This window comes from Dasypus novemcinctus, chromosome 2 (genome assembly GCF_030445035.2).
Source record: "Dasypus novemcinctus isolate mDasNov1 chromosome 2, mDasNov1.1.hap2, whole genome shotgun sequence".
NCBI lineage: Eukaryota > Metazoa > Chordata > Mammalia > Cingulata > Dasypodidae > Dasypus > Dasypus novemcinctus.
The window spans coordinates 107,334,266-107,478,444 of NC_080674.1; the positions used below are offsets into that span (position 1 = coordinate 107,334,266).

The window sequence follows — 144,179 nt, forward strand, 5'->3', positions numbered from 1 at the left end:
ATGAACGATGCACTAGGCATAGTTCTAAGCACTAGATCTGTATATTCATATCTGTATATAGATCTGCATCTACATCTATATAGACACACACACACACATATACTATACCTTTATATAGTTTTTAGTACTCATAGCAGTCTTGATCTTGCTAGATGCTATCATAATCCCCTTTTTACAGAGGAGGAAACTGAGGTTAAAAGAGATTAAATAACCAGTATCATCTGATTTAAAGCCTTTGCTATTCACTACTATATTATAGTGCCCCATGGTTGAGTCACCTGAGCATTTCTGTGTTGAGATATATTCATTGGAAGCTTATCTGCAGCACAAGAATTTCAGACTTCCATATGATCTCCTTCAAAAATGTGGTCAATATAGTGTAGAGAAATATGCACAATGGAAGTGGTGTTTTCAATGCTTCCGTATAAAAATGTGTGGCGGCAGAGCTGGTAATGGAAAAATATTGATTGTGGGTTTAAAAGGTGATAAACTTCAGGACTGGTAACAGCCACCTTTATATCCCTAAATTTTCCTGTCATATTTGCAAATTCTCCTTTCCACATTTGAAAAGCTGCTTTTTAGAATTGATAACAGAAGTATTACAGAGTCAGCCCTAATAACAGCTGTCAGCTCAGATTAGCACAAGTAAAAATTTCCCTGTTTGCTGCACATCTGTGTAGTTCTTTTAAATCTGTGGATAGTAGATTGTAGCTGGTGTACGTGCTGTTTTTCTATATTTAAAATATTTTCCTATATTTTCTTTTTTCATTACTTTGCCTCATTTCCTGAAAGTTTTTCTACTAATGCTTTGTGACCACTTTGATCCAAGCAGGCACCAAGAAGTAAATAAAAATATGAATGCATCCTCAAGTAAAATAAAGATTTATTGGGACTTGAAAATAGATTAGCTTTATTATTTTTATATGTAAAATTATTTTTTTATTTTAAACTGCTTTATTTTTGCTCTTGATTGCAATATTAAGATAAACAAGGTTTTAGTGGTAGGTTCCCTCTTTTACTAAGATTTCTGTGTTCTTTGATCAGAAAATTATATAATCTTTCTTACTCATTTTATTGGTAGTTAAAGCAAAAATAAACAAACAAATGTACAAGCTAATCAGGTGACAAAAATGTAAACTACTTGATCACTTAATTTTGTCTTTGCCAAAGGACTTTTAATAAATGCTTCTAAGCAATTGCACAATAGTTTTTGTGTCTTTAAAAATATATCTTCCTTATTTACATTTCTCACTATTGAGATAGAGTGGAACTTTTTTTGGAATTTCTACCAAAGGAGGTGACTTTAGATAGTATCATTATTACTCTTAATCTCTGATTGGCACAGATTTTCTTAGGGACAACTGCAGCTGTTATTCCACCACACCTGAGCTGTCTTGGGTTATATGCAGTCAATATAGAGAAATAATAACTGCAATAGAGGGTTTCAATGTTTCAGATACAAAAACATCTGGAGGCAGAACTGGTAATGGGAAAATAACAGCCACCTTTATATGCCTAAAGCTGCCACAAAGTCTTTGGTCTCTGGCCAGTGATGACTCTTGCCTAGGAACCATGAGGAATGGAAAGTTCATGGGTTTGGTAGCTCAATTTGAGTTCTCAATTTCTATTTCAGATGGCACTAGTGATTTGAAATTTGATTCTATGACATCTGAGCCTCAGTTTCCTCTTCATAAAACTGGGAGAAAAACTATGTATTTTATTTTTTCCAAAGACTAAAATGTGATGAAAGCCTATGAAAATTTCTGCATCTCTCAATGAATGTTAGATGTTCAGTTGTTAGTAGTCTGACAACACTTTACATTTTTAGAATGATGATAAATACAGAAAAGTAGATATTGATCAAGGTATATTTTTGTTTGGTCAAGAAACACATTTATGTTGGGTAGGATTCACTTTTCTGGAACTTATATGACACCCTACATCAGCATTCTTCAAAGTACGGTCCATGGATCCTCTGCATCAGAATCACCTGGGGTGATTGGTAAAAAATCAGATTATCTCTCTGTACTCTGGATTTATTGAATCAAGATCTCTGGGCATGGTATTTGGGAGAGTATACATTGAATAACATCTTCAGGACAATATTTTTCCTATACCAAACTTGAGAAGCATTGCCTTATCTTATATGTAGTTCTTTATACTCTATAAATCATAAATCTCTTTCACATTTTTGATATATGAGTCTCACAGCAAACTTGTTTTATAAAAAACAAGTAACATTTCCTTTTAATAGATGGGGAAACTGACATCTAGAGAAGTTAAGGGTTTCTCATCCAAGCCTGCACAGCCAGCTAGAGGCAGGACATAGGCTTATATTCAGAGCCTCTGGTCCAGTGCTTTTTATACTACCTCTCACTCTTTCTTCTCCAGGAGATGATAGCTGGGAATTGTTTGAGGGCCTATAGGCAAATATTGCTACCATATAATATTCTATATGCAATGGAGAGCTATCAAAAGTTTTTAAAATGGTGGAATGATTTAATTAGATCTGTATTCTAAGAGGTGGCTAAAGAATAGTTTGGGGAGAGGAGAACCTGGACCCAGGGAGTGAAGTGGGAGATTGATGTACTTTTAGGCACATCAGTGATATAGGCAGGTTTATTCATGCCATAAGTTCTAAAATTGCATTCTAGAAGGCAATGGAAATGAAATATAGTTCATAGACGAGACATGTGCAACTCCAGTAAAAGGCCCTTTATGGTGCTTATGGAATTTTAAAAATCAATATGGCCAACTCCTCTAATGGCTTGTGAACCCCATGAAAATGAGACCCTAGTTCATTCATCTTTGTATTCCCAGTATCCAATTTAGTGTTGGTCATATGGTTGCATTAAAAATGATTGATTTCGATTTAATCAATTTGAGTGAATGATAGTAAAAACATTTTTTAAACTGGCAAATTTAAATTATTATTACATACTGTAGCAGTTTGATATGGTTATGAATTCCAAAAATAGATATTGGATTATGTTTGTAATCTGGTCTGTACCTGAGCATGATTAAGTTATGATTAGGGCTTTGATTGAGCCATGGCATTAGGGTGTTGAGTCCCCACCCCTTGGTGGGTGGGGATTTACATATAAAAGGCATGGCAAAGGACAGAGTTGAGGATTTTTGATGTTGGAGTTTGATGCTGGAGCCCTGGGAAGTAAGCTCACAGAGGAAAGAGAAGTAAGCCCCAGGAAGAGAGGAACCCTGAGCCCAGGAAGAAGCAAGACCCTGGAAGGGAAGAACCCAGAAAGCCTGAACCCTTGCAGATGTCAGCAGCCTTCTTCCTCCAACACGTGAAAATAGACTTTGGTGAGGGAAATAACTTATGCTTTATGGCCTGGTATCTGTAAGCTCCTACCCCAAATAGATACACTTTATAAAAACCAACCCATTTCTAGTATTTTGCATCAGCACCCCTCTGACTGATGAATACATATACTTAGCTCATATTTGTAAATACTTAATATATGTCAACATATAGCTTTAGATATATTAACTCATTTGATCTTTACAAGATGTCTATTTTTAAAAATGAGAGACACAGAGTTGCTAAGTAACTCATCCAAGGTCAAATTGCTTGAACAAGCTCCAACTCCACTGGAACTGGGATTTGAATTGGGTAGTCTGTTACGATGCTTCACTGTGCTATATTAAATTTATGTATATAGATTTATCATTATGTTTAAATTGCTTATCACTTTCACTATTAATATTTGTATAAACTGGAGTTTAACTGGTGTATTAGGATAAGGAGGCTATGCTATAGTAACAAACAACCTAAAAATTTCAGTGGCTTGACCCAAAAAAAGGTTATTTCATGCTCAAAGTTTTTTTGTGGCTTATATGACTTTCCTGTGTGGCTCTCCTCCAAAAGATGACTCAGCGACCTGGGCTACTTTCATCTGGTAACTATGCCAGCTGGAACAGATGTCTTCCAGGGTTGAGCAGGCAGGGGAAGAAAAATGAAGGAGGAACACCAACTCTTAATTGCCTTGGTCAATTGGGTCACAGGTCACATCCACTCCTACTTCGTCACACAGTACTATCCGAGTGGCCCAACCTAACTGCAATGAAGGCTGGGATATGTAGAGGATTTGGTGAGCACTAATAACCTCTGCCACAATTAAAATTAGGAAAAATAATAAATACATAAGAATAAAACATTGGGAGAATGCATTTGCTTTCAGGCTCAAGTTCTATCACCAGTTAATTCAATGATCCTGATAATGTAATTCACCTGCTTTGGGCCCTATTTATAAAGTAAAGGAGCTGGGACAAATAATCTGAAATTTCCCTCTAGTCCTACAATTCTGGGATCTTTCTTTTAAAAATAATCCTGCACAAGGAAAACAAATCAAAACAAAACAAAAAACCCCAGAGCTTTAAATAAAAAAATTCCATTTACCAAAAGAGAATCCAAAATATTATTTAAAATGTTTTCTAAATTCTTGGTCCTTAAGGGTTAAACCTGTAATGTTTCCATGCTGATGGATTAAGGAAAATTTTCCGGTTTGTATTGATACTGCTTAATGAGGGATTTGAAATTATGGTAAACTCCCTTCCCATGATGATTAACTCACTCAGGCTTACCTTGAGAATTATGTGAACACTTTACATTTGGGAATGTCCTGAGTTATATAAAAGGATACACTTCACAAATTAAGGTTAAGTAAATTCCTTTTTGGAGAAGAACAATAACGATAATTTATGATTATGTTGTCACTGTGGTGAATACTAGCTAAAGTGTTCACTATCTCCTTGAAGACAAGGATTTGGAAATTAATATGAAAACTAGCTACATAATATTCATCCATATGTATACTTTTTCTTCAGTTTTAGAAATAAACTTGTTTATTTAAGTATATAACATGTAAGAGAATGGTGTTCAAATCATGGTAAGTGCTCAATATTATAGCCATTAATACTACTACTACTCTTATTATTTTAATATATCATAGTAGGTAAGCACGTAGTAAGGGTTTTCTTGTTCCTCAGTGAAGTTCAGTTTTTCCTCAACTAAACATTTTTTCTTCTTCTTAAAGTCCCACCTTAAAAATTTCCTTCCAGATTAGTGATTGATACCCAAGCTGGTTTGATACCTAGGGGCACAGGTGAGATTTTGGTTCGCAGAGTGAGCAAGTCAAGTTGGTAGCTCTCTCACTAGACCGTCACCTTGACCACGTTTATCTCTTTCTAGGAGTGCTCCATGTTCAGCAATGCCATTTATTAAGCTCTTGGATATAGCTTATCAACTTCCATCTTCATAGAATATTTAGATACTAGAAGTTTTATTTAATTTCAAAAGGAAGGAAATTGAAACTTAGGTTGAACTGACTGGTTTAAATTCATGGAGTTAGTGTTAGAATTAGATTCAAACTTGAGTTTTTTACTTTCTCCAGGATATCACCCATTGATTCCAGGAAGCTCACTAGTGTGACCAAAGGTTCACTTCTTGCAGTGTACATATCTTTAAATCAGACAGACACCACATGACAGATGATCAGAGTCAGGTCTTTTTTAAAACGTCACAAAGAAGACCAGAAGCAGAAGTGTCTCATCAATCTTCTGACCCTTGTCCTCCTTTTGACAAAGTCTATAAAGATAATTTTGGTGTTATTTTTATTTATACATTGTTTATCGTTTTTAGTCCGATTTGAGCTACTTGCGCAATCATATTAAAGCTAATTACTTCTATAAATCCTCAATCTCATATTTAGTGAAGTCTTAATTGACATCAGTCAGTCAAGTCAGGGAGAAAAACATCTACCAAACCCCTTGGGGTTCTGTAAAGAAAACAATCAGCTGATTGACTATTTCCCTTTTCAGCTGGTTGTCATCATGGACTCATAGATAGATATTCCAGAGCCAAGTTCATCTCTGTTGTATATTGGACAGAAAAAACCCTAGAAAAATACTGAATTCTTCATGCTCAGAAGTCTAGCAGACTCAGGATTTTTCAAATGATGGGAGAAATAAACTCCAGACATGCCATGCTTTCCAGGAAAATACCTTCATTTTTGTTTTTGTTTTCCAAAAATTCAACAGGAAAACTCCCCTTGAGAGTGTTCGTGTTCATGGGGTCAGCTGAGTACACTCAAGCAAGTCAACCTGTTCAATTAACAAGTCAGTTGACAAGGTCATTAACCAGGTATTTCAACTGTGAGAACGTCTGGCCAGTGAGTTACTGAGGTAGGATAAGAGGTGTAGGCCAATAAGGAAGAACTGATTCTTGCAAAGCCTTATTTTTTAGAGCACCTCCCAAAGTAAGTAGAATAGCTTTATCTATAGATTGTACAGTTGATGTGGGTCTAGTCACAAGGGGACCTGAATGTGCACTTTAAAAAGAAACAGATACAATAAACTAGGCTAGAAGATTCATAGTTTTATTTTTAAATATTGGAAGATAGCATTTAAAAGTTTTGAATTATTTTGTCCTAAAATGAATTAAAATGCTTTCCTATCATAGAAAAAAAAATTAAAATAACCTTGCTATACTAGCCAATTACATAAATTGAGATGCATTTAATGACATGATTTTTTATGAGTTTTAAACAAAGCAGATATTTGAAATGTATTGTCAAAGTTAGATTGCTATGTCCTTTTACTTTTAATAGTAAGCAAGCTCTGTTTCATTTTGTGCTTCATGATAATTATTGTTGCAGAGACATGAAGCAGAGTCAGAAAGGCCAGGTACCATTTCATGATTTACACATTGACGCACAGTGTTTATTATGCTTCTAGATAAGGTAACACACATCTAAACTGCAGGGATGTAAAACTATGAGTTCTACAAAAATACTACAATGCCTATTCTTTTGTGTTATTTACTATGATTTGTTTACCACAGAAAGGAGTCTTTGCAAATTGAAATGGAAAGGGTTATTAGCATATGCAAACATATTAATATATCACTTAAGTTTATTTAAGTCACATACAGTAGGGGAGGAAATATTCCACTCCCTACCGTATACTCTCTTGGCTCAATAGGATTATCCTATGGTATATTTTATAAAGTTCTGTCACATACAAGGTTTTGTAAAAAGCCAGGTTTACAAAATGACAACTTACATGGTGTGATATGTGTAGAGGTGAGGGAGTCGTAGAGTGCTCATAAGTGTGCTGGAAATACATAACAGCTCACTCTCTAGAAAGAAAATCCATGTAAATATTTATATTCATAAGTTGATAATAAATTTTATTGAAAGGATGAGTAGCACACAATTTATAAAAAATAAAATACACAACAATTTTTACTATAAATTCCATATACTCAGTATGGTTTCATTGATTTTTTTCCCCCCAAGCATTTGTATCCCTTGTCAAACTATGGGTGCAACTTACAAAAGGGTATAGCTATGACAAGAAGGTTGATTTATTTTTTTTGTTTAGTTAAACAATGAAGATACATTTTAGAACTTCACTCTTTAGTTAAGAATGTGAATGGCTATTTTGTGGAATCAGATAATTTTTTTTTTTCAAATTCTAGAACATTTTGTGTTTTCAGACTGTAATGGCTACATGCATAAATACACTTTTAATTTTAATTTACACTACTAACATTCCTTCCAGTACACTTTTTTTAATTTAAAAGTTTTCCAAATTTACAAACACTATACATCACAAGGAACAATTTTTTTCCATCACTTTGTTAAGTCTCAACAATCAACAAAACAATTCTAGCCCTGACTTGTAATGTTTGCTGATTTCCGTGGTGTAAATATTCCCACTACAGTGGGTTTCTGACTTCTAATGGGATGCCACTGAATGCAGAGTTAGGAAGAGATGTTCAGTAGCTCACCATTATTTGGTATTTTCTCCATATTAATAGACATAAAAAATCTAAAGAGCCCCAATGATAGTAAAATACAGTAAAATCATAGAGACTGATGAATTTTGAGTATTTAGTATCTTTGTTTTTAATATAACTTATTTAGTTGAAGTTTAAATAATGTAATGTTTAATAACGGTGCAAAAACTGGCTCATAAAACTCCTAAAAATTTAACAGTTGGCTTCCATGAGCTGGTACTAGACAGCTCCAGCATAGCCCTAGGAGTGGGGTAAGACCCTTTGTGCCCACCTTATTCACCACTTCTGATTTTTACCATAATTATATCTCTTTGAGGTTCAGAGTCTTTGCAATCTCCTACAGTCTTTTTTTTTTTTGACATTGTAAATGGAATTGTAAATTTCCTCAGGGCAGGGTCCACATTATTATAATAATTGTAGCTCCAGCAGCTCCTGGCACAATGCTATAATAGACATAGGCACTCAGCAAATTCTTATTGAAAACAAATAAAAATGGAGAGACACTGGAAATGAAGTATGCCTTAAACCTATCAAAACAGCTTGATTGTTTTGTCAGGAGTTCAATGGCAGTCAGCTGAAAGCAAGAGAACACGGGTTGGAGGATTGGATAACTAGTGGATGACAATGGGGTGGATAGATGCCCTTAGAGAAAAGCATCAGCTTCAGTCCTTTTAAGCGCTGGTTATAGTAGGGTTACGCATGCAGACTTAGGGTTCAGTGGCCCAGTTGTGGCTGCTGAAGACTGGTTCTTTCATTCAAAATTTTTTTACTGAGTACATTCTATGGTTCAGTCTGTTCTAAGCCTCAGGGACATCACAGTGAATAAAACCAAGTGTGTGCCATCACAAAGCTAATGTTCCATTGAGGAGAGGCAATTAATAATGAAAGAAGTACATACATGGTATGTCATATAGCAATAAACACTGTGGAGAAAGATAAAGTGGGAAGGTGGTTTAGGTGGTGGTAGTAATTTGTTGTTTCATACAGACAAGACAGGGAACATTTCTTTAATATGGTGACATTTGTGAGAGGCCTGAAGGAAAAGAGGGCACTAACCACGAAAATATCCAGGGCAAGAGTCTTCTGAACATAGGAAACAAGCACATGGTCTGAAGATAGGAGCAAGCATGATATATTTGAAGACAAGCAAGGAGGTTATTTTGGCTGGAGTAGAAGTGGCAAGGAGTGAGAGGTAGGATACAAGGTCAGAGACTTAGCAAGTGGGAAAGGCAGAGAGGACAGATGTGTAAGTTTTTCTGGAATTACCTGGATGTCAATCAGAGCTGGATCCCAGGCCCCTCCCAAGCTACCCCGGGGGACCATTGTTGGGTCCACATTCCCACCATCCCATACCAGATTGGACTGAATCTTTATACTTTGACTTATGCCTTGTTACTTACATGGTTACACACTCTAAATCCTGATAATCTTAGTCCAGATAATCTTAGTACAGTGTACCTCAGAAGCCTCTGTACTATTAGCATGTAGAATATTTCTCTTCATAACTGAGCACAGACCTAATTTCCAGAAATGTCCATGGTAGCTTGTTTTGTTTTCTCTATTCTCTTGGTTATTTATCTGTCATGCTAAATAAGAATTTTGGTTGCAAGTGACAATATCCAACCCAAGTGACTCAATCAAAAAGGCAATTTATTGCTTCACAGGGCAAGACAAATTTTAGGTGTATTTAGGTGTATTTGATCCGGGGCTCAAATGATAACATCAAGATCAAGATTTGCTAATTCCTCATCTCTTGGCTCACCTCCACATGGAAGCAAGATGGCTGTTTCAACCCATGCTTTTCCAGGCTCAAATCTAAGAGAACAAGTGTACTTGCCTCTCTCTCAGTTCAGAAAAAGTCTCAGTATCTTATTGACTTTTTTTTTTTAAAGATTTATTTTATTTATTTCTCTCCCTTTCCCTACCCCTCCACCCCAGTTGTCTGTTCTCTGTGTCCATTTGCTGTGTGTTCTTCTTTTTGTTCGTTTCTGTTGTTGTCAGCGGCACGGGAATCTGTGTTTCTTTTTGTTGCATCATCTTGTTGTGTCAGCTCTCCGTGTGTGCGGCACCATTCCTGGGCAGGCTGCACTTTCTTTCGCACTGGGAGGCTCTCCTTATGGGGCACACTCCTTGCGTGTGGGCTCCCCTATGAGGGAGGCACCCCTGCGTGGCAGGGCACTCCTTGCACACATCAGCACTGCGCATGGGCCAGCTCCACACGGGTCAAGGAGGCCTGGGGTTTGAACCGTGGACCTCTCATGTGGTAGACAGATGCCCCATCCACTGGGCCAAGTCCACTTCCCAGTATCTTATTAACTTTGATTATCCATCTCTGAACCAATTACTGTGGCCAAAAAAAGTCAAACCCATATCCGTTCCCCTGAGAAAGATCATAAAATATTTCTAGCGTATGAACTAAAACAGAAAAAAGAAGGTACTTCCCAGAGGATTGGGGTATAGTTACCAAAAGGAAGGTGGATTGATTAGGAGTAACAAAAAGACTAGAAGTCCACTATATTTGCTGCTTATTTTCTTATTTTCATCTCATGCATTTACCTGGAAGTAGGCCCTTGTTTTTCAGGCTTTGGCCTAAATTCTCTGTCTGCTTTGGTTTCATGTATACATTATGTGCTTTACACATTAAGACAGTCAGTGGTTCTCAACCTGTAGTGCCTGAGTTAGCACCATCAGTATTACCTGGGAAGTTGTTAGAAATGCAAATTCTTGGGCCCTACTTTAGATCGACTTAATCAGAAACTGTAGGTAAGGTCCAGTAGTGGAGTTTGAACAGGCCCTCCAGTTGTTTCAGATTCATGCTAAAGTTTAAGAATATCAGCATGGCTCTGTGTCTCTGGGAACTCCTTTATTATGCTCTGTTCTAGGTCTATTCTGGCCAAATGACAAGAGTGAGGTTTGACCAGTATCTGTTCTCCCTCTAAGCTAGTAGGTCTAGTAAGCATGTGCATGTAAGTCCTATTTCCTTTCTGCTACCCCATTCTGGCCCCAGATCTGAATTTCTGCTCATTTCCCCAGATCACTGGACTCAGTGATAAACTCTATGGCAAAAGTGCTTAGGAATGATGCCCACAGATTCTAAGAATAACTCCATCTCTGTGATCCAACTCTAGATTTGAATTAATGCCAATTATTGTGTAAATCATGCTTAAAGCTCATTGTGCACTTTGGCACTATGGAATCAGTCTGCCTACAGCTGGGATAGTTCCCCTAATCCCAGACTCAGATGCTTGGGCCTCATGCCAGGTTCTGACAGTCCTGATCTCCCAACAAATTCCATATTGCTATGAATGCTCCCCAGTGTCGTGAGCACCATGGCAGGGGCTGTGAGGGGAAACTATGCCAGCATGAGAAGATGATGCCAGCACGAGAGCAAACTGCCTCTTGAAATTTTGCCTAGTGTAGGTCCAGACCTCATTACTTAAAATCACCATGTGTGGCATCTCTCCACTGTGCTCTGATTTCTTGTTAGAGGGTGCACACCTTTCATTGTTCTTACTTTCTAGTAGCTGTGCAAAATTTTCTATTCTTTTGTATAAAGTTTTTCAGGATCACCAGTCAAGGATCACACCTGTCCTGGAAAGAAAAAAAATACTGGCCTTAAAGCCTAATTATTCTTAGTTCAACAAGCAGCCTTTAGAAATGGGTATCCCAGAGGTGTGACCCTTTGAAAGCATTGGAACAAATGGTAAATCTTACTGAATGGTCTCCGGTCTTTTGCACATGCAACCGGAGGCAGTGACTGTGCATTTATTCAGCCAACATATATTGAACAACTACAGACCCCCTCTGCTAAAACTGAGGACAATGGAGAAGCAGTCACTGTCTCTTCATGGAGTTTATAGTCTAGTGGAGGAAAGAGAAAAGAAAAGCAGCAGTTTTAGTATGTGTGACACTGCAATAGAAGAGGAAAACACAGGTTACCTGTTTTGGCTACTACCTTCTCTTGCTGGTATCTAGAAAGCAATGCTAAGTTTCCATAGAAGGGAATGGGAAGGTCCCTGTTTTATTGGCTCTCTTTAAAACTGGGAAGAAGAGAGCTGCAAGTATGTAAGAGGGTATGCCTGGGCAACTGCATTCTCTCCCTTTGATTTTCTAGTAAAGACAGAAAAGAAGAGAGGGTTCAGTCATCACTGGGGGAAGGCAGGAGTCCTGGCAGCTGTGACTGTGACATAGCACAGGAGAGTCTCCAGCCCAGAAAGACCTTCCCTTTGGCAACATTTGGTTGGATATCTGATAGCCTTGGCACAGGCTTTACCCAGCAAGATGGGGGTTGACTGAAGAGGGAGTGGGGTTTACTGTATGAGAAGTTTAACTTCTTGGGTGTGAAGAGGGGATGATTTCCTGCCGTGGAAGGATTTTAAAGGAGTCTATTTGAAGAAGAAGACAGTTCTTATGGAGATGAATTGCCTGTATGTTATCTTACTAGAAGGAAGACAAACATGAACTTTCTTTTTAAGGCCTCTAAGCCTTACCGTTTACCCCTATCTCGCATAATATCACATTAGAATTTCAGCAGCACAGTATCGAGCTGGTAAAGAGGCATCATCTCTGCTAGTTTATCTAGAAAGGGGGTAGGACAATGACCATAAAACAGATGAGAAGCATTTCCTCAGAAATTTGAAAAGGCGGAGAAAATGAGCAATGGACATAGATGTGACAGAGCCACCCAAGCCAGAGAAGCAAGGCAGCTCTAGGGCATAGCCAGGCTTGGGTCTCTCTGGGCTGTCAGGCAATAGGGTCAGGTCTACAAGTATGCTCAGGTGACTGGGGAAGACATGGGAAGGGAGTGGAAAAATGGATGGGCTTTCTGAACTTTTTCTTCCCTGGCTTCCATCTGCTTCAGGATAACATTCTGAGGTTAGGTCTGGCCCACTTGCACAGTCACTCTATAGATTTGCTAAGGTGGACTCAATGTGGAGTGTGTTTTGTGCACAGTAGGTACATGCAGGGTCTGGTTTTGGTGGTCACTTATCTGAGTGGTCAAGATACAGGCCCTCATCATTTCTTTCCTTGACTTTTGAAATAAGCTCCTAAATAGTCTTGCTCCATGCAGTCTTGTCCCCTGAGCCCTCTTCTAACACCATTTGAGAATAAAAATGAACTATGACTCTCTCTTACCCAAAGCCTTCAGTGGCTTCCTGGTGTCTGCAAAATAAAGTTCCTTTGCAAAGGACATAAAGCCATCCTTGACCTGGCCTTTACCTGGCTCTCTCACTTCTAGCCATTTGTCATCCCTGCCATGCACACACATTTTCCGTTCTAACAATATCAATCTGTGTGCACTCAGCATTCTGTTTCATGCCCCTTTGATTTTGCTTAACATTTTCCTTTTGATTGGATTGCCCTTTCCTTTATCTCTTTATTGCCAGGTTTCTTTGGGGAAGTCTTCCCAGTCATTTAAGACTGGGCCAGAAGCGCTTCCTCTCCTAAGACCCTGGACTTACTTCTACTCTTGAACTCACCACATTGTATTACATGTGTACTCAATTACCTGTGAACATCTCCAAGCTATGTCTTATTTATATTTGTATATATTTGTATATTGTATATTGTATCAAGATGACTGGGACATAGGTGACACTCTAAAAATATTTTGTTGTATAAATAATCCAATGAACCTTAACTGTCTCCTGAATGACTAATACAAGATAGCATCTGTTTGGTTTCCACCTGGAGTCTGGAAGCAATAGGTGCTTTGATTTAACTATTGGTCCTAGAATTGTAACTGAACGCACCTGAAAGTCCCAGAAAATCTTGTCACTGTGCATTTTATTATGTGACTACAATTCGAACTGAATAGGGAGAAATGAAACCTGGTCAGCCATGAGCAATATGCCAGGAATAGAACACTGGGGCCCTTGCGCTGAGGGAGATAAAGGTTACAGAGGTGTCATCAGGGAGTGTGCTTGGACTGTGGCTGGTTTATGCCTCATTCCACCCCAGCTGCTATGCCATGTGACTGAATGGAGAAGCCCTTAGCTTCCTGTGTCTTCTAAGGAATGCTGCATACCCCTTATCTCCCAAACCTGTCCCTGCAGAGAACTGCTTGCTCTGGGAGTCTCTGAGCATAACAGTTAATGTGATCTCAGCCCCTCCTGGCTGCTCAGAGAAATGTCATCTGATACGGAGTGCCCCAGCCAGGTGACGTAGTGAGAGCTGAAAGCACTGCAGGTGGTCCTCACCATCAGCCTTCTCACGCACACATGTCCTCATCTTCCCATTTTCAGCATCTCTAGCTTTTTCTTTCTCTAAACTTAGGATACGCTGACCTCAAGGAGTGGAAACTCGAAGTATTGACCAAGTAATAAACTGTATCTCTGTATAAATGCATGATGTTAGATTTTAAGCTGAGTAAGATTGCAATAGAGGAGAGGGAATGCAGTCTGCTTCCAAGAAGTGATTGACACTCATGCTGCTGCAGATAGAAATATACTTTCCTGCTTAGTGTGAGATTTTATTTTTTTACCTTTATATCAGTGAGATTCTTGAATATCACATTATTAAAAAACCCCACAAAAGCAAAACTTTTGTTTTCAATGTAAAGCTATGGGAATGAAGATGATCTCACAATCTGCAATAAGAAAGGTCATCTCTTGATGTTGGATGTTTGCCAGTTAAGAACATTCAGAGTGTCATTGCTGAAATAGAAAGCCCAGAGTTCCTACAGCCTCCACACTGTGATTTACTGAGGGGAGTGCCGGGAATATTTTTGTCAGAGGAACTGGTTCTCTGCTTAGCCTCAATATTTCACAAAAAGCTCATTGCAGCAAATTTTTCATTTGGCAGCATCTGCTGTGCTACCATCTTGATATACTCACATTAAGTAACATTGACACTTCAAGGTTAAATGAATGTCAAATTGACATGATGAATATTCAATTGTCAGCTTCTGTAAGTCCTATCCATATTTTTTAAAGATGTAATTTTTTTTTCTATATAGATGCAGGCAAAGCATGTAAACAAAAGTGTTTGGAGGAAAAGGAAAAGCTATAGGAATGCTGGAGTTATAGGGCAAATAAAAAGTTCAAACTGTAAAGTATGAGCATTATGGTGGGAAAATCCCTAGGATGGATTTTGCACTCAATTCTGGCACTGATGATCTTTGACAAGTCACTTAGACTGCAGCCCTCATTTACATCAATTCTAAAATTAGAGGAATGTACTATATAGTTATCATAATCTTCACTCTTATTCTTACTCTAAATGATAATTCCCCAGATTCCATTAGAAAGAATACTCAAAGCATTTCAAAATACAGAAACATACTAGGAAAAATAAGCATATGAGGGATTTTTTCCCTGAGTACTTAAATAATAGAATAGGGAGTAGTCTCTTAAGGGAATGGAATGAAAATCACAATAGAGATTTATAAGGTTCAGAAAGGGGCCTTTGTGTGTGTGTGCAGAGATTAGATCAAAAGAAGTATGGCCTGTGTACATTTCCATCCTAGGTGAGCCTAGGATGCTGCAGCACAAAGGGCCTTTACTGGTTTGTTTTAGAGGTTACTAGGTTATATGTGGCCTTAAAGATGGATGCTAAATGGGCTGTGTCTTTATCAATGGACAAACCTGAAATGACTGAGAAACATCTACTTCTGAGCAGTCTTGGAAACTAAGATATTCTCTTTGATGATAATGTAAGCTTTTGTTTCTGGAATTCTGCCCAATAACCCAGAACACACAAAAAGGTCTTAGAGTAATTTGATCAGCGTTTCTGTAAAAGAACACCAAAATCACAGATTCTGTTACTGGAAAGGCAGAAAATGCATTAGAAAGGAAGACATGTTTCATGGGAGGAAGGCTTGTCCTGGACGGGGCTCAGGAGAGTTAACTGACAGCAATTAGGAACAATGATTAATGCTAACCTAAAGGTTCTGGGAACCCTGCCTGAACACACTCAGCGGGGTTTGTTAGTGTTTGCAACATTGCATTTTGTTTTGTTCTGGAACCTGATGCAATTTTGCTGGAGGTTCTTGTTATTCTCTACACATCCCTGTTTTTGAGCACTGACAAGAAAAAAATACCTTCAGAAACACTTATTTTCCAATTTAGTCATTTCACACAGTATATGCAATTGCACATCCAGAGGTATATTTAGTTTTCTGGGATTTCTGTTTACAGGTGGTCACTGAAAACTGTGGCCATAATCCTTTTTCCATTAACTGTTATTTACCTTCTTGGATGCAATATTGGTGACCACCTTGAAAATGATGGGCCAGTGCCTATGTGTCCATTGGTTTTGACCTGTTTGACCTGGGGGCTGGGGGGAATGAAGGTTGGGAGGGAATAAAAGCCGATTCTAGACCCCTCCTATGAGCTTTGGTATACTCTGGTCATTTTGAGCAATGCTTTTTTTTTTCAAGCAGGAAAATTTTTGACCCTAAGTACATATCTTTTTAATACCTCATGGAACAAAATAGGAAACATGCACCAAGCACATATGCTGTACAGTGAAATATGATGTTTATATGAAAGAAAATCACTTGTTCAATTGCTTGATTTGCTAGCATAGCTAGCCACCTTTTTCATGGAACATCACCTCTCCTTCCTCGCCATCCAGCATCAACTTGCAGACCTAAGCAGACCCAACTTTGCTTAACCACTCCCCATAGAAGTCAGTCTGTATAGGAGTGTTAGTTAAAAGTTCTTCTATATCTACTTAGGGATTCATTAGGTTTTCTTGTCCAAATGGAATTTTCCTTCTAAGAGTAAATGCAGCAAAGGACCTGTGACTTGAGAGTAAGGAGAATGAAGGTATGATATGTAGGGCCCTGTGGGGATTTTAAACAAAAACTTTTGGAGGGGTGGAGTGGGTGTTGTTGGGGTTGGGGGAAGCATACTGGGGAGACCTGCTATCCATTGGGTTACATTTGTTAACAAGCTTGCCTTGCAATTCCAGGTGCAGTGCTTCTCTTAGTTCTAGTTTCTCAGGCTGAGTTGAGTTAGGTAGGGGGGAACTCAGGTCCTCAGAGTTAAAGTAGAAGATACCTACCTGACCTCGGGTTGAAGCCTTTTTCTTTGGCTGTCTTTTTTGTTTTTGAGATGTCAGGAGCCATTAAGTATCTCACAGGTTGGCAGACTTTATGACCCATGAGCAAAATCTTTCCTGCTGCCAGTTTTTGTAAATAGAACCATGGCCATTCACTTACATATAAAGGTGCTTGATTCATTGTGGTTTTTGTGATGGTTTCTATGGTGAGTTCAGGTTCATTGGATATTTCTGTGGAAATTTTATGATTTGTTCATTTGTGATTCAGGATATATAGCCTACTTTACTGCCAAAGAAAAAGTTATTCCAAACCATATTCTCCAAATCAGCTATATCAGAGAACTGCAAATGTTGGAGGTTATTGATCTCTTGCCTTGACCATTATTAAAGACAAATGTTTAACTTTCATGTTAAATTGCCCATTGTTTCCTGGAATTTTTTCTTACTTTTGGTTTGAATTTTGAAGAGGGGAAGGTGAACCTTATGTTCTCCCTGAGATAAAAGCTGAGAACTATTTCATACTTAGAAAATCTGTGTGTTTTTCAAACCTGTCATTTCCAACATTCTCCAAAATTAGATATAAAGTCTGCATCTTTACTACTTAAAGCTTTTTCAGGTAATTATTCCTGCCCCTTCTTGCAAACTCCTCTGCTCTCTTGAGGTAAATGCTATCTGGTATGACACCTTCTATCCTACCTGGATCCTGTTGTCCACTGTTGCCATAATCATTCCTCTTTGCTCACTAAAGACTCTGGGCTGCCTCATGGTTTTCTGTTCCACTTCTGACCTCATCTTGGTTGACCTGAATTTTTTTTCAGATTTTCATTTGTTCATCTACAATTTAGTCCTTTCAACCATTGTACTTCAGTGGCTTACTTCCGTGCTCACAAGAAATTTCTCCCATCTTTGAAATTATACACTCGGAAATTCCTCTTTCTGATCACAATTTCCTGTCCATTCAGATCACTCCCTAAGCCATTCCTGATATGTCAATTCCTTGACTTAATTGAGACCTCCAGTTTATTTATCCTCTATTTTGAGCCCAGGGTTTGAGCCCAGGACCTCACACATAGGAAGCAGGTGCTTAACCACTTGAGCTACATCCACTCCCCATATCTCTACTTTCAATATTTCAAATATTTCTTGTATTCTTTCTTCCTCTCATCAACAGCTTATATTTTATAATTCAAGAGTCAAATACTCATTTACTAATACCCTAAGCTGACCTGCCACATCCTCTATTATTCTTTGTAGGCAAAACGTTAGTACTGGATGAAACAATGTGTCCATGTTCTCTGCTTCCATATCTGAGCTGCTGAGTGTTCCTGAAGGCATGTCTTGACTTCTAGTTTTGGTTATGGTTGACTACATTATTTGGACAAGTTCCTCCTGCTGAAAATAACAAAAAAATGTTGAATATAATCTAAAATATATCTTTTAAAACACTGAAAACTAAAAAGATATTAAGGAATTACCAGAACAGAATGTAAGAAAAATGGGAACTCAGAGATGTAAACTGAGCACTGGAACCACTAGAAGGCATCTCATTTTGGTTTTGGTGGCTTCATAGGATGAAGGGTCAAAACATCAGGCCCAAGGCCAACTCAAGTGGGGAGTCCATTAAAATTCCCTCCTCACATTAAACTAGAATCCTAAAGGGCTATGCGCTCAAGGAAAGTGTGAATCAGAAAGAAACTGCTGGAAATGTTGACTTGGAATTGTACAGATGGAGGAAGAAAGGAAGGGGAAATTCCTCTTTAAATACTTGTGGCCAAGGGCCAAACTATGTACAGATTTACAGACTAAGTTCACATATCCTGGGAGTTCTAGGGAAAAATCTCAAAACATGAATTTGTTTAAAGGAGGTCCTAAGCAGGTAGTGCCTTTGCGTGTCAGTAAGAAGCAAACTCAGATCCTCTTTGGAGGAAGTTAACTTTATGCTAGACTTCATGGAATCCACACAAATATTTTTCAGGGAAGTGAGAAGTATACAGTCAAAAACAAAAGTATGCAATATGACAAATTCATGAGCAGTAATAACAGACATAAGAAACAAGCACTTGTGGTTGAGAATACAATTGTGAGAGTGTTCTTTTGGCATTGATGTTAGGGGAGGTTCACTGGTGCAGGGTGTCAATGGCAGGGAGATAAGTGCAGAAGGGTGTACTTGGGGTATGCCTCTATGGAATAGGAATGTGTTCATGTTGTCATAGGGTGTTATCTCAGTGGGTGGAGACCGACACAATAACCAACAAAGTATTAAACTCACATCAAGGAGAGTCCAGTTACATTCTCAAATAAAGTGGCAAGAATCTTTAGAGTACATAGGCCATGCCTAATAAAAGAAAACAGACCAATATGCCAAGATTTTGATATTAATGCTTGTACCTATGAACCATATTCTTGTAAAATTGAATCTTAGCCTAATAATAACTAATGCCTAAGAGCTATCTCCTGAAAACCCCATTGTTAATTCAAACGTGGCTACTTTCTAAGTCAAACTCTGCAAGTAAACTCACTACTGTTCTCCCAGCATGGGACCTGACTCTTGTGGGTAAGCCTCCCTGGCACAGAGGGATTATGCCAAGCTCCAACTGGCAATGCATTTGGAAAAAGACCAACCAAAAGTGGGAAACATTAAATACAAAGGAGTTTTTATGGCTAAGAGATCTCAACGTGAGTCAGGAAGTTTTTCTAGAGGTTACATTTATGCACATTTCACAAACTGCCACAGTAAACAAAGTCTCAAGCAGGGGTGCTCCTGAGGGCTCTAGAGACATCTGGACACTATAGGAAAAGCACACAACTCCAGTCAGCACCCTGTTGGTGGACTTTATCTTGGAATATATAATAACCTAATTCTCCAATGTAACAGAATTAGATTCATTTATAATTTCCCTACACATGACTCTTCTGTCCCTTTTATTTGAACCTATAATTGGCACTATACTCATTAAATGTATGTCCCAGAGACTTAAATCTTCAGTCTCCTCATATGCTGGTTTAGTCCTGAATCTCAGCAGACTTGCGGCCAACACCTACTCTCCAGTTTATTGGACTCATCCAGGACAACAAACAAAATGATGAGGATAAACAACCTTCAATCCGCCCGCCCAAAAGAGTACAATTGCAAGCAAAAGAGTTCCTTCCATCTGCCCCATTAGTTCTAAGCCCCATATCAATCTTAAGTAGAGTGAGCATCATCATCCCAAAATCCTCAAGATTGAGGAATGGACAAACATAAGGGGGTAATGCAACCATGACCAAAGTTGACATTATTGTTGTAGTAACAGAAGAACTTGTAACATTGATGTAAGATAGTGGTTACCAGAGGTTCTGAGGTGAGGGAGAGGGAAGAAAAGGTGGGACACAGGACATTTTTAGGGTATTGGAATTGTTTTGTATGATATTGCAATGATGGATGCAGGCCGTGATACATTTTGTCAAAATCTGTAAAACACTACGGTGCAAAGTGTAAACCATAATGTAACCATAATTGGTTAATAACAATGCTTCAATATTTGTTCATCAATTGTAATAAATGTACCACTCTAATGTAAGATGTTATTAATAGGAGAAAATGTGGAAGATTGTGGTGGTAGGGTATATGGGAATCCCCTATAAATTTTTTAAAGGTTTGTTTTATTTATTTCCCTCCCCCCGATCCCCCGCCTCATTGCTTGCACTTGCTGTCTGCTCTCTGTTTGTTTTCTTTTTAGAGGTACTGGGAACCAAACCTGGGACCTCCCATGTGGGAGGGAGGCACCCATGTGGGAGGGAACCACCACTGCTTGCTGTGTCTCTTGTGTTTCCTTGCTGCATTTCTTCATTGTGTCATCTTGCTGTATCATCTTTTAGCATCATCTTGTTGCATCAGCTTGCTGCACCAGCCTGTCACATCAGCTTGCTGTGTCAGCTCGCTGTCTTGCTCCTCTTCTTTAGGAGGCACTGGGACCTGACCCTGGGACCTCCCATGTAGTATGCTGGCACCCAATGCTTGAGCTGCATCCACTTCTCCCTTATACTTTTTAAAAAAATTATTATTTTTAAATTTTTTATAGATAATTACATTACATAAATGTTACATAAAAAATGTAGGGGATTCCCATGTGCCCCACTCCCCCACACCACTCACATTTTCCCACATTAACAATATCCTTCTTTAGTGAGGTACATTCATTATGATTGATGAATGCATTTTGGAGTATTGCCACTAAGTGTGGATTAAAGATTACATTGTAGTTTATACTCTCTCCCACCCAATTCTGTAGGTTATGGCAAGATATATAATGGTCAACATCTGTCATTGCAGTGTCAATCAGGCCAATTCCCAAGTCCTGAAAATGCCCCCCATATTACACCTGTTTTTCCCTCTCCCTGCCCTCAGAACCTCTAGTGGCCACTGCCTCCATGTCAATGATATAATTTCTTCCATTGCTAGAATCACACTAAGTCTATAGAAGAATACCAGTAAGTCTACATCAGTCCATAGTTCATCCCCCAATCCAGAGGAATCTGGGATAGTGATGTCCACTCTACCTCTAATTGAGAGGGGGGCTGTGATTCCATAGGGCCGATGGATGGGACTCTTTTTCATACAGTTGTAGACTCTTTCATTTCCTTAGTATGATAGTTGTCCATCATCACCTTCTTGTTATTGTCCTGGGTGAGACCAATGAACTAGTGAGTACTTTTGATGTAACTTTTGGTAATCTAAAATTTCTTTAAAAATAAAATTTTTTATGTGAAAAAAAGAAAAACACCCACAAAGACTTCACAAATTGAAATTATGGGGCAGAAATTATAAATATTTGTGCTTATTCTATTATTAAAAAACAAATGGAAAATCCAGAAAACTCTAAAACTTGACCTAAAATACTTATAAAGAGCCAACTAAAACTTGTAGAAATGAAAATAAAAACCTAAATTAGAATTTCTGTGTATAGGTTAAAGATAAAAATATCCACAGAAGTAATGGGAAGGTGAATAGAAATATGTATGAGAAGAAAACATGCAGAATGAGTCACAGAGAGAAAAAATACAGATAATATGATAGAGAGGTTAAAAGTCATGGAAGACGGCATAATATACATTCAGTTTGAGGAGAGAGAGAATGGGGGCAGATACAATCTTAGGAGAAATGATGACTGAATATTCATAGAACTGATGAGAGACACCAATCTAGAGAATTAAAAGACCTATTATATCCTAAACTGAATAAATATGAACTCCATGCTTATATACTTTACAGTGAAACTTCAGAACATCAAAAAAGAAGGAGATTTTTAAAAAGCCAGAGAAAAATATCAGAATACTTTAAAAATGGCAACTGGTAGACTGCTGACTTCTCAATAGCAGCAATGAAAGGCAGAAGTCAGTGGAATGATATCGCCAAATTGCTGTATGACAATAACTGCCAAGCTAGAGCTTTATGTCCAGAGAAAAATCTTTAAAAAATAAAGGTGAAATAAGATCATTTTCAGACATATGAAAATAGGGAGAATTTGCCACCACCCTTCCTTCAATAAAGAGAATTCTCAGGTAGAAGGAAAGTGAACGAAAAGAAAAGCCTAAAATGAAAGAAGGAATAGAAAGGAAAGAAAGTGACAAATATGAGGGTAAATATAAATGAACCCTTACCATATAAAACAACAATAATAATGTGTTATGGGGGTCAAACATAGTATTAAAATATATGATAATAGTGACATATTTAATGAGTAAATTTACTGAAAGCATTATATGGTGTTTTTATTTGGTGGGAGGGAAATGTATTGGTAAACTTTAGAACTATTTGCTTATTACTTAAATTTTATGCACTTTTTTGTTTATATGTTATATCTCACAATAAGTAAAAAAAAAAAAACAAAACAAATTAATCCAGTAATTAAGTACACTGTAAATTAAAACTTTCCAACTTAGTCAACAGGACTTTCTGTGCTTCTGAAAATCCTACCAGATTTTCATGGTCATGAATGTCAAATTCTTCATAAGAATTGTTTCAAATGTTCTCCAATTTTTCCAGTTACCTATGCTCCCTTGCTCCCAACCTCTACTCTCATCCTTAGCACATGGCCTTCCTAATTCATGAAGCATATAACAGCCAGAAGATGAGAGTTCCATTAAATTCCTCTCACCAAATCTAAAATTGTAAGAGTCAATCCTTTCCTAATTTTCTCCTGTTTTGAAGAAGCTGTCCCTTCTTCAATATCAACCTAATCCCTCTACTTCTGTTTTTCCCCATCCCTCTGCCTATTCAACATCTCTTTAATGGAGTCTTTCCTTTTTATGTAAATCTATCCAAGTTTAAATATTATTTATCTTAAAGCAAAAATATACATATGCATGAACAGTACACGAACACAAACAAAACCCTTGAAATACACATAAGCACGAACAATACACGAACACAAACAAAACCCTTGAACCTTCTAACAACAATTTTATGTCTTTCCTTTTCCTAACCAAACTTCTTGTAAGCATCTGTTTTCACTCTCACTTCCTACTCAATCTTCTAGAATACCAGTTCTCAAACTTTTGGTCTTAGCATCCCTTTAAACTCTTGAAAATGATCAAGGAACTCAAATAGCTTTCTTTTATTTAGGTGGGTTATATTTATGGGTACCAACCAAGTATTACTTTATTCTTGAATGCTTAATTTCTTCTTCCAGATAGGTAAATTAATCTATTCTCTTTATTTTAACCTAAGAGTGAATATCAGGTGAGCAGATTTATGTCAGTAGTTTTGGAATCCCTGATGCCTGACTCAGAACTTGATACTCTTCTTGGTTACATTTAACTCTATATGTTTATTTTCCTGATCTCACTGATTCCTTGTTGGTAAATGTGAAAGAGTTAGCTACTATTTCAGCTGCTTTCTTTTGTTTTAAGATTTCTTTTTAGGTGCTTTGTATAGATTTAAAACCAAGTGAAAGAATAATTATCAAACATGAGTAAAAAACCAATTCACCCCACTCCTCAGAATATATGAAAAAGACAAAAAAAAAAAAAATCCAATTTCACACTCCAGCTGAAGTCTGTCCTATAGCTGAGAAAATTGCCCCAGGTGTCCACAATAGAACTTCTGCTTGAGATTCTAATGTGCTAAAGATGATTTCTCAGGAGATGTTATTTCTCTGAAAGGTGACTGAGGAAAAATTTTGTCAACAGCAAATTAAAATAAAGCTGCATTACACATTATAATTTCTGGCCAAATGCAGTGGTTTTTATTCCATCTCTAGGGAAAGAAAGAGATGTAAGGCTGCCTAGGAATAAAGCAGGGCTAATCAGGTAAGGATGCTAACTGAAAGTTCATTTGTGATGGTTTCTTTCTAAGACAATCTGCCTTCCCATTGCTTCCACTGTATGGAATTTAAAAAAAAAACAACTTTTATATCTTAAAGCCCTTGCAAAGAACATGTAAGACAAAAATGACTTGCGATAAATTCCATTATATGTGTGGACAATGCTATCACCAGATCCTGATATATGTTTCACACATCATATTTGAGATTTTGCTGGGTAGGCTGCTGCTGGCCTGAGGAGATGTGGTATGTGTGTGGGGGCTTTGACAAGGTTGATGGGTGGGAGGTAGTTGAGGGGCCAGGTAGGGGCAAAGCTGGGGACAAAGCATATTTGAATGGTCCCTACAGATTTAGTACACCCAGATCATTCTGGGTGACAATTAGCCACACTGAATTTAGATGATATAATGGGATAGTATAAAATGGGGTGGAATGTGGCTGGCAGTAGTGTCTCAGTAAATAAGAATTTGGTGCTTCAGACCATCCAAGAAATTGCCTGCTTTAAAAAGTTAAATTATATTAAAAGGATGATTTCATTCTTTAAAGTACTTATAGTACAAACAAACAAAAACAAGCATTTTCTTGCCATCTGAGTCCAGTGTTAAATCTGAAATATGGTCAGTTAGCAAAGAAAACCAGCTTCCCTGCAACCCCTTAAGTAAGCCTTTTGTGCTTGCCAGCCTTCATTGAGTACATGGGTTGCCCTAGTGATGAATGTCCTGCTTTGTGTGGTCTCAGCATTTTTTTCTGGAGAGGCTGTTTTAATGAGAAGGTGAATAGAGGGGGCTTCTTTTGAAACTAGGATAAGAGCAAGGCCACTTCTGAAAATGCAAATATAATGGGGCCATTCCTATCACAGATCTCTGATGATCCCAGAGAATGTCTCTCTCTCTCTCCCTCCTTCTCCGTCTCTGTCTCTTTCTCTCCTCTCCTCTTTTATTGTTAAGTAGCTTTCAGAAACCTGACTTGGTTTTGACTGGCTGATGGTCTCAATCCCCTGGAATCTTCCTTTGGAATTAAAGAGTAACCAATCAGATCTCATTTTGTCACTCTGATTTCATCTTTTCTGTAAAAAGGATGTACTCATGCTCCTTTCTCTGACCTATTTTAAAATGCTGCAATTTTTCAGATTTACCCACACACTAAGAATTATGTTTCAGCCTGTTTTGAACACTCTCCTTTAGGATCCATTATGCAGGGCAGGAGCGGGAGGAAACCATGTAATCGCTATATTTTAGGACTCACTTGGGGCAAGCTTTGATCAGACACACACAGTAAACTCTTGATTATCCATGCTAATGGAAGGTTAGTAATTCAGATCATGCATATTGCTTCTCTTCATCTTTGAAAAGTGTTATGTGATTTTTTTTTTCTTTTTGAAAGCAGTAACAGGTGGTTTACTTAGAATGATAATAGTAAAAGTACTTTTGTGTGCCAGTATTTTCATAGGCAAAACTGTGAGAGGCACCATTCTTCTCTTTCCTTCCCCCATCCCACAATGTCACCTGACACAGACTCCTGTTGTCCTCATCTTACATGTTCCTTTTTATTTCCTCCTTCTCTTATCAAAATGAACTCTTAGGAAACTGGAGAATGGGTGAGGCCTACTTGACAGGTAACCAATTAAGGGAGAATACTGTCATATCTTTACATTGACCTAGGAGTCAATGCCTCAAACTAAGAAAACAAAATTATTAATATTTGTATAATAGTCAGTATTTGCTTAAATAGGGTACGTTCCATGATGGAAGGTATTTTTATTGTGATGATGATGATTTTGGTGGTATATATTTTAATTTGTTTTGTTTATTACTGTATCCCCCATACCTAGAAATGTGCCAAGCATATAGTATGTGTGCAATAAACTTTTATGGAACAAATTAATGAAAAACCTTGAATTTTCTAAATACTTTTCATATACTTTTTTCTGTTTTCCCATACCTCTCCTAAACATGACAGTTGTTATTGTTATTAAAATGGTTAATTCTTATTTTATATAAATTAAGGGAAGGAATTTTCATGGACAGACTCATTGACCTTAGGCTATTTTGCTCTTTGCTGATTTTTCAGACAGTTTTCATCATCCTTATGGAACTTGGATTGGAGTTAGAAACTCCCTGCATGAGCGTATTGTACTTGTGGAGCATGGCTTGTGAGTCAAACCTGGGATGACTACAGCTCTCTCACCAGCTTTATGAACATGAGCAATTTACTTAGCTCCTCCTGGTTTGTCTTTCTTCATCCTTAAAATGGTGATAACAATAGCATCTATTTCATTGGGAGAATTAAATTTTTTAAAAATCAGTAAAGTGCAAAGACATGGTACACACTAAGTGCTCAATAAAAATCACAATTATTATGACTCTGATTAATGCTCTTTGAACAACTGAGAGCCCAGAACCATGTCAGATAACTTTCGTGTGCTCTGTAAGTTAATCCTTACATTAAGTCATTTTTCCCAATGATAAAACTGAAGCTCATAGAAGTAAAAAAATATGCCCAATATTACATAAGCATTGTGGTACCAGGAATTTGAACCTGTTATCTACCTACCTCTTTCTGTTACATCATGTGATCTCCCTAGAGTTTCACAGCACAAACAACTTGAATCATTCCATAGCTGTGTCCCCAATTATAAATCCTTCACCTTAAGATATTGGGGGATGTGATGTAATTAAGCTGTGAGGGCATTTTAACCCTCTTCAAGTCTCTCCTTCGCATTCTTTGAAAGGTGTTTTTCATTGTTCTTTTAGGGCTTGGCAGGGCTCAGCTCAAATGACACTTTCCCAGAGAAGCTTTCTCTGACCACCACATCTAGTGCTATCAACCTTGCCATAGCCCCATCATAGCATTTTTTATGACCTGAAATTTTGTGTGTATTTGTTTGGGTTCTTGACTATTTGCCACATTGCATTGTGAGGTCCTGGACAGAGGGACTTCGCTTTGTGCACGCTGAGTCATCAGCACATGGCCCAGTGCTTGGAATGGGAGGGGATCAATAAGTATGTGATAGATAAACAAAGGAGTTTAGATCTTGTGAGAAGGCTTCAGTCAAAGGGGCAAGAGTTGTGTTGGAGCAATCACACTGCTAGGTTTTCAGTGAGTGGGATTGAAAGTTGCCTGAATTCTCTGCCCGTAGGTCCACTTTATGTCCTTTTGATGTCAGGAGGGAGCTGTCCTGATTCTTTTTCCAGGGAGAGAGGCCTTGAGGTGCAGCCCCTGGCTAAATATGTCCCAGCTCAGCTTCTGCTTCATCCTCATTAACTCCACTTCATAGCTGACCAGAGGGGAAGATTAATTTAGTGACCAAGCTTAATAAATAGATACTTCTGGTCTTACATTGCTCTCGGAGGCTGAATGAATGCTCATTGAAGTGCCAGTTTCAAGACGTAAAGGGCAAGCAGCTGGGCTTGGGGGAAGTGCAGAGATATTTCTGCTGAGGCTTTGTTCTTTAGCTAGTCTTGCAATCACCAAAACTGCAGCGACTACAGGAAAAGCCTTCAACATCCACTTCCTGAGCAACCTATAAACCATGTTTCAGAATCAACTCGCCTTTATGAGGCATTGCCACATGTGGGGTCCTCCTAGTGCGTCAAGGCGCAATGGCTGAAGATATGCCGGAAAATGTTTATTTTGTCACCACATTCATATTTTTGTCACCACACAGCATCTGACATAGAGATCTGTAATCTTTTCCCTCTGGAAAGCCTTGGCAAAGCATTTCCATTTTGGAGGAAACTTGTTTCCGGGCAGCCATCTCCGGAGAAAATAACGTCTGAGCTCCTAGACAGTAAACAACGTCGTGTCCCACAGGGTCTGAGGTGACCTGAATAAGTTCCAGAGTGAGTGAGTCCATGATAGCAGCATAATCATTACTGTGTGTGTGTGCAATTGTAATGTATAATTAATACAGAGCTAAAATTAAATTCCTGGGTGAAAAGATTCTGGCAGGCTGAAAAGCCTGAGGAATATTAACCTCCAAGATGCAGCTTGTTTATAGCAACTGCAGGATCACAGGCTTTTAGTTTCAGGGGGTGTGTCTATATATGTGTGTTTGTGTGTGTGTGTGTGGGGGGGTACCCTTTTCTTGTTAATGTCTCAGGCTTGGATGGAAATTTTTCAGTTCATCCTCTATCCACCCATCCCTGCAAAGACTTTTCTTTCATTTAATTTTGTCCTCAGGCCACTAATTACCTCAGGCTTTTCTAGATAATTAATTTCTCTCCAGTGGTAGAATCACAAAGCAGGCAAGAGTAGAACATAGCCATCATTGACCTGGCGCCGTTTCATTGCTCTCGGTTTGTTGGCATTGCTTTTTCACATAAAGGTACATGATCTGAGAGGATTTCCTGACTCTTGCTCACAAATACTGAAAGTAAAAGTAGTAGCTTATACTTTCCTTTTGACCTTGAAGAGAGGCGACCATTGGTTATCATTGTTGCTCTTGACTGTTAATGGAAATTTGATCTTCCAAGCAGCTGTATCTTGAAACAATTATCAAGGTAACTAATCTCATTTTTGTTTTTCATACCCAGACTTCACTTTAGCATCTGGAATATGAGTTGTGCTCAATGTCCATTAGTGAAGAATTAAGAGAAAACCTTGTTTTTACTTCTCTTCTTTCCTAATTGTTTGAAACTCATTGACAGGCACGAACAACAATCTGGAAAGACAGGCTTTTTAATTCCCACTTTTCTGTTGTCCACACATAGACCCTCTATTCCTGCTCTTGACTGAATGTTCCACCATCTTCTACCGAAGGTTGTAGCAATACAAATTCTGTATGTCTGTCTTACTCCTGGATCTTGCCATTCCCCATTTGGGAAGTGATCTTATTTCTTATTAGTTTAAATGGCTACATGCTCCTGGTGTCAAAGAAAGTTTCTGGCCAACTCACAGGGCATCTTCTAACAAGATTTACCACACACTAGTCACAGTATCTTCCTTCTTGAATTCCAATGAGAAAAGAGAGAAAGAGAGACACCTATATTTCGATACAATCAACTATCTTCCATATCAGCAAATATTAGCAAATGATTTTCAACAATAGAAATCTTTCCATATTTTAACTAAAACAAATGTTCTGAAAAGTTTCAAAGAGCTTCTTGGAGATCATCATGTAATAACAGAAGATAATAGAAAGTACTAAAAATCATCACAAAATAAATCACTGACTTAGAAAATTTAGAAAATTAAATGATAAACTGGTGGCCCCAGCTTGTCTATGTCAGTGGGCTTAGCATATTAATATGGTTGGAAGGAAAAATTAGAGTTGGTTTTGACGTTATGTTTGCATAGCAAGTCTACTGTTTTTACCCAGATTGCATGCTTATCAGGGATGACTTTGATGCTGATGAAGATATGGGGCTTGTCTTAAAGCTGCATTTGCATAGCAGGCCCATCACTATTACTTAAATAATATGTTTATTGGGGGCAGGGGGTTAAGCAGCTTGATGAAGACAGTGGTGGGCACAAGATAACAGTAATTCTTTTTTGCCACTATTGTAGATACATTCTGCCCAAGATATATTTGGGACTTCTGTTTTAAGTTGAATTTGTTTGATGTTAGTTTAATGTTAAGATTAGATGTATGAAGAATTCAAGAGTTGCCAATTTCACTCACCACTAATTTCTAGACTTGGAAAGACTTTTCTCTTTGCAGACACAAGGTGTTTGAAAAAGTAGTTGAGAATTGCAAATGTGGTGCCAGAGTTTATGCATGTGCTGTGATTTCTTTTCTAAGACACAGTATGTTTGCTGGCTCTGTGATGTTTGCTCACTTTAAGTATAAATGCTTGAGTAATCCAATGGTTCTCTAACTCTGTGTTGAAGAGACAATAAAATTAAATGGTTTTATTTTTCCAGTTCTTATGAAAGGTACTGTTCCAAGAGGCAGTAATACTCATCAGGGAATAAGATCAAAACTTGCATGTAGGTTGAATACCTATATGACTTGAAGTCACTCTTCCCAAAATCTTTATCTGGTTTCCCACAATGCCTAAAGCCCTAATATACCTCATCTTTTTGGGTGAAGTCACTAAAATGAAAATGTAATCTGGGAGAAGTTGTAATGTCTGCCATAATTTTGCAGATTTAGATTTACAAGGCTTGTCTATATGTGATTATTCTAGAAACTATGTCTATGTTTAACTTGCTGTACCAAGCAACTAAGTTCTGCATAAGCAAGATGGCTGAGAGCACACCCTATATTCCAATTTTTGCATTATGCTTCTTGATTTTATTCATTTTTCCAACCAATAATATTAATTACAACTCTTCTCTGTATAAGTGGAAAATCTAAATATTAGTAAGTACCAAAAGTAGAGTATAACTTGTATTTTTTATGTTAAATGTCAGCTGTTACAACTTTTATTGATCACTGTTTCTCATGAGCACTGTTGCTCACCAAGAGCCTTAGTTTTTAGAATAAAAAAACCTTCTGGGACATTTATACAGAATGTTATCACAATTTAGATTTCATTAAAGTCTGCTAAAATATCTCAGTGGCAACCCAAAAACTCAGTATACCTTACAATTCTCTAAGAACACATTGTATTAAGTCTTCTTTATGGTAAGCAGAAAACAGAGGAAGATATGATCAAAACTTTCCCACAGTCACAAAACAGGTATATTTACCTACAGTTGGAGATTATCCTCTACCTGTCATATTTTTCCTGCCCAGATCCCTAACCACTGATAAGAAAGGTCATGTAACCCATTCTGTTTCTTTCTTTTCCCTGGCTTCCAGGAAACTCACAGCTTAAGATTGTTATTAAATTTTTGTAGGTTCCCTTAGCCTGGGTCTTTCCATTACATGGTTCTTGTGCTTTTCCTGATTATATAGTATCAAGGTCACTTACATTTTTAGTTAATTAAGTCCCTTTTGGAAGTAGGAGTGGTATAATAATTTGATTAGCAATATGACTGAAATGGTTGAATCAAGATACACCTGAAATAACGCTGGGAAATGATAATAAAATATTAAACATAGATTGGTGTCTTTCTTGTCTAGATTTATATTTCACTGTGTGTGCAGTCATACATTTTCCCAGGGTCCTGTGAGTTGTCTTAACTTTATTACCATCTCCAGTTTAGGAGGGGGCAAGAAGGAAACTGACACCTGAAAAAGTTCCCCTGAAATGCCCAATGCCAACAATAAGGAGAATTTCCCAACCCAGACAACCCTGTATCTTCTGAACACAGGCCTATGTGTTCAGGAGCAAGGCTGTTCCTCGGTGAAATGAAGTAAATTGTTTTTCTCCTCTGTTCCTTTTTTAATTCTCATTTTGACAATCCACTGAGCACCCAGGAGTCCCACATCTGCCCTTTCCTAGATAATACAATTGGATTTCTGTAAAGGGATCTAAATGCCTAGACAAGGTGATCAGTGTGGGACTTTTGAGCAGAGAGAAGTAGCTTAGAGGCTGTTTTAGTTTGCTAAAGGCTGGGAGCAGTATACCAGAAATGGGTTGGCTTTTAGTACGGGAATTTATTAGGTTAAAAGCTTACAGTTCTGAAGATATGAAAATGTCAAAATCAAGGCATCATCAGAGATGCTGGCTCACTGAAGTTCGGCTGCTGGTGATCCTGGACTCCTGCCATGTGATAAGACATATGCATGCACCTATTTGCTTCTCTTCTGGGTCTCATTGCCTCAGATTTCTTATTGGTCCATCTGTGACTTCCTCTCTCTCAGGTTCTTCTCTGAGCTCCTGAGTTCCTTCTCTCCTTCTCCTCCAGCTCTACTTTCTACGTGAGCTCAGCTATGGGTGATCAGGTGTACAGCTTGTCTCTCCCCTCTTCTCCAGATCTCATCTCTTTCAGCCTCTCAGGGGCCTCTTTCAGTGCTTGGTACTCCACTGATTCCTGCCTCTGGCCTCTAGGACCTCTATCTCAGCCTCTCAGGGTTTCGCCATCTCTGCTCCTTTTTTTGTGTGTCTTTCTCTGCTTTCAGTCTTCCATTTATAAAGGAATCGAGCAAGAGGACCAAGACCCACCCTGGTCACACCTCACGGAAGTAATCCAATCAAAGGCCTCCTCAATGGAGTCTAAGCCAATCAAAGAGTCCCACAACCACAGGAATGGATTAGCTTTAAGAATATAATCTTTTCTGGGATCGACAAAAAGCTTCAAACTGTCACAGAGGCTGATGTCTTTGTGTTCCAGCACAGCCTGCAGAGGAAGCAATGTAAAGAAGTAATGCAGAAAGGATAGGAATTAAACAAGAAGAAAGGAAGGAAGGAATGAACAAGTTACTAGGCATTTGCTATGAACCAGGCACTGTCTTCAGTGCTTTCTTATTCATTATATTATTTTGCCGTGGGACATATGTGACACATTTTCTCACATACGTTCTGTGAGGCTGCCATGTCTTCATAGGTCTTAGACATCTTTCTCAGATTGAGAGCCTCACATTGGATTCAGTCGAATACTTGTCTCTGAATTTCCATGAATGTAAACCCTGAGATAATGACTTGGGTACAGATTGTTTATGTAAAAGATGATCCCAGGAAGCAGTGTAAAGAAGCAAGAAGAGCAAAAGCCAGCTTAAGGATGTATTGTCAATGGCATTGCTATAGGCAACAGGTCTTAATTCTGCTGAGACTTCATGAGACATGTACAGAATGCTTCTGAGACTTGTCTGCCTAATTGATGGGAGGCTGGGCATTCATCACCTAGCTCTTACCACTCAGTGGCTGAGAATTTTCTTGTGGTTATCTCCCCTGCATTTATGAAATGTTCCTCTGTGAGGTCAAATAGGCTTCTGCAGAATCAGAGAAAGTCCTAGGATAGAAAGCAGAAAGACATGCAGATATGTTTAGGATGGATAAAGCGAGAGAATTTAGCTTGAGCTTTTGTGGAGCTGTCCCTTTCAACTGTGGCTAAAATCGATGGTTGATGGTGATGCGAGTAGATGAGATGTCTGCTGCAGTGCTTATTCTGGTCCATTCACCACTCTATCTATCCATTCATCCATCTATTCAACCAATGCATTTATTTAGCACCCATTCTTTTCCAGGCAAAAAGGAAACAAGACACAATGGGAAAACAAGACAGTGTCCTCATCTTTATGAATTAACAAAAAATTAACAGGTATCCATAAAGGATTCTACAAGAACAAATAACCAAGGAACTTAAATTAGACTTGGAAGGTTAAGAAAAGCTTTTTCTAGAAGAAAAAAATTTAAGGTGTATTTGAAAACCTACAGAATAACCCATTAGGCCGTACTGTGACTGCCCTTACTGTGCTCAGTAAAAGCTAGTTGAATTGGTTGGAATTCTGACAGCTTTACCTACAATAATTTAGCCTTCAGCACGTCCTACGAAATTCCTTGTTAAATGTTAAAAGTAGTTTTCTGCCATAATATGAATATTTTGAATATTTGGCAGGGAAGTTATTGGTTTATTAAGGTGTAATTTCCATTCTATGGTCATCTTTTCTTCATTGCCATTTTACTTTTGCCTCCATAAATGCATTTGCTGAAAAACAAAGCAATTACAAAAATGAGAATAAGAAGACCTGAACATTGATGATGGATGAACTTGTAGGCAACTTTAAAGTAAGCAAATGCCAAAGAGAAAACGCTTTAAGGAGGCAAGGATTAATTAGGGGCCACAGACTGTGTATGATTAACAAGGCTCAAGAGATTTCTAGCTGTGTGACTGGGTTTCTAGGTTTGCCTTGTTTGGAATTTAAACAAGAAACAGTGTGGCTGCTGATGTCATGTTCCAGAATGCCCAGGTGTGCTCTCCCACAGTGCAGTCTCAAATGGAGCCTGTTTAGCATCACTTGCTGCTGAGAGCAGCTTAAGCTTGCATCCAAGGTGTCATTTTCTGCCTACTGTGGGAAATTCTTCCTAAATGGTTCTTGGCTGGCATTTTGCCCCAGCTGAAATCAATGTAGTATAGTCCTTTGAAGCTGGGCATGGGGCCAGCATAGCAGGAGCACAATTCTCATGTGGTAGAGAAAGATGGACATGAGGGGGCTGCACAATATTACCACCACAGTCACTCACAAACTCTAAAATGGCAGGATATAAGATGGGCATTAGTGCTAATGATGTTTCCGCACTTTCATTTGGAGATAAGATTACTTGGCTATATGTGAATAAATTTATTCATCACTTAATTCATTTAAAAATGTTTCTTAAAATTTATACACTATGCTTGACACTGTTGGGAGCTGAGCATATATAGAGTATGGAACAAGATAGGGAAGTCCCTGTTCTCATGGCGAGTACATTCTCATGGGGGAAGACCTGCAAGAAACAATCAAATAAATAAATAAGAAAGAATATGATCAGATCATTAGTGCTATCTAGAGAAGTAAAGAAGAATGATATGGAAGGGAGTGCCTGGGTGGATATTTTGAAAGTTGGCAGATGTGGAAAGTTCAATTTGATTAGTGGAGGTACAGAATAGTAGGGAAGGGGCTGTGAAAACCTGGATGACGATGGTTGGCCTGCACTGGTGACAATGATGTGAGTATGATGGGGGAATCATCTGCTGGGGGAGGTAATCAGCTTAATCTCCATGGAGTGATCTCAGGATCAGGGCAATTTGATAGGCAAAATCTTTCTTAGAGTGGGAGCGCAAGCCACTGAGAGGTCCTCTTTTCTGAAGTTCCATGATGCTGCTGCTGTGAGGGTCTGTCCCACCCATTGGGAGGAGGCCATGCTGAGCCTTGTTCTCACAGGAGGTTCAGTGTTGTGTGGGTTTGGGCACAAGGGGTACTTTGTGACTCTCCGTGGGAGAGCTGGTGACAGAACTGAGAGACTCTCCAATTTTCAGGAGAATGAACTTGCTTCACACGCACTGTCATCACCCTCTTCCCAAAGGATCTATTAACATAGAGCTTACTACATCTATGGTCTTATCCCTTAGGGAGCATTCATGAGCTAAGAGGTGCATGATTTTCCATTTTATATGCACCTGCTATGACCTGCAGTTTGGTAAGCAAATTTCCTGTCTCCTTTCATGCAGAACAGAAAGGAAAATGTAGATACTATTAATTTGTAAAAATACTTATTAATATCTTAATTTTTTTTCTTTTTTCATAATATGTTCAAATGTCATCTCCTTAGGAAGCCATTTCTTGTAATCCTGTTTAAAATATCCAATTCCATCCAACCCTAGTCACTCTCTTTTCTTTATTATTTACTTCTATGTCCTTTTAATTTCCCTTTTTTTTTTAGATTTTATTATTTATTTATTTCTCTCCCTTTCCCCCCTGTTGTCTGCTCTCTGTGTCTATTTGCTGTGTTCTTATGCATCCATTTGTATTGTTAGGCAGCACTGGGAAACTGGAAAACTGCATCTCTTTTTTGCTGTGTCATCTTGCTGCATCAGCTCTCTGTGTGTACAGCACTACTCCTGGGTGGGCAGCGCTTTTCTCACATGGGGCGGCTCTCCTTGCAGGGTGCACTCCTTGCGCATGGGGCAGGGCACTTCTCACACACAACAACACTGCACGTGGGCCAGATCACCTCATGGGTCAGGAGGCCCTGGTATAGAACCCTGGACTCTCAATATGGTAGGCAGATGCTCTGTCAGTTGAGCCACCTCCGCTTCCCTTGATTTGCTTTTAAAAAGTTGGACGCTTAACTCATTATTTTTCAATTTTCCTCCAATACATGACTTTAAGTTTGTGAATTCCTCTCAAGTCTGTATCACCCATATCCATTAGTTCTCTTTAGTGTTTTTAAAAATTATATCCTAAATGAATTTAAAATTTTACTCTAAAGTTTTTCATATTTCCATTGTAATTTAATCTTTGAACTGCAAATTACTTAATTGTGTTTTAAGATTTTCAAATATATGGGATTTGGGGGTTATAGTTTTGTGACCAATTTCTAATTTTATTGCCTATGGTCTGAGGATAAGTAAATACTTTGGTATTTGTTAAAGTTAGCTCATTGGTATTTAATTTGATCAGTTTTTGTAGATGTCCACGCATAGGTAAAAAGAATATATATTCTCTAAATTGAGATACTTACATAAATTCTCTAATATATTTTCAAGCTAAGTTAGTAGGTGCGTACAAGTTTAGGATTATTATATTTACAAGGATTATTCCTTTTATCATTATGAAATGTCTTCCTCTTCCCTGACCATAAGTTTTTTTCACTCTTAGAACACTTTCCTGATATTAAAAATGCAACTCCACTTTTAAGAAATCTTTTCTTAGTATATCTTTCTATATAGTTTTAGTTTCTATTTTGATAGGGCCCTTAAGTTTACATGTTTCTTTTGTTATTAAACATAGCTTGATTTGAATAAACTCAGGTAATAGTATCAGTTTAAATGGCAACTTTTTTGTGATTAGTGCTTTACTTGTATTTTTCTGCCATCATCTATTGTGCTTTTTAGTTACCCTGCCTTTTCCTTGCTTTGATTTTTTTCTTTATTTCTTTTAGAATAATAGAAGTTTTCTTTATTTATCTCATTGAGTTTGCAATAATACATCTATTTATAATCTTTTAGGGTTTATCTTTAATTTTTAACATATATTTTTAAATTTTATTTTTATTTATTTATTTTTATTTATCATCTCCCTGCCCCCAGATGGTTCTCTCATATGTCTGCTCCTTGTTTGCTCACAGTGTCTGCTCGTCTTCTCCAGGAGGAACCCGGCCCTCCTACATGGGAGGCGAGCATCCAACAGCCTGAGCTATATCTGTTCCCCACAGGTTGCAGTGTCTGCTCATCTTCTTTAGGAGTCACTGGAACCTGAACCCAGGATCTCCCTTGTGGTAGGTGGGCACCCAACTGGTTGAGCCACATCTTTTCCCCTTAAGATACATTTTTAACAAAATCCAAAATTAAACTCTCTGCCCTCTCCCATACAATAAAAGGAATATTAAAAGTTCTAATGTTCATTACTCCCTCCCATACTCAGAACGAATTTTGCTTGGTAATTTAATTTCTACTTTTGTGTAAATGTGTCTTCTCCAAGAAGCAGAAGTCAAGACAGGATTCAAGAGGTTTATGGGGGAAATGAGGTTCAAGAGAACCTCATTATGGGAGGTTTATGGGAGAAATGAAAGATAAAAAGGGAGATAAGATGAATTTACTGGGAGATTCTTCAGAGCCTGATGGCAACATGTTATTGGACCCAGGTCTGACAACTGTAAGCAAAAAAGAGGGAAGGCAGGATTGGTCAGAAGAGCCTCAGACTGCAATGAAGTTGGAAAAGGTCTTGGTCAGGGTGGTAGGGAATCCCTGTCTAAGATACCCATCTGAAGAATCCCATGTTGGACAGGAATGGCCTGGCTCTCCTGAGACTAGACCTTGGAGTGAACAAAATAATAACCCAAGGTTGTCAGTCAGCTATGCTTTCCTCAGCAGCTATGCTTCTCTTGAAGGAAGACCTGAGTGGCATAACTCCATAGCCTCTACAGCCCTTGGCCTCCACAAAATCTCTCATTTTGTTTTGCTTTTCTTCCAGTTAATGCTTCCTTAGTTTTTTCAGTGTGTTTACCAGAGTCTTAACTCACTGTTATCTTTCTATCTCACTCCTTTCTTCTATGTTTAATTTTGTTGTGTTATTGGAGAAGTACATCCTTCTCTAATTTCTTCATCCTCAGTTTATGAGAGATAAACTCTCAATCTTTATTTCTCTGAAATGCCTTTCCCACTCTTACACTTGAATGATGGCTAGGTTTAGAATTTTAGGCTGATTACTATTTCATGTTAGCACTTTCAAGAAAATTAAATAATTTTCTTTTAGCCATTTTTTGTCACTGATAAAAAGTCTGGCATCTAGGTGTTTTTTGATTCTTTGTACTGGATACCTCTTCTTGCTCTAGTTCCTTTAAAAATTTTTTGCTTGGCTGTAATATTCTGTAGTTTCCCTCCTATATCTAGATATGGAATTACCCTACTTGAGACTCCATATGGTTCTTCAAATGGAAGATTCTTTCTTTCACAAATGTTGGAAATTTCTCAGCTTTTAGAATTTCAAATACTGTCTCTCCCTCATTCTCTCACCCTGGAATTCCTGTGAGACATTGATGAGACCTCTGCTTTATGTCTCTGACCCTTTTGTAGTCAATGAGGTTCCCTGAGAAATAGACTCAAAGAAGAGATGGTTATAGAAGATTTATCAAAAGGTGGTCTGAGTAATAATACCATGAGAAAATGAGATAAGTAGGATAGGGTAAGTAGAGAGGTTAAATTGTGATGCAGTTGCAACAAAGGCCTTAGCTGAAGTCATGAAATGCGCTGGAGCTGGGATAGACTTAAGTGATGAAGCAAGGGAGTCAGACCTTTTTATTCCCCCATTGAGCAATTTTTAGATTGTACAGCCCTGGGCCAAGGGTAAGTGAAGGGGACACGGTTTTGAGTGAAAGAGCTTCCTTCAACTGAGGGATATAGTCTTGATGAGAGATTTAGTGCTGAGCTGTCAGAAGAAACTCACAGTAGCTTGGAGTATAAGCCCATTATATTAACTTCCCTATTTACTTTCTATATTTGTCTGTGCTACACTCTGAGAAATGTTCTCATGTCCATTTTCTACTTTGCTAATTATCTCTTCAGTTCTGTTGGATCTGCTGCTTAGCTTAACCACTGACTTTTTACTTACATGGGTTAAATTTTCCACTTCTAGGAATTCTATTTCTTTCTTTTTAAAACCTATCTATTCTTCTTCTTACTTCAGTGTCTTAGTATTTTTATAGCTTCTATACTTCTTTTATCTCTTATTGTTTTACTTATTCTTATTTTTAATCTGTTCTGTCTGCCTTTCACTCATCCTGGATAATTCCTTAACATGTTTTATAATTTTGGTTGTGAGCTCATCTTCTGCCAGTGGTGGTCTTTTCTGAGGAAATCCAGGACAGCTCCTGTGTTTGCTGCTCTTGACTCTCCAGAGGCATTTTTGGCTCAGGTCATACTTATATTAATTCTCAGTTTGGAAATTCTCATACCACTAATATTAATTTCCTATAGGCTGCCATAACAAATTATGTCAAACTGGGAGGCATAAAACAGACAAATTTATTCTCTCACAGTTCTGTAAGCTAGAAGTCTGAAATCAACATGTTGCTAGTGCCGTACTCCCTCTGAGGACCTAAAGAGAGAATCCTTTCTTGCTTCTTCCAGTTTTTGGTAGCTCCAGGCATTCCTTGGCTTGTGGCAGCATAACTCCAATTTCTGACTTCATCTTACAGACCTGTATTCCCTCTGTGTCTGTGTTTGCGTGTCTAAATTTCCTCCACTTTTAAGGACACTAATCTGCTAGGAAAGTCATGGACATGCTCAGGGACCATTTCCCAGCCCTTGCCTACCCTGCTTCCTTTTCTATTGTGTGTGGCTGTGTCACTATGTTTCCATTCCTTAATCTGAGGGAGATGATAGGTCTAATGCAAAGGTCTGACCACACTTTAAACTGGGAACTGGGAACAAGCAGCCCCACCTGATTAACAGGAAGGGAACTCTAGATGGAAGGGTCCTCTCCCCTTGGGATTGTATTAATACCCTGCCCTTGGGAAGCACAGATTTGTCTCTCCTCTACAACACAAAGCAGGGTGTGTGAAGCTGCCATCCGCTGACCCTGACTAGAGCAGTTGGCCTCCCTGAAAGACTGGCCATGATGGGATCTCTTTCCCTGCTCCTTTGGATCCTTATGCTACATAAGTAGTAAAGTGGTCATTTGCTGAAAGGTTCTACTGTGCCTGAGTCCATGTTCCTATGATGCACCATGTAGCAACTCATTCTGGATTTAGGGCTCCCCCTACTTCCCCATAGCCCACCATAACTAATTGCATCTTAACTAAGTACATCTGCCAAAGCCCTATTTTCACATAAGATCACATTCTGGAATTTGGGTAGATGTGAAATTCTGGGGGACATTATTCAACCTAGTAAACCACCCAAGTGTTCTGAACTTCAAACCAATGTATTGTACAAAATTGAGCATTTCATTTCTTATGGGGTTTTTCTTTTCCCTACTCAGAACCATGACAGAACCAAGCTCACTCGTAGTTTTCATTGGCAGATAGGCTGAATTTTTCCAGAGTTTCTTCTACTGAGGATACAATTCTTATAAGTTTCCAGCTTTATGCAGGAGTATTCATTCCACCTTCTGATTTCTGATTACATGGGCCCAAGTTTTTTTTCCCTACTATTGTGTGTACATTAAAACAGAAACCCTGCCATTACATCCTATTTCCAGGTCCAATTACTTCCCGTGCCTCAACTTATGTCACCTTGCATTCTTACTATTTTGGTTTTCAATTTCTTTCTCTTTTTTTTTTGAGGAAATCTTTTACTCTCGTATAAGCTTAGCCATAATTTTTAAAACAGTTATTTTTTATATGGCTTTCCTGAGTCTTTATATCATGAGGATTTTTATTTTCATTCCTTTATGTTGCTACCCAAACCACTGTCCAGAAGCAGACACTGAGGTGGTGGTTTGGAGTACAGGTTGCTTATTAGTAATTAACCTGTGAAAGGAAGGTGAAAGCAGAATTAGGCAAAAGAAGAAGTCAAACTGCAGTGTGGGCCTGATAAACCCTCAGCCAAACCTGTGGGTAGCTGTGAGCAAATACTGCCTATCAGAATGTCCCCTGTTGGACCCCAATGGCTGGTCTTCTATACCCAGTCGCCAGATGTAGACTTCCTTGGGTAGGGTATGATGTCAGAAAGATGGATCTCTGCAGCTGAGGAGGATCATGAAAGAGTTGACAGCTGGAGATGTCTGCTGACCACTGCCCAACAGCTGGAAGCTAAGGAGCAGTGGTTTCAGGAGAAGATCCTGACATGATAAAGGTGGCATTTGATAGGTTTCAACCCTCCCATGCAAAATGGATTGAGCTAGGGAGACAGTGAGGGAGGCTTTGATCCTTCCTTAAACGGGGAGTTGGTGGCCAATCTCTGCATCTACCACACTCTGAATTCATACTATTTCATAATTTATTTGCTTTTTTTTTTTCTCTCCAAGAATGTAAGCTCTGTGTATGATTTAGTTTGCCAAACGGCTGTCAATGCAAAGTACCAGAAATGGCTTGGCTTTTATAAAGGGGATTTATTTGGAGTTAAAGCTTATAATTCCAAGGCCATGAAAGTCCTACTCAAGGCACCGTAAGAGGTGCTTTCTCACTAAAATTAGCTGCCCCATGGTGAAGCAAGGTGGCCGCTGACCTCTGCCTATGTCTCAGCCTTTCTGCAGCTGTGGGCAAACCTGGCACAGGGCTTGTTTCTTACCATGTCTCCTCTCAGTCTCGGTGGCTCCACTTTCTTCCTGAGTTCAGCTTTAAGCTGAGAGATACATCACCCATCTCTCCCTGAGCCTCTGCTCTTTGAGCCTCTTGGGGGCTTCTCTTTTTGCAGCTCAGCTGTGGGCAGAACTGGAGGGCCTTTCTCTCACATGGCATGAACAAACATTAAGGGCTTGTTTATCTGTGCCTGTGTGTTTATACGTGTTTATATAGAAGTTTAATATAAACATCTCTGAGTGTTTATATCAGATACAGACAGAGGGCAGAAACCCAAGCTGGCTCAGGCCTTACTGACATAGTCCAATCAAAAGCCCTAAAGTGATCTTATCATGTAATCTAATGAAAGGACCCTCAACAGAATTTAATGCAACCAAAGGGTATCACACTCACAGGAATATATTGGTTAAAAAAATAACCTTTCCTTTTTTGGGAATCATAAAATAATTTCAAACTACCAAAGTGTACAAAGCTAAGCCTGACCTGGCAGAAATCAAAAACCTGCATTTGTGAGCAGAGGGCAAGTGGGTGGAATTCTTCAAGTAGGCCTCAGTTTTGATGAGTTATGAAGAGTGGAGGAGAATTTGGACTGATTAGCTGATGTATTTGCTTTCCATTGCTGATGTGAAAATTACCACACTCTTGATGGGTTAAAACAACACACATTTATTTTCTCAGTGTAGGTCAGGAGTCTATGTGGCTTAGCTGGTTCCTCTGCTCTGGGTCTCACAAGTTTGAAGTCAAGGTGTTGGCTGGGCTGAGCTCTTATCTGGAAGTTCTGGAGAAAAATCTTCTTCCAGACTCATTCAAGGTATTGATCAAATACAGTCTATTGCAGCCATAGGGCTGATGCCTCTGTTTCCTTGCTGGCTGTCTATTTTCACCCCTTAAGGCACTTGTGTACCTTGTCCCCTTGCTCCCCCATCTTTGAGCCTGCAACAGTATGTCAAATTTCTCTTATGCTCTGAATCTCTCTGAATTTTCTTTCTACTGCATTTCTTCTGCTTTCAGTTGGAGAAAGTTCTCTTCTTTTAAGAGCTCATGTGATTAGATTGGGCCTACCAGGATAATCTCCCCTATTTTAAAATCTTAACTTTAATTACATATGCAAAATTCCTTTTGCCATGTCACATCACATATTCACAGATATATGGTATGGACATTTTTGGGACCATTACTCTACCTACCATAGATGGGAAACTGAGGAGAAGGTTTTAGGAGAAGGTTCTGATATGATAAAAGTGGCATTTAAGAAGATTTCTCAGCTGTCACATAGAGAGTGGGTTGGGCTAAGAAATCAGTAAGGAAAGCTGTCAACCTAATAGAAAATGAAACATTAGGACTTGGATGAGGAAATAACAGCAAAAATAAGAAGCATGCAGACTTCAATTAAAGTTTAGGAATGTCTGATCACCTAGGGTGGCAGATTTGTGGGTGATGGAAGAGGGCAGAGAGTTAGATGAGCTGTTGTGTTCAGAAGGTGATATGTCTGGTGTTGAGCAAGTTGGGTTCAATATTTTCTCTAGTGGGAGGCTGCATTTTCCAGATCATCAAAGATTTACCACAACTTATATTCTTTCCTGCACAGAGACAGAGCTACATGGAGCAAGACTCTAAATACATACATCTGTTTCCTTCTTTACACTAAAAATGGTAATTTTAGAAACCCTTTCAGAAACAAACATTAAGATCTCAATTATCTACTCAGGTAGAAAATAACATAAATACAGGTCAAAAAATAAAATTCTAAACCCTAGAATTTTGACTAGGAATATTGACTAGAGAATGCAATCTATAATTCTAGGTGGCACATTAATATTCTACCATGGGTTTAACTTAGGCTGATATTAAAATAAGTTTGCATTCTCTCAGGATGAGCCAATTGGTGACTGGGGATGTTCCTTCAGAAACATATTGAAGGGAAATAATCTTAAAAATTATGCAGGGAATAACATACATATAGATACTTAAGAAATCTGTTTTTATTCTTTTTGTACAGATGATAGAAAGAAAGATGAATCATCTAAGGGCTTAAGGTGAGTGTGCAAAGCTATTACTTCAGCTGTCTACTGCTTTCATGAATAAATTCTAGGCAGAACTGGAAAAAAATACATAGAACAAGTGATGTCCTCAAACAGAAAGGTTGTGTTTCTTTGTTTCCAATATGGAATTCTCCAGAGTGTCTGAACTGAGCTGGGGTTTGGAAGCTTGCATGACCAGCAATTCTTCTAACACCTGCAGGCCTTAACTTGTGGGTCACTAAATTTCATGTTGTGGAAGGGATAGAGACAAGTATTTTGAAGTAGAGAACAGATCTCAAAAGGGTAGGAAACATTTGGGGGCAAATGTGTAATTGTACAGAAATGGTGTATTTTTAAATAAATGTTCCGCTTTCACTGACTATGCTTCTTTTTCTCATCAACAAATACCATTTAGAAAATCCTATATATAGCTGAAGGCAGTGTTACTTTCAATTAGTGTGTTCAGGTCAGATTTTTAGTGTTCCTAAAATGACATTATCCAGCAACCTTGCTTGCATGTATGAGGAGAAATAGCTTGTTCTGTGACTGAGAGAGCATGAGTTTGGAAAAACAGAAGGTAAGAGAGTGTGCAGTGGTATCCATACAAGGTGAGAGGTCACAGAATTAGCATCAGAGGGAGAGTATTGATGGCAAAAGTTAGGTATAATGCAAGGCCCTGAACCTGGGTCTTTAAGTGGGTTTCTAGAGATCTGCCATTCTTCTGATATACCATATCACATTGTTGTCATAGTTATGCACATGTCCATCTTTCCTGGGAGCTTTCATCAAAATTCTAAAAGTTAAGAGGATATAGCCATGTGACAGGGAAAGCCAAGGCATCCAAGGATTGCTGGTCAGCCAGAATGCTACCACCCTGGGAGAAAGTATACCTTCTAGCCAATGGTTTGATTTGGACTTCTGGCCTCTGAAAAGTTCATCCTTCTTGGGCTGTCCCTCTTACACACTGGCACCTGAAATGAAGTAAACAATGTCACTGGATGCTAAAGTGGACTCAAATTCCATCTTAATCAAGATGGTGGAGTGAGAAGGTTCAGATCTCTATCCATCTATAAGCTTTGACTAACCATCAAGAACTAGCAGAAACATCTTTCTCAAAGCTCCAGAAAACAGTTAAAGGGCTTCAGTAACAGGAAGAGCACTGAATCAAGGAAAAGGCTACTTAAAAGTGGTAGAATCTCATGGCACATTGACTTGCCTTTCTCCCACCCCTTACCTGCCCCAGGCAGAGCTGACCTATACTCCCAGTGTGGACCCCTGATCCTGGTTTGAGAAGGAGCAGAGTAACCAAATATGTTCACAGACTAAAGGAAAGTATGGACAAAGAACTAAAGGTAATCAGGAAAATGATAGGTGAACACAAAAAGAATATCAATAAGGAGATGCAAATTAAGAAATGGGATAAAAAAGATATCAAGACAAAGTAACAGAAATTAAAAATTCCCTAGGGGATTCACCAGTAGATAGGAGCTGGTAGAAGTAAGAATCAGTGACCTTGAAGATAAAACAATGGACATCATTTAGTCTGAGGAGCAGAAAGGGGAAAGAATGAAGAAAAGTGAACAGAACCTGAGGAACCTATGAGATATCTACAAGTGTACCAATATTCAGAGTGTGGAAGTCCCAGAAGGAGAAGAAAGAGGCAGTGAGAATATGCAAATTAATAATGGCTGAAAACTTCCCAATTTTAACAAAAGACATCAATATTCACATCCATGATGTTCAATGAATTCCAAGCAGAATAAATCCAAATAGAGGGAAGAAGATGTGGCTCATGCAATTGGGCTCCTGCCTACTATATAGGAGGTCCAGGGTTTGATTTCGTGGCCTCCTGGTGAAGGCAAGCTGGTGCATACAGCATACTGGCCTGAGCAGGAGCGTTGGCCCTCACAGAACTGGTGAAGCAAGATGATGCAACAAAAAGAGACACAGAGGGAAACGGACTTTGGCCCAGTGGTTAGGGCGTCCGTCTACCATATGGGAGGTCCGCGGTTCAAACCCCGGGCCTCCTCGACCCGTGTGGAGCTGGCCATGCGCAGTGCTGATGCGCGCAAGGAGTGCCGTGCCACGCAAGGGTGTCCCCCGCGTGGGGGAGCCCCACGCGCAAGGAGTGTGCCCGTGAGGAGAGCCGCCCAGCGTGAAAAGAAAGTGCAGCCTGCCCAGGAATGGCGCCGCCCACACTTCCTGTGCCGCTGACAACAACAGAAGTGGACAAAGAAACAAAAGCAGACAAAGAAACAAGACGCAACAAATAGACACCAAGAACAGACAACCAGGGGAGGGGGGGAAATTAAAATAAATAAATAAATCTTTAAAAAAAAAAAAAAAAAAAAGAGACACAGAGGAAAGATAACAAGAGATGCAGCAGACCAGGGAGCTGAGTTGGTGCAAGAGATTGAGTGCCTCTCTCCCACTCTGGAAGGTCCCAGAATCAGTTTCTAGAGCTGCCTAAAGACAAAACAAGCAGACACACAAGAACACACAGTAAATGGACAAAGAGAGCTGGCAATGAGTGCAAAATGAGAAGGAGGGTATAAATAAATAAATCTTTAAAATAATATATTAAAAAACCAAAAACCAAAATAGACCTATACCCACACTATGTTATAAGCAAACTATTGAATGCTGAAATAGAAAAAGACTCCTGAAAGTAGCAAAGAGAAGCAATGCATCACATACAAGGGAACCTCAACAAGATTGAATGTCAATTTCTCATCTGAACTTTGTTGGCAAGAAGGAAGTGGTAAGATATTTAAAGTGCTGAAAGCAAATACATGTCAACCAAGAATTAGATATCTGACAAAACTGTCTTGAAAAAATGAGGGAGGGATTAAGACATTTCCAGATAAACAAAAGCTGAGGAATTTCATTACTACTAGATCAGCCCTACAAGAAATGTTAGAGAGAACCCTTCAGATTGAAAGGAAGAGTCATTAGATAATTGATTGAAGTCATATGAAGAAATAAAGAAACTCCATTAGAGATAATGACGTGGATGAATATACACATAACAGTGCTATTGTATTTTTGATTTGTAGCTCCATTTTTCACTTACCACAGGATCTAAAAGGCAAATGCATGAAATGTAATGATAAATCAATAGTTTTGGACTCATAATGTAAAAATATGTAATTTTTGGCAAGAACTATATAAAGGTGAGGGGCCAGAGGGGTATAGGAACATAGTTTTTGCATGCTATTGATGTTAAGTTGGTATAAAACCAAATAAGAATATTATGGATCTAGGATGTTAAATTTATGCCCCATGGTAACCACAAAAATATATGAGAGCATATGCAAACTCGTAGAGACAGAAAGTAGACTACAATTATCAGGGGTGGGGTGGGGCAACAGGAGTTAATGCAAAATGAGCATAGGCTTTCTGTTTGGGATGATGGGGAAGTTTAGTAATGGATGGTGGTGAGAGTACTACAACATTGTAAACGTGATTAATCCCACTGAATGCTGTGCTTGGTAGGAGTTGGGATGGGAATATTTATGTAGTGTACACATTTCCATAATTATGTTTCCATAATTTAAAAAAGAAAGATAAGCTAAAGAGATAATGACAATGAAATGCAATACATGGTACTGGATCAGATCTAAGAATGAAAGAAAAAGGCTTAAAAAGATATTATTGGGACATAAAGAATTGGAATATTGAATGTAAGCTATGTATCAGTGTTAAATTTCTTGAACTTGATAACTGCACTTAAGGTTATTACATAAGTGAATATCCTTGTTTGTAGGAAATGTACATGGAAGTATTATGTGTTCAAGAAGTATGATGTGTGCAGTCTGCTCTCAAATGTTTTAGAAAATAGATAAATGATAGATAGATAGATAGATGATAGAACAATACGGCAAAGGTGGCAACATGTTAAAATTGGTATATCTGGGTATTTGGGGTGCTGGTGGGGTATGTTAGAGTTCTCTGTATGAGGTCTGTATTTTTTGTAACTTTCCTACAAGTTTGAAAGTATTTGGAAATAAAGTGGAGTCAATTTAAAAATAAATTCTACAGGTTAAGAACTAATGAGGTAAAGAAGGAAAGTTTTTAAAAAACAGAAGAAATGGAAAGCCAGATAGATACTGTCTGAAAATAATTCCCAAATCACTTAGTGGTAGGACCAGAGCAAGAAATGAAAGGGAAAAACTACTTAGAAGAATCTAGCCTTTGCTGAAAGCATCAAAATAAAGAGATAGTGACGATTTAGGGCAGTGGGGAGAAGCAGTGTTACATATTGTACAATAGGCAGAGCAAAAGGCTTTAAAAGAAAGGAGCCTTATTTGCATATTTTCTGGAAATGTGTCAGGAATAGTGCATCTCTATATGCAAAACTTTAACCAAAATAGATCATCTGAGTGAGAGAAATATTATTAAGGGAACTGGCTGGCCTGTTGACATTTGCTTAACTCTTTAGAAGAAAGTACACATTGGCAAGAGCTTTGGGAAGAAAATGTATGCACTTCACAACCACATGTAAAGTCAGCAGGTTGAAAGCCAAGGAGTGTTCTTGGACTGAACTTTCATTATGGCTTAATTTAGCCAGCTGGAGAAATGATTGTTTTTCAAGTATGGAATAATTTAAACTTTCTAAAGAGAAGTTTTTCATTTTGGGTTTAAATCTGGAATGTAATGTAAAGATGTCTGGTTATTATTTTGTCAAAATAACCTCCATGTTTCAGTGATGTGAAAATATTTATGAGGGGAATTATTGTGGGTGAGGGTAGTTAGATCGTCCCTCTACAAGTGTCAGTTCCTTAGCAATACTTCCCTAGTGAGGGCACTTTTGGAAAAAAAGAATGACAGCACCAGATCTATATAAATCAACAGAGATATAACTAAAAAAGTTAATATTGAGTGAAAAAGTAAGTGAAACAATTATATGTACAGTGTGCTATTTCTGTACATACATATGTATGTGAATTTGAAAAGAAGAAGTGTTTATTATGCTACTGGTTGCCTGATGTCAAACAACAGGATATGGAGCAGGAAATAAAAAGGAAAAATGAGCACTGAGGCTGATTATTGTTGAGGAGGATTTTAGCTTCCTTCCTTCCTTCCTTCCTTCCTTCCTTCCTTCCTTCCTTCCTTCCTTCCTTCCTTCCTTCCTTCCTTCCTTCCTTCCTTCCTTCCTTCCTTCCTTCCTTCCTTCCTTCCTTCCTCCCTCCCTCCCTCCCTCCTTTCCTTGCTCTTTCCCTCTACCTTCCTTCTTTTCCTCACTTTTTCCCTTCTGTCCTTTCTTCCTTTCTTCCTTCAAAGTATGCAGGCATCAATTGCCTGTGCAGTTTTATTTAAAACTATATACACAGAAAAATATTAGCATAATTAATACAATTAACTCAATATTATAAGTTAATTCTGAGGTGAGTTGTAGGATTAAAAATGTTACTTTTCTGTGTTTAGGAAAAAAATGGTTAAAGCTATATATGCATATATGAATATATATATAGCATATATGTACATATATATTTCTCAATTATGTCCAATGTTCAGTGTATTAAAATTCCATTGTTATGAAAACTCTGGATGATACTACTGATTTCCTATTTCCTGACTAGATATTCCTTAGAAGCAAATAGATAAAGGAAAAACCTGGACAAAAGAATTCAATCCATATTCCAGTGATCCAGGCAAGAATGAGAAATGAAAACACTTGAAGAGAGACTTAAAAGTGAGAAAGATACATAAGGGGAATGGTCATGTCATGTGAGACAATTTTATAAAATCTCATACTGTTTACAGTTATCTCCTGCTAGTTCTGTTTCCTACAGAACCCTAATACAGTCCATACCTTGCATTTGGTGTATTTTCCATCAACCCACCCAATTATTAACACCAATATTCATATAATATATTTATTATAGTTAATGAGAGAACTTTCTCTTATTTGTTCTGCTAACCACAGTCCCTCTTTCACCAATAGAGATCCTATGTAATATAAGATAAGAACATTTTTTAAACTATTATACCATTATCATATCTTAGAAAACTAACAATAATATTTAAATATTATCTGATATTCAGATCCATGTTCTTTTTTAAAAAGGAGTTTTATTGAGATATATTCACATACCTTGCAATCCATGCAAAGTTTACAATCAATGGCTTTTAGCATAATCACAGTTATTCACTCATCACCATATTCAATTTTGAACATTTTCATTACTTCAAGAAGAAAAACCCTATGCCCCTAATAGTCAATCTTATCCTTCCCCAGCCCTACATAACCACTAAACTATTTCTATTTGTGCAGATTTATTTACATTTTCATTTTACTTAAATTGAATCATACAATATGTTGTACTTTGTGTCTGGTTTCTTTTACTTAGCATAATTTTTAAAAATTATTATAATTATTTTAAATAATTGATGTCATGTAAAAACACAACGTCTCCATATATCCTTCTTTTGTTGACATTTTGCATTACTGTGGTACCTTTGCTACAACTGATGGAAGAATATTGAAATAATACTATTAATTATAGTCCATAGTTTACATTAGGTATAATTTTTTCCATATACATGAAAGAACATTCCTGTACTGTTAACTCCAGTTCATCATTCACAAAAGGGTTCACTGTGTTACACAGTCTAGGTTTTATCTTCTTAACTTAATTCTGTAACATACATGACCCAGAATTTCCCTTTTCAATCACATTCACATACATAGTTCAGTGCTGTTAATTACACTCACAGTAATGTGCTACCAATGTCACCATCCATTTCCAAGCCTTTACAATCACCTTAAATAGAAATTCTGTACAAATTAAACATCAGATCCCCATTCTGTACCCCAATCTATACCCTGGTAACCTATATTCCAGATTCTATCTCTATTAGTTTGCTTGATATAATTAACTCAAATCAGTGAAATAATACAATATTTGTCCGTTTGTGCCTTGCTTTTTTCACTCAGCACAACGCCCTTAAGCTTCATCCATGTTGTTGCATACATCAGGACTTCATTCTCTTAAAGCTGAATAATATTCCATCATATGTCTATACCACATTTTGTTGATCCATTCATTGGTTGATGGACACTTGGGTTGCTTCCATCTTTTGACAATTATAAACAATGCCATTATGAACATCAGTATGTGAATATCTGCTCAAGTTCCAGCTTTCAATTCTTCTAGATATATATATAGTAGTAGGATTGGTGGGTCATATGGTGATTCTATATTTAGATTCCTGAGGAACTATCAGTCTGCCTTCCACAGCAGCTGCATCATTTTACAATCCCACCAGTAATGAACAAGTGTTCCTATTTCTCCACATCTTCTCCAACACTTGTAATTTAAAAAAAAAAAATCATAGCTGTCCTGGTGGGTGTGAAATGGTATCTCATTGTGGTTTTGATTTGCTAGTAACTAATGATGTGCATCTTTTCACCAGCTTTATAGCCATTTGTATATCCTCTTTGGTGAAATGTCTATTTAAGTCTTTTACCAATTTTAAAAATTGGGTTGTTTGTCTTTTCATTGTTGAGTTGTAGGATTTCTTTATATATTCTGATTATTAAACCCTTACAGGATATGTGGTTTCCAAATATTTTGTCCCATTAAGTAGGTCGTCCTTTTACTTTTGTGACAAAAAGTCATTTGGTGTACAAAAGTATTCAATTTTGAGGCAGTCCCATTTATCTATTTTTTCTTTAGCTGCTTTGTTTTGGATGTAAAGTCTAAGAAACATTGCCTAACACAAGATACTGAAGATGCTTTGCTACATTTTCTTCTTGGAGTTTTATTATCCTGTCTGTTATATTAAGGTCCTTGATCCATTTTGAGTTAATTTTTGTATATGGTTTAAGATAAGAATCTCCTTTAATTCTTCTGCACATAGATATCCAGTTCTCCCAGCATCATTTGTTGAAGAGACTATTTTTTCCCAATTGTGTGCACTTGGCAGCCTTGTGAAAAATCATTTGGCCATAGATGTGCATGTCATTTTCTAAACTGTCAATTCTATTCCGTTGTTTGATATATCCATCCTTGTGTTAGGACCAGACCATTTGTGGTCTGGTCTAACTTTGTCATATGCTTTAAAGTCAGAAAGTATGAGTCCTTCAACTTCGTTCTACCTTTTCCCTAAGAGATATTATTATTTTTCTATTCTTGTGGTATCTTTGGCTGGCTTTGGTGTGAGGATGATGTTGGTCTTGTAGAATGAGTTAAGTAGTGTTCCTTTCTCTTCGATATTTTGGAAGCATTTGAGCAGAACTGAAATTAAGTCTTCTTGGAATGTTTGGAAGAATTTCCCTGTGAAGCTATCTGGCCCCAGGCTTTTCTTCATTGGGAGGTTTTTGATTATTGATTCAATCTCTTTGCTAGCAATTGGGTTGTTGAGATCTATTTCATTTTATTTTTACAATATTTTAGTAAATTTATTGAGTTGTGTAACCATTACCAAAGTCCAGCTTTAGAACATTTCCATCTATTTCATCTTGAATCAGTGTAGGTAACATGTGTATTTCTAAGAATTTGTCTATTTCATCTGTTATTTAATTTATTGGCATACAGTTGTTCACAATATCCTCTTGTAGTCCTTTATATTTCAGGAGGGCAGGCAGTAATGTTCCTCTTATCATTTCCAATTTTATTTATTTATTTATTTTTTAAAGATTTATTTATTTTATTTCTCCCTCTCCCTGCCCATTTTCTGCTTTCTGTGTCCATTTGCTATGTGTTCTACTGTATCTGCTTGTATTCTCATTAGGCAGGTCCAGGAACCAATCCTGGGACCTTCTGGAATTGGAGAGAGGCGATCATTCTCTTGTGTTACCTCAACTCCCTGACCTGCTGCATCTCTTATTGTCTGTCCCTTGTGTCTCTTTTTGTTGTGTCATCTTGCTGCGCCAGCTCTCCATGTGGTCCAGCACCCCTGCGTGGGCCAGCACTCCTGCATGGGCCAGCACTCCATGTGGCCTAGCTCCCCATGTGGGCCAACTTGCCTTCACCAGGAGGCCCTGAGCATTGAACCCTGGACATCCTATATGGTAGACAGGAGACCAATTGCTTGAGCCACATCTGCTTCCCCATTTCTGATTTTAGTTACTTGTATCTCTCTCTGTTTTGCTTTGTCAGTGTAGCTATAGTTTTTCAATTTTATTGATCTTTTCAAAGAATCAACTTTCGGTTTTGTTGATTCCCTCTATAGTTTGTGTGTGTGTGTGCGTGTTTCCTCTTTCATTAATCTCTGCTCTAATCTTTATTTCCTCCCTTCTACATGTTTTGGATTTCATTTGCTCTTCTCCTAGTTCTTCCAGTTTTGAGGTTATTCTCTTGTTTAAAATCTTTCTTCTTTTTTAATGTAAGTGTTTAGTGCTATAAATTTCCCTCTCAGTACTGCCTTTGCTGCATCCCATCAGTTTTGGTATTTCATATTTTCATATTCATTCACATTGAGATATTTCCTAATTTCACTTGTGATATCCCCTTTAACCCATTGGTTGTTTAAGAGTATGTTATTATCCACATTTTTATGAATTTTTCATTACTCCCTGTTATTTGTTATTGATTTCTAGTTTCATTTCATTGTGTTTGGAGAAAATACATTGTGTGATTCCAATATTTTAAAATTTTTTGAGACTCCTTTTGGGACCAAAGAATAATACGTGTGTATTATGCTTTTGTTGGGTTAAGTGTTCTATACATATCTGTTAGGTCTAGTTGGTTAAGAGTATCATTCACGTTTTGTGTTTCCTTATGAGCTTCTTACTAGGTGTTCTATTCATTATTGAAAGTAGTATATTAACATCTCCTACTATTAGTACAGAAACTCTGTTTCTCCCTTCTAATCTTTCTGTATGTGCTTCATATATTTTGGGGCTTTGCTTTTAGATGCATACATATTTATAATTATTACATTTTCTTATTGAATTGTCCCCTTTATTAGTATTTAATGACTTTCTTTGATTCTCATTATTATTTTTGACTTAAAGTCTATTTTATCTGATTTTAGTATACCTACCCTGGCTCTATTTTGGTTACTACTTCTGTGGTATATTATTTTCCATCCTTTCACTTTCAACCTACTTTTATCTTTGAATTTGATTGAGTTTCTTATAAAGAGCATTTAGTTTGGTCACACATTTTATCAATTCTGCCAATCTCTGCCTTTTGACTTGAGAGTTTAATCCAGTTACACATCCCTTGCCAGTGGGCCCTACTTTGGAATTTATGTTCCCCAGTGTGACAGAGTTGGACTCTGTTGTGGTTTCCCTACACATGGCTCTTCTGTCCTTCTATTTGAACTTATATTTAGTACTAAAGTTGTCCAAGAGACTTAAATCTTTGGGCTGTCCATGTGCCAGCTGGACCCTGAATCTCAACAGAGTTGCAACACCTACTCTCCAGTTCACTGGACTCACCCATGACAAACAAGAAGATGATAGATAAACAACATAACAAGTAACTGAGAGTGTCTACAACTGCAAGCAAGAGAGGTCCATCCCTCAATTAAAGGTGGAGTGGGGATCACCATCCTAGAATCCTCAGGATTAGGGAATGAACTATGGACTAAAGTAGATTTAGTATTATTATAATGTAGACTTATTGTGATTCTAGGAATTGAAGAAATGTCACTGATATGGAGGCAGTGACTACTGGAGATTCTGAGGGTAGAGAGAAGGAAAACAGGTGTAATATGAGGACATTTTTGGGACTTGGGAATCATCCTGAATGACATTGTAATGACAGATACAGGCCATTATATATCTTGACATAACCTACAGAACTGAGTGGGATAGAGTGTGAACCATAGTGTGAACTATAATCCATGCTTAGTAGCAGTTCTCCAAAATATGTTTATCAAAATGTGTACCACACTAATGAAAGATGTTGCTAATGTAGGAAAATGTGGGAAGTGTGGGGAACAGGGCATATGGAAATCCCCTATATATCTCTGTAACATTTATGTAATCTAAGTATCTTTTAAAAAATAAAAAAATGAAAAGAAAAACAAGAGTTCCTATTTTAAAGTCAAATACTGGATGAATAAGTTGTTTATCCAATGCTGACCCATATGTAATTCTGTGAATAAAATCTATTATTTCAAAACAAAACGAAACAAAACTAAACTAAAAAAAATAAAGTCACTACTGATAATGCAGGAATTTCTTTTGCCATTTTGCTACTTATCCTTTTTTATATCTTATACCTTTTTTGTCTTTCAATTATCCCGTTAATGCCCACCTTTATATTTACTTAAATTTTTTTGTGTTGTACCATACTGTACTAGTCAGCCAAAGGGGTGCTGATGGAAAACACCAGAAATTGGTTGGTTTTGATAAAGGGTATTTATTTGGGGTAGAAACTTACAGATATCCCAAAAACTTACATAAGCACAAGTTATTTCCCTCACCAAAGTCTATTTTCATGTGTTGGAGCAAGATGGCTGCCGACGGCTATGAGGGTTCAGACTTCCTGGGTTCTTCCCTTCCAGGGTCTTGCTTCTCTCTGGGTTCATGGTTCCTTTCTTCCCAGGGCTTGCTTCTTCCTGAACTCAGCATTCCTCTCTTCCTGGGGCTTGCTTCTGTTTCCTCTGTGAGCTTACTTCCCAGGGCTCCAACCTAAGGCTTTAGCATCAATCTCCAACATCAAAACTCCAACATCAAAAACCCTCAACCCTGTCCTTTGCCATGCTTTTTATCTGTGAGTCCCTACCCACCAAGGGTTAGGGCCTGAACACCCTAATGATGTGGCTCAGTCAAAGCCCTAATCATAATTTGCTCAGACCAGAATACAAACATAATCCAATATCTATTTTTGGAATTCATAATCATATCAAACTGTTACACATAGTGAGTATCTTTTATCTAGATATATCTTTCATTTATTTTCCTTGTGGTTACCATGGGGTTAAAATTTAACATCATAAATATGTAACAATCATATATGGGTTAATACCAACTTAACTTCAATAGCATACATATATATTTTTCTTATTCTTCTCTATCCTTCAGCCTTTTACTGTGTGTACTTGTTGCCACTTATATTTTGTACATTGTATGTCCAAAATCATAGCTTTATCATTACTTTTTATACATTTGCAATTTAGCACTTATTGGAAGTAATAAGTGGAGTTACATACCAAACAAGATACTACAATAATACTGGCATTTACAATTAGCCAAATGGTTACCTTTACCACAGGGTTTTATTTATTTCAGCTGCTCTGAACTGCTGTCTAATGTTCTTTCCTTTCAGCATTGTTTGAACAGAAAGTATAGTAATGATGAGCTCCCTCAGCTTTTTAAAAAAATCTGAGAATGTCTTAATCTTTCCATCATTTTTGAAAGTAAGCCCTGCTGGTTATAAAATGCTTCATTGGCAGTTGTTTTCTCTCAGCATTTTAAGTATTTCAACCCATTGCCTTCTTGCCTGCATGGTTTCTGATGAGAAGTTGGCCCTCACTCTAGTTGGGACTCCCTTGTACATAACGTTGTACATAACATGGCTTTTCTCTTGCAGCTTTCAGAAGTCTCTCCTTATACTTTGCAATAGATGATGTGATCAATATATAACTGGGTGTATTTTTCTTCATGTTTATTCTGTTTGTTTTTTTCTCACTTCTTGGATCTGCATATTCATATCTTTTGCTATTGGGAAGTTCTTTGTTTTGCTTCATTATTTCTTTCAATATTCCTTCTGCCCCTTTCTTTCTTTCTTCTCCTTCTGGGACTCCCATAATGTATATATTGGTATGCTTGATGGTGTCCCAGATGTGTCTTAGGCTGATTTTGCTTTTAATAATTCTTTTGTCTTTTTGCTCCTCAGACTGACTCATTTCAAATGTCTTGTCTTTGAGTTCACTAATTCTTCGTAATGCTACCTCCAATCTGCTTTCAAAACCCTTCTGGGAGTTTCTCATTTCAGTTATTGTGGTCTTCAAGTCCAGTAGTTCTGTTTGGTGGATTTCAAAAATTTCTCTTTACTAAGATTCTCATATTGCTCATTCATTGTTTTCCTGATATCTATTAGGTCTTTCCCCCTATTTTCCTTCAACCTCTTGAGCATTTTTAAGATCATTTTTTTTAAAAGGCTTTGGTCAATATGGCCACATTTTGGTCTTTTCTTATGGCGTTTTCTGAATTTCTTTCCCTCTTCCTTTGAGTGGGTCATCATTTCCTGTTTCTTTGTTTGTCTTGTATTCTTTTGTTGCACACTGTACATTTTAATATTTTAAGATATAAACTCTGGGACCTTTTCCCTGTGATGTCTGTTTCTTGATTTTATAACCAGCTGAATAAGACAAAGATTTTTGTGAGTTTCAGTCATCCTACCAAAATGGTCTGCCCAGGGCTTTCCTAGTATTTCTGGGCCTGTCTTGTCCTGGGCTTTTGCTTGTTAGTTGTTTTGGACTTCTCTTGTTTACAGGAATTTTGGTTGTCCCCTCTATTTCCTAGGAAACAGAACTCCCTCTCCAGGTTGTTTGAAGCTGGCAAAACTTTGATCCAGTTTGCCTACCTCTGTAGTTTCTTAATTTCCTTTTATTGTCTCAAGCTGCTTTTGCCTGGAGGGCAAATTCTGGGAGGAGGGGTATATAAGCTAGAGGACTTTCTCAAGTCAGTTACATCCAGCTGAAGTAGGACCAGGGACACACAAAGGGGTGCGATGGCTCCAATGTGCCCTGGCAAGGAAATCATGAAGAGTGCCAAGAGCCTCTTCCACTACTCTCCAAAGCTGAGCTTTTCTGGCTGCCTTCAACCTGCTGTCTCCACAGCCCTGAAGAATCAAAGCGTCTTTAAGTGTCCTCCACAATAGCCCCTGTGAAGGCCAGGCTGAAACAATGACTGCTGTTGCCATTGTTTGTTAAACAATGGCCACCCTCAAAGCAGGGTTCCCCATGATCCAAAGTCCTATCAAAAGCCATAATCAGTGTTTGGCTGTGCCCTCCCTTAGTTTTCTGTCACCAGCCATCTAGCCAGGGACTGGATCCCACAGTGGCCTGTCACAAGAGTACGGGGTGGGTATTGGTACATCCCATGCAGAGAGTAATTTTCTGTTCTTTACTGTAATTATCAGCCTCTTCCATTCTTTCCTGTGTGCTGTACAGTGTTCTTGTGGCCTCTGGAGTTTCAAAATAATTGCTTCAGACGGTCCCTTCTTGTTTAGTAGTTGTTCTCTTAGATGGACTCAGACCTGAAACTCCCAACTCCTCCATCTTCTCACAATGGAATCTATTAAAGTTTTATTTCGAACCAGATAAGGGGTATGGAAATCCATTAGGAGAGACAATGAAGAAAATAAATTTGTAACATTGGGTTGATCTGAAGTTAGTGAGTTATAAATTTGACTAAAGCATTCCATTGTGTGTCTTTGTTTTCTGTAAATATGGAGCTAGAGAAGACAGTTGCTCTCTGAGAGTGTAGGAACATGGCCATCTGGAAAGGCTTTGATCTGTGAACATAGATGTCAGCATTAGGGTGACAGATACTCCTTTCTGATTAAAATGTAGCTTTTGTCTGAAAAGTTTACCTCTAGCAATACATAGACCAAAGTAAAATATTAATAGGACTGACATGGCTATGAAGACACTGCCCCTGTAACTTATTAATGGTCTATAGTCTCATACTGTCTTAGGACTTAGAGATGAAGCTATATAAATAAGCTCATATAAAGGGAAAGTTGGGATTCAGGGAATGCATGCATGTTGGGTTCCATTTTAATTCTTGTTTTTGTATTTCTCTGCCCTTTCTCTCTCTGCCAGGACTGTTCGCATCTATTCTCAATGCTTCAAATGAAAATAGGCAGGTTGCATTTGTAAATTATCTTGGAAGTCCCCTTTAATCCACTTTCATCTTCTCTTTACTTTCACTGACTAATAAACAAATATATGTTGGATACAAAATTGGGAGATTTAGGGATGAGGAAGGATATATGCCAAAGAAAGAGAAAGAATTAATAGGTTTCAGTGAGAAAATTATCTTTGGTGCTTCAGGCTTCCCGCTGAATACATCAACCTCAAGTGGGTTTTGCACTGGTGACCTTGAGTCCCTCTGCTATAAAAGCAGAGTAGATATCTTGCTGAATAGAGCAGAAATAGAGCTCTTCATGGAAAGTAGTAACCAAGCTAAATAAATCATGCTTTTAGAACCTGACCTGATTTTTTTTTTCAGAAGAGTTTTGTGTTCCCCTAGTGGAAATGTTTTGTAATATATGGATATATATGACTTCCTGAAAACAATTAGAGGCCTTGTAATACAGGCACATCTAATAATAAACATGAATTCTTTGGCAAAAACAAATAATGAGGTCTTATTGAAAAGCTGTTAATTGCACAGGAACTCTAGGCCCTACTGAGTTTAATAAAACATTAAGTGGCTTAATTAAATCATTAATTCCACTCTTGGTTCTATTTTTCAAAAACACTCAATGTAAAAATAAAATGGCTTCTTTTTTTAGTGGCTCCTCTTTCCTCTATAATTCATTAAGATTGGTCTATAGATTGATTCACTGTATTTCTTTCATAAAGCCCTTGGTTCCACTTAAAATATATAGCGCTTTAAACAGGCTACTTGGAGGTATTGATCTTAAGGTGGTACTTTGCTTTTCATAAAAAGGGAATTTTAAAAAAATCTATAAAATGTATAGAGATTTATGCTACAACATTATTATAATGTTACTAAAATAATTGTTGGTTTGTTTTTCTGTTTTATAGGGAAAACCTATGAAAAGGATGGGAACACTTTTGAATGCAGGTAACCATATACAGCATATATATTCTTTTAAAATTAATTTTATCTTATGAAAGTAATACATAGTCTTAACAATCAGTTGTATGAGAGGCTTATAAAGCAAATTAATGATCTTCTGGTTCACTCTCCCTTTGTCCTAGTCCCACCCTCTTGTGGCAGCCATTTCTTTCAGTATATATCTATGTATTTGAAAATAATGCTGTCAGGAAGCAGCTGCGGCTCAAGCAATTGAGTGCCTGTTAACTATAAGGAGGACCCTGGTTCTATCCCCAGGACCTCCTGGTAAAAAAAGAAAAAACGCATCCCAAACCTGCAGGGAGAGGAGAGGTGCAGCTCCTCACCCTGAACCCCTGTGCATGGTGAAGCAACCCACCAAAAAAGATGATGATCCAACCAGATTGGGGGGGGGGTATATATATATACATATATATTTAAAATGCTGTCTAAGCCTAGAACCTCTAGAAACAAGTTAATTTAAGGATTAATATATTGATTCTCTATTTCATTGCGTTAAACCCATGGAGCAGTGAAAATGAAGTGGCATAAGGAAAGGTACAAAGCAATGCTGTGTAATGCAGTATCATGCTGGGCACTTAACAAGCATGTTCTTACAGTGGTGGATTGTTCCACATGGACTGTACTGAGTAGCCCAACTCCCAAGCACCTCATGGATGAGTGAAAGGAAGGGGAATTTCTCTGCTTGACTTCTTCCTGTCTCTTCCTTTTGGTCAGAGTTCACTTGCTGAGGAGGTCTTTTGCACTTCAGTATCATGTCATCTGGTCCCTTGGTGGTCACTCAGGGAGCCTTATCCCATACCCCATGGTGTTTCCACTTGCATCCAAGTCCAGAGGTAGAGGGATGGTCTGGATAGGTTCAGCATGTGGTGTGTGTGGGCCATAAAGGTTTTGAACTTCTGAACTCCAGCCAGCCTGGAGAGCTTGGCAGAAGTGGTGGAGATAAGGGTGGTGACTCAGCCTGGGAAAACTGTCAGAAAAGAAACAGTCAGGGTAAACTCAGGGGCTGAACAATAGAATACTATTTCATTCCTTGATTTACCAATTTCAGACATTAAATTGACTTCTTGATATGAAGATTAGTATTTAACTCTTTTTGTATGTCCTTTCTCTTCACTCCTATCCCAAAATACTTATACAATAATTTTTTCAAGTAATAATCAACATTTCCATTATTATGATTCACTAAATTATATTCATAGATAAGTCAAGTAATGGATATAACTATAATTTCTTATACGCCTTCTCATTTTTCTCTATTACTACAAGTTTGCACTTATATTTTTTAAAAATACTTTTCCAATATTTTCCACTGTGGAGTTCCTATATATCCTCTGTCCCCTCTGTACACCAGTTCTCCTATTATTAACATCTTGCATTGGTGTGGTAATTTATCACAATTTATGAATCAATATTGATATATTATTGTTAACTGAAATCCATAGATTACATTAGGACTCATGCTTTGTGTCATATAGTTCTATGCATTTTGACAAATGCATAATGTCATCATTTTACACCATTACAGTATAATACAGAATAGTTTCATGACCCTAAAAATGCCCTGTATTCCACATATGCATTCCTCCTCTTCTCCCTGATCCTCTGGCAACTACTAACTGTTTTATTGTCTCTACAGTATTGCCTTTTCTAGAATGACATTGGTGTCATACAGTATGTAGCCTTTTCTGACTGACTTATATCATTTTGCAATATGAATTTAAGCTTCCTTCATATCTTTTTGGAGCTGATTAGTGGGCCATTTTTCAGCCTACCAGAGATGTATAAATACATTTAGCTGTAAATGTATTTATGCTTAGACACACACACAGTGCAGAGACACACACACACATACTCTGCACATTAAGAGAGTCTGGAAGCAGAGACACCAATATCAATGAGTAAACTCAGTGCTTAGATCTTGGCTTCAGTTGCAGTTTGGTTTTTCAAGAGCCATACCCTGAGACAAAGTTCTGTTTTCAGAATTCTTATCAGGTAGGGCTTTAGGATAGACATCTCTGGAAATGAGGGGGAAGACATAGGATTGGGTAGAAGAGAGCAGTCAAGAAGTAATGGAGTCCTGACAGCTTCAGACTATACCATTGGGAATTCTGGGTCCAAAATGCTTCATCAGCTGTCCCACTCTGAATGTCTAGACTTTCATACTTGCCTCGATTGCATGTTGGTTACTACCTGGAGTAAAGTGGCTGTTTGTAGCTGAGGTACTCTCTAAAGTGGCTTATAGCTGACAGTATTTCTAGCTTCTGGGCAACAAGTTCTTTGAAGGAGGACCTGAACGGCACATCATTATTCATCACAGCTTTTAAATGCCAGTCTCCACTAAAAGTAATCAGGGCTTCTTAGACAAATGGCTGATTCCAGGGCTATGGCAGAGAAAATACAAAAAGAATCTGTAATGTGTTTTGGGACCAAAATATAAAGAAGTGCTTCAAGAAATTTGTGGATATGTCTAACAGATACAGAAGCCAGTTGGAAGGAACTCCCACTGACCAAATATGAGACAAAATAAAGAATAATAATAGTGGATTATAACTCATTGAATGAAATCAGAAACTACAAATCCATACTGATATAAATGAAAACATGGATAAATTAAAAGTTTGACAAAGAAAGAAATGTTTGCATAGATTAAAAATACCTCTACACAAACTGCTTAATTACAGAAAGATAAAGGATAATTTTGCAGTAGAGAAGCCTGGAAGATCTCATCTTAATCAAGTGATCAAAGTGAACATTCTTAGCAATGGGACAAATAGAGATTGTGTACTATCTTATATATGGGATGAAATGAGAAGCTTCACAGCTGTGATATTTTTAATTTAATCACAAGAAAACATCAGTGAAACCATAATCGAGGAGAATATTACAAAATAGCAGACCTATAATCCTCAAAAGTGCACAGATCCTGAAAGAAAAGTAACTATTCCAGACTGAACGACACTAAAGAGACATGACAACTAAATGTGAGCCTGATTCTGAAGCAGAGTAACCCTATATAGAACATTATTGGAATATTTGGTGAGACTTCCATGGGGTCTGAGGATTTGTTGGTGGCAACATGTCGGTGTTAACCTCTTGTTTTGATAGTTATCTTGTGATTGTATAGGAGAATGTCCTTGTCTGTAAGAAATACACATTAAAGTATTTGAGTGTGAAGCTACATCATATCAGCAACTTATTCTCAAATAATTCAAGGATAAATGTCTTTGTGTAGTACTCATAAATTTTCTATAAGTTTCAGGTTGTTTTAAAAAAAGTTGCTGCCTTAGCTTTTGCCAGGCAGCTTCTAATATTGCTTCTAGATTGATTGTGGTTCCTCTTCTGGGCAAAAGGGAGTTTGGGAGAAGGCTGAAGAAAAGAGCGAAGTAAGAAAAAAAAATTTTAGGGAATATTGTTCCACTGACACCTATTCACCCTGAGAATGGTTGCCCAAGATTGACTGTTTTCACCCAACGCTACTCCTTTTTCATTTTGGCTCCTATCAACCTTCAGTATTACAACTACATGCCACTGATTTGTTTCCTTTAATTTTATTCCCACTGACTAAAATGCCTAGGAAGCTGGAGTTTCAATAGCCATTTAAAGAATGAATTAATGATGCCTTTCTGGAATAAAGACAGCAATGTTGTCTTAGGAAACAACTTAGTTCAAATTTTATCTAACGTTTCTCTGTTTGTATGAGAACTAAGCAGCCAAACATTTAAAAAATTCTTTTATATTCTATTTTGTTATTTTTAATGAGGTATTTCTATTTATAGGCCCTACACCTTATACATTATCCTGAACAGTCCCAGGTTCACAGCTTCAAGAAATATTGCTGTGAGGCAAGTTCCTTTACCCCAGGTCCTCTGAAGTTGCCATCTCTCCAGAATTTATGGATCAAGATGCTTTATCCAACTTCTCTTCAACGCATGGTTCCAGGTTAGTGGACTTTTATTGGGTCCATTAGAGGGAAACTTAATCAGATTTACCTCTGGCCAAAATCTCACTTCCTATGCAAACTTCCCTCCATGATCAACCTTGAATTCAAATCTGAATTCAAATCCAAGAGCTAACATTAAAATTCTAATACCTTCTAAGTGCCAAGCATTGGGCTAAACCCTTTTATGCATATTAACATATTATTCTTCATAACAAGTCTTTGATAAAGGTACTGTTTTAATGAACACTTCACAGCTGAAGAGATAGATATTAGACTGAGCTTCCAGGAATGACAGCTAAATGGCAGATCTGGGCCACCAAGGAGCTGCTGATCTGGCCACCATCCAGAAGCTGCCTGTTCAGTTGAAGCTTTCCTTCCAACTGTCGGCTTTAGAACCAAGCTTGCACAATAGATGGTCTTGGTCTGCTACTTCCCCACATACTCAGTCTTGCAGTTGCATAACTGATTGGTAAAACCAATATCAACATCTGGAATCCAAGCTGCTATGGAGTTTGGGAAATGTACCTTCATCTTTCTGCCTCTGTGGTATAGGAAGAAATGTAAGAAAGGTACTGGAATAGGTGTTGAGTAAATTAATTACAAGTATATCATAGAGAGGATGTCTCTGTTGGGATTAGTTTATACTGATGTGTGTCTACAGTAATATTGCAAATATTGCAAATGCATTCTGGACTATATTTTACATTTCCACATTTTAGTGCACCCAATCCTCACAGTAATCATTCTTAGTCCACCTATTAGATGGGGTCTACTCTTACAATTCTTTGAGCTTATGGTCTCTTAAAAGCTCTAGTAGTTTTCTACATAAGTAGTTTAATTTGTGACTCTCTGGCTTAATTTTTTTTTTCTTTTTTTAGAATCAGAGATTTCCTTGTTTCTCAGTCACATGGAAAAATGTAGCCTTCCATCTATTAGAGTCTTTTGATGATACAAAGACTGTGTGGCAGTGCTCAATCTCTAACCAGGACTTCCTGAAGGAAATTTTTATCTCTGTTGTTGTTTGTTTTTATCAGTACTTTGCCATATGGACGCTATAGCTCATCACTGTCCAATAAAAATATGATATGAACCACATATATTGTTTTAAATTTTCTGGTAGCTACATTAAAAAAAATAAAAAGAAATTGGTGAAATTAATAAAATATTTTCTTTAACCCAATATACCCAAAATATTAGCATTTTAACATGAAGTCAATATGAAAAATTATTAATGAAATCTTTTACATTCCTTAGTTTGTACTGTTCTAAATCTAGTGCATATTTTACCCTCACAGCACCTCATTAGACACATTTCAATTACTCAGTAGTCCACATGTGGTTAGAGGCTTCCTTTTCGGGCAGCGCTGCTATAGCTAGAGAGAATACAGTTTACTATTCAGAATGTGATGTTCAGGTATCTTTAAGTATTCATTGTCCTCTGTTATCAACTGCAGAGGTCAATGGAAGGGGAATTAACTTGTTAGTATCACCACTTTAGGTGATATAGACATGTAGTGGGAACCTGGTGGTAACACCATCCCTCTGCTCTACCCTGAGTGGTTTTAGCCTCTTTAACAATCTATGGTTGAAATGTTCTTGCTAAGGATAACATTGTGACTGATACAGTATAGTCCTAGACTTCTTAGTACCACCTTGGGGACCTTACATCTTTTAAAGACATCCTTAGTTGAATTGGATCATGGCATGTGAACAGTAAAATTGGAAGTACTTCTTTCACATTACTCATGTCATGTTAAAAGTTTAGATCCTTGGCACAGTAGACTTGGATTTTCTCTATTTTCCTAGCCAAAATAGTTTATTCATATTTTGCTCCTTCTTCAAGGAATAGGAGTCCAATGTTCATTAGAGCTAGATATTTACTACTTATGACATTATCTAGCTCTGTTGCTTGAACATTTGTCCTGTCACTCATGTCCTATGCAAGCACAAGCTGATTGTATGGGACAATAGAGTCTATTACACTTAAAATCAGAGTGTTTTCTTGCTCTCACTGCTTGGAATCATTGTGGAAAGTTTTCTGTGCTGTCCCCAGTGGCCTTTGGTTTTTTTGCCTTATCATATTAAGTAATACAGCCATTCCCATAGCAGAACTTTTGCTTCTGATGACTTGGTTCTTGTGCTTTCTGGGAATGCTTCTTCTCTTTTTGACTGGCAGGTACATAAAGAGCCACCATTTTATGAGTGAGCCTTCAGTCGTCTAGAATCAACCTATGAACCTATGTCAATAAACTGATTTCGGTTTTCTGGGAGATAATGAAAGGGAACTTAATACATTTCTCTAAAGTTCCCCATCTTTGCTCTTCTCTTTATCTTTTCTACTTTTACTAGAATTTCTTCCTTTGTCATTGGGTTCTACAAGTAAATCTCTGTCTCTCAGACCACTATTTCTATTTTACATAGCAGTTGGTGTCTCTAATTCCATTATTCTCAGGTAACTTCCATTCAACTAGACCCTTAATCTTCCAATAAACTTCATCTTCCTTATCTTGAAAATGAGGCTGAAAATCTCCACTTTTCAATCTTTGTAAAAGAAGAATGGAAACTTGAAATGAAGGCAAATGGCTACATTGAGCCTTTTTTCCTCTTGTGCAATCATATCCACCTTTAAATGGCCAGGTAGTTTATTTCTGGGTCATGCTGATGACCGCTTGGTAGGCTTATTTTTAAGATAATTGGAGCCTCCTTGCTCTTTACTGTCAGGGTTGGGTATCATTTCTCCTTTTCATTATAGGTTTTCTTTATGATCTCAGCAAGTCACTTACCTTCTTTATGTCTCTGCTTTAGTACAAAGTGAGGATTTTACTATATGACAAAAGAATGTACTGAACATCCTTTCAGTATGGCACAAGTGACCTTTGATTTTAGGACTATGCTTTGAGCTATTTTTGTAAAAGCAGAGAATTCTTTAAGAAAAAACAACATAGACTTTTGAGAAAACTGGCAGAGTTTTAGGGGTACCAACTGAGCTTTGAAGAGCAAAGTTAATTCAGTTATGAAGTTATTTAAAAGACCCACTGGCATTGGATATAATCAACTGAGCCAAATATTTGAAGAGCAAAGAAAAAATGAGTTAGGGGGAGCAGATGTGGCTCAAGTGTTTGAGTACCTCCTTCCTACATGGAAGGTCCTTGGTTTGGTCCCTGATGCCTCCTAAAAAAACAAACAAACAAACAAAAGAAACAAACAATAAGCAAACAGATATTAATAAGGAACAACAACAACAACTCAGGGTTGCCAACGTGCTCATTGGTTGAGTGCCAGTTTCCCAAATATGAGGTCCATTGGTTCAGTCCCCAGTCCTGGTACTTCAGATCCCAAAACTCAAAACACACACACACAAAAGAGCACGCAATATTTTGTTATCCTAAAACTATTTTGTGACAATACAATTCCATGCTTTCTCAGTGGTAAAAGCTCCAGGAGTGTTGCAAATCAGAAACCATTATACCCACTTCTACTCTATTAAATGCTCAGACTACTGATAGTTATCAAGATTAGGTGGTGTTAGGGATATTACATAGAAATTTATTTCTTTTCATTATAGTAATATTATTAGTTGAAAATAATCATTCAAACTTTCATGTCATCACAAATTTGAGTAGTGATGCTCTAATAGCTAGTCAGTTAGTTTAGGAATTGCCAACTGGTTTGCAAAATATTTGGGACTTCAATGCTAGAATAATTGTTTTAGTTTGCTAAGATACTCGAAGAAGACACCATAAAATAAGTTGGCTTTTTAAAAATGGGAATTTACTAGCTTACAAGATTACAGTTTGAAGCTGCGAAAAATGTCCAAATCAGGGCATCAACATCAGGTGACACTCTATTCCTGAAGACTGGCTGCTGGTGATCCTGAATTCCTGTGTCACATGGCGAGCCACTTGATATCATCTACTGGTCTCACCCTCCTCTTCCAGGTTTCATTGCTTTCAGCTTCTTGCTCCTGTGGTTTTCTCTCCCTCTCTGTATTTTTTCAGTTTATAAAAGAATCCAGTTAGAAGATTAATTTCCACCCTGGGCCATGCCTTAATTGAAGTAACCTATTCAAAAGGCCCTCCTTAGAATAGGTTTACACCCAAAGGAATGAATTAGCTTAAAGAATATGATTTTCTTGGGGTACATACAGTTTCAAACTACTGTACTCCACTCTCTGGACCCCAAAAAGACTTGTTCTTTCCATAAGCAAAATACGTTCATTCCATCACAATATGCCAAAAACCTTAAATCATTTCAGAAACAACATTTTATACAAAGTCTTACCAAAATTGGTTATAGGTATGATCTGTCCTGGTGCACAGTTCCCCTCCAGCTGTGGACCTGTGAAACCTAGAGAACAACTTACCTGCTCCCAGTATACAATGGAGTGACAGTGATAGGATAATCATTTCCATTCCCATAAGGAGAAATTGGAAGGAAAACAGGAGTTATGAGTCCCGAACAATTCTGAAATTGTGCAGGACATACCCTATTAGATTTCAAGGTCTGAGAATCATCTATAGAACAAGGTTTTCTTCTCTGGGCATGATGGAGCAGTAGCCCCACCCTTTTCAAATTCTTGCACAGCAGCCATGATCTCCCCAAACACTGGGGCGAAGGCTCTAACATCTTCAAACATCAGGATGGACTCTAGGCTCCACCCTTGCCAAACAACTGAGTGAAGGCCAAATTCTCTGCAAACCCTCAGGTATCTGAGTACATTAGGGTAGTAACACTCTTCCTGAACCAAGGGGCAGAAAGGCCTACCCTCTGCAAGCTCTGGAGTATACTCACCCTTTCCATACACAGGGGTGGGTCTGCTCTCTTGGTCTTAGCAGATGTTTTTGGTCCAAACCTCACCTTCCATGATCCTGTCCTTGAAGTGATTTTTCCTCCAATTTGTCCCTGTCTTGTCCTATTTAGTGCAGGCTGGCAGTGGTTCCATTCACATAGATCCCACAAAAAAATTGCTGCTTTCATATGTAGTACACAAGGACCCAACCCAAACCCTCAGATAAAAGAACTTTTCATAAATCCTTTCTGGGTAACTGCATTTCCAATCCCAACTTGCAAGGAAATGGCTAACTGGTTCCATGTTCTGTTAAATCCTCACATAGAGCACTATTCTCTGGGGGACTCATTTTCCAGAAGCTCAGAATTTTCCAAACTATTAATTTCTGGTTTCTTTGTGCCCAGGAGTTCAGTTATCAGCTTATGCCTTCTCGCTCACATTTTACTATAAGCTGCAAGGAGTAACTAAGCAGCATGTTCCACATTTAGTTTAGAAATCTCCTCAGCTAAATATCCAAGCTTGTCACTTTCAAGTCTGGCCTTCCATCCAACATCAGGACTCAATTTTGCCATTCTTTGCTACTTTAAAGGAAGGTTCACCTTTCTTCCAGTTTGCAATGACACATTCATTTCTGTGAAAGCCCTCATTGTAAGTAACTTTAGTGTTCATACTTCTATCAACAGTCTCTTCAAAGCAATCTAGGCCTTTTCAATCAAACACCTCCCAATTCTCTTCCCACCTCTACTCCTTACCCAATTACAAAGCCTTTTTTTTTTTTTTAAAACATTTTTGGTATTTTCAACAGGAGCACCCCAGTCTTCTGGTACCAAAATCTTTTTAGTTTGCTAGGCTGCCAAAAGCAGATACCATTAAATGGATTGACTTTTTTCTTAAGATTTATTTTTTATTTATTTCTCTCTCACCCCCCCACCCCTGCCCTGTTGTCTGCTCTCTGTGTTCATTCTCTGTGTGTTCTTCTGTGTCCCAGTGGCACTGGGAATCTGTGTCTCTTTTTGTTGTGTCATCTTGCTGCATCAGCTCTCAGTGTGTGTGGTGCCACTCCTGGGCAGGCTGCCCTTTTTTCACACGGGGCAGCTCTCCTTGCAGGGGGCACTCCTTGCGTGTGGTGCTCCCCTACGTGGGGGACACCCCTGCGTGGCATGGCACTCCTTGTGTTCATCAGCACTATGCGTAGGCCCAGGCCAGGAGTCTCTGGGTTTGAACCTTGGACCTCCCATATGGTAGGTGGGTGCTCTGTCAGTTGAGCCAAATCCACTTCCCAAACAGATTGACTTTTAACAGTGGAAATTTATTAGTTTACAAGTTTACAGTTTGAAGCTGAGAAAAATGTCCAGATCAAGGAATCATCAAGTGACACTTTCTTCCTGGAGACTGGCTGCTGGCAATCCTGGACTCCTCTGTTACATGGCAAGACACATGGTGACATATGCTGGTCTCTTCCTTCTCTTCTGGGTTTCATTGCTTTCAGCTTCTTTCTTCCATGGCTTTCTCTTTTTCTGTGTATTCATTCCATTTATAAAGGACCCCAGTAAGAAGATTAAGCACAACCCTGAGTCATGCCTTAACTGAAGTAACCTATTCAAAAGGCCCTCCTTACACTCCAAGTTTACACTCCTGGAAATGGATTAGCTTTAAGGACATGACTATGGGGTACATACAGTTTCAAACCACCACAGCAATGCTTACCTTTAACTAACAATCTGTCACAATTAATCCAATCATGCTTTCTTTCTCTGTTCACCTCAGTAATGGCATTAAGCCCAAGTCTCCCAAGTATCAGTTATTACCTGGACATCACTTCCATCCTAGTTTCAGTATATTTCCTAATGTGACTCAATCTCCCGTGGCTTCTGGTGCCCCCAGAACTGCTCCATGATCAGCAATCTCCTTTGCACCCACAGCCTCTTTTCTGATTATTCACTTGTTTTTCTTGCCCCAACACTAATCCAGCTATTCCCAAAGAACTTTCTTCTCATTTTCTGTGTCTCAGTTTATCAGAGAGGGCTTCCCTGCCTGTCCCATCTGTACTAACATCATCACTTCTATTCTCTCTCAGTAAATAAGCTAGTTATTTTCTTGCACTTAGTGCATTTTGTGCTTATTTGATTAATTTATTTATTGTAGCACTAATCTACTTCTATTCTCCCCCACTAGAAGATAAGCTCCTCAATGAGGGCAGAGATTTTGCTATGTTCACCAGGTGTCCTTTCTATTGACCTAGCACATATTGAGAATGAATGAATGAATCAGCTATCACCAAGGCTAAATATTTTAATATATTTTAAAAACTAATTTTATTTTGGATTTAATGTATTGATGCTGTACTCATAATTCTTTTTTAACCTGGTAAAATAAGTGTTTATCATTTGGATAATGGTCTTTTTTTAATTTAAAAAATTATTGAAGTATATCACTCATACATAAACATATGTAAGCAATAAGTGTATAGTAATAGTTGTGAACTTACGAAACAAACATACACAGCATCATACAGGACTCTCATATCTCATCCTACCACCAATACCTTGCATTGTTGTCAAACATTTTAAACTAATGATTAAAGAGCATTGTCAAAATATTACTACTAACCAAAGTATTTTCCCCAACCCACCCTGTTATTGTTATTATCTTTATATCATTTATATATGAACATACATAAACAATAAATGTATAGTAAAAGTTGGGGACTTATAGAGCAAACATGCATAACATCATACAGGGGTCCCATACATCAACTCTCCACCAACACCTTGCATTGTTGTAAGACATTAGTCACAGATTATGAAAGAATATTGTCAAAATCTTACTACTAATTATAGTCCTTATTTTATACTTGGTGTATTTTCCCCCAACCCACCCTATTATTATTGTTTAAATATATTTTTTATGACAGAAGTTGTAAACGTATAAAACAATCATGCACATGTGCAGAATTCCCAAACAACATCCATCTAGCAACACACCACACTGTGGTGGAACATTTGTTGCAGATAAAATACTATTATCTGATTGTTACTAGGTCCATAGTGTGCATTTGGCATGCATTCTCCATACTGCCCCATTATTAACACAATACATCTTTGGCATGCATGCAAGGATATTACATTATTACTGCTAACCACAGTCCATAAATCACTTCAATTGTATTTTTCCCATGCTTCTCCACATTCCCACCACACTGCAGTAGCAAATACATTTGCTCTAGCTCACAAAGGACACTCTTGCTTCTGTACCATCAACCACAATTCTCATCCACCTCTTGGTTTACTGGGATATTCAGTCCTGGATTATTCTGTAGTATTCTGTCAATTGGCATTTATGTCCCTAGACTACCATTTTCAGTCACATCCCCGTTTATAAGCTAACTGTTACTATTTGTAACCATCCACTCTATACCTTTCCACACTTTTACATTAAAGCTAATTAAAACTTCTACATACATTAGACATCAGTAGCCCATCTCAGTCCTCTTATCTCCTTTAAGAATCCACCACCTACCAACAGGGCTTGAAGATATTTTCCTACAATTTCTTCTAGAAGTTTTATGGTTCTTGCTTTTATATTTAGTTCTTTTTTTTTTAAATCGATTTTGAGTTAATTTTGAGTAAGATGTGAGATAGGGGTCCTCTTTCCTACTTTTGGCTATGGATATCCATTTCTTTCAGCACCATTTATTGCTGAAGTTGTGTGGGTTTAATAGGCTAGTCAGAAATCACTTAGCCGTACACGAGGGTCTGTTTTTGAACCATAAATTTGGTTCCATTGGCCTATGTGTCTGCCTTTATGTTAGTACCATGCTGTTTTTAGCACTATAGCTAAGTAACATAATTTCAAATCTGGAGATGAAAGTTCTCTTTTCCTTCTTAAGATGTTTCTGGCTATTCAGGACACCTTACCCTTTCAAATAAATTTGATAATTGCATTTGAAAGTTTTTAAAAAAATGCTGGTGGAATTTTTATTGGGATTGCATTGAATCTGTATATCAACTTGGGTAGAACTGATGCCTTAATGATATTTAGTCTTCCAGTCCATGAGCATGGAATGCTCTTCCAGTTATCTGGGCCTTTTTTGATTTCTTGTAACATTGAGTTGCAGTTTTCTGAATACAAGTACTTTACATTGTTGATTGTTTATTCCTCTTTGAGTTTACCTGTCATATTTTATTTTCCCCACTTTTATGACACTTTTGGTTACTTTTATTGATTTAATCTTCATTTCTAGACTCTCAGGCCTTTCTCTCCATCTTTTCTTTTCAGGCTCTAGCACACCCTTTAATATTTCCTGAAAATCTCATCTCTTAGAAATTCTCTTAGTTTCTGTTTATCTGTGAATTTTGTAAACTTGCCCTCATGTTTGAAAGACAGTCTTGCTGGATATAAGATTCTTGGCTGGAATTTTTTCTCTTGTAGTATCTGAAATATATCAGACCACTGTCTTCTTGCCTCCATGGTTTCTGGTGAGAAATCAGCACTAATCTTATTGGGTATCCCTTATTTGTTAAGCATTGCTTTTCTCTTGCTGTTCTCAGAATTCTCTCTTTGTCTTTGGCATTTGACATTCTGATTAGTATGTGTCTCAGAGTTAGTCTATTCAGATTTTTTCAGGTGGGAGTATGTTGTTCTTCTTGGACATGGATATCTATGTCCTTCAATAGGGTTGGGATATTTTCTACCATTATTTCTTCAAATATTCCTTCTGCACCTTTTCCCTTTTTTTCTCCTACTGGGACACCCATAACATGTATGTTTGCATGTTTTTCACAGTCTTTAAGTTCCCTGAGACCTTGTTCAATTTTTTCCATTCTTTTCTTCATCTGTTGTTTTGTATGTCCACTTTCAGAGGCCATTTCTTTAAGCTCACCAATCCTTTCCTTTGCCTCCTCAATCTGCTATTATATGATTGCAGAGGTTTTTTAAAATTTCATTTATTGTGCCTTTCATTCCCATTAGACCTGCTATTTTTCTATGTATGCTTCAAATTCTTCTTTGTGCTCATCTAGTGTCTTCTTAATATCCTTAATCTCTTTAGCCATCTCATTGAATTTATTAAGGAGATTTGTTTGAGCATCTATGATTAGTTGTCTCAACTCTTTTATGTCATCTGGAGGCTTATCTTATTTCTTTAATGGAGCCATATCTTTCTGTTTCTTTGTGTGGATTGTAATTTTTTGCTGGTGTCTTGGCATCTGGCTTACTAGAGTATTTATTCTGGGTGAAGTTTTTCTCTTTAGTTTAGGGCTTTCTGCCCTTTCTCCCTTGCTGATTGTGCAGTAGGAGCCAAGGATGTAGTTGGTGCTATACGCTGAGGGGGCTTAAGTTGCTCTCATTGCCCCAGGGACTGATGACGCTTCTCCCAGCTTTCTCCTTTGCCAGGAGTAGGACAGAGTCACAGCTGTGTAAAATGATCCAAGTCATGGTGGCCTAGACTGTAGTTGCCCAGAGAGACTAATGAAGCTTCATGCCCCTTTCTCCCTTGCCTGGGGCAGGGATGGAGCTGCAGGTGTGGTCAGCAGTCTATGCAGTGCGTGTCCTAGAAGACCGCAGTTGCCCCGGTAGACTTCTGATTTTTCAGTCTGTGCCAACCAAAGGTACCTGCAGTTACCTGCTTAGGCTGGTGCAGGGCCTGCCAGCTTCTTCTCTGCCAGAAGTGGGGCTAATGCCTAGGCTAGGGCTGCAGGCTGATATGGGTGAGAGAAACCAGTTCCTACTGTCACTGTGATATTCAGTACTGGCTTCCCCTCAGGTTGGGGGCAGAGTCAAAATGGCAGCCACCTGCCTCTTTCTGACTTGGACAGATTCACACTCTCGCTGTTCCTGGGGTTATACCTTAGCCAGCCAAATCTACTAGTCAGTAGCCAAAATCAGTGGCCAACCATCTCCTCCCTCCCTGTTTTTGGGAAATGGGGCTTCCAATTCAAGCAACAGAAAAACTCCTGAGGCAACTTGTGCGGCTAAAGTAGGACAATCACCTGCCTCCATAGCTTGGCCAGTAATCTCCTAGAGAGGCTGGCACAGGTCCCCCCAGCTTCCTCCTTCCCACAGGTGGGACTGGAGCTTAGGCTAGAGCTGCAATCTGATCTGGATGGAAAGAAGCCAGTCCCTACCAGCACTGTGATTTTTCAGTCTGCCATGCTTCCCCTCATGCCAGGCGCAGAGTTAAGATGGTGGCTACCAGTCTCTTTCTGACTTGGACAGATTCAAATTATAGCTGTTCTCATGATTATACTTTAGCCCACTGAATTTACTCATCAGTAGTTGAAGTTAGTGCCCAACGTTTCTTCCTCCCTCATTTTTCAGATGTGGAGCTTTCAATTCCAGTCATGGAACAGCTCCCAAGGCGGCTTGTGCCTCCAGTGGAAAATGGGCACCAGCCTCCATGGCATGGAGCACTCTATTTGCAAGTCTTCTCTGCAGATGGCCATTCTCCTCCTTCCATTCCTTCAAGAATGTGTCAAGATGCTCTTCTGGACTCCTGGAGCCCCCAAACAGGTGCTTCAGCCAGCTTCAGAGAGCTCTGTGTGTTTATTAACTACCCTGTAGTAGGGGGTGATTCTAGGACCTCCTAACTCTGCCACCATCTTTCTGGTTGAGATGGATAATGGCCTTTTATTCTAATGCACATAAGGAACAAAAATTAAATCTCACATAGGTTTATCAAGGGACCACATTATTTTATTTGGTTTCTGAAGCATTAGACTTTGAAGCAGGACATGATGGAGCAATAATCATATTTAACATGACATGTTTGCTCATTCTCAGTAAAAAGTTAAAAAATTTCCTTTTTAGCAATGTACTGATTAGCACCTATAACTTCTGTAGCTGAACTCCTAATGTACACATGATTCTAAGCTGTTATATATATGTAATCAGATTTTGCTGAAGTAAAAACCACAGTTATGAACATTCCTTACACAGAAATAGATGCTGTAGGGGAAAAGAGGAATCTCCAGTTTTTAATGAAACTTCTTTTTATAGAACTGCAATGGAAGGGGAGCCTCCAATATTGCCACTGAATTTCAATGGACTTCATGTTCAATTAAAATTTTTCAATGGAATAAAAAGTCTGGATTACTTCAGTGCTTCAAAATTCCTAAAAAGACACATACATTCTCTCTCTCTCATTAATGATTCCTTTAAAAAGATCAGGAATATGTTCTTGTAAGTATTAGGGAACCTGAAAACACCATCAGTTTATTTTTGTACCAACCTATAATTAACTAATTCACAGTAAATATAATAATGTTGAAGTAACTAGGACTATGTATAACCATATTGGTCCAATTAGTATCAGATTTCACATGTAATTAACACTCCAGAAGAAGGTGGGAGAAACTAGAATAAAAAAATCCATGAGAGTATAGAAAAGTATTGGGTAATATTACCTTATTTTGTTGCAAAGATAGAGTAAAACTCTCAGGAACAAAATTCTAATTTATTTTATAGCATAGAAAAAGACATGGATCATTTAAAAATAAAGTAATAATTGCAGTGACTACAATTGAACAGATTCACTGAGCAAACCATTTTAGTTATATCTGCACATTGAGAAACCAATGAAGTACAAAGGGCAAAGATGTGTAATCAGTTGGAAAGTCTGAAAGAGGGATTTTTAACAAAATTAAGGATTTGGTGTGGTTCAATGGAATTCACCTAAGAGGATTCCAGTATCAAACTCACATTCACAACTACAACACTTAATTTCTTTGCTGCCAAAGCAATACAGTAGTGGAGCTCTGTGAAAGGTCAAGTTTTGAATGCAGTGCTATTAGAATAAAATATGCCAAAATGGTTCTCTTGTTTTATCTTTCTAATTTTAATTATAAAAAACATACCTTTGTCATACTCTCAAACTACCCTGTAACTTACTGTATTACATGGTCCCATTTTTAAAGTATGTGGTAATTGATTCTGCTCTCTCTTATGAGCTTAGAAAAAAACAATACTTTTTCAAGAACTGGTGTTGAAGTAAACTAGTTTTAAAATCTGTTTTTGGGTTGAGTATGCCTTGCACCAAAACAACAACAACAACAACAACAACAACAACAACAAAACAACTTCAGACATATGGGTCTTAACAAAATAGTGAAATAACTGGATTTGTGCAAAACTGATGCTTAAACATCACAAAGGAAGGAAACCATAGGGAGAAATCTTCTGGAGTTTTTCAGTTACCTTGAATTGGAAGTCACTGCTGTACTGATTTAGTTGCTAGAAGCAACACCAAGGAAGAAAAGCAGCTCAAGTGTAAGTAACTTTTCTAGTTTTCATTTTGGTTACTCTGAGAGGTAGTTCAAGAAATTTTAAAGGGATATTCAGTACTTTTCAGACTAGGTACCTCGGAAATTATTTAAATTTATTCTAAAGTGAGGAGAATAAATGTTTGAATGTTTGAAAAGTCCCACAACTAGTTGTGGACAATATAGTTGGTGACAGAGATGAAACTAGTGTCATGGAGTACAGTTTAACAGCTAAAATGTGCAGTGAAAACTTTTGCTGTGATAAAGTTCTTTGTCTCTGATCTAGGATCTCATATCTTCTGCAAAGTATTTTTGGAACTATGACAGGCTAACTCATTAGATGGTAGTGAATCCTTTGAATTCTAGTTTACCTCCCATGATTTGGAGGAAATATTTAGATATACATATCTAAATAAGGTAAAATCCCAGTATCTGGCTTTTCAAAATTTTCATTTTCTGGAAATGTAACCTTTCCTCTCTGTACTGCACTCCAAACGAACGCAGAGTTAGAGCTGCAGGGCTCCCAGAATCCATTTTCTTGCAGTGTAACCCCACCTCCTCGATCTCTTCCAATTAGTTAAGATTGGAATTGAAAGAGACAACTCATTCTTTTGCAGAGAGCTGGACCTGAAACTTTCAGCTAAAATCATGTTCCTCCATGTGCATGAGGAAGCAGAAAATACATTTGTGCATTATTCATAAGGTGACATATGTTCCAGTTTGCCTGGGACATTCCCTGTATATATCTGCTGTCCCGGCATAATTACTAATAGTGTCTCATCTCACAATGTCCTGATTTGGAAGCTAAATCATGTGGTCAACCTAATCACTCGTGGTATATTTAATAATGTGTTCTCCCCACTGCCCCAAAACACATTCAAGTCTTAACTCCCACTCCTTGGGAGTGAACTCATTTGTAAATATGATCTTTGACGATCATATTAAAATAAGACCAAACTGAAGCATGGTGGGCCTTAATGAATTATGACTGGAGTCCTAAAAGCAAAGAATATTTTGGACACAGAAGCATGTCATAGGAGGAGCCTGAAAGAGAGAGATGGCCATGTGGCAGACATAGAAACTGATTGCCAGCAAGCCAAAACCAGAATGCTACAGACTTTAAGAAGGCATGTCCTGATTATACCTTGATTTTGGATTTCTAACCTTCAAAACCATAAGCCAATAAATTCCTGTTGTTTAAACCAACTAGTTTGTGTTATTTTTCTTATAGCAGTGCTGGAAAACTAATACATCACTCAAGATTCTTTTGTGACAAATGAAACTTAACTAGTGATAATTTAATTTTGAAAAGGAGGAGTATTGTTAGAAAGCAATTGAAATAACTGATAGCATTGGAGGAAAAGCTGTAGGAACCAAAGAAGTTCAGGAGTAATTAAGAACTAAAATTGAGAACTTGGTACCATCAGATTTATTTCTCCTGTATATTAAAATTCTAGACTCAGTCTCTGACTTGGCTCATTCTTGATGGAGTATAAGGCAGCTGAAATCTCTGGAGAAATATTCGTATAGCTCAAAATCCAAGGGGACTCAGAAAGAGCTACATGTCCATTTTTATGTCAGAATATTCTTGAGAGGGAATCTGATTGACCTAGTCTAGTTCATGTGGTTACCTTGTGGACCAGTCATTGGGCCAGGGCATCTTAGTATTGTGAGTTGCTCAACCAAGTCTTGTGTTCCTCACTGTGGCTGAGGATAAGGTAAGTGGGTAGTGTATACTATTGTCTTAGTTTGCCACAAGGTTTCTGATACAAAATACTGGAAGTGTGTTTTCTTTTATAAAGAGGATTTATTTGGAATAAAAGTTTGTAGTTCCGAGATCATGAAATGTCCAAGTCAAAGCACCATCAGAGATGCTATCTCACCAAGGTCAGCTACTATTTATTCTGGTGTCCTGCCACATGGTAAAGATGGCCACCAATCTCTGCCTTCTCCTCCAGAATCTACCATTTTCCAGAGCTAAGCTGTGGGCAACCAGGCATAAAACTTGTCTCTTATGGGGCCTCCTCTCTCAGTCTGGGCCCAGCCTCTTGGGACCTCTTTCCATGCCTCTATGCTTAGGTGGTTCCAGACTCTGGGACCCTCTCAGTTCTCAGGATTTCTCTGTTTTTCTGCAGTCCCCTCTCTTACATGGCAGCTTTCTTTTCATGTTTGTCTACGTTTATATGAAATCCAGCAGGAGGGCAGAAACCCAAACTGCCTCACGCCTTACTGATACAGCTCAATCAAAAGCATCTGAGACCCAGAGGAATGGTTTAGTCAAAAACATAATCTTTCTCTATTTGGGACTAATAAAAGAATTTCAAACTGTCACAACTGTGATGGGCAGTCCTATAATAATCAAAGGAGTTGGGGTGGGAGCAGTTTCTCAAGAATAAGGGAGAGGGTACTGTTTCCACAAGAGATTCTTCATAATCATAAACAAGAGGTGTTCAGTGTCAAAAATAGGAAGACTCTAAGAGCTAGAATGAATCACATTATGTTTACTCCCCTGACTTTTACTTTATAACCAGAGACCAATCAAAGTAGCCTTTCCAAATTATGTGTTTTTATTATAGAATTATTCAACAAAACAAATGTATTACCCGGTATCAAATTATGCAAACTGTCTAGATTAAGCTTCCTTTTTTTTTTTTTTTAAATATTTCTTGCCTCGTTTTATTGTTGAACAGTGGGACTGTAAAGTCTTTTTATTTTTTCATTTTTTTTCTTCATTTTCTTTTAAATGTTATATTAAAAAAATATGAGATCCGCATATAACGCCCACCCCTTTTTATTACACATACTGTACCAATCACACATACCCTTTGGGGTGGGAGTAAAAGACTCTGTGTGGGTGCTGAGATTGTCCATTACTTGCCTTATGAGTATGGGTGTGATTTCTCTCCCCAGCAGCTGCTTAGGCAGCACTCTGGGTCCCATGACCCAGGGCAAGAGACACAACCTTCAAGCATTTGGAAAGAGTGGAGGGATAGCATTTATATCTACAGAAGAAGCAAGTGCCTTTGAACTATGAAAGCTCTGATGTCTTATTCTTGGTAAGAGAGGAACTCCCTTTTTGAGAATGGTTTCCCTAGAAGTGTTGCTTTGTAGGCCCTGGTACTTACAGGTGAGACGTAGAATAGCTAACCCTAACGTTATTATCCTAAATATGATTACAACAAAAAATTGGTCTTTCTCCCCCACCCTTCTGGACATAGATTTTATGAATATGCAGGTTAGATAACCCACCCATGTGGATGCTAATAAAAAGACTGTAGCTATCACTTTGGTCTGAGAGTCACAGTTAATGCACTCATTTGCTATACTCACTAAAGTCAGCTTGCAGGGAGAAAGAAGAATGAAGCAGATGCACAAGAGTAGGAGAGCAGAGAGAGAAAATAACTTGGGGTCCCTCTTATGCTCCAGTCCCTGTTAAGGCAGTCTCTGAGGTGCATTCTTGCCTTTGGTTCCATAAAATGCAATCATTTCCTCATAATTTTAATACCTTTATGCTTAAATTCTTTACAAGAGTTCATTTTTTTCTTTCTTTTTTTTTGTAAATTGTAATCCTTAAATTTCTAATGAATACAACCAGCATCTCAACTCAAAATTAGGAGATTTAAACTTCATCTGTGATCACGTCAGTAATTGGAATTCATTTATTTATGCTTTTACTAAATGAATATCAGTTGCTTTGGGGGTGCTGGACATTGTACTAACTTCACGGGAATAGAGCAAACAAGTTAGACCCATTCTTGCCTCCCTGAAGACATTAAACCACTAACTACAGATATGAGATTCCTCCTATTCTGGTTCAAATGATTGATCCATATGCTAATATATTCAGAGTTTTTTTTATCCATTTTGTATGCTCATCTGCTTTGGGCTAATAGTCTGTGAAGAGTCACTGGAATGAATATTCTTTGCCCACGAATGGATTCCATTTTAAAAAGACAAATTTAGAAACATATGAAAGGAGATTTATTAACTGTAAAATATGCATTATGAACATGGAATATATAACATGTCAGGCATTGTTAAAATAGTGGCTCATTTAAAAAATATGCCTTACAGTTTCATGAACTTTTACATCCTATTATAAATGTGACTGAAATCAGCTTTATATGATTGCTGGGCTTGTTAGGATAGAAAACATGATTCTATTAGGTCAGCCAAATTCTATGAAGAAAGTATTTTGTTCTCAAAAGGGGGAAAAATAATGTTCCAAACCTAGGAAGAAGCTTGGGAAGTGACACAGAGGCAAGAGGTCATTGAGACAATTTTCTCAGGCCAAGTGGGTGAGAAAAATGAGGAAATAGACTGATTGTTTCTTGTGTTCCCTTCTTAAGGGAACAAATCATTGTGTTCTTTGATATTTATACATTTATCTTCACTGAATTTAATACCACTGGGAAACCCAAGTACAGAACAACCCAGGGATTTTCCCCATAGTGTGCACATTAAGTCAACAGGTGAGGCAGAACAAGAATTGAGATTGGACCAGCACTACTTAGGCCCTGTGGGGGACCTTTTGAGAACATTTTGTGTTTGAGTATAGCTACTAGGAATGCTAACAGAAAATCTAAGTTTACCAAGGAGTGGGATTTGTAGAGTCTTGACAACAGAAGGCTCTCAATTGGCAATATTATGCAGCATATGACCTGGAAAACCTGGAACTACATTTGGTCTTTTATTAAGTCCATTTTAGTTAGAAATCCTGGTGGTGCTCTCCTTTGTCCTTTCTACCTGTAGGTAGCGAGGTGAATGAGACCAGATATATGCCTTCCAAGCTGTCCACAGATATGTGTGGTCTCTATATAACCATCTGGCTAATTCTTGCTAATGATAGTGATCATCGAATAGAGAGCTCACTGGGGCCACATACTGGAACGGTATGTGGAACAGTAGAGATTAGTCATTTCCTTCTCATAAACAAGTGAAGTAGAAACTATAACTAGCCCCATTTAGAGTTGAGGAAGCTAGAGCAAGGAGAGTTAAAGTACCTGCCCTAGGTCACAGAACCAAAGAGTGACAAAGACACAATTTGATTTTGGGCCCTTGGGCTGCAGAGTACATGTTTGCAACAAGAATTTCTGTCTTACCTTAATGGTAGTAGACTCATGGCAACCAGTGCTTGGCCCATAGTAGGTGCTTAATAGATATGTTGACTGATTGACCATTAAGCTCATAGGGAGCTCTCCATGAGTTGTCAAAATGTGATCTAACCATAATAAAATGTGCAGTCTAAGTGCATATGTAGAAGCCTGGTCCTGCATGCTCTCCTTGCTATTCTATCATTTGGAGATTGAAAGCATGTAGGTTTCTTAATCTTAAGAACTAAAAAGTTCTTTTAGGGTCATATTTCCCTTTCAGAATTATATAAAAGCTAAGGGTCCTCTTCCAATAAAACTATTCACGCACAAACCTTTTTGCCTCCTGTTGGGATTGTTTAGGCTTCTGTTACTTTCCAGGTTAAGAATAGCAATAGTTTTGGGGAAGTGACTTGGAATTTTGAACATTGATACTTTTTACTTTCAAACTATTTATATGAATGCTTGATTCAGGGAAAAATTGTATTCACATTTTACTGAGGTAGTTGCTATTGTTTTTTCTTTCAGGGGACAGCTCTGTGCCAGGGTTACAGTTGGCTGTGCTCAGTAACCGGCTGCCTGGTAACGGCACAGTTTCTGCATTCCATGGCCAAGATCCAGAAAACAGTGTGCACCGCTGGAGAGTGGATGTACGAGCCCCAGGTTTCTAACGTGAACATTACTGATGGTGTACTGAGGTAGTTGCTATTGTTTTTTCTTTCAGGGGACAGCTCTGTGCCAGGGTTACAGTTGGCTGTGCTCAGTAACCGGCTGCCTGGTAACGGCACAGTTTCTGCATTCCATGGCCAAGATCCAGAAAACAGTGTGCACCGCTGGAGAGTGGATGTACGAGCCCCAGGTTTCTAACGTGAACATTACTGATGGTGTACTGGCTGAAAGGCCGCATTATTTTCAAGGCAAGGGGTGGGGGAGGCGGGGAACAAAGGGACCGTTTTCAGAAAAGAGGGCTGTTACTGTTAATTGAATATTTTTGATTATTGGTATTAAGTTGGTCAGAGTATTATAGCAAGTCCTTTTTGTGGCATGAGTTCACTTAGACAGCTTCCCTGAGTACTGAACTAAGTAGCACATCCTCATATGCTCACAAGCCTCCTTTCTTTGAGTTTTGATGAGTGACAGTTGCGAGCTGTAGCTATCTTTTTGAAGACCTTGCAGTCCTTTTGGTGGGGAGAAGATGAAGAGTTTAGGAAAAATGGCATAAGTTTCTATACTTTTTCATATTTAATATTCTCTTGAAAAGTATATAATTTGCACGAACATGATGTCCTTCTAAGAGATTACAGAAATATAACATGGTTTATTGCCCAGTTGATGTGTTTCAGTTCTCAGCCCAAATTTGTGGCAAATTTGGTTAGTGAGTGACTGCATTATTTTTGTGAAATGACACCACATTCTTAAGCACAAGGAGGATAGTCGGATAAATGGGAACAACACTGTAGGGAGAGATACTAAATCTGAGGACTTAGATTTAGTTCCACTTCTGCCATGAGCTATCTCTGTAACCTTCAACAGGTAACTACCTCCTAAGCCTCATCAGCAAAAAGGCCCCAAGAAGCTCTAAATACTATTATTTTAAGAAAACATAAGATTTCTTTCTCTTTGTGAATCATATAAAAGTTCAGAGCCCTCTCAGAACCTTTTCCTGTGGTTTGCTCCCGCGTGTTTGAGTCTTATAGCTGAGTGCCCTGAAGTCTGGGATCTACGTTCTCTCAGTGAAGGCACAGTGCTTTTAAATGCATCACAATAACCTGGATAGACATAGGGATTATTCCATGGAGAAATGAAACAAATCGTTAGAATTCTTATTGAAATTTCTCTGAAATCTATTTTTAGGATTGTGAGCAGAAAGTTCTTGGTTTACTTGTGTTTTCCCCTTTTTCTCTCACTTGGAAACTCTTGGAAGTTATTTGGGCCTGTCGATTGCGAAATGGTCCAGTGAAGACCTTGCTTAGCTTATTTACTCATCATTGAGTCAACTTCATTCCCATGATCTTAATTTTACCACAAACAGCTTCTTGCATCATGGCGTACAGGCATTATAGCCAGCCTACAGCAGAGTGAAACAGCAAAGAATATCCAAGGGAAAATAAAATAAAAACTTTATTGTATTTATACTTTCAAAAGATGGAGGTGGAGGCATACTATATGTTGATAGTAATATATAAAGCCTGAGAGAAAATATGGGGATCTTAATGATGCTTATATAAATTATTACCTAAATGTTGCATTAGATTTTGGTTCTTTGGCTCCAAAAACAAAAGTACATCTTATCACAAAGGTTTTTTTTTTTTTCATATAATAAACTATTTTTAAAGAAGTTTGAGATTGCAGAAAAGTTGCATTCAAAGAATAGGGGATTCCCATATACCCACATTTTCCCCTATTTTTAAGATCTTACATTAGTGTGGTTCAATTGATGAACAAATAGTGAAGCATTGCTACTAACGAAGATCTAGAGTTTACATTACGATTTACACACAGAGTTTTAATATATTGGAGGAACACTCATTTGAAAGGCTATAATGATAAACCTTTTTGTTTCTTTCCACAATTAGCTGCGATGATTTTGGGGACCTTTTCTCTTAAAAAAGACATTCCAATCTCCTCTAGAGGTCGATTCATAAAGTCTTGAATTACCTGAGGCAAAGTCACCCATTTTTGATAGATGTTTTCATAGCTGTAATCCAGCTGTGACAAAAACAGCACAGAGCAGGTCATTAAAATATTGTTGGATTCTAGGAGGTGAAATGTTACCAAATAATTTTATTTTATTCATTATTTTATTTTATAATTCTCTCTCTTGGTTATTTAGTTTAAAAATATTAGGGCAAACAATGCATTCCAGATTTTGGACAGAATAAAATGGTAGAACTCCAAATGCAGAACATGTAATGGTAACAATGAAGCAAAACTACCCTAATATAAATAATAGGATCAGAAGAGAGTATGTTGTTTGTAAATAGTTACTATAGAACAAAAGAGACTTTATTGTTATGAATATTTTACTGTTTTAATTTAATTTTAGAGTTTAGTTGATCAAACATACAGTAAACAAATATTGCCATTAGGGCAAAATATTTCTTTGTTAAATTCTGGAAACAACAGTGAGCTTTCCAGTTAATTTGTTTGTCTCTCTCATTTTCTTTGATTTTCTTGGAATGTGTTTTATAAAAATGTAACAATAGAATATTTATTCTAAGGGTAGTTAATAGGTGTTATTAAAAAATGTCTCTGTGATCGAATACCCTTAGGTATTTGGGGATTATGGAGAATTAACCGGGATTCTTTCCAGCAGGCTATCTCCAGAACTTTAATAGGTAAATGTGCTTCACGGTTCTCTGAGAAAGAAATATAGTTTGTACCATTTCCCAAGCTTGCTTAATTATTTTTGAGTGTGTGTGGGGTGGGGTGGAGAATCTTATGGGGCTAAGTTCCATGAAGCACACTTTGTGAATCCTTGCTCTTTTTGAAATATTCCCCTAATGACTCAATATTTTTCATATTGATGAAATCCATGTATGAATGTGGCAGTGAAATACAATTACCTAACCTCCAACCAGTGGATTTTATCAGATTAAAATGAACGCTGTTTCACTGGCATTTTTTCTGACATGCTTGCTGGGGCCTCACCTTCGAGGGTGCCAGCTCAACCTGCCACCCAGATTGTACAGCACAAGTTTGTGGAAGAAGATCCTGGAAAATATCTAGCAGTTCTATATTCTTTATCCTCCCTCCTGCTTCAGCTCATCCTTAAGAATGAGTAGATCAGGTAAGGTTTATGCAATATAAGAAGGCCTACAAAGAGATCCTTTTCCCTCCCCCAAATTGTCACTTACTGGAGATCCATGATATTCTACTTTTGGAGATCTATATGTTTGGGTTAAGATAGTGTATCTGGTTCTTTGGTTCTTGGAATTGTCCTTGGAAATTTTACCATGTAATCTGTCTTAATAACTTACTGTGATTTTCATTATTAGATCAATTTTTTCTAGACAGTTGGGGGAAAGTGTCTGAATGAATGTGGGATTGTCACCAACCAGATGAGTGTAGGGTTGGGAGGTGTAGGAGGGTGGACTGGATGTCTTGGGGGTTGGAATTAGGTCAAGGGCATTTGCGAGATGGAGGAGGATGCTTGGGGTACCAGAGAAAATGTCTGTTGCCTCATGATTTTGTCCCTAACTTTACTGTTATTCTCTTTCAGAATCATGATGAACCAGGTGTCCAAATATGTATGCTAAGCTAGATATGCTAACATATCCAATTTGATAGCTAAGTCCTATGCTCTTCAATGACTTATAGCAAAACCAAACAACCAAAAAATTCAGATGGATGTATCAGCGGGAGTTATGTGTAAAGAAGTGAAATGGCAAAGCTATGAATGAACAAATTACAATATTTACAGATTAGTAGTTTTTGTTTTGTTTTGTTTTTTACTGCTGAAGCTCAAGTTAGCCACTGACTTGGGAAGAATTGTGGACTCCTTTGCCATTAAAAAAAAAATGCCTCTAGAGAAGTCATCTAAGGATGCATTGAAAGAAGAGAAAAACAGTCTTGGAGAATATTGATTATGGAGACTGTGCAAACAAAGAGATGAAGATGCAGTGATGGAGTGGGAAAATAAGGATAAAGGTAAGCTGAGAATGCCTTGTCAGGACTTGTATAGAAGGAATATGCAGATTACCGTTGGTTCTCTGTTTTATTTTCTGCACAGTAATAGAAAGTCTCGAACTCTTGGAGGTTTGAGTTTAATTACTGATTGCTTGAAGCTTAGGATCTTTTCACTTACCCTATATCCTTGCAGATATAGGCCAACTACAGAGGATGAAAGAAAAAAGGAACTTCTAGTCTAGCTATCTTGTTTTACAGATAAAGAAACTGATACTCCAAAGAAGATGCAAGCTAAGGTCACTCACTAATGATTAGTGGCAAAACAGGTAATAGAATTTAGATTTCCTGGTTTTCATTTTTGTAATCTTCTCACTACATGTAATTTGAGTTGCTATGTGCTGAACTTAGCTTCTTTACCTGGCGGACACATTTTGAAATAAATTTTCAGCATCAAAGAGAGATACCTGCAATATTACGTTAGAGGGAAATTAAATAATATTTGCTTCAGAAGAGCTATTAAGGCATGCTTCCTGAAGAATAATGACTGCCAGCAGTTTCTGCAGCCAACCTAAATTCTCATCTTCTTTGTGCATATGCAAAACACATTAAAAATACAGACCCATAGGGTAATATGAGGGAGCCAACTTGAAGTGACAATGAGGAAAAAACTGGTTTTAAAAGATAATTTCTTCCCTGTGGTCCTTTGAATCCATGTTAGTGGTTTTATATTGGCCTGAATTCCATGCATGCGAGAGGGTGGGGGCTTCTCAGTTTAGAAGAAGGCTCTGGAAAATCAAAACCCTTGACTGTTTTGTGTGGTGTGGATGCTCTAAGGTAACCTGAATCCCACACAGGCTCTAGGTAATTTCGGTTAGCAATGATGATTAAATGATTAATGCTCTCTCCCTCCTGCTCCTTCTTATCCCCCATCCCCCAATCCCCTCCTTCATCCTAACTGACAGGAGCCACTTTAGTGTAGTGTACTAAAAGAAAAAAAAATACACTTGGAGTATTGCCACTTTACCTGACAACTATCCTATGCCAATATGTTAATAAGGGACTGTGAAGGGAAGTTTTAATTCCTTTGAATATGGCTGGACAACTTTTGTTTCCTTTATGGTGACATTTGGCACCAACATAGACTGTCAGAAAAGACACAAAATTTTTGTTTTTAAACCAAACGAGTACTTTGGACGTTTGAAACTTTAAAAAAAGAATTTAGGATGGTTTTAGATGAAATACTAAACTCTTAAAATTTTTTATTTTATTTAAAATGAGTCCATTTCATTAACTAACCTCTAGGAAAGCATTCATTTTAGAAATGGCTAGATTATTTTTCCCAGTACTATGGTGCTTACCAAAATCAGGGGATGGCTTCTCTCTTTGAGTTAGGTCTCTCTTTCTTTCTCTCTCTCTCTCTCTCTCTCTTTCAATTTTAACACCTTTATTGAGATATAATTTTCATACCATAAAATACACTCATTTAAAGTGTACAATTTAATGGTTTTTTGCTTGTTTAGAGTTGTAAAACTTATAATCGTAAACTAATTGTAGAACATTTTTATCATCTCCAAAAGAGACCCTGTGGGAAGTGGATGTAGATCATGTGGTTGTGTGCCTGCTTCCCATGCACAAGGTCCTGGGTTCAATCCCACTTCCTCCTAAAAAAATAAAAAAATAGAAAGAAACTCCTTTCTCCCCAGTCTTCCATTCTCACCGCAACCCCAGGCAATCCTAATCTACTTTCTACCTCTATAGATTTGCTCTTCTGAGGTATTCGAATTCATGGAATTATAAAATTTGTGGTCTTTTGTGACTGGTTTCTCTCACTTAGCATGATGTTTTCAAAGTTCACCCATGCTGGAGCATGTATCAGAACTTCATTCCTGTTTCCAGTTGAATACTATTCCATTATATGTGCATACCACATTTTACTAATTCATTCTTCAGTTTGATGGGTGTTGGGTTGTTTCCAACTTTTTTTTAGCTTTTATTAATTAATAATTTGTTATGAACATTTCCATACAAGCTTTTATTTGGACGTATATTTTCATTCTTTTACTGGGAGTGGAATTGCTGAGGCACTATATTATTATATGACGTAATTATATGTATATATTTTGCAATTAAAAATAAGAAATGTGCTATAGTCAGGACTATAGGGGACCTAGATATATATCAGTGGGCTATTTCTCCATTTGTCTCAATTCTCTACACCAAATACTAGTACATGGCACTTACATGTTACTGCTTGTGTTGACTTTTTCCAGCTTGTAAGATTTCCTTCTTTCATATGTATGAGCAGATATGAATATCCTACCTCCTCCCTACCCTTTTTGAGGATGGATAGAAGGTTTTATTCCAAATGCTGTGACAGCAAGTGAGCTGTCTCTTTCTGTGTCCTCCTGTGGCTTCTATTTCCCAGTCCAAATTTTCTTTGCTTATAGGGACTCCAGTCACACCAGAGTAAGGCTCGCCCTGTTTCAGTTTGACCTTTCCTTAACAGGCTCTTCAAAGATCTTATTTACAAATGAGTCTTCACCCGTATGACCAGAGGCTAGTTCTTAAAGATACCATTTACAAAGAAGTTCACACCCACAGGACTGGGAGTTAAGACTTGAGCAAGTCTTATGGTAGACAGGAGTCATTCCGTAACAAGGAACCTAGCTACCAACAGGAAGGTTTTCTTACCCCTTTTATAGGGTAGAAATTATTGGCAATGAAGACACCCATGTATAAGCCCATTACCTCATGTGAGATGACCTCACCAGGCTGGTTTCTCTCTATTATTAGACAGCAGCAGTAAATGGCAAGCTGGCACAATATTTGGACAAGAGATTTCTCCCAAGAACTGTGCAATAACTGTGTTCCACTTGTTGCAGTAATGTACAATATATTTTCTGAGAAGTGCGCAGAGGCCTTGATGTGATTTACTCAAGAACAATAGTTAACAGTCATAACTTGTTACCTTCAGCTTTGGATCAAAAGAGATAAAAGGGGAAAAAAAAAAACCAATCTAGTCAATGGTGAATGACAAGGGGCTTCGGGCCTATAAAGAGGAACATGACTAAGGGGCTTTCTGTATACTCATGCAGGGACTTTTTAAATATTAGCAGGCAGAGGCAATGCCAAGGATACATTTTTTCAAAATATTAACACTCTCCTAGACTGTAAGAAAAGACTTAAAGGAGCTGACAGAGGATATTTCTCCAACTCACACATTACAAATTAGAGGTATATTTATCAGCTGAAAGTAAAATGTGGGATTAGTGTAAAAAAATGTGGTTTCTACAGGAAATGTTGCTTCTCATGTCTTGCTTTTCCCCCTCAATTCACTGGTTAATCTTTTTCTTGACTTCCTTTTATTGTCCTCGCATTCCCTCTGCGACTCAGGTGACAATTACTGGAAATAAGTCATGCCAGTAATACTACAGACACCTTCAGAAATAAGAAATAGCATATAAAGCTTCCTCTCTCTATAATCTATATATCTATCATCTGTCTATCTATTGAGAAGGAGAGAGGAAGGAGTGCTTAAAACAGCTAGACAAAAATTAAATGGTAATGCAGCTGAGATGCTATAATCATGGGACTGTATCTCTGTGAAGTGCTGACCACAGAAGCCTGGGTCCCAATAACAAAGCAGCAAGTGGTAGGAGTATTACAAACATAATTGAAAGTTTGGAACCTCCTTGAAATACTATGATTCTACGATTCTTAAATTTTTGAATAAGCATATATGTCAGGTTTGGAATAAGCATATATGAAGGAACTAAAGGTTTTGTACATCAGAGTTTCTCAAACTACTTTGAATGTGATCCAAAGATGTGAAAAATATGTCTTACATTTTAACGCAGTGACATAGACCTCTATGTGTTTTCATAAAATTGGAACAAAAGTTTCGTGAATCATTGTGATAGAAAATGATATTTTCTCTTCGATTAAATCCTATTCCATGGTTTTAGAAATACTGGTCATAACCTACTCCATTGATTGCATGACTGATGAATAGTGTCAATTTATACATTTGATAAATTCTGCTGTAAATAGTAATCATGGCCTGCTTCAAAATTTTGACCTTCACAGGGCAGGAGAAGATGGATGTGCAAGAGCTAAGCAGAACTTGGACAGTGTAAGTAAAGAGGAATTTATAATAGACTAGCACAAAGGTCATTTACTTAGTGTCATCTGGAGGAATTGAAAATGAGCATCATAATTCTGCATAATTTCTTTGACTTTAATAATGTTCTTATTCAATGTGTGTGTATGTGTATAAATAATTAAGTTAAACTGAATATTTAAATGCCTGTAGTGTTCATGGCATAGCATGGATTCAACTTTCTTGTCCTTAGAACTCTTATGGTCTTTCTGATAAATAGTTGGCCTGGGTGGCCCCTGATGTGAGGGTTAGTCCTATGTGTCAAATTGGCTAGACTACAGTATCCAGTTATTTAATCAAACACTAATCCAGGTGTTGCTGTAAGGTATTTCATAGATGTGGCTATCATCCACCATCAGTTGACTTTAAGAAAATATTACCCTAAAAAATGTGGGTGGGCCACATTCAGTCAGTTAACGACCTGAAGAGCAAAAACCGTTATTTCCCAGAGATGAAGAAATTCTGCCTCAAGACTGCAAGGTAAAATCCTGTTTGAGTTTCCAGACTGCTGGCCTACTCTATACATATCAGACTTGCCACCCCTGAAGAGATAAGATGCCCATCAAAAGAGAAAATCCAAGGTGGAGGGTGTTAAGTACCTGTGGTAGATTGAGTTATGAACCCCAGAAAAAATGCTCTTAATCTTTATCCATGTTCCTGTGGGTGTGAACCCACTGTAATTAGGATCTTTTAACAATCTTTTTTTTTTTTTTGTTATGGTGTGCTGAAATGAATGAGGGTGGGTCTTAATCTGAATTTCTAGAGGCCTTATAAAGAGAAGGTCACAGACAGAAGCAGGAAATTAGTAGAAACCAGAAGGGAAGAGAGTAAAGAAATAACATCATCATGTGCCTGGAAGAAGGGATTCAAGCCAAGAAAAGCCTGAAGATTGCAGCAAACCAGGACCAGAATGTTACCAACCAGGGGAAGAAGCAAAGCCTCCTAACCTCCTAAATTGTGTGACAATAAATTCCCATTGTTTAATCCAATTTATAGTGTAGTATTTTTCATAGCAGCTTTGGCAAACTAAGACAGTGCCACATGACAGAAAACTATGGAGGTTCAGAGAAAGGGAAAACTTTGTTTATCTGGAACCACTTGATATGGCTTTATAATAGAGATGGATACATTCGAACAGACATTTAAGGGACAGGCAGCATCTGGACATCTGGTAGAGAATGTTTCAGAGGAAAAACTAACACAATCAAAGTCATGGAGGCAGAATAATATTCAGGGCGTAGGGCATGCTAAGGAAAGAGCGTGATTCTGTGTAGGTAGAGGAGTAGAAGATAAAGCCAGAAAGCAGAGATTGAGGGGTTAAGTATAGAGACCCTAAGTGTGAGATTAGACTCTACCCTGGAGGCAGCAAAGCATTTTCGGGACTTGGAGTTATCCTCAATGATATTGAAGGGACAGATGCAGGACATTATATATCCTGCCATAACCCACTGAATGGATGGGAGAAAGTGTAAACTACAACATAAACTATAATCCATGCTGTGTAGCAGTGCTCCAAAATGTACTCATCAAATGTAATGATGTACCACACTAATTAAAGAAGTTGTCGATGTGGGAGGAGTGGGGAGTGTGGGGAGTGGGGTATATAGGAAACTCTTATAGTTTTTAATGTAACATTTTGTGTGATCTATATATCTTTAAAAAAAAAGATTTAAAAAAAGAACAATGTAGGTTTTGGAAGAAGTGTGAAATGAGTATTAGCAGGGCTGAGTAAAAATGGCTTTCAATTTTTTCCTACTTGTCTCTTTTTTTCTCTTGTTGGTATACCTTAGGCTGCCTGAGTTCAAATTCTGTCTTCACCATTTACTATTATATAAACTTGGGACTATTATTTAGCCTTTCTAACCATCAGTTTCTAAGCCTGTAGGTGGAATAATAACCTATTTTATATAGTGTAGAACTTGAATAAATTAGTAAGGAAAAGCAAAGCTTCACTGAATGAATGATGACTGCTGCTTCTGCTATTATTAATTTCAGGCCAATTAATAGTAGAAGCTTCCCAACTCTCTTAAGACTTCTATCTAAGGAGGCCCTCCTCTGACCTTTCAAAATAAGGGAAGCCCCTTAGTGGCTGTCATTTTCTAAACTCGAAAACAGTAGCAACCTCTAGGCCCCAGTGGTTTGTAAGCAGGCTATTAACATTTAAGAGAGTTTGGAGTAATCTGAACATTCAGTCTTCAACATTTCTTTTCTATCTATGCAAACAGTCCCTTGAAAATTAGCTTAACTAATTTGATAATTTAAAATGTCAGAATTTTGTAGTGATATGTTATAATAAAGTTCTACTTAATGACTACTTTGGAGGATTAATTGTTTTGTTTACCTTAATTCCATCCTGACATCAGCTGCTTAAGGCAGAGGATTTGGGGTTGGAAAGGAACAACCTGTTCTATGAGTGCATAGAGATGCCATCTACCTCTTAAAGAGTTGAATGATATTCTGAGTTGGGTCACTCACAAAATGAGAGAGCAATTAAATAGAATATCTTTGTATTGCCCATCCTGATTGATGATAAGTGGACCATGGTGTGTTGCTCACCTTTTCTGTCCCCTTCCAAGAGAGTTGAATGGTCATCAGATCCTTCTTACTCATTTGGCATATCTGGTGGAATTAAAGATAAGCATTAATCATGAAAAAAGGAAATGAAATACCTGAGATTCCAAGATGTTTACTAGTGCCAATTCTTTAAGGATTATTACTTGGGAAGAAAATCCAACTGCAAATAAGACCACCCTATTCACTTTCATCAGAAATTACAGGAAGTTAAATAATCTTTCTTGCAGAAATAAAGTACACTTATTGCATTATTAAATTATCTTGCTTAGAAACTCTTTATATATGTACATTACATACATATATATATAATTTAATTTGGTTTGTATCACTCACAAACCTTCATTTTTGTAGAACTTAAGTCACTTTAATTTTGATGATCTCATTTAATTTTCACAAAAGTCCTGTAAGATAGATAGGTGATAGTCTCATTTTATAAATGAGTAAAGTAAGACTCGAGAAGCTAAGCTACTTTCCCAAGGAAAATTAACTTTTAATGTTCTTTTGGTTATTCCCTTGTCCAATTATGGATATGATGAGAAAAGGATACTGTCAATACCAAGAAAACATTGAGATTCTGAATATCATCAATGACCAAAAAAATTATAAAGTTTCAGAGGGGCAAGATGATGGCAGAGTAAGGAACTCCAAGAATCAATCATTTTACAGGATAGTTAGTGATCACCCAGAGGTATCTAAATCACCTATTGGGGGAACCCAGGAGACCAGAAGAACACCTACAACATCTGGAAAGAATGAAAGGAGGGGACTGCCCATCTGCAGTAAGGATTTGTGAGTAAAGCACTCCCTACCATGGAGAACATTGCCTCTACTCCACTGGCAGCACAAACCACCTCAGGAGCTATTCCTTGGCTTGAGTTGGAATCTTCATTTCCCAAAACTACTGGTTAGTAAATTTGGCTGGCTAAAGTATAATCCTAAGAACAACTAAAGTTTTAACATGTCCAAGTCAGAAAGAGGCTAGTAACAACCATTTTAACTCCAACCCCAGCCTGAGGGGAAGCAGTGCTGATTGAAAATCACAGTGAAGGTAGCAACCTGCTTCTTTCTCCCAGCTCAGATTGCAACTCTAGACTAGGCCCCAGCCCTACCACTGGCAGGAAGGAAGCTGCAGGAACCTGCATCAGCCTCTCTGGGCAACTGCAAGCACTTTTGGCTGGCACAGACTGATACCTGGGTCTCCATCCTCACATCCCAATATGATAGGAGGGGAGCTGTGTTTCTCTGGCCTCTTTGAGCAACTGCAGGTGTTTTGGGCCTGCACAGACTGATTTATTGACCACCTCTCTTTCCATCCCTACACCCCCCCCCCATAGGAGAGGAGGGGGCTGGTGTTTCTTAAGCCTCTCTGGTGATTTTGCTTGCAATGACTGGTTTGTTGAGCACCTATAAGTCCACCCCAGTTCCTCCATAAGATAGGAGGGGGCTGGTGTTTCCTCAGCTTATCTGGACAACTACAGGCACTTTTGGACTGCATGAAGTGGACTGTTGAATGCCTGTGGCTCCACTCCCACCTTCAATAAGACAAGAGAGAGGCAGTTTCTCCACACCCTTCCTGGGCAACTGCAGGTGTTTTCAGCCCACATGGTCAAGTCTGTTGAGTGCCTGTGGTTCCATCCCCACCCCTTAAAAGAAGGAAGGGACAGTATTCCCTCAGCTTTCTCAGAGAACTGCAGGTGTTTTCAAACCACACAGATTAGATCATTGGGTACTGTGGAGGTCCCATCCCCATCTCTGGCAGAGGAGGAGGGAGGCCAGTGCTATGTCAGTCTACCTGGGTAACTGCAGTTAGTTTTGGCCTGCATGGCTTAGTTTGCTGCCCACACTTGTAGCTCCATCCTGGCCCCAGCAGGGGAGGAAGGGGTGTGAAGTTTCATTAGTCTCTCCAGGCAACTACAGATGGCCTTGGCCTGCACAGATGGGATTACCACACACAACTGCAGCTTTGTCCCTACCCCTGGCAGAGGAGGAAGGTGGGAGAAGCTTCATTAGTTCCTGGGGACGGATGCTGACACAGGCAGTATTAGCCTCCAGAGCTTAAGTAACAACTACATCTTACTACACAAATAGCAAGGGAGAAAGTGCAAGAAAACCCTAAACTAAAAAGAGAAACTGCACCCAGAATAAATATATTATCTAGTAATCCAGATGTCAAGACACCAACCAAAAATTACAATCCACACCAAGAAACAGGAAGCTATTGCCCAGTTAAAGGAATGAGATAAGTCTTCAGATGACATAAAGGACTTGAGACAATGACTCATAAATGTTCAAACAAATCACTTTAATAAATTCAATGAAATGGCTAAAGAGATTAAGGATATTAAGTAGACACTGGGTGAGCACAAAGAAGAATTTGAAAGCATACATAGAAAAACAGCAGATCTTATGGGAATGAAAGGCATGATAAAAGAAATAAAAAAAAATGAGGCATATAACAGCATAGTTAAGGAGACAGAAGAAAGAATCAGTACAGTTGAAGACATGGCCTCTGAAAGTGAATATACAAAAGAACAGATAAAAAAGAATGGAAAAAATTGAAGAGTGTCTCAGGACATAAATGATGTCAAGAGACATGCAAATATACAAGTCATGGGTGTCCCAGAAGGAGAAGAGAAGGGAAAATGGGCAGGAGGACTATTTGAGGAAATAATGATAGAGAATTTCCCAATCCTATTGAAGAACATAAATATCCATGTCCAAGAAACACAACATACTACCATCTGAATAAATCTGAATAGATCTACTCTGAGACACATACTAATCAGAAAGACAAATGCCAAAGATAAAGAGAGAATTCTGAGAACAGCAAAAAAAAAAAAAAAAAAAAAAAGCAATGCATCACATACAAGGGATACTTAAAAAGAATAAGTGCTGATTTTTCATCAGAAATCATGGAAGCAAGGAGGGAATAGTGTGATATACTTAACAAACTGCAAGAGAAAAACTGCCAGCCAAGAACCTTATATCCAGCAAGACTGTCTTTCAAAAATGAGGGTGAGGGAAGCAGATGTGGCTCAAGCAGTTGGTAGCCCCCTGCCACATGGGAGATCCTTGGTTTGGTCTCTGGTGCCTTCTAAAGAAGATAAGCAGATAACAAGTGGATGCAATGAGCAGCCAGCAAGAAGGCACAGTGAGAAGATACAATGAGCAGACAACAAGTACACAACCAGAAGACAGACAAGGGAGCCACCTTGTGGGAGAGGATGAGGGCAAGTTTAGAATATTCACAGATAAACAGAAACTGAGAGTGTTTTTAACTGAGACCAGCTTTTCAGAAATACTAAAGGGAGTGCTACTGCCTGAAAAGAAAAGACAGGAGAGAGAGGCCTGGAAGAAAGTCTAAAAATGAAGATTGTATCAGTAAAAAAGTAGCTAAAAGCATCAAAAGATTGGTGAAAATAAAATATGATAGATAAAACCCAAAGATCAAAGTGGGTGAAGTAATAACTACCTTTACAGTAATAACAATGAGTGCTAATGGATTAAATCCCCCAATCAAAAGACACAGACTGGCAGAAAGGATAAGAAAATGTGAGCCAGCTATATGCTGTCTATAAGACACTTACCTTAGACCCAAGGATACCAAGAGATTGAAGGCTAAAGTCTGGAAAAATATATTCCATGGTGGATATAAGTAAAGCAGGAGCAGCTATACTTGAATCTGATGAAATAAACTTTAAAAGGAAAACTGTTATTAGAAACAAGGAAGGGCATTGCATTTTAATAAAAGGGGCAATTCACCAGGAAGAAATAACAATCATAAATGTATATATACCTAGCCAGGATGCCCCAAATTACGTGAAGAAAACACTGGCAAAACTGTAGAGAGAAACAGATGTCTCTGCAATAATATTTGGAGATTTCAATTCACCACTCTCAGCATTGGATAGAACATTTGGGCAGACTATCAATAAAGAAACAGAGAGCTTGAATAATATGATAAATGTACTAAACCTAATAGACAGATATAGAACACTGCACCCCAGAAAAGTAGGATATATATTCTTCTCAAACTCATGTATCTTTCTCCAGGATAGACCATATGATGGGCCATAAAGCAGATCTCAATAAATTCAACAAGATCAAAGTTACAGTAAATACTTTCTCTGATCATAACGGAATATAGCTAGAAAACAGTAAGAGGTGGAAAAAGGGAAAATTCACAAATACGTGGAGATTAAGCAACACACTCTTAAATAATCAATTGGTCAAAGAAGAAATTTTGAGAGAAATCAATAAATGTCTTGAGATAAATGAAAACAAGAACACAACATATCAGAACCTATGGGATATAGTGAGGGCAGTGCATACAGGGAAATTTATAGCCCTCAATGCTTACATAAAAAAAGAAGAAATAGCTAAAATCAATGACCTAACTACATAGCTGGAGGAACTAGAAGAAGAGCAAACTATTCCCAAAGAAAGCAGAAGGAATGAAATAGTAAAGATCAGAGCAGAAATAAATAAAATTGAGCACAAAATAAATAGAAAGAATTAACAAAACCCAGAGTTGATTCTTCAAGAAGATTAACAAAATCAACAAACATGTAGTTAGACTGACAAAGAAATAAGAGAGAAGATGCAAATAAATAAAATAAAAAATGAAAAGAGGGACATTGCTACTAACCCCACAGAAATAAGAGAGAACATAAGAGAATACTATGAATGACTGTATGCCAATAAACTAGACAATGCAGATGAAATGGAAAAATTCCTAGGAATGTGCAAACAGCCTACACTGACCCTAAAACCAATAGAAGACCTCAACAAACCAAACACAAATAAAGAGGTTGAAACAGTTATCAAACTACTTCCCAAAATGAAAAGCCCAGCATCAGATGGTTTCACATGTGAGTTCTACCAAGCATTTGAAGATTTAATACCAATCTTATCAAGCTCTTCCAAAAAATTGAACAAGAAGGAACACTACCAAACTCATCCTATGAAGCCGGTATCACCTTAATACAAAAGCCAGATAAAGATATTCTGAAAAAAGAAAATTACAAACCCATTTCTCTAATGAATAAGCATGCAAAAATCCTCAACAATATACTTGCTAGTTGAATTCCACAACACATGAAAAAACCTATTCATCATGTTCAAGTGGATTTTATACAGGCATGCAAGGGTGGTTTAGTGCAAGAAAATCAATCAACCTAATGCACCACATTAATAAATCAAAGAAGAAAAATCACATGATCCTATCAATTGATGCAGAAAGGGCATTTGACAAAATACAGAATCCTTCCATGATAAAAATACTACAAAAGATAGGAATTGAAGGAAATTTTCTCAACATTATTAAGGCCATATATGAAAAACCCACAGCTAACATTGTACTCAATGGTGAAAGACTAAAAATCTTTCTGTTGAGATTGGCACAAGACAAGTTTGCCCACCATTACCACTATTGTTCAATGTGAAGCTAGATGTTTTACCTATAAGGCAAGAAAAAGAAATAAAAGACATCCGAATTGGAAAAGAAGAAGTAAAACTTTTGCTATTAGCAGATGATATGATCTTATTCCCAGAAAGTCCTGAAAAATCTTCAACAAAGCTGCAAGAGTTAATAAACAATTTCAGTAGAGTGGCAGAATACAATATTAATAGGCAAAAATCAGTAGTGTTTCTATACACTAGTAATAAGAAATTTAAGGTGGACTTCAGGAAAAATAATTCCATTTCTACTAGTGACTAAAATAATCAAATATTTAGGAATAAGCCTAACCAATGATACAAAGCACTACCATTCAGAAAACTACAATGTATTATAAAAGAAATACAAAAAGACCTAAATAAATGGAAGAACATTCCATGCTCATGGATTGGAAGACTAAATATCATTAAGATGTTAACCAATATACAGGTTGAATGCAATCCCAATAAAAATTCCATCAGCATTTTTTAAAGAAATGGAAAACACAATTATAAATCTATTTGGAAGGGTAAATGGTCCCAAATAATCAGAAACATCTTAAAAAGGAAGAAAGAAGTTGAAAGACTCTCACTTCTGGACTTTAAATCATATTACCTAGCTACAGTGGTAAAAACATTCATGGTACTGGCAAAAAGGTAGACACATAGACCAATGGAAGTTCCCTGATGGTTCAGAAACAGACCCTCACATCTATGGTAAAGTGATTTTTGACAAGGCTGTCAAACCCACCCAAATGGGGCAGAACAGTCTATTCAACAAATGGTGCTGGGAGAACTGGATATCCATAGCCAAAAGAAAGAAAGAGGATGCCTATCTCACACGTTATACAAAAATTAACTCAAGGGGTTGGGATGCTGGGTAAGATGACTCTGGTGAGTGATTCGTCCCGGATTCCTCAGGCAGCCACTGAGACACTGGGGCAGGAGTCCTGTCCCCTGCGTCGTCCTCTGTCTGCGCCACCCCCACTTGCAGCACTGGCCCCCTTCTTTCCTTCCTCCCTCCACCTCACAGGGTGGGCTGGTTCCCGGTACACCATGTCAGACTGAAGAAGAGAGCCAGGACCTGCAATTGAAAATCGTCGTGCTGGGGAACGGCACTTCTGGGAGGACCTCCTTAGCTATGTGTTTTGCTCATGAAACTTTTGGGAAACACAACAAACAAACTATAGGACTAAATTTCATTTTAAGAAGGATAATATTGCCAGGGAAGTTGAATGTTACTCAAGTTTGGGATATAGGAGGGCAGACAATAAGAGACAAGATTTGGATAAATATATCTATGGAGCACAAGGAATCCTCTTGGTATGTGATATTACAAATTATCAAAGCTCTGAGACTTTAGAAGATTGGTACACTATAGTGAAGAAAGTAAGCGAGGAATTCAAAACTCACCCACTGCTTGCCTTGGTGGGCAATAAAATTGATTTGGAGCATAGGTGTAGAGTAAAACCTGAAAAACACTTAAGGTTTTGCCAGGAAAATGGTTTTAGTAGCCACTTTGTCTCAGCCAAGACAGGAGACTCTATTTTCCAGTGTTTTCAGAAAGTTGCTGCTGAAATCCTAGGAATCAGATTAAACAAAGCAGAAATAGAACATTCACAGGAATTCCATGGACATATATATACCTAACTTAGAAATAGATGTGTGCATGAATCAGTGTTTATTGCAGAAGGTGGAGAATATGATCTTTATACCAAATTATTTGCTGCTTGAAGTTTCATTTTGTCCCTTTTATGAGAAAAAAGATTAATAAAAATTTTCATCAGTGGCAAAAAAAAAAAAAATTAACTCAAAATGGATCAAAGATCTAGGTATAAAATCTATACCCATAAAGCTACTAGAAGAAAATGTAGGGAAACATCTTCAAGATCTGGTGGTAGGTGGTGCATTCTTAAACCTTACACTGAATGCCCAAGCAACAAAAGAAAAGATGAATAAATGGGATCTCCTAAGACTTAAACACTTTTGTAATTCAAAGGACTTCACAAAGAAGGTGAAAAGGCAGCCCACTCAATGGGAGAAAATATTTAGAAAATACATAACTGATAAGGTTTTAATTTCTGTTCTATATAAAGAGATCATACTACTTAACAATACAAAAGCAAGCAATCCAATTAAAAATGGGTAAAAGTCTAAGACATTTCTCCAAAAGGGAAATACAAATGGCCAAAAACAAAAACAAAAACAAAAACACAAGAAAAAATGTTCAGTATCACTTTTAGGGAAATGTAAATCAAAACTATAATGAGAAATCATCTCATACCACTTAAATTGTCTTTATTAAAAATAACAGGAAACAATAAATGCTGGAGAGGATGTTGATAAATAGGAACACTCTATCACTGTTGGTGGGATTATAAAATGGTGCAGCCTCTGCGGAAGACAGTTTGACAGCTCCTCAGGAAGCTAAATATAGAACTTCCATATTATCCAGCAATTCCTCTGCTAAGAATATATCCAGAGCAACTGAAAACTGTGATGTGAACAGACATTTCCACATCCATATTCATGTTGGCATTATTCATAATTGCCAAAAGATAGAAACAACCCAAGTGCCCGTCAACCAATGAGTGGATCAACAAAATCTGGCATATATATATTATGGAATACTATGCTGCTGTAACAAGAAATGAAATTGTGACATATATGATAACATGGATGAACCTTGAACACATTTTTTTTTAAGTGAAGTAAGTCAGACAAAAAAGGACAAATATTGCATGGTCTCGCTAATATGAACTAAATACGAAGAATAAACTCATGGATTTAAAACCTAGAGTAAAATTTATTAGGAGATAAGAGGAAAGCTGAGAAGGTGTACTGATGCATAGTGTATGTGGAAGTTTTAATTAACTTGACTGTAAAAGTGTGGAAATAGTTGATGGTAACACGTTATAGTGAATAGAACTAACACAGTTGGTCCATAAATGAGATTGTGGCTGAAAAGATTAGTCTAAGGATGTAAATGTCAATTGAAAGAAAGTTAGAGAATAATGTAGGGACTGAATAACAATGTGAACCCAGAGGTGGGTGAAAATTGTGGTTAACAGTACAAATACATGCCCTTCTATGAACTAGAACAAATATACATCATTACTGTAAGGTGGTAAGAATGTGGAGATGCATGGGAAAAATACAATTAATGTAACCTATGGGCTACAGTTAACAATAATACTATAATATTCTTGAATCAATGCCAAAGATATACTGTGTTAATGATAGGGGAGTATGGAAAAAATATACCAAATGTAGGCTCTGGACCATAGTTAGTGGTAATAACCTGATGATATTATCTCACAATCTGTAACAAATATTCCACAACAATATAGTGGAACAATAGAGAGGTGTTGTATGAGAATTCCACACATGTTCATGATTGTTTTGTAAGTTTACAACCTCTCTAACAAAAATATATTAAAAAAAATATATTAGCCCTCTCCAGGAGAAAGAGTGGGGAAGTTTAGGGTAGGGCTTCATATTTGTTTTTTTAGCGAGATCAACCAGCCTAATATAAATGTGGCTAAATGTTGACATCTATTATCTTGGATGTTTGTACTATTTTATTAATTTTAAAAAGTTGCATATAAAGAGGGGAAAGAGAAAAAAAAGAATAAAATGTGTTTTCTGCTTTTTAAGGCAATAAAAGCATGTGGTTGAGGATACAGCTTTAGCCTGGCTATGTTTGGTTCTCATCTTCATTACTTAAAATATATGGTTTTGGCAAGTTACATAAACTTTCCAAGTTACATAAACTTTCCAGTCAATTTCCTTATCTGTAAAATGGGAATAATAACAGTAGTATCTCCTCTTTGGAAGATATTTAGGTAAAGCACATAGCACAGAGCCTGGTAAAGACTCAGTAAGGGTAAGATCTTCTTCTTCTTCTTCTTCTTCTTCTTATTATTATTATTATTACTCCTCCTCCTCCTCCTCTTCCTACTACTACTGTTATTTCAAGTGAAATTTGAGTTCATACCTGAGGTCTGGGTGGAGTGAATGCTAGCATAGAAATATAAACAGCCATACTTCAGAATTCTGGACCCACATGTCTGTGCTTCTATCCAGTTGGTTCACAAGGCCCAGGCATTCTGGGTTTTTGATGGCCAGGGGTGGGAAGCTGCTGTCGTGCAGAGTCACGTATTCCCAAACACGGTTCTGCAGGTGCTGCACAAAGGGATCATCTGAGCGGATACCCTGCACCAAGTCAGAACCAGATGCGGCAGCACCAAGTCAGCTGGGCTTCAGAAAAACCACTGCCCTAACTTGTTCTATTGCTAAGGCTGTCTGAACACTTCTGCAACTGGACAGAAAACACAGATTTATCCATTGCCCATATGAAGTTTCTCTTCACACTTTTTGTGTCCATAGACATCCCTTCTCTTTGGTATCTCTTCTTTACTGAGGAAATAATTTATCAGCCAAAGAATAAGGGAACATGAATGAGAAAAAAAATGGAAATGAGCACCTCAGCAAAGACCTTTTCTAGAAGCCTCTGTCTAGAAGTGCTGGTCCTGTCTTGTTATTTCCCTTACCATTGGGACTGGCCTCTTAGCCCTTTTCCTAGCATGTCCACAACAGTAACCTCTGTTCTCTAGTCTGTTCTGACTAACAGTAACCTCTGCTTCATGCTTTTCTTTATCTGGAACTCTCATTCATGCAAAGGAACAAGTTAAATGCCCATGGCAAGATTAGCACTTTAGGCTCTCATGGTCAGTAATGCGGAAGGAAGATGATGAATCCAGATTCTCTTCCCTGGAGGGCAGCCCTCCTTCCACAGGCCTGAGAGAAGGCTCTTTCTGGAAACCTGAGGCTGCCAGGCACTTGACGCCCAGTGTCTCTTATTTAGTTTTATTTTTGCTTTTTAAAAAAGATATGTGGATCCCACAAAATGTTACATTAAAAAATATAAGAGGTTCCTATATACCCACACTCCCTCTCCTCCCCACCTCACTCCTCCCACATCAACAACCTCTTTCTTCAGTGTGGCACATTCATTGTATTTGATGAATACATTTTGGAGCACTGCTACACTGCATGGATTATAGTTTACATTGTAGTTTACACTCATCCAGTCCATTCAGTGGGTGATGGCAGGATATATAATGTCCTGCATCTGTCCCTGCAATATCATTCAGGACAACTCTAAATCCTGAAAATGCCCCCATATCACATCTCTTCTTCCCTCTCCCTACCTTCAGCAACTCCTGTGGCCACTGTCTCCATATCAATGCTACAGTTTCTTTCATTGCTAGAGTCACAATAATTCTAGGGTAGAATACCAGTAAGTCTGCTCTAATCCATATTTTATTCCTCCATCCTGAGGACCCTGGGATGAAGAGTGCAGAATACAGACCTTGCTGTATTCTTTGCTCTGAAGTGGGAGCCTACCGGTGTTTGGGTGTTCATTTTTTCCCTCTTCTGCAGACACTTAGAGTGCATTAGCAAAATGGATACCTCTTAAAAAGATCAAGTCTCATTAGGATGATGCATTGGAGAGATGGATGAATGTATTGAGTATTGTGTTCCAAGTAAAATGAAACACAAGTCCTGCTGTTTGTTATATGATGATGATGGTGATTGTTCTGAAATGACAGTTTCAGGGCATGGGGCAGTCCATTCAACCTCAAACAATCTAAATTTTCCCAAATGTACAAAGAGCCAAAATATGTAGGGAAGATAATGGATAATAAGTGACTTTTGCTTATATAATAGTTTGTGAGGAAAGGGGCATATTTTGATAAAATCTATAACCTCTGTAGAAATAATGTCCATGGTATAAAAATTATAGCAATTAAATGTTAAATCACTTTTTTCCCTGCAAGTGATAGCATAGCTCAGAAAGAGGGGCAACCTACTTGTTGAGGTTATGATGTTATCTATCAGTCTATAGGTAAAATCTAAATGAAAAATTTTGTTGTTCCAAGGCTGAGAATCATGAACAGGCAGGAAAAATGAAAGTTGAGGTAATGTGTCTTCAGAACAAGGATATGAACATAAAGAATTGTGGCCACTCAATTTCTAATAAGCTGTTTGGCCAACAGCACTATCCCAAGATCTTCCTGAGATATTGTACTTTGGGAGTGAAAAGGGAACAGCAACAATGGCTTAACATCTTGGGAACTACTGAGCTGCTCTGTGTGAAACAGAAATTCCATCCCAGTTTGTGACTACTCACTGCGTCTCACTGAGAGGAATGTCATACAAACCCCTGTAAATAAAAGGAGCAGCAGGAAGGTAAAATCCACCATAGAATCTGAGCAGGAACTCTTAAAATTCTTTTACCAGCCTTTAGAACAGATCTGAGAAGTCCCAGGGTGGACTGCAAGACATCGAACTTGCTCCTTTCTCCCTTTGGGGAGAAAAGCAAAATGAAGGCAGAGATAAATATCAAGGAAACTTTACCTGGAGGGCAGGATGGAAGGCTTTCTCCATTGCCTTAAGCCATCTGAAACACAGTAAAATGAGACCTTTTCTCCTTAAGGGTATTGATAGTTACCTTTCATGGGGCTTGTTTTGCTGAAATCTGTCATTCAGATAGTTGAGTTTCAGATATATTTTACTGCTCTAAGTTCATGACTGAAGAGCTGTACATCTTGCAAATTTGGTGTAACTAGGTGGCAAAATCTTGTGGCCAAAAAATATATTTAAAATAAAGTATTTTATTCCCCTCTTTTACTACAGTTTGATTAGTGCCCGAGGGCATATGCATTCACTCTATTTTACCAAAGTGTGTGAATTTATCACAAGTAGGGCTGAAAACAGTTGGTATATGAAGTGTAAGGTACTGGCTGTTAACATGGGAAAGACTGATAAATAGCCACTGTCCTGAGCTGTTCCTTGGATGTAGTGCCAACTTTAATGCACCTTTAGTGCCCCTAATTGACTACTGCATAGTCTTCGTCTTGTTTGCTTAGCCAGGTACCAGCCTATCCACCCCACTTGTTGGGGATGAATCATATCTCCACAAAAAGACATGTTCAGGTCATAATCCCTGGACCTGGGATGTGAATCCAGTTGTAAATAATTCCTTTGAAGATGTTATTAGTTAAGGTGTGCCCAATTGGAATGAGGGTGGGCCTTAATTTAACATGGCTGAAGTCCCTGTGAAGTTACAGGGAGCAGCCAGAAGCTGGAAGTCAACGGAAGCTGGAAGAGAAAGGGGAAGACACTGCCATGTGCATTGCCATGGAAAAGCCAAGGAACCCCAAAGACTGATGGCCAGACAGATGATACTGACATTGGGAGGTAGTATGCATTCTAGCCTCTGAAACTATGAGCCAATAAATTCCTATTTTTAAACCAGCCCATTGTAGGGTATTTGTTTCAGCATCTGGGAAACTGAAACACCACTGATCTTGCCAGTCTTTTTCAATTTCCTTTTAAACTTCCAATCAAACCATATTGCTTGCTATTCTTCCCAAAGACTGATTTATTCTCTCTGCCCTCCTCTGTTCCATTTCTTCTTTTCTATGCTGATCCAGTCCTATACTGCTTCCTTCATCAACTTCCTCTTCCTTACATCCAAAAGCAGTCTCTCCCTACCCTCAATTCCCATACCACTTTATCTCTCCTATGGCATTTCTGGGTTTCTATTTTGCATTCAAAATATTAGAATACTTGTCATATCTTCTTGGTTTGGAGTTTTTTTGGAAGGCAAGAATTGGCTTTTAATCACACTAATAGTCCATAGATATCTTAATCCCATGTCTTGGACATAGTAGATATCCAACAAATATTTTGTGAATGAATTGAAATTTAATCACACACCCATCATTTTTAGCAACTTGTCCATTAAGGCAACATGCGTTTGTATAAAACTGTTCCACAAACGGGACAGTATATCATTTACCTAAGAGTTTTCAGAACTATTAATAGAATTCCCTTTAAGATGAAAGCTAGGTCCAAATTCTTTCAAAGAGATATGCCATTGACGCTAAACACTGTTCCCTTCTGTCTTGACTCTCATTTCACTCCATCCTCTCCCTACCCTTACCTCCAAATCAGTAGTACTTACACTACAGTTCTCAGTTGACTCACTGTATTTGTCAATGTTCTCCATTTCCTCAGGGACTAATACCAAGTGACAGAAACCTTAGGCTCCCCTCTTGGAATGCCTGCACACTTCTGCCTTCCCCCCCTGCATTTGGGTTGCATGCTTATCAAATGGCAACTGGATTCATCCGATCCCCCTCCCACACACCACAGAAAGTGCATTATTAGTATTGCTTGTGGCTCAGCTCACCACAGTGTATTAAATTGTAACTCTGCTACATTATTTTATACCTAAGACGATTCATTCAGCTAGCTTAAAATATATAAATCTGGCAACTTTTTGAAATGCTGAGCTTGAACCATGGCATTATTGAGCTTTTTTTTCTTTTCAATGTGGAGATCTAAAGCAAGTGAGTTAGTAGAGGATGTTTCTGCCCTTTGAAAATTCTATTAGAACCAAGCTGGGGGAATAATGAAGAACCAAAGTTCTCATGACTAAGTGAAAAACACAATTTATTGACTCAGGCTATGACCCTTCACTACTTCCAATCTCAAATATTTATAAGGCTGCTGTTGATGAAGCACTCCCCTGCCCAAAGTAAAACTGGCAAAGATAAAAGACTAATGAATTACCTGTTTATTTCTTGGTTTAAAGTTGCACAGAGGCAAAAAGTTCTATTTCCAGACTGAGGCACACAGTTAAGCACAAACCGTTTTGCCAAGCTGTTGTTAATGCCAACTTCTGCACCTTCTAATTTTATTACCTCTAGAGGTGGGCATTTTCATTCAACCTGTAATTGACCAGGAACAGATTCAGCATGGGTCCTGCAACTAAACAGCTAAGGAAGAAAATGAAAGAGGCAAAGAAAAGATTAGAATTGTGTTTTTTGAGTTGATACTTTATTGTTGTTGTTGAAATAAAAATAAAAACAAAAAGTTTTCATAGATTATGTTCTCCATAATATATTCTGTAGTACTCCCAAATTATGTGCTATCTTATTTTTCTGCATCCCTCTTGAATAGCCTCTAATAATAAAGTTATTTTATTTATGCCACCTGGGAAAGTGTCATTAATTATTAATGCCAATTTTTTCCTATCAGAAAAAAAAAACAAAATAAATAGATATTACAAAATATATGTGGTTGGTAGTCACATAGATCTCTGGTTAGCACCTATAATTAACATACATTATATGTATATTGTGACAGTCCCGCTTCTAAATGCTTTATGCCTATGAATGAATTCAGTTTTCTTCACAAATGCTCATGAGGTAGTTACTCTTACCATCCCCATTTTACCAATGAGGGGAATGCAAAATGGAGAGAACAAAGAACATTTTTCTTTAATTGACAGTACTTTAAAATACCTTGATATGTATGCAAAACTAAAAGTATTTTACATGTAAATATTTTGTTATATGTACTTATTTTGCAATTATATCTCAAAACATCCTATTATTCATGTCCTTTTATAAAGCAGCTGTATTGCAGTATAATTTACACACAATAGACTCACTCATTTTACATGTACATTTCAATGATTTTTAGTACATTTATGGAGTTGTGAAATCGTCATTACTATTTGGTTTTAGAACTTTTCCATCATTTCCCAAATTTCCCTCAAGCTTGTTTGCAGTCAGTTACCACTTTCTCCCAGTCCCCACTCCTTGTCACAGGCCATCACAGATCTTTTTCTGTCCCCGTAAATTTGATATTTCTGTATCTTTCATGTAAGTGGGATCATAAAATATGTGGTCTTTAGTGACTGGATTCTTTCACTTAGCATAATGTTTTCAAGATTTATGTATGGTGTAGAATATATCAGAACTTCATTCCTTTTGAATAATGCTGTTATGAACATTTGTGTATAGGTTTTTGTGTGGATATTTTTCATTTTGGAGATATTTGCTCAGTCGAATAGTAAGTCTATATATAATTTTATAAGAAAGCGTCAAACCATTTTCCAATGCAGCTGTACCATTTTACATTCCCACCATCAATGTATGAGTGTTCCAGTTTCTCCACATCCTCACCAATATTTACTATTGTTTGTCTTTTTTATAATAGCCATCCTAAGGGGTGTGTCATTATGGCTTTAATTGGAATTTTTCTGTGACTAATGACACCAAGCACCATTTTATAAGCTTATTAACCCTTCGTATGTCTTCTTTGATGAAATGTTTAAGTGTTTTATCCACTTCTAATTGCATTATCAAATTATTGAGTTGTATGGATTCTTTATATTATAGATATATGTCCTTTATTTTTCATTTTAAATGGTATCTTTTGAAGGTAAAAAGGTTTTAATTTTAATGAAGTTCAATTAATCTTTTTTTAAATGGATCATGCTTTTGGTGTTATATCTAAGAGTACTTGCCCTAAGGTCACAAAGATTTTTCCCTATGCTTTTTTTTCTTCCAGAAATTTTATGGTTTGTGCTCTTACACACAGGTCTATTATCTAATTTGAGTAAATTTTTGTGTATTATGAGGTAGGAATCTAAGTTCATCAGTTCTTTTTTTTTTTTTTTCGTGTGGATAATCATTTGTCCCAGCCCCTATTAATTCTTTTCCATTGATCTATATGACTTTACTTAGGTCAATACCACACTGTCTTGATTACTCTAGCTTTATAGTAATTTTGAATTTAGGTAGTGTAAGTTCTCCAACTTTGCTCTTCTGTACATTTCCATTTAAATGTTATGATAAGCTTGTCAATTTCTACAAAAAACTCTACAACGAATAGCCATCCCAGTACTGTGTTTTCCAATTCATTAATTAATAAGACGTTTCAGCCTTTATTTAGATCTTCTTGATTTCTCTAGCAATGTTTTATTGCTTTCAATGTACCATCTTGCACTTACTTTGGTAATTTATTCTTAAACAATTTAATTCCTTATATTCTTTCTGCTGCTATTGTGGATGAGTTTTTCTTAATTTCGTTTTTGAATTGTTCATTACTATATTACTATAGTACTATATTACTATATAGAAACATAATTGTTTTTGCTATTTATTTTATTTCCTGACACTTTGCAAAACATTTTTATTGGTTCTAGTAAATATTTTTTGTGGATTCCTTGGGCTTCTCTTTTCACAGGATAATGCTATCTGCAAACACAGAAATTTTTACTTTTCCCTTTCCAACCTGGATGCCTTTAAATCATATACACTATGTAATAAAATATATCTAGATATTTATATAAAATATAATTACGTATCTAAAATTATACACACTTAGTTTTTTTTCCTGATCATATTGTCTAGAATCTCCAGTGTAATGTTTAACAGAAGTTGTGAGAGAGGACATCCTTGTCTTGTTCCTTTTCTTAGGGGGAAAGCATTCAGCCTTTCACCATTAGCTATGGTGCTTATTTTCGAGATTTTTTTTTTGAGATACCCTTTTTTCAGGTTCAAGAAGTTCCCATCAATTCCTAAGTTTGTTAAGAATAACAGTTTTTATCTTGAATGGGCATTGCATTTTGTCAAATGCTTTTCCTACATTTATTGAGATGATCAGGTAGTTTTTGTCTCTTATTCTATTAATATGGTATATTACATTAAAGATATTCATATTATAAGCAAATCCAGAGGTAAATCCCACTTGATCATGGTGTTAAATCCTTTTACTATGTTACTGAATTTGGTTGCTAAGTATTTTCACATCTACATTCATTAGGAATGTGGTCAGTGGTTTTCTGTTCTTGTGTCAGGGTAATACTGGCCTCAGATGGGAATTGCTCTCTTTTATTTTCTGGAAACATTTGTGAAGGAATGATGTTATACACATCATCAGATGATGATGTGTTTTATTAAATATTAAAATATTCTTATCATTATATAAATTTCATAAGAAAGTTCTGATACAGTCTATTTTTACCTATACCCACTCCATTCCTTTATCCCCCACCTCATAAGCAACCTGAAATCTTCTTGTTTCATATGGTCTGATCTCTACTGTGTTGTCCTCACTTGTTTGCATGCCTATACAGACTAGCTATTATTTACATAATTTTCCCAAAAGCACCTTAAACTACAAGGATAATGGAGAAACAGAAGTGTAGCTTGGAAGTTTTATTTTCTTGGTAAGTGGCAGGTGTCCTCATTTGTTAAATAATACTGCTCACTAGTTCTGCTTTCCCCTGGCCCATTACCCAGATGTGACATAATATTTTGGTTTCTCAGTATTAGCACTATTAGGTTCCTCTGCAACTACCAGTGTTTTCCTGTATCTATTGCTGTAGGACAATTCAAAGGAGTAGAAGAGAATGCTGTATGACACACCACCGGAAAAGGTACCTGGGAATCATTTATGAGGCTCTTTCCCCTCTGTTCAAATTGCATCTCTGTGAAAAGAAGGAATGATTGGTGAGTGGACTGGATTCAGAAATGTGGGCTACTATCTTTCACATGGTTTCAATCATGGCCCATAGCCCATTTTTAGTAATATCAACTGCTGCCTTATTTCTCATGTTTATGTGCCTACTGTGGTCCTGGATGCAGCTGCAACAAAACCAATGGCACAGAGCCTCTGCAGCAGGGATGAGTGCTCTTGCAGCTGTGTGTAGTCATCTTACTCTTTTCTGTTTTACCAGCCTAACCTTTTTTGAGCTCAATCCTGTGGTGATATGGATGTTGGAAAAGGTTCTCCATTTAGTCTAATACTTATGCTGCCTTGACTGTGGTGCCATAATCCTCACCCCAGTGTTTCATAGAGATAAAAGGTAAATAGAATTCCTCTTCCATCTTACTGCCATGACTTTGGGATATTCAATGCCTCCCATAAGCAAAGCTCAGTCCCAGAGTTTGGCAATAATACTTAAATGGGTTCTGGTTAATTTCTTTCCTCCTGCTCTCCCAGAAGTCTCTCTTTTGTCAGTGCTAGAAACAATGAAGGTTTTCTTTAAGACCCTGATTTCCCCACTACTTTATATTCTCCTTTTCAAGGCATAGAAAGTCTCCAGCTCCATATTTCTATGCCTGAGTCAAATCAGAGGTATAGCTATTGCATGTGTACAAGACTGAATAAAATAGCAGGGATGCTGAAGGAATTTACCTAGGAATTGCTTAGTGGGCTCCAGAAACTGTAGAACGAGAATAAAGGAACTTGAGCTGTTTATACCAGATGGCCTTGGATAATGTTGACATTGTCTATCACAGAAATACGATTTCTACAGAAATAATCCCAAAGGTCTGATTACTCAGAAAAGGGAAATAGTAAACATTAATAATGACAAAATCTCAACCAATAGTGCATCAACTTCTAAATTAAATTATTTCTACAAAGAAAAATGCAGCCAAGGACATGTGCATCTGTCTGCAGCTTGGGCTTTCTGATAAAATAAAATTGCCTACATATGTTTTTAAATGATTTGCTTTCCTGAAAAATTTGGTTTGAACATGCTGGACATTTTTTTCTCGTTGCTGGGCCTTTTTGCCCAAGAAAACGGAAAAAGCTGAGACACTGAATCAACATGTTTCATTTTATCTAAAGGCACAGCTGTGAAAATCCACAAACTGAAGGGGAAAAAGACATCTTTAGTCATGAAAAAGAGCTAATTCTTAGGGGAAAACTGAGCCAAGATAAACCAAGAAGGAAAGATAGCATGTTCTACAGCAAAACACCACATGAAAGGGTACACAGCTGGAGTTCTATGTTTTAAGCTAGAAGGTGGAAGAAAATTAGAAAATTGAGTGAAGAGCATCTCTCAGACCCTTATTACTATTACAGGAAATCCTTTATCTGGAGGCAGCAGTTTGGAGGCAGCTCTTTCTGCTGGTGACTGAAAACCATCACTCCTTGATACTAGCTATGAGATGATGGCCTCTGTCCATGTCATAAAGGATAGGATCAATAGAGCAGCAAAGCCTGTATAAGCAAGAAAGAAGGAAAGATACAGCCGTGCTTTCACGGTAGTGACCTTTTTTAGCTTTGGCTGTGAATAAATAGAAGCCTTGACTCTCCAGGGACTGGGAGCTCTTTACTACATCCTGAAAGCTTTGCATCCCTCCTTCCCTCTCTCCCTCCCTCCCTTAGACAAAGACCTTGGAAGGCAACTGAAAGTAAAAGGGACAAGCCAGACCCTTGTTTGTGGTGGTACTGGCTTCCCTGTCAAGACTTTATAAATTAAACATTTCCCTTTATCATGAAATTGAGATAAAGACAATTCCATTGTCCCCAAAGTTGTAGCAACTCTCTTGTCTGAATAGCGTACGTGAGTAAGATACTTCATCTTTAAATATGGTTGCAGTTCTTTCCCTGTTTTTATAAAGGTGACTTGCTGCAATTGTTACATCAGCAGAGGTAACTAGCTGCAAACTGAGAATTTTGTTTTACTTTTCATTGTGCCCAGTTGGGGAACCATTTCTTAGGAGTGATAAATACATGCTGGCAGCACCAAGTTGTTTCCTGGCACCAGGGAGACTCCAGGCTCCAGGAAAGAAGGCAGCTCTGAGGAGTTCATCTGCACAGGGACCAACTCATTACACTTTCCTGCTGGAAAGTATTAGTCAAGAGGAGGGAAACTTATAATGTTGGAGTCCAGGCTTTGAAGAGGTATTTCTAGTCACAATCACATGTCTCATTTGCCATCTCATTTTTCTTGGCTCCTCAACTTTTCCTTAGAGTAAAACAACTACTACCTAGTACTTTCATCACAACAAAAATTCTGCGAAGTAGTGAGACATGACCTTCTAAGAAGGTGTCACAAAGCTACCAGGTTAACTGTAAAATCGAGACTTTCTTCTCCTTAAGCTAGGCTATTAAAATATTTGTCCTAGAAGTTTTCTCTCTGAACTCAGTATAGTGTTCCTCTGTAAATGGACTCTAAAGCCAAACTAGTTGGGTTTATATCTTCACTGCAATGTTGTCAGGTCATGTATGTGACCTTGGGTGGGTGACTTAACCTCTCCTTCCCTCAGTTTTCCTAACCTGTAGAAGAGGGTTGTTGTAAGGATAAAGTTAATATATAAGTAAAGTGTTCAGAACACTGCCTGGCACTTGGGAGGTGCTGCCTAAGTGTTAGTGTTCATGATCATATTGAAATTTGATGTAAGTAAAGAGTAAGGGCCTAGATAATTAGGTAAATAAGAAGCTTCAATATGAGTGGGAAGGGAGTTTAATTTAAATCAAGTTCCTGAGCTCCTATTATTGCATTTTTCCTCCAAGAATGTGTACATAAATACAAAAGTTAAAATAGATGAGTAAGTGCTAAGACACTACCAAATGCACTCATATAAACTAGCTAATTATGGTGTAACAACAATAATAAGACCAATCTGGGACTTTTTGAGACAGGTGTCTTGGTTGGGGACTGACTTTACCTCTTACAAGTCACATGAACAAGAGGGAAGTTTTAATCTGAGTTTGTGTCCCCATTTGTAAAATGAGTGCTTTCCTTCCTGAGAATGAGATGAGATGATCATCTATGTAAACTGTTTGGCACATAACGATTGTTTATGAGAGTTATTTCTTGCCCACACCGAGGGTCTGCGTTCAGTTCAAGTGCAAATGAACCATCATCATCATATTCCCAGAAATCAGGAATGCTATGTAAGAAAAGATACTGCTTCAGATCCAGTGGTAGTTAGTATCAGGAGAAGGGCAAGGAAGGTGGCGTGGAAAGTAGAGTGGGAGAGGGTACGGAAACCGGGTGAAATAACTTTTATATCCTGGAAGGGAATTGTGATGACCTGACTGCTTGGCTCCCACCCCTGGAATCTTCTGATTCAGGCTGCAGAGACTGCTTAATGCTTTACAGCAGGGGTTCTTAACCTTTTTTGTTCCACGAACCCCTTTTCCAGTGAGGTGAATAAATACTATGGGAATTTATTTTTTGTATACATTCGTAAGTGAAGGCAATGTTAGATTTCAGTCAGAGGTCAGAGAAAATAAAGATAAATTCTTTTTTTTTTTCAATTCAAGCTCACGGACCCCCTGAAATACCCTGGTTAAGAATCTCTGCTTTATAGGGAGTTTAAAACTCACCCTATACTCAGAGATTTGGAAGGATTCATTGCTTGCCTCTGATTATGTGTAGACAAAGAGTCTTTTATGACCCACAGATAGAGGCGGGCTTTCCTGCAGAGAGCTGGACATGAACTCTCAGGTGGCCCTTCCTCTGTGATCATGCCCTGAGAAGCTGTCTTTTGGACCTTTGCCAATTCCTGTCTGCCTTCCTCCCATTTCTGGATTAATACCCTGAGGAGAAGTGGATTTCTCTCTCCTCACCACCCTATCTCCCTCCCTGCTTTCCGCAAATGCTCACTGAGTGTGTGAGTACTTTGGCAGACATTGTGCTTTGCACTTGTGCCCTTCTGTCCTGGTCATCAGCCTTTCTCATTGCAGAGTGCGGATCTCAACAGTTACTCCCCGGTCCCCTTTCCTGATCATATTTTTGGACTCCTGAATTTTTCTAAAACTCAACATGTCCATTATTACTCATGATAATATTGTGATTATTACTTGGCCCCATTCTGCCCCTTATTGTGAGAGGAATGAGTCTGTCCTCTCAGAGAGAGTGTTCTGATTCTCAGTGGACTCAGATGTTTTTTCGTATACATGATGGCTTATTCAGCACTTCTGAGAAGAGGAAAAATGGTTCTCTTTTTCCAGATGCCCCTCCTATTTTATTGGAATTTCCAGCTTGTGGCCTGTCTGACAGAGTTCATACTTGCCAGTCCCATAGTTGTGAGGCCAATTCCTTATAATAAATCATACACACACACACATATCTTGTTGGTACAGTTTCTCTGGAGAACCCTGACTAACACCCCATTCCTCAAGGTCCACCTCAAATATCTCCTCTGTGAAGTCTTCTCCTCTTGCAGGCATCACCACTCTCACAAGCATCCTGCGTCACACAATTGAGCACTGGATTTTATAGTGTCACATGTGGTTCTTTTTTAGCTAACATTTACTGAGCTCTTATCATGTACCAGGCACTGTGATATGCACTTTTGGTAATGGAATACTCTCTCCTGGGAGATTCTCTATCGAATATTCTAATTATGGGCTTATGTACTCCCCTGGCAGTTTCCATATAATTAAAACTTCTCTCATTCTCTTGGGAAACAAATGAGATTAACAGATTGGGTCCATGCTCTATTGTTCTTACATAAGACACTACAAAATCAGGGTACCCCCTTTTTAGTAGATAAATAACACAAGTATCTAATCAGGGAGAGGAATATGTCACATATGGCACAATTTTGTGAGAAATTTCTTGGTGTGTCTGAAAATTATGATTGCCTGCTCGTTTTGTATTCTAGTAAACAATACAGGGGATCCTCTCCACTGAACCTGCCTCAAATGAGATAACTTATCCTATGAACCATTGTGGAATCCCAAGGAGGTATAAAATGGGTCAAAACACCTCTTTGTAGAGATTGCTTTGTCATGCTCATAGAGTTGACTCAGTGTTTTTAGCAAACTGCTTTTTGTTCAGCCTCAAGAAATGTTCTGAATGGCTCAGATATTTGAAAAGAGGAAACAAAATCTTACCATTATAGTGCTAAAAATAGTGTAGGTGATTTTGGAAAGTTGCATAACCTTGTCTTCAGCAAAGAATAAAAGGGGCAGCAGAATAGCTTTTTGGTCCTTGTGGTGGTTAGGCTATTGCATCAACTTGGCCAGGTAATTGTGGCAGTTGTTTGGTTAAGCAAGCACCGGGCTAACTGTCTACAAGGGCATTTATGGATTTTAGTCACCATTGACTTTACTGCTGTGGTAAATCATAGATAGCTGGTTATAATTCCATCAGTCAGGGAGATTGCCATCAGCAATGAGTGACACTTAACCCAATCACTTGAATCCCTTAAAAGGGGAAGTGATTCCAGCATTGAGAGAGAATTTCCCACTTCATCTTTGGACAGCCAAAATCTTCCAGAACTCATTAAGATTCTTCATTGGACTTTCGCTGTAGCCCCTGGTTGCGGCCTGCCTGCAGAACTTAGACTTGTGCATCCTCATGGCTGCATGAGAAAATCTAAAGAATCACATACTATTGACAGATATCTCTTGTTGATTCTGTTTCTCTAGAGAACCTTTACTAATACAGCCCTGATTCTCAATATCCAGAAAAGTTTGACTTAATATTTCTTGCTAATTTTTGGAAGATTATAAAATAATCTCACTATAGGTAATCACATTATCTGCATTCTACAAATAAGGAAATGGAGGCAAGTGAAGTGAATTTGACCAAATATATACAGCTAATAGTAAATATTTTGGGTTGGGAACCAAGGCTTGCCTAACCACAACATTGTACTGCCTCCTTGTGAGATTCATTTCCTAAAGGTTAATTTTATTATCTGCCATGCTCACATTCACCCTTGAGCTCAGGACTGTTATCATCTTTATCTTAGAGATCAGGAGAATGTCTTGGAGAAGCTCACTGAATTGTGTGTGTCCACCCAGGTAGCAAGTAGCAGGTTTGGGGCCTAGACCCCATTCTGTGAGGCCCAGAGCTGGACTATTTCATTTGGACTAGATGGACTCAGGTAGAGACAAGGTCCATCTGAGCAGGGATTTTGTGTTTTTCCCCACATAGTAACTATGACAGTACTGGGTTCTGAGGAAGTGTCCAATAAACACACCGACAACTCAGGTGGACCACAGCAGGAGTCCCAGATCCTGGTATCCAGCATGAAGGTTTCTTCCAGAATAAGTTTCTGGTGTTTGTGTTTCTTCGCAGATATGATCTAACCTCTCTAAAGGCAAGTCGCCCTTGTGCTCTTTTCAATAATCTCCCCCTCTTCCTGGAATTAGGTGAAAGGCTTTCCTCTGGTAGCTGTACCTTCTCTCAGTCCTCTAAGCCCCAGCAAGATACAAGACTAGCCCTGTAGGGCGAACGACACAGGACCAAAGTGCTGATGACAGACTGATCAGAGGGAGGCCTGGCTTTAGCCTGCAAGAAGATGGTCCTGGAGCACTGGCCCTGCTGGTTAGGGGGTCCCAAACTCACTGGCTATTACCTAGGATTTGAAGAACACAACGGGTTTCTTCTCTGGATTCAGGGAACAACCATTCCAAATATATTTATCACTATTGTCTTTTAATTCAGAGATCCCACTAATTATCAGTCTTTCCCCTACTATGTGGGCAAAGAAAACTAACGTAATCCTGACTAGACCAAAGTTTTGGGCTAACATGTAGGTTTCCTACTCTTTCCACACTTGCATTGAAGAAGAAGAATTGACTGAGTATTAATTTTCCCTTCAGTGGAAAAACACTTATAGAACCTCAAAGCAAAATGGTGTTTTCTTATAAAATAGTTTAACTCTATGAGCTCTGCCTTTATTGTGTTATACTTATACACATTAAGAAAATAAAAAAAGGATCCTGCTCCAGTTTGGTATCTTAGAGATAATATTCTTTGGGATTGGAGATCGTGGCTAATTGGCAATATTATTGAATATAATAGCAATAAGAATGGTTACCTTTAAGTTTGTGACTGCTCTGTTCATAGGCTGTGCTAAGTGCATTGTGTTTGTTCATTTATTAAATCCTGGGAATATCCATCCCTGTAGGATTTGTATAGATACCTTTTATATCAATTTGAATTATGCAAATTTGAAATACTGTTATGTAAATATCAGACAAAATCAGAAATAAGGCAAAACCCTCAAATTAAATGCAAAATCAATAAGAATTTTTCAAAACACATGGGCCAAGAGAGCTTTATTTATTCTACTGCCATGAGAGTACATGGCAGTTAAAAAAAATAGAGAGGTCCCATGTAGTCTTCATCCAGTTCCTCCAACTGTAACATCTTATGTAGCTAAAGTAGCTTACGTGTATTTAAAGTGTAATTGCTCACAGAGTCTAGGCTCTGAGGAAAAAAAAGTAGAAAGAGAGAGTAACCTTCTCCTCAGGCCTAAAATCAGGACAGGCTCAAGGATGTGACACCAGGACAATTGCTCGAGGGCCCACACTCAGAAGATGGCAACGCACTTGGGGTTAATGTTCTACATCGGCATCCTGAGCGTCGGTTCAGACGCAGTTCCCCCTCCCACCTCCCACCTCCTGCTACTCCCTGCCCCTCTGCATGGGCTCTTGTCCTGCTGCCCTACTCTGGCCCAGCAACCACTGCTGCCCTCTGCCCCTGCCACGGCCCTGAAAGCTGTTGAGGGGAGGGAAAGGTCGCACATGTCTGGTGAATATCCCTGTACACTAGAGAATGAAACATTAAACAAAAAATGAGAAACACTGTGGCAAATGGAGAGAAGGTGAAAAAGAGGGAGAGAGACAGAAAGAGTGAGAGAGAAGGTGGTAGAAAGGAAAAAGCTTTACCATGCATTTTGAACAAGGTTCCCAACATTTTCATTTTGTACTGGGCCACACAAATTGCTCTGCCAGCCTACTTAAAACTGTTTTACTGCCTGCCTCTTAAAGGAAACTTAGGCATGAAGATGAATATTTATCAGGAAATAGGAAGCTTTGATGAAAGCACAGAGGAATAGTTGTTTGTCAAAGGCTAAAATCGTTCTACTAATGTCTGAGAAATCTTCCTAAGCACATTTTTATCAAGTCATGGGCTGCTCTAAAACCTGCAGTGCTACTTGGTTATAGAATATACTTCAGAGCTAAAGCCTGGCCCTCAGGGCTTCCCATAAAAAAAAACCTATCCTCATCTTATCTTCTGAATTCCAGGTCTCAGCAGGCCTCAATTCAAATCCAGGCTTGCTTCCAAGTACATGCAGTCCATACTTTCCCAGTTCTATGCCTTTGCTTAGGTCATGCTATTTTTCTCAAATGCTGCTTTTACCTATTCTTTGAGGCTGCATTATCACTTCTGTCCTAAAGTCCCCAGCCTGTGCCCACCTCAGAGCCCTGGAACTTGTTTTCTCTGCCTCTCCCTAAACCTTGCTTGGCTAGAGACTTGTTGGTCAGAGAGGAGACTGCCTCTTCAGAGAGGCCTTCTGGAATACCTGCTCTAGGCTAACCCCACCCATCACATTGCTATTCTATAATTGTACTTACAGCTTTTAAAATTAATTTTGTATATTAAGATTTTTTACTGGTGTAATGATTGTCAGTCCTCATGAAAGTAGGCACATCTTTTGCCTCATTCACTTCTGAATTCTCAGGGCCTTGAATCATGCCCGGCATGTATTTATTGAATAAAGAAAGGGTCCCTTCTTCCTCCTAACACTGGAATATGGCATTTGCCAAATTTATGTACCTGTGTTTTCTTCCCTTCTATGCTCTTAGCTTCTTGAGGCTGGGGGATGATTCATCCTCATCCCCCAAAATATCTAGGAGAGACCTAGGCTTCAGGAAGTCTTCACTGCATGAATATATAAAAATAAATGGTGCGGGAGGAGAGCATTTCTCTTCTCTTCAGAACAACTGGGAACAGCATTAAGCCAGAGAGATCAAAACTAATTGCTGGAACGAGAGCACATGCCATTCAGCATTCACTGCTTCTGTACCAAGGACGGCCTGGAAAAGGGTGAAATCAATGAAGAGCTCCCAGCATCCAGAGTGACCTCAGCCCTTACCACAGTGCCCTTCTTTTTCAGACCTTGGTTGCCTTCAGGGTCTGTGGGATGAAAAGCTTCCCAAAGCAGAGACCTGGGATAGTGGAAGCACCAGAGAGAAAGGGTGTGGAGTAATTCTTTTAGTGAAGCACTTTGTTTTTCATTATCCACAAAGAGGTGTTACTCTCCTACAAACCATTTTTGGTGCCTGGGGGTTGTGAAGAAGGAAGATGAGATATTCATTTAGAGAGTGATAGGTTTAGAGAAGAAAGGAGACCATTAAATCAAACTGGGGTACATGAAAAAATAGAAGAGAGGGAGATCTGTTCTGGTTTTCCTGGGCAGGGAGAATGTGAAGCTTGCTGACCAGGTAAACTGGGGGAGATGAGCTTCGTAAGGGCTATGATAGAGCCTAGAGGCTCAGAGGACTACCCTGGAGCTGGAGGTCAAGGACAAAGAAGCACAAGACTTGGAAGGCAGGTAGAGAGAGAGAGGAACTAGAATGTTCTGAAACTCCTTTGCACAACTGCTTTTCTTTTACCCTGAGGAACCTTTCACCAGTAGACCCTGAGCCTCAGGGCTTGCCATGGGCACTTCCGTTGCTGAAACTGCAGATGCCTCCCCTCCTCCCCCCAAGGCAGAACCCCTTTCCTTTCAATGAGACAAAAAGTTGGTTTCATTGCTAAGTTGAGTTAGTGGGGTCACAGAGGGTTTCTGGGAGGGAAGGGGAAGTCTGTGGCACACACAGAAAAAGATAATTGTGCAAACTGTGGGAGAAATGAGAATCATGCTGCAGGTCCTGAGACGTGTCTGCTGTGGTCAGATAGCTCCTCGTGGAGCTCAAGTAGGCTGCGGGTGCCAATGATGGAGGCACATGTGACGATGCAGGGTGGTGGGAGGTGCGGGCAGTAATTTAGGGAAATCCTGTGGGCCAGGTCCTGGGAGGCTTGGTGGTGTGGAGGCATCTCTGTATTATTCTCCTGGGGAAGAAAATGCCCATCCTGTGTCGGGACAGTGTTGCTGGTCTCTTGCGGAGTTTTCTCCCTCAGCCCACGCATAATTTCTCTATGGTCTTCCAACTGGCACTTTATATGGCTTTGGACTGCAGCGAGGGGACGAACTGTAATCAGCCAGGTTGGGGGCCCTGACGTGCACAGGGCAGGCTGCAGTGCAGCATGGGGCTCAGAGAGGCCTGATAAATGGTACTGGTTGAGAAAGCCGCAACTCTCCCTTTCTTTTTCACTCTGGATAAAATCGTTCTTCTTACTTCTTGCAAAGGGGACACTCTGATGCCCCTTGAATTGGCCTCCAAGCTCATTTCCCCCATCCAACGCATCCACCCTTGTACTTGCCACCATTTCCAGCCTTGCTTTTCCTCTCTTTATGGCATTTCAGAACTGAAAAGTTTGCCTTTAGACTGGTTCAGTATGGATTCTGAGTTGGGTTTTTCCTTTGGCTAGGCGTTTCTGGCTGATAAGTAAACTATTTATTTGTCAAATCAGTCACCTAGAAAAGCAGCACTTGCTTTCTAAGATTGAGGTCATCTAGTGTGCCAAATGATACCCAAGGGTTCCAGCTCCTGCCAAAACAAAAATTGGTGTAGGAGTTCAAGGAACCTGGCAAGTCCAATCATCCCTACCTCCAAAATACACCTCCAGTATGTCTCTTTATCTCAGGTCAGTGCAGCCAGTGTTATGCTTGGACAAGTCTACTTGGTTGGATTGCTGCAATAGCATTTCAACTGGCCTCCCAGTTGAGTCCCCTCCAAATGTTGTCCACTCAGCTGCCTTAGGCATTAAATACATTTTCTGTTGCTGCTGCAACAAATTATCACAAATTAGTAGCTTAAAACAAAGCAAATTTATTCTCTTACAGTTCTGGCGGCTAGAAAACCTAAATAAGTTTCCCTAGGCTATATCAAGGTGTAGGAAAGGCTATGTTCTGCTTGTGGGTGCTAGGGGAGAAAGAGTTTTATTACCTTTTCCAATTCTAGAGGCTGCCCACATTCCTAGGTACATGGCCCGCATTACTCTGTCGTCCATTTTGCTTGTCGCATCTCTTCTTACGTTCCTGTCTCCTTCTTATAAGGACTTTTGTGATTAGATTGGGCCCACCTATATAATCCGGGATAATCTCCCCATCTCAAGGTCCTTAACATAATCACATCTGCAAAGCAAGATTCACAGGTTCTGGAGATTAGGGTGTGGGCATCTTCTACCTACCACAGGCAGCATGTGCTTCACCAGGCTAAGATCCATCGATGATTACCAACTGCATGTGAAATAAAGTCCACACTTCATCACATGGCTTGCAAGATGCCCTACTTCTCCAGCCACTTCTCTAACCAGTCTTCCCCTGCCTCCCTGCGCTTCCATTACACCAGCCTGAGTCTGTTCCACTTAAAGCCTCACACTCTTTTCCTCTGGAGCCTTGGTGGTTGTTGCCGCTCCTTCTCTTTCTTTGAGTCTTTGGCCAAATGCCGTATCCTCTGAGAGACCTAGTAAGCTTGTCTGCAGAAGCCCCGCACTGCTCATTTTTATTAAATTACTTCATAGTACATATAGTGTGTAGTTAGACTGTTTATGTATATATTGTTATCTCTCACTAAAATGTAGCCTCAATATGGACAGGTCGTTTTGTTTTATCAGCAGTATCCACAGTGCCTAGCATGATGCCCTGCACATAGTTGTCATCCAATTTCTTTTCATTGACTACGAGAGCATGAGGATCTCAGAGAGAAGTTCAGCATAAAGCACCTTTTCCCCCTTCTATGCCACTGACTTTTCCTTTACCTTACACATCTGTGTTAGAATGTATATAGTAGAACGTATGTAACGTTGGAACGTATATAGTAGAGGTATCTTCAGTTGTAGAATCCACTGATAATTTGAAGGTAGGAATCTAACATTAATTATGTGGCTGCTGGTAATTGGGCTAGGACCTCTCATCACTTAAACCTCAAGTACTCCTGTGAGTCAAGTATTCTTGGTCCCACTTAATGGAAGAAGAAACTGAGTCTCATGTTAAGTAGCTTATTAAATATACAAGCAGTAGAGTAGAATTTGAATATAGTTTGTCTGATTCCAAGTCCAGTAATGTTACTATTGTCTATACCTGCATGTTAGTGATAGTATAATCAGAAGGAAGACAGGCAGACCAGGAAGTTAGATGGATCTTGACTTAAATTCTGACTATGCCACCTAGTAGCTGTATGACCTTGGATAAGTGGCTTAGTCTTAGTGAACATCAACTTTCATATATCAGACCATTGTTACAAAGAGTAACTGAAATAAAATATGCTGAGATGCAATATCTGTTGGTAAAACAAATGTTAACACATGGTTGGTTTAAAATAATATTAATAGAAGGAAATGGATGTGGCTCAACCAATTGGGCTCCTGTCTACCATATAAGAAGCCCTGGGTTTGCGTCCCAGGGCCTCCTAGTGATGGCAAGCTGGCCCGTGCCTGCAGAGAGCTGACGGCCTGCGCCGGCGGTGAGCTGGAGCAGCAAGATGACTCAACAAAGGGAGACAAGCAGACACAGAAGAACACGTAGGGAATGGACACAGACAGTAGACAGCAAGCAAAGGGTGGTGGTGGGGGGAATAAATAAATAAAATAAATCTTTAAAAAATAATAATATTAATAGAAACTCTTTACTCAAGAAAAGGGCATTATTGCTTCTTTGCTTTTCTCTTTTTTAAAAGAAGCTTGACAGATACAACCCCCAGATATTGGCTCCTTTGAGGGCTAAAGAGACCCATGGGAGTTATGGTCATGGCCGATGGGGTTAACTACCAGGGCAGATGGCCCCTCTTTGGAAATGGTGTTTATGTGTGATGAATCTGGACTCAGATGGGATCTCCCTTCATAAGACTTTCATGCTAATGTGCTGGAGGTGCAGTTAATGTTGGGGTTTAAGATATATTTAGGGGATTTGAATCTCTGGACTGACAATGTGATAGCCAGATCCTGAGCCTCAACAGACTCCAGCACCTACAATCTGATTTATTGGACTTACCACACTCAGCTAAGATGGAGGTGAAGAAGGACAACCACCACACCATGGAGCCTAGAGTGATTACAACTGAAAATGGGAGGATTGCATCCAGCATCCAGGTGGAATCTGAGCCTCCTCTTGACATAAAGGTGCAATGGACACAACCAATCCAGTGTCCACATAGAAGAGGTGGCATTGGATTGGGAAAAGTGGACATAATGGACAAAGGGTATGGGGAAAGGCAGGAAGAGATGAGAGGTGGAGGCGTCTTCGGGACATGGAGCTGCCCTGGATGGTGCTTCAGAGGTAATCACCGGACATTGTAAATCCTCACAGGGCCTACTTGATGGAATAGAGGAGAGTATGGGCCATGATGTGAACCAATGTATATGAGGTGCAGAGGTGCCCAAAGATGTACTTACCAAATCCAATGGATGTGTCATGATGATGGGAACGAGTGTTGTTGGGGGGGGGGGGAGAGGGGGGGGTGGGGGGGTGGGGTTGAATGGGACCTCACATATATATTTTTAATGTAATATTATTACAAAGTCAATAAAAAATTAAAAAATTAAAAAAAAAAAAAAAAAAAGAAGCTTGAGCGAGAAAATTTGAAATAAATGCCCTTGGTCAATAGTCTGCCGTATTTCCATCACTACCTCTTCCTGCCTTAAATGTTCTCAAGCTCAAACTTAAAGAGGTTTCTCCATTAGTGATGAATACTTTGGTAATTCACTCAAAGCATGCAGAAAAGGGTTAAGATTTAGTCATGATGAAAGACTGTTCTTTGAGGTAGAGGTTGCATTTGGGACATTGGAAGCTACAGAATGGAAAGTCTTCCAAGTGGGTGAAAGAAAATGTCCTGAGATCCAGAAGGTTTGCTTTTTTATAAGATTGTCTCCCTAGTGAAACATTTCCCAGAATGATACACTTTCTCTATCCACCAGGAGGGCTACAACAAAGCAAGAAAGTCAGTATCTAGTCCACTCTCCACACATTTCTGAGCCTCTGTGCTGCCAGTGGGAGTCCAGGGACTCGGCACTGGTAAGCGACTTTTCATCTCACACTGGGCATAACTGCAAGGATGTAGCCCCTTATGTTCACAAGACCATCCGTGAGTGAAATCTGTTCCTGCTTCTCTTATAAGATGAGAGAAGAGTCCATTATGTGGTCTAGGTCTCACTAGCTTAGGGCTTGGATGGACTGAATCCGTGGGAAGTAAATACTATTACAGGCAGATAGGATGGTCTAGAGAAAGCCAGCAAAAACAAAGAACTTTTAAATCTGCATTGACTGTATCAATTTATTGGTTGAATACCAACTCCCCACAGCTAGGATGTCCCAGTAGAAAGCTAAGTCTATTTTCAAAAGGGGCCAGCAGTACCTTTCCTGTGTAGAAACAGTCCTGAGAGATCTGCCGAAGTAGCCAATATTCATGGCTCTTTCCTTTCGACTTTCAACTAGCATTTGGGAAGCACCTATGTGTAGGAACTTTCTTAACAATGAAGACATACAGGACTATAGAGGAAGAAGGAACTGTGGCCTGGGAATCTGAGAAGGTCTTAGGAAGGAGGTGTGTTTTTGGCATCTGGAGATATGGGAGGGTAAGGGATACCAAGCACAAGGTGTGGCCTGAGGAATGGGCCAGAAGTTGGAGATAAAAGGTACTCAGGGCTAGCAGCAAGTAGAGTGGGTTGGAAAGAGTAAGTATCAAGCAACCCTGTGGGGGATGAATCTAAAGTTGGACTTGTGGGAACTCTAAACGCCATCCTGAGGAGTTGTCAGACTTTGTTCTGTGTATAATAAAAAATTACTGAAATATTTGGAACAGAGAAGTGATATGATCCCTCATCATTTCAATAAAATATAGAGAAGAGTTAGCTGTGATTTTAAGGTAAACTAGTGTTTACTATCTGTATTCCTGAAAGAACACACCGTAGTTTCTTTCTGAGAAAGCAGTGTAAGTGCAAAAGATGTAACCCCTTTGTTATACGTTTTGATCTTTTATACTCTACAGAGTTTACAAGGCTGTCAACAGAATGATGGTACTTGTTAAAATGAATACTTTTGATTGAAGGTTTATAAGAAGCTGAGGAAAGGACAAGTTATTAAAAATATGCAAAAAATGGCATTATGGTAAATTCACCTACTGATTTCCAAATCAGAACCTAGGATTAAATTTAGGGAAGCCCTATTGCATGGAGCTTAAGCACTTTGGCGTTTGAGTCAGATTGACATGATTGTGTGAGGAATATCCTTTCCATTTTAAACCTCAATTTTCTCATTTGTAAGTGGTAATGATAATATAATCACCTGATTGTGCTGTTGAAGTTGTAAGTTTGTTATGTACTTAATAGAGTTTTATTTTGTTCTTAATAAGCTCTTAATAAATATTTTCTATTTTGCTGTAATGGTCTCCTTCCAATTTAGTAAAACTGGATGATGAACAAAACAATCATCTTTTATATTTCACTTTCCTGCTCCACTAATTTAGTATTTTAAGTTTTATGAAGTATTTTTGGAATTTGTCCTTGTAACAATGAATATAATAGATGGTGTTGTCTAATCAGTAATCTAATTGTTTAGTCAGTGAAAACACACACTTCTTTGTAAATATGAATATAATGTTTTAAATTTCTGGCTACTTATTTCCTGATAATCTTATATGGCCCTATTATACTCATTCTGTTTGCTTATGTTTTTAGAGCCCCCAAATCCTACACTATCACTTTGTGAAAATCAATTAAACCAAATGTCAAAGGCCAATGTATCCTTATTTTATTCATTGTATGTTTGTTTCAGGCTATTTGTAAGTCTTAATACTACTCAATTAAATTTTTGTTTGCAATTGTGTTGAGTTTTTGAGTAATTAATAATAGTAAAGAAGTCCTGGTAATGGTGGTATTAACAGCAATCAAATGCATCCTTTTTAATTGGAGGGAGAATGCCATTTAGGACTTTATGAGTGAACCAAGGGAGGTTGAGCTTAGGTTCTTCTTGTAAAAGTTCCGACAGAGAAGCCCAAAGGCTGTGTGTTCTATAGGTCAGCAGGAAAGTCTGGCTCCAACACTAGGTTGTAATATGGATTTCTTTTCATCTCCAACAGCTTATTATTTTATAACAAGATTTCTAGAGAAAGAGTTTTTAGAATCTTTTTGTGTTTTAGCAATGTTCCTTAGAAAGGAATTTCTTCTTTTATATTACCCAAAGTTATTTTCTAGACTTTACTTCCTCTTAATTTTTTCTCGGCAAGATTGAAGAATTTGTGAACATCACAGTTTACATAATTAACCACAATGTTCACAAAGGTACTTGAAAATTTTAATTAATAACCTTTACCATTTAAATGGTGGGCTTTTGACAGCCAATTAGAAAAAAAGTAAAAGCACATTGATCTAAATCAATTAAGACCTTCGTCTCCATGGTATGCCCATCCATAGACTGAGAAACAGGAAAAAAAGTATTAGAACTTCTATTTTTATTTGATTGTCTAAAAATATAATAAATTAAGCTTTCTTAATATTTATTGTATAGATTGTCACTGGCATCCTCAAGTAGTGTGACTATCAGACAGGCACTGTTAGGGACCTCTCCCTGAGGCCTCCACTGCCCAGGCTGTATGAGTTCCATATGCCCCACAACTCTGTTCAATTGCAGTGTATTCCATAAAGTTAATGTGTGCTGTGACAGTTTGATATTGTTTATGAATTCCAAAAATAGAGATTGGATTATATTTGTGAACTGGTCTGTCCCTCTGGGCATATTAGATTGGATTGGATTCAGAGGTTTCACTTATACTTAATTAAATAATGATTAAGGCTTTGATTGGGCCATGTCAGTAGGATGTTGATCCCCACTCCTTGGTGGGCAGGGACTCACAGAGAATCTGCACTGCAGAGAAGGGAGGTTAGAGTTTTTAATGCCTGAGCACCAGGAAGTATATACACAGAGAAGCAGATACATGAGAAAAGAGAGAAGGCTCCATTAGACATGGCAGAGGCCCCGGGGAAAGAGACGGAGCCATTCAACTGATAGTTTGCAGCTGGCCTTGTGGAGAGAGCAGAGCAGCTGAGCCCAGTGAGAAGGCCTGGGAGAGAGACGAGACTTATCCCAGCTTACAGGTGATATTGGAAGAAGCTGGGACCATGGAGCCTTAAGAGGAAGAGGAGGCCTGAACTCTTTCAGGCATGAGCAGCCACCTTGCTCCAACACATAGCAACAAACTTAGGTGAGGGAAGTAACTTATGCTTTATGGCCTGGTAATGTAAGCTTCTACCCCAAATAAATACCCTTTATAAAAGCCAACAGATTTCTGGTATTTTGCATCAGCACCCCTTTGACTGACTAGTACATGTGCCTAAGTAGATTTAGGAATTATATTACATAAATATATTTTTTATAATATTTTCTATCCTATGTGACAATGACCATGAAAATATTGCTAAAATAGGGGTTTGACAAGATATGTCAAATTTAAAGATGAATCATACTTTGTTTGCTTTATTTAAAAAAACTCGCCTGCCAAATTTGTTGACCTTTTTTTCTGTGATGACAAGTAGCTATCGGTAGTGTGCTAACTAGTAGATATTTGAAAAATATAAGCAGATTTGATTGTCCTTCAAGGTAAAGGTCACATTTTAATAATGAATGAGAAAGGAAAGGTTTTTCAAATAAACTCATGTTATGAAGAATGCATTTGGGCAATGTTTCTATCGTTAATGATATTGTTGCCATGAACAGTGAGGTTCCACTTACAAAAACTCTGATGTGCACACTTAGGAAACTTGGAATTTTAAATTCCCCAAATAAGACATTTGGAATCCTTTTGTTAAAAATAGTAAAATACAATGCTGCCCAGTTTGTTTGCATGGATGACTGGATGACATCAAGGGAGATGGAAATTTGCTTAGCCAAATTTAAAGGAAAATCTTTTGCATTAATTGGTAGTTGGACTGAAAGTAAGTACTGTAATTTAGGGAGTGCAGCCAGTGAAGCACTTCTTCCAGTTGTACCTCTGTTATCTTTCAGAAAGGTCAGTTCTAATTGTAACAGCCACTAAGATACCTATGAAAATAAACTTAAATCTAAACTAGGCCTTGAATTTCTGTCTCACAAAGTGTTTAACTAAGATTTAAAATACTAATTAGGTATTTTCAGCCAGTTGCTCTTGATAATAATAGTTTTAAGATGAGAGAGAATATAGAGGATTTTTTTAATCTTTAATTAAAAATACATTTTAATGTTTATTTTTAAATTCATCCTTTTAAATCTATAGTTTTATATAGATTAAATAATGTATTACATTAATGTAATTTATAAATTTAATAATGTATCACATGAATATAATTTATAAATAAATACACAATTATTGGGAACATGTGCTAAAATATTTCTGGTAGATATATGTAGTAAATGAGTTCAGGAATCATTGGGCAAGAGTACCCATTCTAAGAGTAGAAAATTTAAACAAATTGGGAGCATGAACATATTTTTCAATTCCTTTTAAAGATTCTTCTGGAGCAGGAATGTTTAGGAAAAAACCTACCATATATATAGGTATTTAAAAATGAAAATAGGAAAGTGGATTTGGCTCAACTGACAGAGCCACATGGGAGGTCCAGGGTTCAAACCTAGGGCTTCCCGACCCATGTGGGTGAGCTGGCCCATGTACAGTGCTGATGCACGCAAGGAGGGCCCTGCCATGCAGGGTGTCCCCTGTGTAGGGGAGTCCCACACATTAGGAGTGTGCTTCATAAGAAGAGCCGCCCCGTGCGAAAAAGCATAGCCTGCCCAGGAGTGGTGCCTAATACAGGGAGAGCTGGTGCAGCAAGATGACACAACAAAAAGAGCACAGATTGCTGCTGCCACTGACAAGAATGCAAGAGGACACAGAAGAACACACAGGGAATGGACACAGAGAGCAGATAATGGCTGGGGTGGGGTGGGGTGGGGGGAACGAAAGAGAAATAAATTTAAAAAAATGAAAATATATTTAAACACAAGAAAATTCGTAAGGAATAATTGCAGAAGAAAGAGTTAGCCATTACATTGAAAATAATTTACTTGTGAGCAACTTAACACATTGTCCTTTAAAATTCTTTTTGCTCTGGTCTCTTGAGTACCTCATCACAGAGCAGTACTAGTCTGTGTACCTTAATTCTCACCATCTTCTCTTTTCCAGGTGAAATATTTGATGTTTCTTCTACTTTTTTGGGACAATTTATTCCCTAGTACTACATGAATTTTGATCTTTTCTGTGACAACTCTCCTCATTGTTCACATCCCTCTGGGAGTAGGACTTGAGTTAGAGACTCTTGGTACTATCCGATGCTGTCATTACTGACACAAGATTTTACAGTTTCCAAGTGAGCATTTTTGCATTTCCTATTTTTGCTTTCTGAATGCTTATGGCCCACTCTAGCCTCATACAAATGTTTGATGTTTTTGGTCTCATACAGATGATTTTGGTCTCATACAAATACCCTTCTGGCTCCTCTTCCCTCAGTATCTATTTGTCCCCAGCCACCAATTACTTCTTCAAATTATAAAAGCCATTTTGAATTCTGTTTATGATTCTATGAATTCTAAACCTGTCTATGATATCCATGGTGCTAGACACCTTACATCTGTATCTGACGTCTGTGTTAAAAGAAAAACCCAAGAAAACCAAAAAACACATAGAAATCTGCACGAAGTTCTGCTGTATGCATTGCATTTTCTGTCTACAATGCCATCTCTTAGTCACGGGAAATGTGGTAAATCGAAGGAACTTTCAGGAAAATATCATTCCAGTTTTTATCACAATGTCAACAGAGAGAATATGTATAATGCTTTCTTGTGCAGTGTGTGACCTATGACTGAGCCCTTTGAAAACAGAGGTTACATAACCCTACGTAAAAGTAGTTATCAATCTGCATGTGCCAAGATTTTCAATACACAAGATGATTCAGCGGGAACAGTGAGGACCAACCCTAGACAAAGTTCACACTTGGAGTACTGTCTGCCCCTTAAAAACACCCTCTTTCCATCATTATGCAACAACTTCCTTCCTGCTCTCTTTCCCCACACCACTGTATGGTCAACAGGCTTGTCAAGGTTGCCTCATGCTGAATTCATTTCCAGCAGAATTTCCTCTCCTCCTGCTCCTACCTATAAAGAAGTGAATCAGTGAGACTCGACAATCACTTTTAAAAATTGTTGTCTTCTGGAATGCATCAACAACTAAAGGACAGATTCAGGAAAAGTGTAGCACTCTACTTGGTATGGAAAGAACATTCCAGAAAAAAATATCAAGTATGAAATGGACATTGGAATTGTTCCTATGTATAGAAGCATTGGCATTCTGGAGGTATATCAAAGAAGGCTCATATAATAAAATAGAAAAAGTAAAAAAAAAAAAGTAAAGAGAGAAACCAGTATGATTTGGTAAGTGAGGAGATAATTTTTCCTTCTTCAGTTTGCATGTGATAGACAAAGGAAAATATGCTTTCAGAAAACGTGAGAGATGAAATATTTTCACTAATTGGTATAGACCTAGACATTGAGAATGGTCAGGAAATTGTGTCAGGCCAAGATCTCAAGTGATGACTTGGATCTTTGCAAACCTTCCTGATTTTTGCTAGTCTGGAGAAAGGTCTGTGGACCCTTTTTCAGAATAGCATTTTAAAATATTTAAAACAAAATACATAGGATTTCAAAGAAAAACACATACTGAAATACTGCTTTAAAGAAAAAATTTCAATATGGCCATGAGTGCCTTCGTTACTCACATACTAAATTAAAAAATCTGTTAATGGGACAAATCACTACCTGAATTTTGAAGTTGTAATGAATATAAATTATACCATAATATACAAACAATGAAATAAGATATAAAAATATCTGTAATTTCTATTATTGAAAAATTTACGAATGGCTATTCTGTGGTGGTTTGTTGCTTAGATTTATAATTTAAGCTTCAGTTGGAAGTTAGTGAACATAAAGATGTAATTTTTTATTCCCATCCATCTTTAAGAACCCTTTAATACTATACCCTAAGTGGTTTTTGGATTCCTGTTTAAGAATCCTCATATCTAGGCACTGAAGAGGTTGGTCAAAGAATTAAAAAAATGGGTCTCTACAATAGGCTAGAGGATTCAAGACTGATAAAGGCAGTATAGGATAGTAGGAGGAACTTTGGCAATTAGGTAGCTAAGATTTTCTGAGATCAAGTTTTCTCTCCTTAATTCTTAAGACCAAAACACAAATTCAGGTTTTTTGACCTGAATCAATGCATGAATGGTCAATTTCATGTGTCAACTTGGTTAGGTTATGGGGTACTGAAGAATTCCTAAAATTATAAATTGGTGAATTTGGGATGTACTTCAAGGTAGTATGCTTCCGTAGTAGGTATAAAAGAGTGAGAGAAGGTTATATATTTGAGCAGGAGAAATAGGGAGTTGCTCAGTAATGGATTAGAGGCCTATTCTCACATATTTGGATTTGTGGGCTTTCATTTTATTTGGCTTTATTACTTTAATTTGTTGTTACTTTTATGATTATCTCCCCATCTAATGAAAAGTAGGAGAGAGAGGTGATTTGTAAGAGGAAGAGGTCCTGCATTAGCTGGGAACTGTGGTGGGTTGAATATAAGTACTGGGGTAGGAGGCTTAGGGAATATTTTTTAAAGCAAGGTATTCTTTTAAAGTTTCTTTCCCATATAGTTAGTTTTAACCCAGGTTTTCCCTCTCCTAAATGTTCCTTGTCTTTAACGTGCATGAGATTCTGGATAGAAATTCTCATGCTATCTACCCTGCCCTTCTAGTTTCCACAGCCCCATTAGAGAACAGAGTAATCTCATGGCTGCCGATGATATCAGATCTGACGAATTCTCTATTCCCTATAAATAATTCAAAAGCAACTTTAACATACCAGAAATGAATTTCCCTTTCCAAGAAAAAGGCAAGTTTTGGTCATTTTCACCTTAAAATAACCTAATGATACTCAAGACTAAACAGATGGATAGAGAATATTTCTCAAGAAATTTGTCTTTTGAAGGCTAAACTGACCTAAATTCATATCCCTTTACTAGATTCAAATGCAACATGATATCCGTTAGATGAAAGAACTGGCAGAGAATTAATATTAAATTGACCTTGAGCTCTCTCAATTTCTGATGAAAGTTTCAAGTTGCAAATGTTCCTTCTGTGCTTTCAGAACACATTTTTCAGAGCTAGAGCAGGCACTTCATTTGCAAGCTTTTATTTTAAGATCTCCTGGGCAGAATTTGATGCAAGTCTTTCTATATTATAATTCCTTGTACTATACCAAAAGCATCTGACTACTACACAAAATGGCAATGAATACAGAGTAATTCAGGGACCATAGCCTGGTTTGCCTTATCTTTGGGTTTTGGCCTAAGAAAACAGTAGATGGCAGTCTGTACAATGTTGAGGACAAGGATGACTCAGTTTAAATGGAAACATTATCTTAACTCTGAGGTAAAAGGGCAGGTCTGTAAGCAGATACCCTACATGTAAATGATGATGAAAAAATTATCCCAAAGGAAAAAATGCAACTGTAATGTGTACCTCATGCATAATTGGCCTGAGACTTCTCCATTCTCAAACCTCACAAAACCTATACCTTAAGAATTCCTTATGAAGAACAGATACAAACTTTTACTGATTCTCCTGTTGCTGACTTAGTTGATACCGTACTGAAAAAAGGAGATGAGTTTATTCCAGGGGTGGGGGATGGGGGGTGGGAGAGGCATGAGCATGGAAACTGCTATGGAGGCATAAAGTAATTTCCACCTTAAGGAAGCCTCTGACATTTTGGTTAAAGTCTTTGAAGAAGTGCTAATAATGGTTTGTCTTTGAGAAAAGGGTGTCTGGGCCTCTAGAACACCTTTTCTAAAGGCCCTGCTGCTTCAACTGCTGCTGAGGTTGCTACTTTTAGACATTATAGCCTACTAGGAAAATCTGTGGAAAAAAAGAAATCATATGTTTTCTCTTCAAATTTCCAAATAAGAAGGAAATCAAACATTTAAAAAATACCAGGCTATAATATACCATGCAACTGGTTAATCCTGTCCTTTTTGTTGGTTTGATTATTGGGAAAAGGCCAGTGAAAATGCTAATAAAAACCCAATACCTAAATATGTGTGGGAGGTGGAAGGGAGTCCAAATTTACTCTTGCTTTTTGGGCCTAATTTTCTAAATTGAATACAAAGATACCAGTGTATGCTAGGAACCTATTCATTTCTTCACTGTTCCAAGTGCATTTGCCATGCCATCTTGCTTGTCTACTGCAGGAGTTGAAATCACATCCTTCCAACCCACAATTTCACCTATGGAACTGCCTCCCTATTGTATCACCCAGAACAGTATGAGGTGAGGGCTCAATGCTTTTGAGATTTAGGAAAAGCACATTTTTTGCACACAAAATTACACCATCCACAGAAAAAATAATACTGTACACTTAGAGAGTATAATATCCTTTCTTTATTCAAAACTAGAAAGAAAAGTGCTTTTATATATTATAGATGAAAAAAATCACAAATTACTGAAGGCCTGTATCTCTTTAAATCATTCTCCCAGATTTTTGCTTAACAACTTTTTATGTCATCCATGTTTTACCTTAAATATCTTCTCTTACAATGTTTGCTGATCATTACTTGAAAGTAGCCTTCCAACCCTACCTCCTCCCCTAACCATTCTTAAATCAAAGCACTTATCAATATCCTAAATGATCTTGTTTATTTCTTATTTCTCTTCTCTCTTCCCACAGAAAAGCATAGATTTCATGAGAACTGGAGGCTTTGTCTACCATTTTTACACCTCTATCACTGGCATACAGGAAGTTTCAGACAAGTATTTGGTGAATTACTTAATGGATGCATTATTTCTCACTAGAATCTTTTTAGAGTAGATATGGATCAATGGACTTGCTTTTATTCTTGGGAAGTCTAGGCATTTTGTGACAGCTTGGGATGGAAGCTATCTTTGGAAACTAGTCTTCTAATTTATCCTGAATATACACAAGGTAGGTGTGATTTTGTTGAAAGGAAAACGTAGATGGTAATGGGAGAAAGACAGTAAGGCAAAGAGGTGGATCTTTTCCCATTCTAAAATCTCTTTTTTTAATTGAGATTTCTAACCCAGTATCATCCTAAGAAACATGATCATCTCAGGTTAGACAAGCTCTCTCATATGCCCTTCTACTCTCCTAACCCAGAAATAGATGCCTAGTGCCATTGTGTGGCTTTTTTAGGAGAAGTTACTCAAAATTAGAAGCTGGTAACTAGTATCATAAAGGGAATTTCAGATAAATATTAGGCACCAGGTTTAAGTTCTGGGTTTTCTTTTGTAAGTTTATAATCTTTGGTCCTAATTTTCACATTTTTCCAAAGGAGAATGTTGGTCTAAATTCTCTTTTAATTCTCTTCCAACGTTAAGAGGAATTTTATGACTCAAAATACTATTCACTGTGTTCATGACTCTGAAAAACAATCTGTGAGTAAGCTGCTCCATCTACTGGAAAAATGTTAAATTACAAAGTTGTATTCAAATAAGGTATGGACACTTGGCTATGACCTTAAAGATTCTCTATTTTGACTGCATGCATATATTGACTTGTTCCTTGCTTTCTGAATGGTAAAAACATTCTTACGTTGATTGGGTATTTCTCTGCTTCATCCCTGTGAACTCAGCAAATGATGCTCACAGTGTTACTTTCCTTGGTTCTATGCCTATCTCTAGAGGCTGAGACAGGACATAGGGAAAGCAGGAATAATCAATAGAGAAGATGGAGTCCTGGAATATAAGCATATTGGCAGAATATTGTGAAGTCCAGAGGTGTGAACCTGAGGGTTTGGTCAAAGGCTGTGATCTCCAGGGACAGGGGAGTATGGAGGTAAAAATACCATAGGCAAAAACACCAGGAAGGAAGGAATAGTGGAAAGAAGGAGCAGGGCCTGTTTAGTTAAGTAGACCTGATTTTGAATCTAGGCCCTCTTGATGTTGAATCTGAGCTATAGGCAGGTTACTTAGAAGGGAGTAAAATGGGTCAGGTGAATGGAATCTAGTATTTGCCACTAAGTACCTGACCGTATTTTACTTTGTTAGCTGCACAAAGCAGATACCATGAAGTGGGTTGACTTTTGACAATGGAAATTTATTCGCTTACCTGCTTAAGTTTGGAGGCTGAGATGAATGTCCAAATCAAGGCATCATCAGGTGACTCTTTCCAAAGACCACCTGCCAGCGATCCTAGACTCCTCTGTCACATGGCAAGGACAATGGCAGCATCTGCTGTTCTCTCCCTTCTCTTCTTGGTTTTGTTGTTTTCAGCTTCTTGCTTTCATGGTTTTCTCTCTCTGCATTCATCATGTTTATAAAGGACTCCAGTAAGATTAAGACTTACCCTGACCCATGCCTTAACTGAAGTAGCCTCATGGAAATCTTCTTAAAATAGATTTACACTCACAGAAATGGATTAAACGTAAGAACATGATTTTCTGGGGGTATATACTGTTCCAAATCACTATACCCTCTAATGATTTGTTAACATATATTTTGTAATTTAATCCTCATGGAAAACTTATCAAATAGGCATTATCCTTTCCCATTTAATGTTGGTGGTCTGTTGCTTTTCTCATCTTATGCACTCTCACTGGATAATCTGGGGCATACTTGTAGTTTCAACAGCTATCTACATAGTGGAGCAGACACATGATTACATCTAGGAAAGAAAGTGGAGAAAGACAATGTTAGACAACTCATTCATTTGCATAAGAAGGGAAGAAAAGAGATGAAAAGTTAGTTATAAGAAATGTGCAATCACGGGGTGAGGGTGGGTTTTTTATTTTCTTTTTTTTAACATTGAAGAGACAAGCATGTTTTAGATTGAGAAAGAGTGAGATCAAATTTATATGCAAGGCAAGGGCCAGACAAGCTTGCTTGTAGCAAGGAGATCACTTTCACATTAAAAGGATCTTCTCAAGCAGACAAATACCTCACAGCAGAGTCCACTGACCATGCCCACCTTCTTGAAACACATTCTTCTCTGGGCTCTGGAAACATTAGACTCCTTTGGTTTACCTTTTGCCTTTTTGACTGTTGCTACTCAGCTTGCACTGCTGTATCCACCTCCCTGTGCTGGACTTCGGATTGGTTCTGTCATTGGCCCAAAGTCTTTGCTGTCATTTCTCTTTTCTTGTAATTTACATTCTCCAGAGGTGCCCTAATGGTATACAATAACATCTCTACATGTGAATGATTAGCACAGCTGAATCTCTTGCCAGATCAGTCCCAACATTCTGTCTCCTCCACATGTTTACCAGGATATCTGAGAGGCATGGAAGAATTAGGGTAATAAGTAGGATCATAGGGTGCCAACAGAAAATCAACTAGATTGTTTCCCTCCAATGCCTGTTCAAACTATTTTGTGAGCCTGGTTTTCCTCTGCCTCTTGGATCAATTCTAGGGCAACTCTCAAGACTTACTATTTTTTTCTGGTAAATATTAGTTAAAAGTCATAGTATAAATCCATTATTCTAAGACTGTGGTCTATAAAGGTACACGAGTCTAAAAGTCCACACACTATTGCATTGCTCCACCCCGCCTCTGTTTAGTTTTAAATCTTTACAGATTCTAAAAGTGAATTGTTACCCTCTTGGCAGCCTTGGAAATGAATAAATGAATATCATTTACTTTCCTTTGATAAAAGGAAATCAAAGATTAACAAGCCCTGGTGATGAAAGAAATTGAAGACACATTAGTAAATTAATCTTATTTCACATTCCAAATTTTATTCTTCTTTCAAAATAAAGTCTTCTCTCACTATTGTGTACCATGCAGCCCATTAGAGTCCTCTTCCAGTATAGCAGAGTAAATATGCCATGATGATCAGAACTCCTGAAATAGAGACCACTATTTAAAGCATAACACTGCTTTTTTCTTTGAGCATCTGTAAAGCCCAGTGTGTGAAGAGCCTCCCAGTCCCACACACACGCCTACATTTGGTGCTTGCATACATAGATTTACAGACAAGAACAGAGTGTGCTTTGTTCTGCTACAACGTACAGTGCATGCTTCCATTTGTTTTTAATTTGGTTGGACTTTCAGTCTTACCCTTCACAAAGTTCAAACATACTGCTTGTATCTATGGGGCAAATATACCCAATTCTGGCTACATGATTTATAAGGTAAATATATCCATCAGTCTTCCCTCTCTTTTGCTTCTTCATGTTTTCTTTCTGTTTGATTCTATCCCCACCAACATTCACAGTGAAACTGGTATCTTACATCTTAAAAACAAGAACAAAATAGCTCTTCTTTCAAGCCACCGTCCTTTTTTGTTATCATTTGATAATGACTTTCAGTAATGGCAGATTAGTGAGTTACTACCAACTCTATAGATGAGAGAAATAGAAAAGCTGTAGTACCTATAAATGTCTCTTTTAAAATTTTTTAAAAAAATTAAAAATGCTTTAAATTACATAAATGTTACATCAAAAATATAGGAGATTCCCATATACCCTATCTCTTCTCCTTCCCACACTTGCCCACATTAACAACATCTTTCATTAATGTGGTACATTTGTTGCAATTGATAGACACATATTGAGCATTGCTATTAACTGTGGACTACCAGTGGTCCATGGAAAGATTTCAGGGAGTCCATGAGCTTGAACTGAAAATTCAAAAAAAAACATTATTCTTGTGGGGATGTGTTGGTGTGAGTGTGATATATTTATTAAATAATACACAATATAGTGTGGACTTAGTAAGGTGTCTGTGGTTTTCACCTGACTGGCAAAGGAGTATGTGGAACAAAAAAGGTTACTAACCCCTGGTTTACATTATAGTTTACACTTTGCCTTGTGCAATTTTACAGGTTTTGACAAAATGTATAATGGCCTATATCCATCATTGCAATGTCATGCAGAATAATTCCAATGTTCCCCAAATGCCCCCATGTTACACTTATTCTTCCCTCTCCCTCCCAGTAAGACAGTGAAGAACAATGGGTTCAAATCCAGCAGATGATGAGCCCAATATTGGGGCCACTTCCAGCTGAAAAGGCTGAAAATCTTAGCAAAGCCTCTAACAGATTCATGTAATTGAGACTCCCTTCAAGGAAGGGGTCCTGATAAATGAGGCCCTGGGAACTGTGAAGAATAATCCTGAGAATTAGGGTAAAAGGGAGAAAGACCAGCTCTCACAGGGACTGGTCAATTATTTTAGCACTGATTAGATTAAAGTGATATGAGACTATTAGTGCTCCTATCCTTCTAACAGAAGCAAATTAGCAGAAATCACAGATAAAAGTGACAGATGTATAAAGGATCCAGGTAAAGGAACTATTAGATGTAGATATTAACATGAATATGATCAATGTGTTCACATACTAAAGACAAGTTTGAGAATTTCAGCATAAACTGAAAACCATAAAAATTAAAACTAGAACTGAAAAGCATAATTGAAATTTAGAACTTTGTGGTGTTAATTTGCTATTAGACAGTTGGAAGTATGTCAGAGAAATAACTGCAGAAAATAAGTAGATTTAGAAGAGGATTCTTTTGGCTTTCATTGTTTCGACTAAGAAACTAACAACTGACAGTCTTCTTATTACAATGGATGCCAAAAGAAAATAGAAGGACATATTCAAAATTCAGAAAGGAAACACCTACCAAATCAAGAATTCCATATCCAGTTAAAAAAATCTTCAAAATATTAAGGAGAGATAATGATAGTTATCAATTATAACAGAAAAATTCACCACCAGCCAACCTGTGACTAAATGATGTTCATCAGGAAGCAGGAAAATGATCTTAGGTTAAATGTTTGAAGATGCAGGAAAAAAAGGAATAGTAACAGAAAGGTTAACTGTGTGGTTAAATATAAACACATATCAGTTGTATTGAACAATGCTAATAATGTTTCATAGGATTTGAAATCTGCTTAGAATTAAAATACGTGACAACACAAACATACTACTTAGGAGGTAGCTAAATTGGATGCTGCACTGTCTATAAAATAGTATAAGTATTAATTTATATTAGACTTTAATAAGTCAAATTGCATGTGTAATTTGATAACCACTCTTTGACAACCACTAAAATAATAGTAAAATAATTAATAACTACCAAGTTAATAATAATAAAACCATGTACTCAGTGGAGGAAAAGAAACAACAGAAGGGCAAATTGAAAGAAAAATAAAGATAGCAAATTTAAACCCAGTTATATCAGTAATTACATTAACTGGAAGTGGAATAAATAGTCTTCAGTTACTATACTGTTTCTCTAGTCCCTTTCACAGCCAAGTGTTTCAAAAGACTGACCTGTGAATGCTGTTTACACTTTTTGCAAATCAAATTAATGAGCTGACTCTTTCTAATCTCACTCTAAATAACCTAGACTGCTTTCCCCATGGTTAAATGGAGGCTTTCCAATACTCATTGTTCTCAGCAATACAGGAAGACACTGATCACGCTCCCTTTTGACACTTTTTTTTAATCTTGTCTCCATGACACGTATTTTCCTGTATTTCAAACTCTCTGACCACCTCTTCTCAATTATCTTTCCTATCTCCTCCTTCTATGCCTGCCTTCAGGACTTAAATAAAGGGATATGTTTGCAATTCACTTTAAGTGAATTTCCCTTAGCAATCTCATCAATTTCTGTGACTTTATATACCAAATAACTCTATATGTTCTATACTGTAGTTTATATAGAGTATATTCTATAGCATAATATGTTATATATCCTGATACTTTACAAATTTTCTCCTTAGCTCCAACTTTGAATAGCCAGGTGCATACACAAGAGTGCCAATCACAGTACCAGAGTAGTTCAAACTGAACTGCTTATCTCACCTCACTCTAAACCCTTGGCGCCCGCTCCAATTTCAGTAAATGATACCTAACCTAACCAAATACTTTTGCCAGAAACATCAGGGTGATCCTTGATTATCCCTTATCTCCCCTTCCCCTACCATATATGACACACTCACCCTACACACCCAAATCCTGTTCTCACTTTTTAATTTAATTTAATTTATTTTTTTGAATGTTACATTAAAAAAATATGCGGTCCCCATTTGGCTCCCACCCCACTCCTCCCACATCAACATTTGAATACATTTTTGGAGCACTGCTGCACCACATGGATTGTGGTTTACATTGTAGTTTACACTCTCACCCAGTCCACCCAGTGGGCCATGGCAGAACATACAATCCAGCAACTGACCCTGCAGTACTACCCAGGACAACTCCAAGTCTTGAAAATTCCCCCACATCATATCTCTTCTTCCTTCTTCCTACCCTCAACAGCTATCACGGCCACTTTCCCCACATTAATGCTCCATTTTCTTCTATTACTAATCACAACAGTTCCAGAATAGAATATCAGTAAGTCCACTCTAATCCATACTCTATTCCTCCATCCTGTGGACACTGGGATGGTTATGTCCTCTCCACCTCTATATCGAGAGGAGGCTTAGATTCCACATGGATGATGGATGAAATTTTGTTGATTCTCACTCTTGAGATCTGTCTACCTAGATATTTACTCCCACCCTGGCCAAGGGCACTATCATCTCATACGGAGAATGTGGCTCTAGCTTCCTAGCTGGTCTTCGCATTCCAACTTGTCCCCCTCCAATTCATTCTCCACATAATAGCTGTAATGATCTTTTGCATAAAACACGTTGGTGGCTTTCTATTATAGCTAGGACAATACTCCCCAAATCCCTAAAATTGCTGCAAGGCCTTGCATAGTCTCTATCTTGCCTAACTCTTTAGCCTGACTTCCTTCCTTCACTATCTTCCCCCACTGCACTCTAGTTTTGGCCACACTGGGCATTCTCTGAATTCCACAAACATCTTAAGTTTTTTCCAGTTCAGGGACATCACACATATTGTTTATGACTAGAGTACAGTCATCCCAACTTTTTGTATGTCTTTTATTTAACTCTCAGACCACAGAAAAATGTTAAGTCCTCAGGAAGAAATTCCCTACCTCCTCCCCCTATACCTAATCTGTTCTAGAACCTCCATTTTACTCATGTACTAGTTGTTAATTTATTGCCTCTCAGCTCTAAATTTATCTCATGTTATGCTCTGCTATAGGGACAAATTGCTTTAAGCAGTTCTCCTTCACAGTAAGTCTGGTGTTAATCTTTCTCGGTAGAGGGCGCTAGAGGAACACTGCAGGAGGACAGGCACGTCTGTGTGAAGCTGCAGCAGGATGGGTCAGTGGTGTAAGTGTGTGGACATCCCCTGGTGCTGGTGCTCTCTCCCAGCCAAGTACCAGAACGTGCTGTCCCTCGGAGACATTGCAGTCCATCGTGATCTTCCTGTGACCTTCTCATTTGGACATCCTGCACTCCAGACCTCCTGCTCTGGAGTTTCCAGATGTTCTCTGCTCACTTGAGCCTACCTCCAACCTCCTAACCCTGCCCCCTCTGCCCCAGGTGTGTTCTCCCGACTGGCATCGCCCTCCAGACAGGGCGCTTCAGACAGGGACATGTCATGCTCCAGGCCTCCTGACATACTGGTGTCTCCCCTCCCATTGCACTCCCTCGTACCCATCACCAGCTGCTGTTCTCCTGCTCTATCTGTGCTCCAAACTGTTGCTTCTTGTTTTACTCAGTACTGCAGGCTAGCTCTGGCCCAGCAAACCAGCAAAAAACTGCCTTACTATCCAGTGGGTTCAACTCATCTCTTCAATGAGAGCTGAACCTCAGCCATAGAGAAGGGACTCCCTTCCAAGTTTGTCCTTCTTTGGATCATCTTGCTTGGTACCATAGAGAGTTGTCTTATATCTTACATGTAGCAGTTTGACATGGTTATGAATTCCAAAAATAGATACTGGATTATATTTGAAATCTGGTCTGTACTCGGGCTTGACTGAGTTATGATTAGGACTTTGGTTGGGCCACGTCAATGGGGTGTTGAGTCCCTGCCCCTTGGTGGGTAGGGACTCACAGATAAAAGACATGGCAAAGGACAGAGTTGAGGGTTTTTGATGTTGGCATTTGATGCTGAAGCCTTGAGCTGGAGCCCCGGAAAGGAAGCTCACAGAAGAAAGAGAAGCTAACGCCAGGAAGAGAAAAACCCTGAGCCCTGGAAGAAGCAAGCCCTGGAAAGAGAGGAACCCTGAGCCCTGGAAGAAGCAAGCCCTGGAAAGAGAGGAACCCTGAACCCAGAGAGAAGCAAGACCCTGGAAGGGAGGAACTCAGGAAGCCTGAACCCTCGCAGTCATTGACAGCCATCTTGCTCCAACATGTGAAAACAGACTTTGGTGAGATACCAGGCCTTATGACCTGGCATCTGTAAGCTCCTACCCCAAATAACTACCCTTTATAAAAAACAACCAATTTCTGGTATTTTGCATCAGCACCCCTTTCGCTGACTAATATACTATAGTTCCTCTTTTATCATACTTTGATAGTTCCTTATATTAAACCTCTGTTTAAATGACCGTATGGTTCTATTTCTTGATTGCATCTGAATTGCTACAACTGTCTTCTCGTATCCTGTACTTTTCACGTATACTACTTATCACAATTAAATATTTCTTTAGGAATCTATTTCTTTAGTATTGTCTCTTCTACCAAACTGTAAGCTCAAGGAGGGTAGGCACCAGGTCTGCTTTGTTGTGTTCCCATTGCTTAGCATAATGCCTGGCTCATAGAGAGCAGTAAATAAATATTTGTCATATGAATGAATACTGTACTGCTGAGTTCATTTTCTGCTAATTTATTTTGTTATGTTCGTTCTATGCTCCATTAACTCTCTTCTCAGTCATTGATATCTATTCTAAAGATTAGACATAATGGATTCTGGAATTTGTAGCACTGCATGGGATCTGATTTTGTTCCTTTATATGCAAAGTAAAGCTGTATTTTTATATTCTACCATTCATGATAAGCCTATTGTGGCAATGATGCTCAAAACTGCAGTTACTCAGGATAGCTTTTTTTTGTCAGCTGCATCCAAATCTACCGAATGATCCATATTTCTTTTCCAAAGAGGACTACAAGCAGTTTTTTAAAAAAAATCTATTTTAATTCCAATCACAGTTCTAATTTTTCACATAAATTCTACCCCAGGGTTCATACACTCAAATCCCCACAGGGTCAACTGTGTATTTTAAATGACTGGACTCTGGTTAAGGAAGTGAGGAGTAGTAGGGATTATGGCAAATTGGACAGCACATGCTTCACCTGAATGCATTTAATTTAAAAATTTATCAAAACACTGCGTAAGCCAAAGGCAACATCTGCAGGCAACACCAGTCATCACCTGGCGAACCTGGACCTAAAACACTGGCTCCAGGAACCAGTCTGAATTTCAAGTATCAGGAATCTTAAAACATGGGGTGCCTGAGATAAGGTTGCAAAATAGTAATTTTTTTGAGGAAGGACCTTAAAGTAAAGCTATGATCTACTCTATCACTGTTTCACAAAAGGAAACAAAAATGATCACCAATAAAGAGAAGAGACATAATCTCAAGATAAAAAACAGTCAAGCCCAAGAAAGAACCATTGGTAAATTTACATTATTGTTTCAATGTTTACCTTTTGATTATAGATGAGAGTAAAGTTTGTTATGGACCATCACTAGTTATTATCTAGTTCAATTCTATTAGAATTAACTTGAAAGGTAAAAAAACAAACAAAAGATTCCAGACTCTAGTACCCCAATCTTGGAATT

At 38.1% G+C, this 144,179-nt stretch overlaps 1 long non-coding RNA gene across 1 annotated transcript; it reads left to right on the forward strand.

Annotated features, from left to right (window-relative positions):
• Positions 1–27,679: 27,679 nt before the first annotated feature.
• LOC105744561 (uncharacterized) lies at positions 27,680–90,958 on the forward strand. Its single transcript, XR_001117588.4, has 11 exons — positions 27,680–27,971; positions 36,732–36,881; positions 43,345–43,381; positions 59,051–59,090; positions 62,882–63,044; positions 79,006–79,148; positions 81,907–84,972; positions 85,405–85,832; positions 86,070–86,137; positions 89,898–89,943; positions 90,734–90,958. It is a non-coding gene; the product is annotated as an uncharacterized lncRNA (long non-coding RNA).
• The last annotated feature ends 53,221 nt before the right edge of the window (positions 90,959–144,179 follow it).